Here is a 103,132-nt window from a genome sequence, read left to right on the forward strand (position 1 = left end):
CAGCCTTATATCACATCGGATATTTGAATATTTATTATAAATATTAAACATATATGAATTATAAAACTAATGACAGAAATAAGAGCTAATTCGCGTGACAAATTTTTTAAGCCTAATTAATCTATAATTAGCGCATGTTTACTGTAGCATCACAGATTCACATAGGGTAACCATGAATTAATTAGACTTAATAGATTTGTCTCACGAATTAGTCCAAAATTATAGATGAGTTTTATTAATAATCTATGTTTAAATAAGTATCCAAATATCCTGCGCCGCCGGAAGACGACGAGGAGTCGAGACGCTGGTGTTTGGCCCGGAAAAAAATAGCGCAAAGCGGGTTGCATCGCTCGGGGGATGGCCAGCGATCGATGCAGCTGCGCGTTGCGCGGTGGCGCGGCAGCAATGATTTCATCGTCGTGAGTTTGTTGAGACCGGATGATCGATGCAGGTGGGAGGAGAACAGAGCAGAGCTCAGGTGGTTAGCGGCGCGGACGCGCGTGCAACCCGTCGATCCCTGAGATCGTAACTCAGATGTCTTGCTTAGGGATTTTCCCCTCACACACGTGTGCATTCTAAAATACTAAGCGTGTGATAGGGTACGTGTGCGTATGGTGTGTTCGTATGTGTCCTAAGTTATACCGTTAAAAAAAGATGCAGGTGGGAGACCGGGAGAGATAGAGAGACCGATCGGCTGATCGCAGCAGCGCCACTTCCAGCCGTGCGCGCCGTCGCGGTGGTGGTGGGCTGCTGCTGCTGCTGCCAGCTGCCGTTGCGCTCTCGGTGGGAATGGTGGATATCTGGATGGTTCGGTCGGTCGGCCGGCTACTCGGCGTGGGGTGGAGGCGACCTCGTGTCGTCGTGCACGCGTTGTATGCCACAGGTGATCTGCTACAGTTGAACGCTGAAAAGTGGGGTCCATGGCCGCGTGGTAGGGTGGTATCAGGTTTAAAGATGAGATCAATTGAGATCACCTACAGTTACAGCTATACCTGTAGCAGGACCATCATATAAAAAGAATAGGGCTTAGATTTGGCATTGTACTCCTACGCAAATAGAGGCCCCTGTGATAGACCGTAGCATTAGCTCTTTTATCATTCATTAGTTTGATACAATGAATATATATATATATATATATATATATATATATATATATATATATATAATATACACTGCATTCACTCTTATAAGTACACCAGATGAGATGGCAACAACCAGTAATCCAAATATCCGGTGATTAATAATTTGCTGAGTCAGGGTCCCCGACTCTCCGGCAGGTTAATTAGCTTGTCAAAAACGCCCATCGTTATTCAAGCTAATCTCATCCTAGTCTAAGAATCCAATGCACCTGAAGTTTTTCCAGTTGAGTTAATCTCCCACAATGCGAAAGGCATGTCTAGGAACTACACCATTTCCATTATTTCTAAAAAAATGCTTGAAATACCAGGCTGTGCGATGGAGAAAGTAGTATATATTATCGATAGATTGAGATCGGAACAACTTGAAGTGGTGTAGCATCACATTAATAAAAGCCAAAATTAAATGCAGTCTTAATTAATTAGCAGCCTCTCTATAAACCTAGCCGGCACCAAACCGTTCAGGTTAGTGACCAGCTGAACTTGAATCGGGGTCCCTTTCCTGTCCCGGGCGGCTGGACCAGTTGAGCCAAGCCGACCAAGACCAGGTGGCATAAATCGACATTTATTTTTGGCATCAACACTAAGGACCATTTTCGGATTTGGTAGATTGATTTTGACTGATTAATATCTCGGAAGAGTTGTATCATTTGCGCAAAATCTGATTAATAAGGCATCATGGTCTTTATTCTAATTCCCAGCATTTATTTCTCTTAATAGCACGGATATCATTTGTTGTGTGCACACTACTAATTTCGCACGCTTGAGATATAACGGTGACAATGAGTGTTTTTATTTGAGCTTTTTGAATATTTTTGAAAAACATCTTGAGTTACCATATTTTTTTATTACAAAAATTAAGTATCTTAAGGTAATGTATATTAAGGTAGCAGAATTTTTCACTTAAATTTTCTGTATCTCAAAGTGCTTAAGTATGGTAAAAAAAAAAGCGGGCTTCAATGCTGGTGATTTTGGTAGCAAGTTTGATGTTTTTGTTGGCGATGACTTATGTGGAATTTGGAATGTATGAATAAAAATACAGAAATATATCAAAACACACAAATAGACATGGGACGGATGTGCAGACATGGCATTTGAAAAACAGCAAAAAAAAAACAAATTACATCTTTTCTTTTCAGTAGTGGGAGATAATCTGATTGTGTTCTTGTGCTCTTTATTTCGTATTGTCTCCACTCCAACACCACACCACTACAACTATAAAACTTATATAGGTGCCGATCAAGTGGCCCAAGTACTCAGAAACACTATTACAGTTCAACCAAGTACTGTCACATCTAACCGATCAGACAATGTGATAATTAATTAACACATTCAGATCATATCGAGTTGCATTTCCTTAACATGGACTCATCAAATTAAGTTATTTAAGTACATCAATTATTACAATAACTAAGGGGTTGTTTAGATGGGGCTAAACTTTTTAGCCCGATGTTACATCGGATGTTTGGACACTAATTTGAAGTATTAAACGTAGACTAATAAAAAAACTAACTTCATTTAATCATAAATGAGTGGTAATCCGTGAGATGGATTTTTTAAGCCTAATTAATTCATAATTAGAGCATATTTACTGTAGCATCACATAGGTTAATCATAGATTAATTAGGCTCAATAGATTCGTCTCGCAAATTAGTCCAAGATTATGGATGAGTTTTATTAATAGTCTACGTTTACTATTTATAATAAACGTTCAAACATTCGATGGGACAAGGGGCTAAACTTTAGCCTCTTGTCCCAAACAGCCCCTAAAGCATAGGTACTTACTTACAAGCTACGAGTTATGATCAAGTTAGTAGCAGTAGCAGACTAGCATCTGTCTTCCATTTTAATAGGTTCATCAAAGTGATGGCGTGGTGCCCTGCTAGTGGGCTGAAGACCATAGTTGACTCCCATGGAGAGCACATGATTGGTCGGTTGTTTAAGCCTGATTTCTTTCATATAGTTATCTCTAATTTAATTAGTGCTAACCATAAGAGCGAACAAAATAAATAACATAAAGAGACTATAAAAAATATTTTCTCAAATGCAAACTATAAAAATTATCACATTACATTTATACTTACGTGAAGAAGAGAAAAAGAAAACGGGCTAAAAATTTACAACCAACTGCGCCACAGACTTTAAGATAGTGTGTATGAAGATAATTATATATTAATGATACAATATAAATTTATTTGTAATTATTGTATAAGTTAGTGATATGTTAACTTTTTGACAATAAGGAAAATAAATAAATAATTGCAACTAGCTCATTTATTAACCTTGCTCTAATCAAGACTGGTTGTACTGTTAGGGCATGTACAATGGTAGAGCTTTATGGACTCTATATAAAGTCACGTCAGCAGAAAAAACTTTTCGTACAAAGGACAGTCTCTCAAACTGACTCTAGACTAATTAATTCCTCGTTTATATTCCATCTGGTTAGCGTCTCTGATTAGAGTCAGCACACATACAAAACAGATTTTATGGTTGTCTCCTTGTTTTATGTGCCAAGAGTCGATGTTTTGCTGACTCTTTGCATAACAACCAACTTTCTCTCTCCTATCGTCTCTCTCTTCCACGTCAGCGAGCATGCAGCAATAGAGACAACAATTAGATCCCTTTGTACGTGTCCTTAAGCTGATCCAAAAAAGTTAATGCTAACACTTATAGATCATCATAATCATGATTCATACTTTGTGATTATATGTTGTTATAAAGTTGGTGTTGCAGGGAACCGTACAAAATGCTGGTGTGTAGTGGTGGCATGGATGGTTATTGCACATGTCATGCACGTGCCGGGCACCATGTGTAAAGTACGGATCCAGCAAGGAGGCGTACCGCTAAAGATTCGGAAATAAAAAGTTACTGCTAGAGTAGTAACGCTAAAATTAATTTTCTGCTGCACACAAGCGCAAATTAAAGATATCGGAAGTTGCATGGGTAAGGTAACTTATCCTACCAGGGTAAGAAAAAAATAAAAAAAAACATCGTAATAGATAAATACATGATTAATTAATTATTAATTATTAAAAATATAAAATAGATTAATATAATTTTTTAAAATAATTTTTCTATAGAAAATTTTTGCAAAAAATACACCGTTTAGCAGTTTGAAAGCGTGTGTGCAGAAAACGAGGAGTATAAGTTAACTTAGGCTGCGTTCGGTAGTGGGTTGGGAGTGAGTAAATATCTGGCGCGGAAAATATTAGATTAGTACATAAATAATTAATTATTAATTATTAAAAAATATAAAATAGATTAATATGATTTTTAAAACAACTTTTCTATAGAAAATTTTTACAAAAAATATACCGTTTAGCAGTTCGGAAAGCGTGCGCGTGGAAAATAAGAGAGTTTAGATATCTAAACCCAACTACCGAACGCGGTCTTAGAGGGACAACGAAAGCAGCCCAAATGGCTTTGCTCACGCCCATGCTTATAAGCCAAAACTTGAAATTGAAAAGTTAATTTTGAAGTAGACTTTTAGGTTTTTCATTGTGTTTGTTTTATCATATTTGTCTTTAGAACCATGAGAATACGTATACAAATGTTCATCCTTATAGTTACTAATACGTTGTTTCGCTTACACTTAAAATTTTTTTCATGCGTATTCTTGGTGATTTAAAAGCTAAGGTTAAAAATAAATTGTGATGAGAAACCCCAAAATTAACTCAAAACTTAAAATTTAAAGTTAAAAATTTAAATTTTGATATATACTATCACGCTGATACGGTACACCTGTACGTATATGCTACATTAGACGCATCGGAACAACGTACGGCAGATCCTGCAGTAGTACGGGTATACCGGTATAGTACCGAGTGTACATGTACAATGATCAGTCATACTGTACAGACTACACACGCCTGTACGTACGCGCATTGAAGACGTACGGCGACGTTCAATCGTGAGAGATTATGAAGATAACGAATAGAGGAACAGGTTATGCAGGCAATGCTGCACGTACAAAGCATCATATTAAATCAAAAATTAAATGTTTTTAACTGTATTTCGTCTAAATTTTAATCGCTATGTAACTATATACTGGATATGTTTAGGGAACCATGAATAGATACGATTCCTAGAAGGGAAGCATCCCCAACTCCCATCGTTTCTCTTCTGATTCTGTTCAGGAGTTAAAATTTAAAATTTAAAACTTTATTTTAAGTTAATTTTATAGGTTTTTATCCCAGTTATTTTATAATATTTTTTGAATTGTAATGGACAAATATACAAAAGTTTTATTATAAATTATTTTGTATTTACCAATAAACCATTACTTATTCTTCCAATAAACGAACAAGGCGAGTCTTTGCCAACCAAAACAGTGGTTAATTAATCTATCAGGAGTTCAGGACAAAATACCCTAATCGATTAGGTAACTAGCAGACTCGAGTGTGTGGCGGGAACCGGTCATCACAACCAGATTTTTGTCATCTGGTAGAGACTCAAATTAATGATAAGCGACTTGACAAGAGTTTAATATGTTGCAGTTACGTCCTGAGCTGTTCAAAGCATCTAAACATATGAAAAAAAATGGTGTTTCGTGGATGGAACCGTGAGTGCTATGTTGTTATTAGTTAATTATTTGCCCTCACAATTATGTGTTTCGTCTGATCTGATGGGAATTCAAGACAAATCCAAGTTGCCAACCTTGTGTGCAGTGCAGTACAAGTCATTAAGACGGCTTGAAATTTGTAAACTTTTTGGGGTCAAATTGGCTGTTTTTATTGAACGTGGCGCGATGTGGACGTGATCCATACTGATACCGGCATGTTGACCATGGAATTTGACAAAGGATTTATCTAAAAAAAGGGAATAATTAGATAGAACCTTTTTTTTTTGTTCTCTTGGTTTTCATTTGCACGTCTGCGACTTTAAAGTCGGCTGAGTTGACTAATGACTTGTTTGTTTAGCACCGCTAAAACACTATCAGTGCGGGGAAGATAAACGTACTCCCACATTCAAAAATATAATTTGTATTTTGACCGTTAAAATTTTAGCTTTGATATAACTATAACTCGCTACTCTACTTGGATAGCTTGTACCCAGATTGTAACTGTTTTTACAGTCAAGATAGTAATATTTCGAAAAAGATGGAGTAACTGTCTTCAAAACATTTTGATTTAGACGCGGGAATAATTTGCATTTTCATGTGAAAGTCCGTTATCCAGTCAGTTTCTTCTTTCAATAGTTCGGTCTCGAGGTATATAATCCGCTATAATTGTTTATCGGACGTTCAAAGCTCAGCATTCAAATTTCTCTTTCAATATTTCTTGGTACCATGAATTGATTGTATATCACTTCAACTTCCTACTCTACCTACATGGATGGCTACACGTGACACGCTTCCCAAGTCATATATACACATACAATAATGCTATACATACTACTTTTATCGTACAACCAGCGAACGATCACACATGAACATACGAACTGTGCGAGTATGCACGGACGCAGGCTGCGACCACAAGCCGAACAACCGTGGCCGCCAAGGCCGAAGTATTTCGTCGTATGATTATCGTATCAATAAAGTCGTACGTATAGTAGCGATATATATATATATATATATATATATGGGTGATTATTTGGTTTTTTCATGAAAAAATTAATATTTATAAATAAAAATTAATTTATAACAAAAAAATTATATAGATATTCTTAGCGAGGTAAAAAATAAATCACGATAAAAACATCACAAAATCTACTTAAAATTTATTTTTTAGTTATAAACATAAGTAAAAGAGGATAGATTGGGCTGATAATCCACACAAAATATCATTAAATTGCCCACAGCAACTGGTGAGGGTTGTTTGACCGTCCTTCAACAGTGTGGTCCTGTTTCCTGACAACGTCCATCTAAGGCCTCTTTCATTGTCCATATAGATTTTCACGTACACATTTGAAAGATATGTTTCATCCAAATATTTCTAAATAAAGTTATCCGTCTAATATTTTTCAAACAAAATTTTAATTTTGTAATAGTTAAATCATTCATTTATACTCTAAAATATAGTTACAGAAAATCAAATAATTCTTCAACCCAGCTATGTCAAACGATACATCTCCCAAGTTTTCTTAAAGTCTTCTTTTGAGATTACCATCATCTGCTTAATTGATAAATTGATGCACCATCGTTAATTAATACTCTGGATGGGGTATCCCTCAGAGGATCCGGTTCCATCGGGAGGAGGCATGATAAAGTAGAGACCAGTGTTGGACATGGACTGGTCCAACAAAAAAGCCTTGATTAAGTTACATCAATATCACGTCTGTTTCAGCCAGTTCGTTTAGTAGTATTGAATAAATCCGTGGCTCGTGTCACCTTCAAGGTACCTGGAAAATTCAATGGCCGCAATTTGGATGCAGAAATATCACTATTGTTAAAACATTTTTTAAAATAAAACGAACAAGGACATAGCATGACGCCCACGTATTGACAAGCAAAAACGCTGAAATTTGACCCTAAAAATTCACTGGGGTTCAGCATCATAACTACTTATATCGGTAAATGCGTGTCAAAACTGGAGAAGGGGAGAGTAACATGCTACATATCAAAAAGAAGGGAAAAAACCTCATCCTGGGAATGATGATCAGGCCCATGTGAAATTCAGCCCATACCCATTATCAGCGTCTGGAGTCTCCTGGGTCGAATTCTTGTAGCCCCTCTGAAACAAAGGTTAGACCTCATGTAGCAGAAGTTACTACCAAGCTAGTAGGAATCTGATATATGAGCAAGACTGATCAGCATAAACTTGGTACTTATTACAGTCTGACTCTCTGAATTGTATTCCTACTTGGTCAACATCCGTTTTCAAAATGTAAAAACAGCAAATATCACTTAAAAGCAGCACAATATTCTTCTGTTATTACAATATTCTGACTGCAAAGTTCCACAGGATCAGACGGAGTAGAAGGCAACAATAAGCTGCCATCAACCGTTGCAATCTACCGCGAGACACTGGTCTGAAGCGGCAAAGCGCTTTCGACTTCAGCTTCCTTTGCTTCAGCTGAACGCTCTGCGACGACCTTTGACATCCCAAACATCTGTGGGGGAAATATAAAGGGCAATAAAGGTTTGATTCTCAAACATGTCCAAAATGTAGGAAGAACAAAGAAGTGGGTATCAGAGTGTTGGCACAGCTGACCTTCTGAATGGTGTTTTTGAAGCATGTCTTGTGCTCGTCCATGGAAGCATGGATGAACTCATCAATATGGTCTTTCAGATCTTCGAGGAATGTTGCGTCATCAGACTTCTTCTTCCGACAAGAGGCCATGGCTGGGTTCTTTGGAACAGAAGAGGCGGACTCTTGAGATTGTGTCTTGCTGGATTCCATCGTAAGTCTGAAATAAACCAAAGCAACTAGCAAAGTAAAGCTGATGTGTGTATTCTGAAGAAAAGGACATAACATTACTGGGAACCAACATCTGTATATTCTCAGCCAGGGAGAATACTTAAAAATGAGGAGCACTTTCATCATATCACAATTAATTCAACTTGACAAAAATTAGCCACCAGAACCATCAACCAAGAGGATGGTAATAGACAAATAGTTACATAAGCTAGAACAAAACAACTTTGGAATCCATCAAACTGAGAGCACAAAGACAGAGATCAAATCATGACTAATGAGCTCGTGGGTTTGCATAAGGAACAAAAATAAGTTATTCAGAGGTATAAAAACGGTGAAGAGAGTATGAACAAATCAAACTTCATGTAAAATGCTATGGTTGAGGTTGAAGAAAAGCATATAGCAGTAATAAAGCAACAATGACATAAACATCATAAATTTGCATTCACCACCTCTAAGATAATCTGTTTACAGCAGCGTGTGTCAAACAGGAGAATGCAAGGTGAAATAGGGATACTCAGTATGCAAACTTCGGAGTTTCAAAAAGATTTTGTAGGGCAAGCAGAAGCACAGAAGAAGTTTAATGTAAAATTTATATGCCATGAGTGTTCAGTTATATTCCTCAGTTACACCAAACGTTGCATATATAAAACTAGTTAAAAATAGTTAAAAGAAACAGCTTCCAGTAGGTTCAAACTATTAATCTGTACAGCCATATTTTCAGAAATATAACCTTCAAGAGATCAAGGTGAGATCACATCGTAAGTTTTAGCATTTCAAGCGGTGAAAATCTCCTGCTAAGCTACTAAACGCTAAGGCACGTGACAAGCTCAGAACACTAAACCAAACGCACGCGCCAGTTCCCCCAAACTGAACGCTCTGCACCTCACAGGAATTTCGACGAGCAGCTAGTGAGCAACCTTCCCAACAAGAAACCACGCAAGCAAAACGATAACATGGCATCGATCCATCATCACGCAGGAGCCTGCTCTTGCGTCTACTCCGGCTCGCATCGGGCAAGAGGCGTCTGCCGCACCAGCTCTTCGCGGCGCCACACCTGCATCACAAAGGAGGTAGCTAGCCATGGGGGGTAGGTGGGTGGGTCGATGCTCTTCTCTTACCTCGAGGAAAGCGAGCGATCTGTCAGGAGAGGACGACGGCGGCCGGCGAGAGCGATCGAGTGGATGGAATCGGGGATGGCGCCGAGAGGAAGGGGGAGGCCGTTGTTTTCTTGGAGGAAGGGGAGCAGCACGCCACCGGTTTTGCCTCCTCTTCTTTCTTGGAAAACACTGAACTGAAACAGCGGGTAGCACACGGGAGGAAGAAGCGACCCCCTGGAAGGATTTGGGCCATGGCTTGCGTTCGGGCCTTGACTGGGCCAGAATGGCCTTTCATCCGGCCCATCACTGTGCTAATCAAGATAGTGGTGGGCTGGATTATAAATCATCGGCTCCTGCACGATCGCATCACTTCTTCTACCCCGACCCCGACCCCGACCCGTATTGATTCCAACGCCTCAAAAGAAAAGGGGAAAAAACCTAGGTCAGCCATGGCGACGGCGGGGGCTGTGCCATCCTGGGTGGTGCTGGATCGGCTGGTCCACCTCCACAAGGTGGACGACGAGGAGGAGCAGGACTGGGCAACCATCGAGTGCTCGGAGACGAAGGCGTACGTCACCGTGGAGAACGGGGACGAGAGCCCCGACGGGACGTCCCCGTTCAGGCTGTCGCCGTTCGACGGCCTGGAGCTCCTCGTGCGCGTCGCCGAGCCTCCTTACCCCTCCGCCCTATCCATCCGCCTTGTCGACGACCCCGACAAGGACGACCGCCGCGGCTTCCTCAGCAACGTCCTGCTCGCCGGCGGCGGCTTCCTCGTCCTCGGCTCGTGCCTGCCCGATACCAGGGGCTCCAACTCGTACATTGTCCTCGACGCCCCAAGTGGTTCCCTCGCCATGATTAGCACCCTATCTCTCCGTTTCCGACCGTCCGTTGCCTATACACCTCTTCCCCTCCGGCGACCAGATGGCGGTTACGTGCTCGTGCTCATAGCGATGGATATGATGAACTCCAGGCCTGCAGATGGCAGTGGCTACTTGCCGGAAGTTATCTGTCTGATGCCCTCATGGCTTCCCTTTGATCACCCTTGGCAGCTCAAAACACCACTCTTCCCTCCGGAGAAGCCCAGATTGTTCGGGGCCCATGAGATCTTCTCGTTCCAAGGCCACGCTTTATGGGTGGACCTCGGCAGAGGCATCCTCTCCTGTGACTGTGAAGACATCCTCCTCTCCAGCAATGGCGACGTGCAATTCAGATACATTGACCTGCCCATGGGTTGCAAGGTTGACTTTGATCCATCCTACCACAGGGCACTGCCATCTGAATACCGGGCCATCCGTGGCATGGGTAACTCTATCAGGTTTGTCTCCATTGAGGGATACACAACTATGCACCGCCGTGACATGGTATTGTGCATGTGGACTTTGATTGTTCCGTCCTCCTCCGGATGGCGCAAGGTAGGGGAGATCTCGGTCGGGGAACTGTGGGAACAGAAGGGGTTCAAGACGGCGGGGCTGCCGACTCACGTGCCACCGACCAGGCCCATGCTGAGCAGCCATGAGGATGGTGTTGTTTACTTCCTACTAGGTGACTTCTACGAGGATGAGGACAAGGATGAGAAGTACATCCACATGTTTAGCATCAACCTGCTCACAAGAAAATTCGTCTCGTCTTGGAGAATTCCTTCCTCTTGCTGTCCTCAGTCCAATCTGGAGTTGCTTATGGAGTCTGATATATTGAAGGACATTGGGAGTCATCGTCTTCTTCCAATTGCCGTTCCACACCACGGTGAGGCCAAGAGGATGAAGTGGGATCATCATGAGACTGTTATGGGTTTGACTAGGTAATTCTACTAAAGAAACTGCTATCAAATGTTTATTTCTGTTTCCATTGTGGTATTCAAAGTTTCTTTTGGTTTACAGCAATGAAGCAACATTCACTGATGTAGCCTTCTTGGTTTTTTTCTTTGTTTTTACCTTAGCAGCAAAGAAGACTTGGGAAGAGCAGAAAAGACATCTGGGATGGTCTAGCTCTTGTCCGCAAAGGATGGCTAGAACAGTGAGTTGGGTGAATCCTCTAAATGAAATTTGTTAATGATGTTACTTCTTATATAATGGATACTGTAATATACTAGTATAAATGCTACACCAGGCTTTCATTATTGTCGATCTACCTATGACATTATTCTTACCTGTTATTGTGGCTATTTGGTTGAAAGCGAGTCAGAGAATTCTGTCTGCTATGCTTGTTATACCCTTTGTCAGTTAAACCTAATCTTGTGACGGCTTAACTTGCTTTCAACAGTAGCACAAATTTCATCAACTGCTCTGGTTGTTTAATATCTTGCCACGATTGCACAATTTTCATCGAAGTGCTTGCTGCAATACCCTTTCTATAAGTTCACCTAATCCACTGCTTAACTTGCTGTCAAAAAAGCAATTGTGCATGATCTGGAACCATGAAGGAAGCAAATTGTCTGCCTTCAGAATATTCTGGTACACATCTTCTACCGTAAGGCAGGTGCCTTTACATGTGGGGGGAATCATAAACCATTGATATTTGCCTCTTATCTGCGAGATGATGTGCTTAGCTATGGTCTGTGAGATTGATGTGCTTACCGATGGATGGAATTGATTTTCCATGTGATGATTAACTGGTGCGTCATGGAGTTTGATAACCAGGTTTCACTGTGAGATGATGGAATTGATAGCAAGCTGGTGAGTTGTTCGAAAACGTTCCCTCAACTTGCAGCACATGTGAAAAATGCATGTGTTATGTGAATATACTCGCTCTATGCTTGGTTAGAATGCCAAACTTAAAATTAGTAACTGTCCTAGGATTGGAAATTTGGAATGCTAGAGAAATTAATTCTTTGTGGATAGCAGCCGATCGGGTGCCTGCCAGAACGGATTGACTGCAACTAAGGGCCTGTTGTTTGTCCAGTGAGCAGGCTGCAAATGAAGGCATAATGAGGGTATTTATGGGATCTGTTTTGACTAGGTTATGTTATGTCAACTACTGTTGTTGGTGTCGTGTATGACTTCTTGGGGTCAAGACGGTAATTCTTAATTTAAGAATATGTCGTTTTTCATTTTCGACCTTTGGGATTATATGCTATATTTGGAATCCCTTGAGATGCCAACATTTTGACCTGAGCTTAATTAGACATTACACGGGCAGTGTCGTTGAACTTTGGGGTTGATAGCAGTATGGTATTGGCTGATTTTCAATGTTCTCACGGTTTGGGTCTCTGAGGTGATGGTACTGCTACAAGGGTACATTCCATTGGATCTCCTCTATTGAAGAGCATGCAGTTGCTGTCGTTTTTTCTGATTGAAACACCATACATAAAGGTATAGACCTCTTCTGCAGTGACAGGCTAGCTTTGTTGTATTTGTTTCGGCTGCTTTTGATCAGCGATGGTGAATTCATGGTGAAATTTGCTAAGTCAGTTTAATAGGACGTCAATACATAACTTTAGATATATAACCTGAGCATTTTCAACTGTAAACACGACTTGAGATTTTCAGACATCGTATCAGGTCTGATTGTCTAGAAAGTGAAGCTTGGCACGCTCCTGAACATCCTCGATATTTTCAATTACCAGTGAGATCGAAAAACCTGCACTTCTGGATGCAGATCCAGCCAACTAGATTAAAGTTAAAATAAATATGCATGCTATACAAGGGGAAAAAACAGCTCTTGTTACTTGTTCTTGAACAGCTCATGAGGATAATTCTTCAGCAGATCAACACTGCTACATTTCTCCAACCTCCCAGCTGCTTTCTGCATGCATGCAGCCAGCATATGCTCTTGGTGGGGTATATCCAGGGAGAGAAGCTGATCAAGAACATGGATCAATGACCAACTATATATACCAGCCAATCGACACCAACACAATGCAGATCGCCCAGTGCAGGATCGACAACGAGCAGTCAAACCGAAACAACTAGCTGCGTAAAAAGTTAAATCACAAAAAACCCGGGCCATCAGTATATATCTTCAGAAGTTCAGAAATATTGTGCTACGAATAATGCCAATTCGATCTCCTCGGTGCATGCGTGACTCTGCCGGCCTCTCTCTGGACGCTGCCTATAAATACAATCAGAATTCGAATCCTCCTAGAGGCAGGGCGAGCTATACTGACATGCATACAAGCAAAGGCCAGCGAGACCATATGATCTATACGTGGATATATAGCTAGTAGAGCGAAGTGTCTTGACATTGAGGCCCATGCATCACTGGGCAGTGGCCGAGGATGATCAAAACGGGCAGCCACTGCCAAAGGAGACTTGCCCAGCAATGCAGCTTTGAGGCCACAGAAATAACGTATGATTTAATTGCCTAGTGTTGTTTTCCTTGCAATCATAATGCACACAGAGACGTGGCTTCATCGGCTGCCAATAGATCTGTTGGGATCAAGACGGTAATTCTTAATTTAAGATTATGTCGTTTTTCATTTTCGACCTTTGGGATTATATGCTATATTTGGAATCCCTTGAGATGCCAACATTTTGACCTGAGCTTAATTAGAGATTACATGGGCAGTGTCGTTGAAGTTTGGGGTTAATAGCAGTATGGTATGGGCTGATTTTCAAAGTGGGCATATTGTAAAAGAAAACCTTAGTACTTACAGTGGGTACCTTTGTTGGAGCTTACTTTGTGGAGTTTAAGATGATACTTATGATCTGATAATGCCTTTTTGTCATAGCCATTATGCCTCCTAATATCAGTCATATAATGATGCCGATAATTAAGCCTTGGAGGCATATGACCAACACTTCTTTAAATGGGCAGCTAGTGTAGTCACGCCTGAAACACGTGCGGTTTTGTGTAAGCATGTGGGAGTATTTTGAAACCATGCATGTTTTTTTTAGTTGGCTAGGGTTCTTTAATATATTATTACCTTTCTTTTTACCTCTTGCACACCATTATTACCTCTGCACACCAGAAGGTTCCTGCAACCATTAGCAGGAAAAAGATGCTAAGCAGGGTTCAATTCTTCATGGTAGCTAGCCAGGAGAATATATCACACAAATGATGCCATCTAGATAGCAGGATAAGGGGCATAAGTGATTTTAAACCTAAGACAAGAAGTACGATATCCAACTCCAACAAAAAAAAAAGGAGAAACCGCAGTGGGTGAGCATGCCATCTGCTTGTATTTGCTTTTTACATGTCAGACAGCTAGAGAATGCATCAATTTTCACTCAAAGTTCTATTTGACTGCATACATTTTATCAAGTGTGTAACAAAACTAGAATGGGCCTGCCCGAGATAACCCAACAAAACATGGATTGCAAGCCACTACAGAACCCAATATAGACACTTGATGATTCCAACAAAAGTAGGATGTACGTCCGACACTTCCACTGTTGCCTCTTGTTAACTTCCATCCTAGCAGACTTCTGTATGTTATGTTTCTGCAAAAATTAACCAGCATGTAAGCAAATAGCAGATTGTATGGAACAAATAAGTCGGACTACTCAAATGTCACCCAAATTATCCTCCATGTAGACAGAAGATAAAAGAAGATAATCAGCATTTTCATTCACCCACAAAAGTGACATCTTTTATCCCCCTCTCCCAAGCAAATATTCGGTAAGTACACCTTTTTATCACTAAAAACAGGAAAACTTCTATTTTCCGAGAAATTTTGACACACCATTGTTCTTATGCATACCTCATACCTTCCATCATAGGGACATTAGTGTTGTCCTGGAACGACTTAACACAGTGGCAAGTTTTTTCCCTCCTCCAAGAATCCAAGTATCTCAATAATCTTCAGGTGGTTTTTAGATTTGTTTGGATCCTTGGACATGTCCAGGTTGTTATTAGGTGGTTGATATCTCAGCATAGACTCTATGACATGGGACAGTTGGTCTTCCCAGATGATACACAGGAGCACAAATACGTCCATTTCAGATATCTAAGAGAGAGAAATAATGATAGGAAATCAGTGATAAAGAAAAATTTCAGGACAGAGAGCATGTGACAAGTGATGCATTTTACCTTCCCAGCACGAACCACATGCTGAAGCGCACATCTCGACATATCCAACCTTGAAAATCCACTATCTTCCTCATATTGCTTATGCAGTTTCAGTTCCCCCCACTTGTTGTACACCTTGTACTCCATCATCTCTTTCAAACGCTTTGATTTACAAGCTTGACTTTTCCAGGATAGCACCCTACCAAATGCAGATATAAAACTCTCCAGTTCTACTGATGGAAGTGTGTGAGAGTGCAGAACCAACTTTAGGATGATACCAATAAGTTCTGAGGCAGTCTTAAAACAGGGGTGCTGATAAAGCATCAACCTGTCCCTCCACATCACACCAATACCATTATCTTCTTTCAGGTTATCTATTCGATTCACCAAATCCCCTACCATACAAGCATACTCCAATTTACCAGTTGGTGTACGTAAACGAAAATACTTAATATCTTTTTGTACACATTCCAATCTTTTATATATCTCTCTGGGGTGAAATCAACAGCTTGTACTGCTATGACCAACACTTCTTTAAGTGGATCGTAAAATACATCCTCTTCCTTGAAGCTTCCAAAGCACCTGTTGTGCTTATGTTCACTCTCCAAGCAATCTGCTAGCAAAATTCCGAATTTCTGAGCCGAAGTATTGCAAAAGAATTTCCTTTCATCCATATCATTGTCTATTTCTATCAACATATTTGGGATTTTCCTTTCAACAAACCATCTTGTTAGTGTCTCAGTACCATAACCTTCCTGTTCCACATATTTCTTTAGAGGAAGAGCCCCAGGAGGTACAGCAGCCATTGGTGAATTCCTACAGTTAATTAAGGGAATGTGATGTAATGTTATCCAATCTAAATGAATTCTCTAAGATAGTTAATTAACAAAATCTTATTTCAAATAGGAACTTGTTGCACGTATCATAGGTCAACTCTCCAGCAAGCTAACTCTCCCTCTTCATCTATAGTTCTATACTCCTATAAAAAGAATGGAGTGGTGATAATGAATCCGCAACCCGCCTGCCACCCGGACTTCATCTTTTTATGAATTGCTCCCGGAACATTCTAATACTACAGTCTTACATACATGCTTTTTATCTGTTAGACTCTACTTATGTGGCTTTTTTTAAATCACCATACCATGGAAAGTCTAACATATTTGTGTATATATGTAACGAATAAGTTGCTCTCACAATTAACAAGTGCAAACACAATGAAGTTCTATTGCAACAAAGAATGAATAACATACTTGACACAAAAGGTTACATTGCTTGTTTTGAACCATATAGGGACATGAATAGTCCATTTTAAGCCATTGCAAAACGGTGAGCATTTTGTCAGTGAAGCAGATCGTAAGCTGTAAGCAATATGGCATCAATAGATTATAGAAGCACACTTTTCCACTACCCGCTTGCATGGACTGTAATCAACACGAGGGACAAACCACAGATCATGCTTTCCTGACCAGCTAATAACATGATTAACCGAAATCGACCATTGTAAAAGCCTGATTAATCCATCAATCGCACGGATATCGGCGATACTAGACGCAGCATACACAACGCGCATGAGCAGAGCAGGTACAGCAACAGAGATAAGGGGAGCTTTACCAAAGTCTTGGGGCGGCGGCGGCGGCGGCGGCGGCGGGGGGTGGGAGGACTGAGGAGACGACGGGTTCGCCTCCTGCCTCCTGGAGGTGGCGGCGGGCGGGCGGGCGGACGGGGAGGGGACGGACGGACCTCAGGACTCCCGAGGCTCCGTTCCTCGGCTCTTGTATGGGTACTGGGCTTTCATGGGCCCAATTAGCACCTCCTGTAATGGGCCGTAGGGCCCACTAAACCGCGCCGTCACGGAGAGGAGGAGGAGGAGGGAGACGTGGGATTTTCCCACTCGCCGGAATTCCAAAACCCCAAACCCTCTCCCCCTCTCCATCTCCGGTGTGGGAGCGGCAATGGCGGCGGCGGAGGACAGCCCGCGGTACGCGCTGCGCGCGACGCTGGCGGGGCACCGCCGCGAGGTGTCCGCCGTCAAGTTCTCCCTGGACGGCCGCCTCCTCGCGTCGGGGTCCGCCGACAAGCTACTCCGCGTCTGGAGCACATCCGACCTCTCCCCCTTCACGGAGCTCGCAGGGCACGGGGAGGTGGTGTCCGACTCCGACCTCGCCTTCTCCCCCGACGACCGCCTCATCGCCTCCGCCTCCGGCGACCGCACCGTCCGCATCTGGGACCTCGGCGACGGCGGCGAGCCCCACCTCATGAAGACGCTGATCGAATACACCAACTACGCCTTCTGCGTCGCCTTGAGCCCCCACGGGAACATGCTCGCCTCGGGCTCCTTCGACGTGACGGAGCGCGTGTGGGAGGTCAGGTCGGGGAGGTGCCTTCGCGTGCTTCCGGGATTCCGGCCTGTTAGATAATTCAATTCATCATAAATAATAGATTACGAATTTAAACCCTAATCAATACATGATCACCGATTAATTTAATTGCGGAAAACTAAATAAACCTACAGATGAAGCCATCTGATTCTCTTCTCTTCTTTTCTTCAATTCCGTCTTCTTTCCTTCGTCTCCGGCGAGATTAGATCGCCGGTGATCTGTTTTGAATCTCCGATCTTCGGGTCTCTAACGGCACTGTCCTGGAATCGCCGCACGAAACCCTTCCAGTGCGTCTCTGATCGGGAGAACTTGATTTCGAATTTCTGGTTGAGAGAATAAGCGACACGAGCGTCCCCGTGGGCTCCTCTTCTTTTATATAGCACTGGTGGGCCTCGAGGGCTTTTCCTAATCTGATTCTGACCCGTAACCACCGATCGCAGTTACGGCCCATAAGGGTTACGAATTTCAGAGTTAGAGATAGATTACAGATAGGATTACGGTGGTTATATCCTTTCCTAAATATCGGCTAACCGATAAATCAACCAACATTCTCCCCTTGATTTAAAGGTTAATTACGAGTCCATCATATAATACAGCTCCCTAAAGCAATGTGTCACAACAACATTTCGCATCATTGAGACCACAAGACTTATAGTTCACAATATCATATAAATAAACCCTTGATTAATTAAGCGGGTGTTGATCAAACTTAATTGCCCCGGTTTCCAGGATCTTTATTCAAGGTCATTACTCAATCCCATGTTGGCCACATGTTCTTTGAACAAGTTAGGAGATAAGCCTTTAGTTAACGGATCCGCTAGCATTGATTTAATGTTTATGTATTCAATTTTGATTGTTTGATCCTGTACTCTATCTTTCACAACATGGTATTTAATGTCAATGTGTTTGGCAGCTTCACTTGACTTGTTGTTACTCGTATAGAAAACTGCGGCCTCATTGTCGCAGTATATAGTCAGTGGTCTTTCAATGCTGTCAACCACTTGTAATCTCGGGATTAAATTTTTAAGCATACAGCATGCCCCGTTGCGTGATAACATGCCACAAATTCTGCCTGCATTGTCGACGATGCAGTCAGTGTTTGTTTAGTACTTTTCCATGAAATGGCTCCCCCCGCAAGAGTGAATATATACCCAGAAGTAGATTTCTTGGTATCTAAACACCCTGCGAAGTCAGCATCCGAATAGCCTATAACTTCAAGCTTATCAGATTTTCTGTATGTGAGCATGTAATGTTTAGTTTCTTGCAAATAATGCAATACTTTATTTACTGCCTTCCAGTGGTCCATACCTGGTTTAGACAGATATCTGCCAAGCATCCCGGTTACAAACGCCAAGTCTGGTCGCGTACAAACTTGAGCATACATTAAGCTTCCGACAGCTGAAGCATATGGTACCTTAGTTATTTATTTTTCTTCCAATTCATTTCTCGGACTTTGGAATGAACCAAACTTGTCCCCTTTCATAATTGGAGCAGGTGATGTCGAGCATTTGCTCATATTATATCTTTCCAATATTCTGGAAATATATGATTTTTTGAGATAATCCTAGCACCTCTTTGGACCTATCTCGGTGAATCTCGATACCCAAAACGCATGATGCATTACCGAGATCTTTCATATCAAATTTCGATGACAAAAATTCCTTGGTTTCTCGCAGCAGATTCTTGTCACTGCTTGCTAATAAAATGTCATCTACATAGAGTACTAGTATAATGAATTTCTCACCTTTAATTTTGCTATAAATACAGTTGTCCACCTTATTTTCCTTAAATCCGAATTTCTTGATAATTTCATCAAACTTAAGGTTCCATTGCCTTGACGGTTGTTTAAGTCCATAGATGGATCTCTTAAGTTTGCATCTTATATGACTCTTTCCTTCCACAACAAAACCTTCCGGTTGAGCCATGTAAACATTTTCATTTAAGTCGCCATTTAGAAATGCTGTTTTCACATCCATTTGATGGAGTTCTAAATCATAATGTGCCACTAGCGCCATGACAATTCTGAATGAGTCTTTCCTAGAGACAGGAGAGAATGTTTCATTGTAATCAATTCCTTCTCTCTGCGAAAAACCCTTCGCCACAAGCCTTGCTTTGAATCGTTCGATATTTCCTTTGGAGTCCAATTTAGTTTTGTAGACCCATTTGCAGCCTACTGTTTTTACTCCTTTAGGAATTTCTACTAGATCCCACACTTTATTTTGGCTCATTGATTTGAGTTCATCTTCCATGGCTTGAATCCACTTGGATGAATTTTTACTGCTTATGGCTTCTTTAAATGAGGTGGGGTCGTCTACCTTCCCAATATCTTCATCCATGTAAATTTCATAATAATCAGGGATGGCAGATCTCCTGTTCCGTTGTGATCGTCTTAATTCTTGATTTTCATTATTGACCACAGACGGTTCAGAATCAGGTTGCGGAATTTCTTCTTCATTATGTATCACAGGACTCTGTTGAGGCTCATAATTTTCATGTGTTTCAATATTTTCCTCAGCAGTAGCCGTAGCGCCAACTGTGGGAACTACAGTTTGTGTTACATTATGAAAAATAGGGATACTATTCTCTTGGATTTCTAGAGGAGAAGAAACACTCACCCGAATTTCCTCAAGATTAATTTTCCTTTCCTGTGAGCTCCCCATTTCATAGTTTTCCAAGAAGACAGCGTGTCTGGTTTCTACAAATTTAGTGACACGGTCTGGGCAGTAAAATCGATATCCTTTAGAATGTGACGGGTAACCGATAAAATGACAGCTCACAGTCTTGGGGTCTAGTTTCTTTAATTGGGGGTTGAATAATTTCGCTTCTGCATGGCAGCCCCACACTTTCAAATAATTTAATGTCGGTTTTCTTCCGGTCCACAGTTCATACGGAGTTTTCGGCACGGACTTGCTTGGAACTCTGTTTAGTATGTGTGCAGTCGTTTTTAATGCCTCAATCCATAATTTATTTGATAAGTTGGAGTGACTAAGCATGCTCCGCACCATCTCCATGAGTGTGCGATTGCGTCTTTCTGCCACTCCATTTTGTTGAGGCTCCCCAGACATGAAATATTGTGCAATAATCCCATGAATCTGAAGATATTGAGCAAATGGACTAGGACTTTGCCCAAATGGAGCATGTTTCCCATAGTACTCACCACCACGGTCTGATCTCACTATTTTAATTTTCGCGTTGTGCGGGTTTTCAACTTCTGCTTTGAATATTTTGAATTTTTCGAGAGATTCAGAACGGTCGCTTATGGGATAAATATATCCATAACGGGAGTAACCATCCGTAAATGTAATGAATGAATCAAAACCATCTACAGATGTCACTGGGAACGGTCCACAAATATCAGTGTGAATTATTTCTAGTGGACTCGTGCTCCTAGTGGCTCCTTTCTTAATTGATTTAGCAAATTTTCCTTTAACGCAATCTATGCAATGATCAGCATCAGAAAAATCTAAGGGGAGTAATAATTCTTCTTTAATGAGATGTTCGATTCTCCCCCTAGAAATGTGGCCTAAGCGACAGTGCCACAATTTTGATGAAGTCTCATTTTTATCATTGCATGCATTTATGACATTCATCACAGTATGATCCAAAGAGAGCAAGTAGAGTTTGTCTCGCACGAAGGCAAGACCAATTACTTTATTTAGATGCTTAATGTAACAAGTTCTCTTGGAAAAATAGCAGTCATATCCTGACTCTATTAGGACTCTAACTGAAATAAGATTTCTTTTAACGGAAGGAGCAACTAAGACATTTTTAAGTATTAAATTGTAGCCACTGGGAAGCTTGAGTGCGAGGTCTCCAACAGCCTCCACTTCAATCTCCGCTCCATCAGCTACTCTTAGGATATGCTCCCCCTTTCTTAGCATCTGGACGCCATTCAATCCCTGTAATGAATTAGTGACGTGCACAGTGGCACCTGAGTCAACCCACCAAGAATTCCGGGAAAACTCAACATACAGGGATTCATTAACATCGGAAATTTCATTAATTTCATTTATACCTTTACGGGCCAACCACTCCTTGAAGCGGGGCAATCCTTGTGCCAATGTCCATCACTGTCACAGAAAGTGCAGTGAGGATTCTTGAATTTTGGCCCAGCTGAAGGTTGAGCAGTTGATTGAGCAGCCTTACTCCCTCCTTGTTTCAGAGGGTGAGGTGGCTTGCCCTTTTTCTTTGATCCAGAGGCTTCTCCTTGATGGAACTTCCTCTTTCCCTTAGAGTTGACGAGGTTGAGCTAGTCAATGTGTTTCTGCCTTTTGGCCTTTTGACGCTCTTCCTCTTCCATTGCGTGGGAGATAAGCTCTGAAATGCTCCACTTTTCTCTTTGAGTATTGTAGTGAATTTTAAACGGATCATAATCAGAGTTTAGTGAGTTCAGGATGAAATGGACAAGATAGGCTTCCGAAATTTCCATGTCCATCGTTTTTTTAGTTGATGAGCCATGTGTGACATTTCCATGATGTGTTGTCGGATGCCTTTCTTTCCATCATAGACAGAAGAGCCCATTTTCATGATAAGAGTACTGGCATAGGTTTTGGTACACGCCTTGTAGTTCAATTCAATGTTTGCCAGGTACGTCTTAACATTGTCAGAGTCAGCAATCCCCCCTATAATGGAAGGAGAGATGTTGCTCTTGATGTACATTAGGGACACTCTGTTTGATTTCTCCCAAGCGGGCCACTTTTCATCGTAAGCCCACTTGAGATTGATGTATTCCTCATCATTCTCATCCATGAAGTCAGCTAATTTTGGTTCCACAGGTGGATCCTCTTTAAGTGCGAGATCATTTTCCAACAGCCCCAAATTCAGGAACATGTTGTTTTTCCATTCAGCATAATTAGCCCCATCAAGTGGCTCAATCCTTTTAAGTTGTGACAAAGCTGCAGATAACAATTTATAATATAAAACATTTGATGAAAAATAAAATAATATGTGTATAATACTTCTCCAAATCTAATCACCGTTGGGCAGAAAAGACTTAGAAAATAATAAAATAAATCCTTAATTATATCACCGTTGGGCAGAAATAATCAAGGAAGAAATAATCAAATTTAAATTGACGTGAAATCATAAATAACGTTGGTCAATAAATAACTTCACATTATAAATTCTTTCTAGCAAACTTCCCGTTGGTTCCATTTGACTAGAAATAATTTTCTGAACAATAAAATATACTTTATCAAATTTTTTTTTAGCAATTTTAAACAGCCCAAACAAGGTATAAATTGATTTCTAAAATTAAAAATAATTTAAACAAAATTAAATTAAATTTTCGGCCCATCCAATTACCGGGCCGGCCTACAAGAGGTCGGCCCGTTAGGCAGCGCGCACATAGGGGGCACGGGCCCACGCGGCCGAGTCGGCCCAAATAGCGGCGGCGGCCCAGGATTGATCACAGCCGTCCGATCGGATCGGACGGCTGAGATTCAGCAGGACATGGGCAAAAGGAGCCGGCGGCTCCAAACCCTAACCCTAGGTCGATTTTTCTCTCTCTCTCACTCCTTTCCTCTTTCTCTCTGGCGGTAGGCGACGGGATAGAAGACGGCGGCGCGGCGGTCCGGTGGGGAGGGCGCACCCCAAAGTGTGGCCCATCTCCCTCCGGCTGGGGAGGCGCGCGCGCACGGAGGCGATGGCGCCCAAGCCGGCGGCGTGATACCCGTCCGGCGTGACGGCCCGACGACGGTGGCGGCACGCGCGCGGCGGAGCCGACGCGGCCGGAGGAGGAGAGTGGAGGCGGCGGCGCCTTCGCGCTGGCGCGCGCCACGCAAGGGCCGAAGCTCGCTCGGCGGCGGCGGCGGTGGATGGCGGCTGATCCCCGGGGCAAATGGCGGCGGCACAGGCGCGCGCACAGATGCGCTAAGCCCACCCGACGGCGACGGCGACGACCTTTATTGCTCCGGTGAGCTTTCTTCGACTCAGGAAACCGAATCGAATTGATTTTTTTTTGAATGTTCGATCTAGGGTTTCAAGATTGATTGCTCGGATTGGACTCCGAAATAATAACAGTGCATGTATAACCAGTGAAATAACTAGAACCCTAATCCGATTGCAACAATCAATTAGGCCGAAAGTTGATTATATGAGACCAAGTACGAGTAGGATGGCTCTGATACCACAATGTTAGATAATTCAATTCAATCATAAATAATAGATTACGAATTTAAACCCTAATCAATACATGATCACCGATTAATTCAAATGCGGAAAACTAAATAAACCTGCAGATGAAGCCATCTGATTCTCTTCTCTTCTTTTCTTCAATTCCGTCTTCTTTCCTTCGTCTCCGGCGAGATTAGATCGCCGGTGATCTGTTTTGAATCTCCGATCTTCGGGTCTCCAACGGCACTGTCCTGGAATCGCCGCACGAAACCCTTCCAGCGCGTCTCTGATCGGGAGAACTTGATTTCGAATTTCTGGTTGAGAGAATAAGCGACACGAGCGTCCTCGTGGGCTCCTCTTCTTTTATATAGCACTGGTGGGCCTCGAGGGCTTTTCCTAATCTGATTCTGACCCGTAACCACCGATCGCAGTTACGGCCCATAAGGGTTACGAATTTCAGAGTTAGAGATAGATTACGGATAGGATTACGGTGGTTATATCTTTTCCTAAATATCGGCTAACCGATAAATCAACGAACACGGCCCACTCTGAGGCCGTCACCGCCGTCCACTTCAACCACGACGGGTCCATGATTGTGTCCGGGAGCTACGACGGCCTCTGCCGCATCAAGACTCTCATCGACGACGAGAGCCCGCCGGTGTCCTTCGCCAAGTTCTCGCCCAACGGGAAGTTCGTGCTTGCGGCCACTCTTGATAGCAAGCTGGTGAGTTGTTCAAAAACGTTCCCTCAACTTGCAGCACGTGTGAAAAATGCATGTGTTATGTGAATATACTCGCTCTATGCTTGGTTAGAATGTGAAACTTAAAATTAGTAACTGTCCTAGGCTGCGTTCCTTTGGAGGTGAGGTGGTTAGTTATCCGACACGAAAAACATAGTAATAGATTAATATATGATTAATTAATTATTAATTTTTTAAAAATATAAATAGATTAGTATGATTTTTAAAACAATTTTCGTATAGAAAATTTTCACAAAAAATATACAGTTTAGCAGTTCGGGAAGCATACGTATGAAAAAAGAGAGGGTTAGCTATCTAACCAGGGTGGCCAAACACGGCCCTAGGAGTCATACGGATGCAGGATGCTTTCAGGAGAGGATAGTGCAAAGTTGATAGTAGAAATTTATGAATCTTGAGCCAATCTATTCTTTTATAAGTTGTGGTCAAGATTTATGTTGATACTAGCTAAATATACGTGCTTTGCAAAGGATAAAAACGTATTATATTATTTCTAGAATAAATAGAAAAAAATTTATGAAATATGTGATTATCTTTTTTATATAGAAATTATCCATATCAATTTGATTTTACGTGGATATCCATCTAGATTTGATTGATTTTTAATATTATAAAATTAATGGGGTAAATTGTAAAAATACAATGAAAATAGGTGGTGGTAGCAGATTTACTGCCACCACCACCAGAGACTTTTATAGTAGTAAAGATGTTTAATTTTATGCAATTCACTGGTCTTGATGTGAGAATTAAGGGATGGTTTATGTTTAGCAGCAAAAAAATAATTTGTGCACTCGTTCATCTACCTATAGTGCACCAACGAGACCAACGGCTGATATCATTCATTCGGCTCTCCTCACTCCGAACACCTGAGAACCGCATCGTCGCCCAGCTCGCACCCGGCTCTCCCCGAACCCTAGCCGCCACCGCCCTCCCGTGCCGCCCCCGCCGCCATGCCGTCCCGTTGCCGCCCTTCCTCCGCTGCCGCCCTCCCTTCGCCGCGCCGCGCCACCTTCCCGTCCCTCCGTCGCCGCCATCCCCTCCCCCTGTCGCCTCCCTTCGCCGTCGCCCTCCCGTCACGCCACGGCCTCCTCTACGCCCTTCCTCCGCTGCCGCCCTTCCTTCGCCGCGCCACGCCACCATCCCGTCCCTCCGCCGCCAGCTGCCGCCTCCTCCACTACGCCCTTTCTCCGCTGCCGCCCTCCAGTCCCACCGTCACCGTCGCCGCCGTCCTACCAACCGCCGGTTCTCGGGACGCTCGCCGTGGTGCTCCCCGCGGAGGACCCCGCGCTCTGGGAGGACGGCACCGGGGACGCCGACCTCCGCGATGTGCTTCTCTTCCTCTACATCCAGTCGTACAAGCGCCTCGTCCCACGCGTGCACAAGGAGTCGACCGCGGCCGCCGACGTGTGCCCATCCACCTCCGCGCTCTCCCCCATCCAGGTTTGAAATTTTTTGATGGGAGATTAGCATTCGAATCTTGTGGTGAATCTGATATATTCCATGGAAATGTATTTCCTTCTTGTTGTGATAGTTATGCTCTGGTGATGGAATATATGATGGACATGGACAATACCAATTGTTTCCTCTGTAGTACTTCTGATAAATATTTCTTGGGCCTCAGTTTGAATTGAAAATTCAAAAGGGAAAGCAGTGATATAAAGTAATTTGGCAGTGAATCAGTAAAGGGAAAATCTTTTGGATGGTGGATGCAGACGGTTTTTCGTCATTAGTTGAAATATTGTCAGTATGAATACTCATTTTGGATCATTTCTTATAGGATCTGACGAGGGCATCTATGCTTGGATTGCGGCAAACTATGCTCTTGGCATGCTTGGAGGGATCCACACTAAACCATCGGAATAATTGATCTTGGGGGCACCTCAGCACAGGTTCTCTAATGAAGACAGATGATGTCTTTCCTTTCCTTTGATTTTGAGTAATGAATCCTCTTTAGACCACAATCCATGTTAATATGATAGTGCTAATGAAATTAATATGTTATTTAATCTGAAAAGAGTCACTTACCTGATATGGTGTTATGTAGAATCACACTCTTACTTTTGAATATCAATGTCAGGGCGATGCTTGATACTCGATCAAAAAAGGAAATTTTCTGCCCATCTAATTGCTGCTTATTGTTCCAGCTAACATTTGTTTCTGATGAAGTACATCCGCCAGAACAGGAAATTTTACTTTTGGTGAAACAACATATACTCTTTATAGCAACAGCTTTCTAAACTTTGGTCAAGTGAGTTATTTGTATCCATAGAATCCTCCACTTATGGATACCTTCTAATATGATACAAGAGGTTGACCATATGATTCTATCATTTTCTTTTGCAGAATGCAGCACAAGAATCCTTCTGTGAAATACTGAGGTCAAAAGGTATTCTTTTACTTATTATTTTGATGTAAAGGATACCAATAATCTAGACATTTACAGAGTGCAGAGGTTCTTTGATGCTGCTGAAAAAAAGGAAATAGTATGAATGAATCTTCCCCTTTTTTGTTAATCCCTAAAAGCATATTACGTGGTTAATTAGTTGCTTACAGATTTCTTCTTTTACTTTTGCTGCTTGTTGCTTCAGAGTATTATGAAAGTGAGCTGAAGAAAACTTTGCTCAATCATTAGCTAAAAAATCAAAATGGTATGATGAAAAGAAACAGATTGTAATGGGTTAATAGCAGGCTATCCTTGAATTGTTCGACATCAATAAAGATGGAGATTCCTTACCTTCATATCTTCTGTAGCCTGAATATTTTGTTAGAGTTTTGTTTTTCTTTGTTCTGACTGAGGAAGCTCCATTTAGCAGGCTTTGATAGAATTTAGTGCCACTTTAACTTCTGATAATTGATATCCTAATTGCAGAAGAGTGCTGGTATCAATGATGCCAACTTGGACCAACTTTTGTACCAGAGCACCGTGGACATTTGTTAGCAACTGAAATTTACATCAAAGGTCCTCTACTCTACGTCTTTGATTTCCTTGTACATGTTTTCCATTTCTTAGGGCAGCTATTAACCCATATAATTCTGTGCCAGTTCTTTGGACTGAAGCAATCTTCATCACTGTCGGATTTTGTGCTTGCTGGAGAGAAATTATGCAGCAAGGACTTGTCTACTCTTAGACAAAAATATCCTAATCAGTCAGATGATGATTTTTCATGATATTGCTTCTCGTCAGCATATATTGTAGCTCTGCTGCACGACAGTCTTGGTGTACCGCTGGATGACAAGAGGAAAGTATCAGGGCACATCAATCTTCCTAGCTGAAATTTACTTTTCAGTAGTCTTATATGCTTACCTACTTTTAAATGCTTTTATATTTGCAGGATTGAGTATTCAAATCAGGTCGGAGACACTCAGGTTGAATGGGCCCTAGGGGTTTTCATTTCAAACATAAAAGACAAAATCTGAGAGTCACCAGGGACAGGTAGATCAGCCCGTAAAAGTAGATCATTGCTTGCTGTACTGTTGGGGGTGTTTCTTTTAGGTGGATCACTTTGGTTGGCAAGACGGAGGAAGCTCAAGACGAAGATCATATATGACTTAGAGAAAGGTTGATACATAATCACACGCGTCAGCTGATGCTGACCATTGTGCAGAGGAATCATATATACACAACAGGAATAGATTGGTATTCTGTGTACCATAATGTACAAGTTCAATTCTTTGCATTCTTGCTCCTTGTTAAGGGCTGGGTGGCAGCCGTAGAGGAGCCATGAAGGATAGCTACGTGTATGTACAGAAGCACCTGCAGAACATTTTCTCATGTATTTATTCTATTTATTTGATGATGGAATAACCATAGCTTTGGGTCATGTATTTATTCTATTTATTCTATAAAGAAGTTCATTATCTTACCTCTCTAAATTATATTTTTCAACTTTTTAGTAGTTAGTTTCATTGTTTATACCATTAAATAGCTATCATAAAAATTAGAAAAACTTTCATCCTTCATCTATCAAAGAACACATGTGTTACTATGAAAGAAACTTGTGTATTTAGTAAGTCATAGTGGTGTCACTGTTGTGCTCTTTATGATTTATGACATAGCATGTTTTTCACGTAGATGCCCACCGCGACGACAGCTGATGGGGCATTCTAAGCTTTGCGAGTAGCTGTAAGGAATGCCATGATTATTTAATTGAGCAACATGGCACGATTATGGTAATATTGTCAGTACAAAATAATATTTTGATTAACAGGTGCTAGAAAATCACATTTTATTTGTTTGAGTATTTATTTTCTGTTTTGATTTCCACAGTTATATTTATGTTACTATCAATGAAATATAGTGCTAAATTTTCTAATTGATATGGATGGTGGTCAGTATAACCGGTCTGTTCCAGGATTTTTTTTATTGAGATAGTCAAAGTGATACTATTTAATATTTCTTGCAGAAGTGTTAGATGATTGGATGAATAGCTGCCCAGAAAATTGCCTGCAACAATATGTTTATAAGCATCATTTGGCTTGGCTTCATTTTGGTTTGTGTTTTATCTGCTCCATTAAGATTTCAGTGAAGGAGTAGCACGATCAACGAAATTTTGATTATATCACATCATTCTTCAATTGAAAATACAAAAAATATACCGACCTTAAGAATTATAAAAAAATACTTATGCGATAGTTTCATCTGGTAATAATTCTTCACTCAATGGCCTTGTTGGCAAAAAAAAAAAAAAGAGTTGTAGGTTAGCTGCTACACTATGTTATATTCTACTATATTTAGCTACATATTCTATAAATCTAGGTAGTTTGTCAGTATGTTTTGTTCTCATAAGCTCTTTGTCGGTTGTTATTTGCAGGTCTACCTGTTCGAGTTGGACACCCTGCATGTCCAATGGAAGCACAATGGCATAAGGTCAAGGACGAAAAGATGCTTAGATGCTGCTCTTTAACGGACCTACTCTGCAATGATTTTTTTTTGTCTGTGATGTAATTGGCTTTTGAATTGTTTGTTGCTATGCACATTTTTATTGTTTCTAAAGTTGTGCAACAATGTTTATGAATCCTACTCTTAATATATGGGTTAATAGCTAAATACTCGTGTTTTGCTACAGATTTTATGATGTGTTATATGTAGATATCAATCTATGTTTAACTGGTTTTTAATATCAAGAAACTTGAGGGCTAATTTGTAAATCTATAGTGATGGTGATGGTGGTGACAGATTTTTACGAGTATAGATAACTTGAACTTAGCATGCGGCCTTCTGGTTGTGAATAAGTGTGTGTTCTGGAAAAAAATTCATGTGCTCATCGGTCCATAGGCACGTTGTTTTGATGTTTTTAATTGTTTTTCCAAGATCGATACTTCTATATCAAATTATTTTTCGATGGGTCTGTTATACAGTAGTGAGCAAGCAGGAAGTTATAGGCTACTATCATTCCCTTTTCACATGAAAAATTGATGTTATTTACAAAATTAGGAATAGTTAGCTGTGGTGTGAATTTTAAATATCACCGTAGCGTTAGCACGTGTATGTAACTAGTTTGGATGGTAGCTTGATGTATTATGTGTGCTAGGATATATTACGTTAATTGTTTTGTTTTATATTACTAGTTAAATGTCCGTGCTTTGCAATGGAATAATATTTGATAAGAAAATAAATAGCTCAAAGCTCATATTATTTCCATTATTTCCAGTATACCAACGATAAAGAAGCTTTATAAATAATAAGTAAAATATGTAACAAAGAATAACAATAAATATTTCACATCCATAAGTATTGCTATTTAATAATAAGCTCAACATTGATGAAATATCACTTTGTTAGTCACAAAGTTTTTAGTTAGTTTATTTGTTTGTATTTTTGTTGGTTCCCAATTTTTTTTTCATGTTATTGCTTCCTTTGTGAGCCGTAGAACTATTGCAACTAAGAAGCTTGGAACCTTCAGAGGTGGAGGTTGAGAGCAATGGACTTCGGCCGTGTTCTTGCCCCCAATAAGTTAACTTATCTCTTTCGTTTTCTACGTGTATGTTTTCCAAACTGCTAAACAGTGTATTTTTTTAAAAATTTTTTATAGAAAAGTTGTTTTAAAAAATCTTATTAATATATTTTATATTTTTTAATAATTAATTAATCATGTAGTAATATATTATTACGTTTTCCGTGCTAGAGTAAGTTAACTTACCGCACTCAAAACGAACCCGATATTCGTCGTCTCTTTAGTTTATTTAATCTTATATGCATAAATGAGGCAATTGTTCCTACCTAATCTTATCGTTCTTAATCTCCATGCAGCTCGTCCCCAAGGGCGTCATCAAGGACGACCGCACCGTCCGCTCGATCTCCACCTTGCTCCGCAGCATGCCGGGCCTCGACGTGCTCACGTTGTCCCTTGGCGGCCCCAGAAACCCAAGCCATACTACCTCAGCGTCGACTCCGACGAGGACGACCTCGCCACCGTCGTCGTGACTGTCCCCGGCAGCGCGCACAAGCCGCGCCGGGCCGCTGTCGCCGCCACACCGTCGTCCTCGTCTTCGCCGCGAACAACACCGCCCTCGCCACCGTCATCGTGCCCTTTCTCGGCGGCCCTGGCAGCACCAGCAACTCCACCCGCAACGCAGCGGCCGCTGTCGCTGCCTCACTGTTTGGGGCTTTGGGCGCCGTGCATGTGGGCCTATACATGGCCATATGGGCCGCCCGGCACGACACGGCACGGGCACGATAGGCACGACTTGCCAACCGTGCCGTGCCGTACTTAGCAGCAAGCCTAGACATGACACAGAAAGGGTTTAAGTGTATCGTGCCAGTACGTTTGGCCCGCCGTGCCGTGCCGGCCCGGTTACATAAAAAATCAACAATACAATCAAAATTCACTCATTCAATATTTCAGTCATAGAAACCAGATTTGACAAACACAATCACAGAAATTACAGAAACCAGAATTCATACTCAAACCAGAAACTAGACAATACTTCAGAAGTCAAAATAATCAGAATTCAACTCAGACAGACAGGCAGTCAACCAAAGAACAAAATTATCAGTTTATCAGGCTATCAGCCAAACCAGACGATCTCAACTCAAGCAAATAACAAAATTATCACTTATCAGGCAGTGGCACATGCACTCAGCCATTCAGGTAGTCACAAACTCACAATTCACAGTCACAAGTCACAGGCAAACAATCACAAAATATATCAAATAGAGTTGTTCGTGCAATGGCTGCCTCATTAAAAACCTATCTAGGTAAAAACTCACGCCTCGTGAGAAAACCCTAGATAGGAAAAAAGAGTGTAGCCCAGCTCAAGTTTATAATTTTCCATACAATAGTTAAAATGTTTAATTTATTATAGAACATTATTACAAGCTCATTCAGTCTCATTATCAAGAAATAATTCACCGAAGGAAACTTCAAGTTCCTTGTCCTCAACGGTGTGTTGTTGCTTGTCATTAGCTAGCTCCCAATCCTTCATACAAGATATCATCTCTACCATGTCTGAGGTCAAGCATCGTCGTCGATTCTCCAAAATCTTGCCAGAAAGACTAAAAGTAGACTCGAAAGAAATTGTTGAAGCAGACACTGTTAGTATATCTTTAGCTAAGAGAGCAAGAACTAGATATGTAAGCTTGTGGTCCTGCCACCAGTTCAATATATCAAAATCATCGTCGTTGTACTGATTGATTGTGTCACTGTCAAGGTACAACGACAGCTCAGTGGCACTAATATGTGAACCAGCACTTGATGCCTGCAGCAAAGCAGTAGCAGAACCCCTCGTAAATACAGAGGGTGATAGAGGCACAAGTCCAACACCAAGAGTTACAGAACCAACACCTAAAGAATTTTCCCCAAAGACCATACCCCAGTTGGTCCTCCTCTTACCAGGACCAGATGGTGCAACAGGAGGTCTTTGCAATCTAACTGAACCAAACTTATTATTGTACTTTTCAAACATAGTATTGAGTTCAGCTCTAATTTGAGTTGAGTATGCAGAGTAATCAGTACCAGTTAGTGAAGATAAAACCCTGAGAACATTATGAAAACCTTTCATTTTACCTCTAGGGTCTAGGATAAATACAAAGGCATATAATGCAAGTATGTTTCTCCAATACTTAAGAAATTTAGTTTTCATAGGAACAACAGAATGTCTAAGTAAATCATCATTCCCATATGCATGCAAATGTCGTGCTATTGAAAGAAGTTGATGAATCATAAATGGAGATGTAGCATAATAAACACCAGAAATAACTACAGTAGCATCATAAAAAACCTCAATAAATTCTAGAATCTTTTCAGCAACATACCAATGTGAGTCAGTTAGAAGTAAATTCTCATTAGGAGCTCTTGGGTAGTGATTGTCAATGAACACGCCAAATAAGCTCGTATAAGGGACCAAATGCTTAAGTATGAGATAGGTAGAATTCCATCTAACCTCCATGTCAAGACCAAACTTACGAGGCCGAACCCCCACAACAATGCAATAACTTTTAAATCCAGCAACCTCAAGTTAGAAGAGTTCAAGAAAGAGATGGCAGTCCTAAAAGCCTCAAGATAAGGCTTCAACCTTTTCAAACCGGACTTAACAATCAAATTTATAATATGGCAAGCACATCGTTGATGCATAAACATGTTACCAATATAACCATTAATGCTAGGTGTCAGCTTATCCATAGCAGTGGTATTAGATGATGCATTGTCTAGGGTATCAGAGAACACCTTATCCTTTAAACCATACTCATGTAGAACAAGAATAACACGTTCAGCAATGTTTTGACCAGTGTGAGACTCATTAATGAGCCTAAGAGCAAGAAGCCTTTTCTCTAAGCACCAATTAGAGTTAACAAAGTGAGCAACCACACTAATATAGTCCTCCTTAGCATTCCCATACCAAATATCAGAAGTTATAGCAATAGAGCACACGCTAGTCTATAATACATTCATAAGCTTAGCACGACAAGTATTGAAAAGCTTAACAAAATCTCTAGTGCTTGTTTGCCTAGAAACAACAGTAAATCTAGGATTATTGCAATTCTAATATAGTCTTGAAAAGCAACAGATAAACCAAAAGAAAGGGGTAGATCAGTACATGCAATTAGCCTACACATTTCAGTATGAGCAACATCATGATCATACTCCCAATGACGAACAGTGCCATCAGGGTTATATTGCAGAAGAGATCGATGCATGTTCTTACGACCAGCCTTAAGTTTGCAAGCTTTAGCATGTCTTTTAAGATGATCAGTACCCCCAGTTGATTTAGCAGACAAAATAGTTTTGCAAATATGACACTTAGCATACTTTACCTCCATACCTTGCTCGATTTGCTTGATCTTTTCGAAGTCGTTCCACACCTCGGATTGGCACATTCTGGTTCGCTTGCGGCCAGTCGCTGACGATGCGGCGGCTTCACCGGCGCCATCTGCTTCATCGGCACCGGTGGCGCCACCAGCGCCAACACCCCCATCAACATGGCTATCGAACACCTCGACGTCGTCCTCATCATCCCCCCGTTCCCCCAACAACCTTAGCTCATCGTTGATGGTCATCGGGTCACCACCGTCCGACATGTCGAGGTTGCCCTCCGGTTCCTCGACGGCACGCGCTGCACTCGCCAGGCACTCCGAGAAGCACCGGCCAACAACCTAGAAGAAATTAGAAAATTAGGGTTAGGGTTAGGGTTAGGAGACCCGAGAGCTACGAGAAAGGGAGAGGGAGAGCTCACCTACGCTGCCGGAGCACTGGAGTTGTCGAGATTGAGGGGTACAAGAGCCGAATCGATGGCTTTGCTCACTCCAGCTGAGTGCCGACCGATGAAGCCGTGCGTGGTGGCGTCATGTCGAGGTTCGGTGGCGACGGCCAATGGGTCACAAGAGGAGTCAGGCTGCCGGAGCCAGAGATGATGAGGGAGCGGGAGGATGTGAGGGCTAGAGCCGCTAGATGGCAGCGGCGACAGGAAGATGTCACACCCGGAGTTTAATCCTAAGCCTAATTCGTAAAAGAAATTCGTAAATGATAATTGGCTTAATTAACTCAGAAAAATCTCTCTAAAAGAAACTAATTTAACTAAATCAAGGTTCGCAAATCGATTAACAGGATTTAAACTCAAATTGAAGAATATAAATTTTTTCCTAAAAAGTTAATTTAAAATCCGGTAAAAGTGGGGCTTTCCTTTTTCCCTCATTTTTCTTTCTTTTTTCCCTTCCTTCTCAAATTGGGCCGAAGTCCAATTTTCCTCCTTTCTTCTTCTTTTTCCTTTTCTTTTTCCTCTTCTCCTCCCGGGCCGGCCCAGCCGAGCTGGCCCAGCCTCCTTCCTCCTCCGGCCGGCCCAGCCGAGCTAGCCCATCCCCTCTCCCCGCGCACGCGTCCTCCTTCCTCCGCCTGGGCCGCCGGCCCAGCATCTTGCCTCCGTCCGCTCACCCGCGCTCGCGTAGTCTACCGCCACCTTCCTTCTTCCTCGCGCCACTGACAGGCGGGGCTCGCCTGTCAGCGACCGGCCCGGGTGCTGACCAAGTCCGCCTCCGCCCCGACTTCGCCGCGCCGCCGCGTCGTGGCTGAACCCGCCGTCGCCCTTCCCGCGTCGTGGCCGGTACGGTCTCCACCGGCCGTCCCCGCCCTAGCCGGCGCCATCTCCCCAATAAAATCATGCACCCCACGCGCCATCGCCGCCTTTCCCCACCCGCTCGAACCGCCACCGCGCCGTTCCCTCACTATCGCCGTTCGATCTCACTGTCGGACGCCGTTCGTCGGCGCGGAACCGCGTCACCACCTCCGCCTCGTCCTCGCCGACTCGCTGCGCCTGCTCCCGCCCCCGGTAACCCCTCGTCGTCCCCTCTTACCCTCCCTTTTCCTCTCCGCGCGTCGCCGCCAAGACGGCCGCCGCTGCCGCGCGCGTGTGCGCTCCGGTCGCCGTCGCCCCTCCTCACGCCGTCCCCCTTGCCTCGCCATCGTCGACGCGACACCGCCGCTGCTGGTGCGTCGACGTGCCTGTAGCACGCCGTTGCAGTCGTCCTCCCCGAGCCGACGTCACCCTCCTCTCGGCGCGGCCGCCATCTCCGCCTCCGGCCGTCGGCCATCGGTCGCGCCGTTGATCCACCGTTCGCCGCCGCCGTCGACCGTCTGCTGCCCTCTGTCGCTCACCGGACCGGCCGCCGCCTTCCTCTCCGTCGTCGGCCGAGCCGTTCCCCCCTCTCTGTTTTGTGCCTCTGCCAGCCGGGCCCCACATGTTAGCTGGAGCCGCCCTCTCTCCCTCTCTCCTCCCCCTCGGGCCCGCGTGTCGGCCTCTCCCTTCCTCCCTCCTCCCACCGATAGGTGTCCCCCACCTGTCGGCGCCTACTCTCTCCTCGCTGACGTCAGCAACCCTATTAATTGCGCAATAATTGATTTAGGACTTTTCTGTTTTGTTAAAAACCCAGAAAACTTCTAAAATTCATAACTAATTCATCTAGTATCTGTTTAGGTCCATTCAAATTTTATTAAATTCATAAAATTGTCAAGAATCCACTAAAAATACTTTCTTTTACTGTTTCAGTAGAGTTTATGCCTGTTTTATTTATTTTTGTGCTTTGTCGCTTAGATTCGGACCCCGCCGAAGCGCCGGTTTATTTCGAGATCGTCGCAGAAGTTCCCCAGGGGTCAGAGCAAGGCAAGTGGCACTCATCTTTGATCATATTGAACCTATTATTGCAAATTCCCCACTTTATTTATTCAAATATGCATTGTTTCAATTAAAAGTATTTACTGAATTTATTTTTCGGGTAATCCTTATTATTATGCCGTTGTTTATCAAAATTTATTCATGCTAGACCAGGGGTAACTTGATTAGAGTTAGGCCTAGGTTGATGCTTAGCCATGCTTAGAACAAGTAGCACATGGGATCACACCTTAATCATTACTAGTCTGAATAGTTGTTAATGATGATTTAATACCCAGTTCGGGTTAATGCCAACTAAAATATTGCTTATGGTGGGTTGTGGGTGCATGGTTTTGCGAGTCGCACCCATGACAATTAAGAACCGGTTCGCAGGAAACCCTGGAAGTTATTTCCGTGCTAACCACAAGCCGAGTATGGGCAAGGTGGGATCTGGAGTGTAATTGCGAACTAGTCGACGTACCCGGGCAAGGGTGAGCGTGATGGAGTATGGATGGGAGTCGTGGTGCTTCCAGATTTGCCTAGGCACAAGAGGGGGCTGCACGACTTGGTGTAAAGGAGGGGACGAAACCTGAAGTGTGGTGCGATTGAATAGGGAGGGTTATACAACGGGTCCTATCATAGCTCCCTTTCCGGTATGCCATGGTGGTATGTCGGCGCACTCTCAAGTGTAGTGAGACTATGTCTTGTGGGTACCGTAGTACACCTCTGATCAGAGTAAATCTATTCGAATAGCCGTGCCCACGGTTAAGGGCGAGCTGCCAGCTTCACTGTGATTAGTTAAACCTTTTAATGACCTAGGTGAACTGGCTTTCATTTGGGACTACTGCAACGTGGTGTAACGTTGAGTAGTGGTTGGGTATGTCGCAACGTGGTGTAACGTTGGACGGTGTTGTGGTATTTTACAACTATTGTTTAATTATTCTCTTATTGACCTAGTTACCTTTATTCAGTTTAATCTCTATTATTTATTTAAATGTTGTTTTATCGCAACTAACCCTAGCATGTCCTTGATGACCTTTATGCATCATTTACTCCTCTCTTTTCCGTGCTGCTTGTTGAGTACGGTGGTCTGTACTCAGCCTTGCTAATTTCCCCCTCCAGAGCTAGAAGTTGAGTCCGATGAAGGTGACTCTCAGGAGTGAGCTGGTCTGCCGTCGAAGCGTTGCCTGTGGACTGGAGCCATACCCGCTGGAGCTAATCTACCCTACTCAACGTGTAATTTCTAGGAACGATGGTTATGTAATCAACATTGTCTTTTTGTGTACCCTGGCTGGTCCTGGATAGGGATTTTAATACACAATTAAGTTCAAAAATTCGTGTGAGGAATTTCTGGGCGTGACAGAAGAGAAAGCCAAGAAGAGGCGAGATGAGAGGAGACGACAAGCAATGAAGCAAATGCGAGGTGGGGGACGAGGCCAGGGTTAGGGTTGCCGATTCGGCACCCCCCTTTTATACGGCAGCGGATGGCCTCTCTCCCTCTCCAACGGGCCTCCTCCCCTCCCAGGCCAGCTGCCAGCCTATCCGACCGTTGAAGCAGGCCATATCGGGCCATGCTCGTGCTGGCCCAACGTGCTGGAGTTACGGCCCAAGCACGGCACACCCCCTCAGGTCAGGCCGGCACGGACACGAATTGTATTGGGCCGGGCCGTGTTCGGGTCGTGCTTTAGCGGGTTGTGCTCGTGCTTTCAATAAGACCGGCCCATGTGGCCATCTATATGCAGGCCTCTCGCCTTCTCCTGGCTCCTGAGTCCTAATCGCAATACAGCATGCGGCATGCAAATGCAGCAATCCCTGCACTTCCGTGGCATGCAGATGTGGATGCATGCAGGGGTGGGGCCTCTCGCCCCCGCCTCAGGGCCAGCCGGCCTTGTGTTTTATTTTTTGGTTTTTTTCGGCAACATGCCCTTTTTTTAGGCGTAGTGTGCGGTTGGTTTTTTGTGTCATTCTTTTTCCAGGAGGACACGCATCGCACATACGATAAGTGGAAGAAGGACGACTTCACTTTTAAGTAGTAGAGATGTCTAGGTTCCTTTTAGTAAGATACAGAAAATGTTAAATGCTTAAATGAATTAATTTGAAGAGTTTGTCTGTACCTAGGGTTTCTACCGATTTAGTCATGTTTTCAGCACACCCATAACAACAAGAAATGAATTAATGAATGATTTTTGATGAATGATTTTTGTTTTGCCATCTATCAGGATGATGCAACCAGTAATTCTGATTTTCTTTCTAGGATACATACATTAGAAATCCAACCCTTTTTTTCTTTGTTGAGTTTGATTTAGGAATGGTTACTTCTGAAAGGCAGTCCATGCTAATTAGGTCTAGAGAAGTGAAGCATTAGATTAGATCTAGCACCTCGTCATCTCTCTAAAGTGCTTCTAGCTTTAGTAGACCCTAAGCACCCTAAGAGCATCTCCAAGAGAATGAACTCTCACTTGCTATACTTAAATTTAGCAATTTTACACAAAAAAAATACCCTCTAAGAGAATGACTATTTGATTTGCCATATCATTTGAATGGTTAAACTTGAGTCCTCAATGGCCAAATCTAGCAACTCATTCCCCTACTAACACAATTGTTATCCGTGGGTCTCACGTGGGTGGAACCCTTTTGTCATCCTCCCCTTGCCAGGATTTGGAGAGTGGGAACGAATAGTCTCTTGGAGATGCTATATGAATTCGAGTTGCCAAAACTAAAGTGAATGACTAAATTTTGATTTAGACTCTTGGAGATGCTCTAAGCGAGAAGTTCGTGGAGACTGAAGCTGCCGCCATGGTTGAACTCTCACAGAGCCATCCTAATTCTTCACAGGCAATTAGAGCACCAAATTAGGAGGGGATTAAACACAGAGTCTATCTATTTAGCGGACGTTCGTGCGGAAGGTTTCTGCGTGAACGCTCGTTATTTTCTCGGGCTTGTTCGTCGCTGATGGCGTCGGCTAGTATAATCAACACATGTGAAATGAAAAAAATTATTTGTAAATGATTAATTGAGTATTAACTTTTACATTCTTGAAAAATAGATTAATTTGATTTTTTTACAACTTTCATATATATATATATATATATATATATAGGAAAATTAGATCATTCTATCATGTGTATATCATGTGTAGCTACTCCCTTATCTAAAGTGCAGAAACACTTTGATAACTGTTTCTGCTCCCACCCAACATAAAATATAAATACTGTTAAATCTCATATGAATGATACAACTATATGTATAGAGTTTGTATTTTCTGTTAGAAGAGAGTAGAAATATATATGGATGTGTTTTGCACCTTAGACGTGGAGAGAATAACTACACCTGGTAGTAGGATCTATATATATATATATAATACCGTTTAGTAGTTTAGAAAACGTACGCATAGAAAGAAGAGAACAAAGTTTCTCTCACACCTTTGTTGTGATCCAGCCCCTCATCTGTCAGTGCCAGTGAGAACGGTTGCCCGCTTCAAAGTGCTTTCTGGGCCGCACAAGCCAATCTTAGACTCTGAGGCCATTCACATCTCTCTGTGCTACATAAATGAAACCACTTCAACGACCACTTCTACAGCGAAAACCACTTTGAATGGGACCCACACCTACTTTTGCATTTTAACCCTCTTATTTTCCCTCCTCTCTCCCGTTTGGCATGTCCCTCTCCCCAGTCGTTCTCCTCCGTCGTTTCCTTCCTCGCCCCTCTGGTGTCAGAGGTGGTCGCCCCTGCCGATGGCAGCGGCAGCGGAAGGGCCTGCGGTTGACGGATCTAGAAGAGGGAAGCGGATCTGGAAGCTTCAGCTATGGGCGTGGGCGGTGCAGGCGTCGGGCCGTTGGCTCTGGCCACACGCCAGGAGCCAACGTTGTGCAACGCGTGCCCCAGGCAGCATCCTCACCACGCTTGAGGCTAGACCGCGCGTGTCCTGCCCAGGGCACACGAACCTTTGCGTGGCATTGTAGCGGTGCTGCATCGCACTCCTTCTCTGACATGGTGGGCCCGGTCCACTCGTCACATCGGCATAGTGTGCATGCCCTCAGTATGAGCGCGCGATATCAGAGAATCCAGATCACTGGGCCACATGTCAGTGAGTTCATGGAAGACCTGGGGGGGGGGGGGGAAGGGGGGGGTTGTTCTGTGCAGTTTTTAGCCGCGTAATTCGTCGCGCGTGGTTAGGGCGCTGGATCGGTGGGGATGCCGTGTGATCGCTTCTTTAACCTTCCTTTTTCGGTGAATCGATCATGTCGAAGACGCGATTAGCATGCGGTTTCTAGTGTCCAGGCGGGATCTTTTACAAGCAATGCGAGTTCCTACTGTTTCGCATCAAACCTTGTTGGTGTTGAGGGGAATTGCCTGCGTGCGTGGGTAGGTTATTAATTTTGCTGATCGAATCATTCACTGGTCAAATGCTGTTCGATTTGCGATGGAGAAGCGTTCGGGGCTTGTTCCCCTCGCTTTTGGTCGAATCGTTACACCACGAAAATGTACTTATGCGAACTTGCTAGAAATCATGTGGAGTTTTCTTATCTACTTGCAGTCCGTTCTGCACTCCTGCTTGCCATTGGTACAGACAAATATACTGCTCCACTTCGTAGAACAGTAGAAGCCCCGCTAGAGCTTGTGGTTTGACAAACATGTTGCAATACGAGTTGGAGTTCCTGTTTTGCGTTGTGTTTAGATGGAAAGCCTGCGTGAATACGTTCTTGTGTTTGAGATTTGAACCGTCGTTTGCGATCGAGTTCGGTGCTCTTCGGTTTTGAGTTGTGGAGAACCATTTGGTGGTGACTGTCTGAGTGGTTACTATTAGCCTGTGCGTACACCAGGATCTATCTAAAATTTGTGAGTAGTGCAAGGTAGCAAAATGTTAGAGCAATACATCAAAAGAGTGCCAAATTATTAGTTAGTATAATCTAGAATAGTATACATCAAATTATCAAGATCTGCATATTAATCTAGAATGCCAATGTTGAACCTGTCTGCTTTCAATTACTGATAAGTTTACTTATCAAGCCTCTCTTTCTGTATAATCTTGTACTCGAGATGGCATTTCTGCACTCGTTTTTATGCGTCCTGAAATATTTGGAAACGATTTATGGTTCTGTTTCTTGGTATGCAATGGTTTAGCTGTATCTGCTTGTGATTTCTCATGAATACTTACCGTCGATAGCTAGTTGCCTGCAGTAGTATGTACAGACGTACCAGCATTTGCTAGTAGTAGGCAACGTATTCTAATTGCACAGGGGGTGCTCCAATTTCAACTGGCGGCAGTAGTGCTAGCTTCTGAATGACAAGAATGTAGATGTTCTTGCAATGCTCTTTCTGCTCCGTTCTTGCAGACGGGTGCTAATTTGGAGCATCTCCAACAGCATGGTCATTTGGCTCTTCAAGTTAAAATTTGATAAATTTAGCTAAAAAATACAATCCAACAAATTTGCCATCCGGTTAGCCAAACTAGCCTCCCCACTTGCCAAAATTGGCTAGCCAAACCAGGGTTGCCATCTGTTGGTCTCACGCCTCTCTCTCCCACTCTTCTCCTATCTCTCTCCTCCCATGCATCTCTCTCTCCTCTCTCCTCCTCCCTCCACGCCAGGAAGCCACCGGCCGGCCGTCCTCCGCCCGCCGCCGGCAGCCAGCAGCCGTTCGCCGCCGGCCTTCGCTCGCCCCGCCACTGGCCTCCGCCCACGCCCTAGGCCTCTTCCCCGCGTCGGCGCTTGGCCACGCCGCCATTTTCCGCCTCCCTGTGCTTGGCCGCGCCGCCACCTTCCGCCGCCCAGCGCCCAGCGCCCGGCTGCCCACCGCGCCGCCACCTTCCACCTCTCCGCCCCTGCTCGCTCCGGTGCCACGCCGCCTCCCCACGCCCAGCCGCCCACTCCGGCGTCCTCCGGTGCTACCGTGCTGCCCCGGCGTCTCCCCACGCCACCTCTGCCTCAACGGAAGAAAAGGAAAGAGAAAGAGAGAGAGAAAAGAGGGATAGAGAGAAAAGGGAGAGGATGACAGGTGGGGTCCTAATGTTATAGACCTAGAATAGAGAGGATGGATGGTGAGACGGTTGAAGTAAAAAAATAAATTTTAGTGGTCAAATGAAATGGAGAGTAGCCAAATAGTCATTTGTAGAGTCTAATTTGTGTTGTCTGTTCGAGATGTTCTTAGCATGTTCTTTTTGATGCAATTTGGTATCTCCTTGTAGTTATGCTTATAAGCTAAAATTTAAATTTTTAAACTTAAATTTAGAGCAGAATTTAAGTTTTTTATCGTAGTTTATTTTCAGCTTTAGTTTTTATATCGCTAAGAATACATATATAATATATAAAAATTTTATTCGTAAATTATTTTCTGTTTATAAATATGATGTTTGCTTTTTTTACTGAATAAACCAAACAATCATCCCTTGATAGCTAAGCGTAACATGACGTTGTATTGGTGGAATTTGACGAATAATCGGCGGTTGCTTGTGCTGGATTTTCAGGTGTTTGGCAAAAAGAAGGTCGAGCCCGTGGGCAAGGATGCAGCTCCAGAGGAGGCGAGTCGGTTGGCAGTCGAGTCTCGGTGAAGGGGGCTCCTGATCGTCCCCAGCTTCGATGAGAGTCATGAGACAAGTGTAAATCGTCTTAGGTGTTCAATGGTGGAAGACTTGGCAGTGTGTATCCAGCGAGTTGTCTTTTGGCTGTCATCGTTAGTGGTAAGATTAGTTGTTCAGACAATAGTTGCCAGAGAACTATTTTGACCTCTAGATGGTTATATCGACAAAAGGAAAATGGAACTTGGTATCATCAATGATTTGATACTGCAGTGTTTGTTTCCTGGTTTCTCTGGATGCGAAGATCAACTAGCACTCTTATGTTCTATCCTGATATTTTTTTAAAAAAATAATGGATATGAATCCAATCTCTATATTTGAGTGTAGATAGTACTTCCTTCATGTTTTTTATATGATGTTGTTGACTTTTAGATCTATATTTGACTGTTTGTCTTATTCAAAAATTTTATTCAAATATATAAAATTATATGCCATACTTAAAATTTCTATAATAATAAATCATATAACAAAATGATTAATAACTATATACTTTTTATAAGATAAATAGTCAAACGTAAACATAAAAGTCGACAACATCATATAAACAAACATGGAGGGAGTAAGTCTTATAACCGAGAAATACAAAATAAAAAAAAGAGAAAAATCCTGGTGTACCTTTAAAAATTAACCCAATCTCTTTCATGCTATGGGATTTACTCAATCCCTTTCGTACCTTGTATTCGTTTTGATTCCTTATGCACATTTCTCGTTAGGTTTTGTCTAATCTGTGCCTACAGCATATGTTAGCTTGTTAGTATTTTTTTTTTAAAAAAAGATCAAATTACACTCGAACCCTAACTAAGTAGCCACACCTTGTATCCCATTAAGTATATATCATAGCCATGTGTTTGCAACACATTCTCGTCGTTGTCGGGATTGTGTCCTCACATCACAATCGGCCCATGCTCCATGTCATTGGCCTCATGCTTTTGGTCACAACTAGCTCCACACTCTGGTAGATCTAGCTAGCCCCCACACTCCTCATTGACATCGCATGTGTGGGCTCTTGCGCGGCCCAGCAAACATGTGTCATCTATAGCAGGCCAAACGGGCGGCCCGGCACGGCACGCCGATGGCATGGCCCACTAGAGCATGGCCCGTTAGGCACGGCTCCTGTAGCGGGCCGTGCCGTGCTGGCCCATGTGCCAAGGCCTCGACCCAAGGAGGGACTGGGCCGGGCCGGGTCAGCACGGCTACTATAGCGGCACGTGGGCCGGTAGCCGGCCCACTAGTAAATCTAGCCCATAAAAATTGAAATTTGAGGGAAAAAAGAAAAAAAAAGGCAGAAAGGAAAAAACAATAAATATAGGATAAATATGAGGAAGACTTAGAAAATATATCATAAAATATATGGTACAAATAGGATAAATATGTGGAAAAAAATAAAAAATGTGAGAAATATATGGGAAAAATTAGAAAATCGTACGATAAATAAATGGACTAGTGGGCCATGCCATGCCTGGGCCGTGCCGTGCCGGCATGCTACATTAAACGTGTCGTGTCGTGCCGGCCCACGGGCTGAGGCATCGGCCCAAGCACGGCACGAGATAATGGGCCGTGCCGTCGCGGCCCACATGTTGGCGTGCCATGCCGGGCCTGGGCCAGCTACAATACTGCCGTGCTTAGGCCGGCCCAACTTGGCACGGCCCATTTGGCTAGGTATGGCTGCCATCCTTGCTGTCAGCCATGCATTCCCATCGTCGTTGGCCTAGGGATGCTAATGCCACGAATAATGCATTCATGTGGCGAGTGGCTATAGTTTGCCACGTTGATGCGATGTCTCTAGATCAACACTTAACATGTCTCCGCAGAGGCGCCTAGGTCTTGCAGAGGGCACGCACAGTCACATGCTCGTGTCAGACCAAGGTTCCTTGTGCCTGTGGTCCCTCCCCTCCCACCCCTCATAAGCTCATACCCTACCCTCGTGTGGCCCTCTTCCATCCCCCACCTCGCACCAGCAACTGACGTGGAGATCCGACGGATGAGTTCCAACAATCAACATCAAAGAAGGGGGAGTATGGGGTTGAGGAAAAAGATAATAAACATGCCAAAATGATAAGATGGGCCTACCACCACGCCGCACAAAGCTCGCTAGTTTTGCCTTCATCGGAAGTAAGGAGGACGACCCCAAGCGGTGGCTCGATCTGTCCTACCCACCAAAGGAGAGTGTTGGAGGTACCAAGTTCATGGATTTGTGACTACCTCGTCGTGTCGCCGCCAACCTTGTTATCGTCATTGTCTGTAGTTTTGCCTCGCCACCATCGGATCTGGGGGACAACAATGAGCGTAGGTGTCCTCTCTCCCACCACATCCTCCTCAGAGCCCTTCGCCAATGGCATGGTCAAGTTTGCCTATCCAAAAAAGTGTCACTAGAATTATTAGTCTCCTCTCATCCAGAGTTATATGTATTTAGTTTTCACCACTCATGATCTTTAGTGCATAACTTTTGAACATTGGCATTAATTAAAAGAAAGAGAAAATCTAACAAATGTTATTGACAAACACTTAATTCTAAGAAATGCCATTAACAAGCACAAGTTCTAGAAAATGCCATCGTACAAATTCGTTTGTACGATAACATTTCCTAGAACTCGCACTCGCCAATGACATTTTTTAGACTTAGATGTTTCTCAGTGGCATTTTTTATATTTTCTCTAAAAGAAAACATGGATTAATATGAAAATAGAACGAGTTAATTCAAAATATTTATAGGCCCACCTTAAGTAGCTTACATGGTGGGGCAAGTCTTTATATTAAGTGTCATCCAAGACCACTCGTATTAAGTAGCTTGCATTATTTATGCTATAATAGATTGGACTAAAATGGGTGACGACCGGTTAGAGACACGAAGGAGTAGCCTCAAAGGTGCTCTTGCCTAAGCCCGTGAAGCGTCTCGTAGTGTTTTGGTACAGATTCTCCATATTAATTCCTGGGGAAATTGGTAAAATCTAATCCAAACGTTAAAAATAGATTTATATTCTCATATGAATAAGAAAACAATTTCTATACAAATAAATAAGCCAAAATAGCTTCACACGTAAATGACCAAATCCAACCAACCAGATGTAAAAATATCTCAATCTTGTATCAAAATTTACCACTGATGTACTTACTCCCCCAGCTCCCTCTACTTAGCGGCTCCCTCTACTTAGCGGAAAGAATCGTCCGTGCAATAGGTTTTACTCTCCCAGCTCCCTCTCCTTAGCGGAAAGAATCGTCCGTGCAAGAGGTTTGGTAGGAGGACGCCACCACTGCTGCCTCCGTTCATACCGAGTGTCGCCACCACTGCTGCCTCCGTTCATACCGAGTGTCGCCACCACTGCTGCCTCCGTTCATACCGAGTGTCGACACCGGCACCGACACCGTCTGCCAGCACCAAGCGTGCCAGCCTCCGCGGCCCCCGAAAAAACGCCGTCGGCCTCGAGCGCCACCCCTGCCACCGAGCGTCATTGTCGGTAATGACTATGACGCCGCTCCCGACGGCCGTCCCGCCGCCACCCTTTTGTGTTCTAACCATATAACGTTCTCTCTTTTAGTCTTCATTTTCAACTGTATACTTTCTGAATTTAACATGAATCTTTTTCGCACTTATTATTATTAATGTTATAGCCGCAACTGCAACTCCTTAACCTTTAAGGCTGCAAGTTTAATTTTGCATGTATAAAAAATGTGTCTGTCATTATGCTCATCGTTGAGTTGATTTTGACTTTTTGAAAAAGGAAGAGCGTTTTCATGAAATTACTTTAGTTAGTAGTAGTAATTAAGTAATTTGAACATTGACAAAGCCCTATTAACTAATAACCGGAGAATAAATTCGTGTTCTTGGAAGTAAACCAAACAAGACTCATTTAGCAGCTGCAGAAATTACTAACTAAAGTAACTGCTGATCTGTTATGATAATATTATGATAATAGAACACGAGAGCGCTATCCCTTTCTTAAGAAAAAAACTAAAGTAATTTCATCACATGGTAACCTCTTTCCCTAATTTACTGCACCTACAGTTATTTTGTGCTAACGCTACGCTGTCATAATATGTCATAATATGTTCGATAGTAAATTATAAAATAATAGCGTTTAAGATATCATCTATTAAAATACGGAGGATTTAGAGCAAACACAGCGTGCGAACGTTGACCAGACATGTATTTATTTATTGGGAGCAAAGTATGAGAAAATACAGTATATTTTAGAAAGCAATTTTGTATTATATTAATCAACTCTCATGCGTAGAATTACATGCATAGATTAAAAACTTCTTGTTATACTTCCCCGTCCCTAAATATTTAACGTCGTTGACTTTTTTATAAATGTTTGACCATTCGTCTTATTAAAAAAATTATAAAATATGTAAAGCTATATATATATATATGCATAAAATATATTTAACAATAAATGAATGATATAAAAATAATTAATAATCATATAACTTTTTTGAATAAGATGAATAATTAAACATGTATAAAAAGTCAACGGCATCAAATATTTAGAGACAGAATAGTAATTTCTTAATAAAATTTTGATGGTCAACATATTTCATTTTTAAGAAAAATTATACAATGAATGGAAAACATAATAAAGGAACTACCCATTTATGAACTACTTATAGAGTGCAAATAAGTATTTATATATTGCCACTAAAGTAATGGGATTTCAGTTGTTCCATGGGTGTATGTCACCCATCATGACAAACGAAACTAAAAGCAAAGCAAAGACTTATGGCTATAGACCATTCATTAGCTACTATATATATCTGCTAAAATTAGTATGTCAATCAGATTGCAGACAAGTGGAAAGTGAAGAGATGTACAGTGAATATATAGGTCAACAAAAAAAATCAAAACAAAATCTACTAAAATTAGCCAATCAGGTTGCAACCTGAAACATGAGAGACATGGGGGTATAATCCAAACAAATTGGCTCTTACACTGCTAGAGTACAAGAATTGGAGTGTACTTATACATTTATACGAAAAGATTGACATGATAGCATGCATAGAACAAATACAGAAGCCGTGTAATTTGATGTCAGCCTTGATTGAACTATATGGTTGCGAGATCCCTGAGAAAGTAGATATAGGTCTAAACAAGTATATGCAACTCTTCTTGTGTTCCTATCAATGCTTCACCAATCGTCAAGTAACCAAATATATATGTGGTTAGCTAAAAAAAATCTGTGGTAAGTTATTCGCAATTTTACATAGGTAGCAGTAGTGGCAGGGACAACGGTGACACTGACACCTTTGAGCTACGATAGATTGTGCTTACTGCTGAGCTTTGTTGTCTTCTTCCGGTTGAGTTTGTGGGTATGTTTTAAGATCGAGAAAATATTTTTTCAAAAAATAAAATATGAAAAATAATCTTAAAAGATACCCACAAACTATAATGATTTGTTAGGATGCTAGGTAAAAATTTTCATAATTTTCTCGATCTTCTAACATGATAAATTAATAGTCAATCTTTAGACATTTTAGACATTTATTACAAATGCATAGGATCCAAGGGTATATTGTAGAGAAAACTGCTAACCAAGGCTATATCTTAGAACTCAATAAAAATCAATGGCAGATCGTTGAATCGATGCAAACTCAATGGTATGGAGTAGATTTTCTCAAATAAATATACTCATCTTAGCCAGGATGGGATGTCAGCTCACACCTGGAGTTGCACAGCAGAAGTAAAACTCAGCAGTTTACTTATGTTTCAGGTCAAAGAAAATCACACTGCTTTATGTCAGAGCAACAGCTGGGTCAGTAAAAAGAGCACTGGAGGTTTTCAATATTTCTGCAAGGTTAATTACACGGTGGGATGTTAAATTTAATCTCTATAGACCTTTGTCGTCGGCACCTAAAAAAATAGGTTATGCTGAAACCTGAGTCAATTCAGTAAAACTGACTACCAAGAGAAATTAGTTTGGACAGTTCAAAGCGATACCTTTTCTTGATGCAAACTACTCCTCAACTTTTGAAAATATTTCCTTCAACCTGTTGGCAGAATTTGACATGACATTCTTCACAACCTTCTTCTGCTACTTAGCTCCCTTCAACCAAACAATCTCGTTACAAACAATCCCTAACGAGACTTGAACGCTGCAGGCGCTTGGTTTTTAGGACTTGCCAGTCATATGGTACTTGAGCTGGATCTGTAGTTTTAGAGAATATCTAGCGATCCCACATGATGAAAGTAAAACATGCACATGCATCCTTAATAGAAACCAGTTTCGGCTTTTCTTACACTGGAATAGTCTTCATGTAGAGTGGTTTCTGACAAACAGAAATACCACCCCCCACCAAAAAAAGACCAAATGGGTGATTCACACCTGAACAAACAGAGCAGCTTAGTTGACTATTGGATTAGAGTTGAAGGCATGGAAGATTTATTGACAACAGAATCTAGTTGAAAATCCATAGCTAGCACGCACTAAAGCAATGCATGTGCAAATATAACATGATATTCACCTCAACATGTTATAAATTTACATGTGTAAACACTGTCAATGTACAGAATCCAACATGTGTTTTAGCAACAAATACCATCACAACAGCCCAACTGAGAGGTTGCACCAAATTCATGGCAAGCAAAACAACATACATATATGTGCACGTTCATAAAAAAACATACATATATGTGAGGTCTGCCAAAACGTTTACCTTTCCCCCTGAAACAGTGCGCACCTTCAGCAGCAACAATCACATCAGTTCATCGGATCATTAGCACCAGTGGAGAATACAACTCTAGGTTCTAAATCAAGTGGTATCTGATTGACAAAATCACTTTTCAAAATTCATATTTGAGTAGTAAGTCCCAATGTGGCTAATAAATTGCTTCCACACATATTTTTTGTTCCAGCAATTGAACACTAAAAGGCATGAACGACCTGAATAGGATCCACATGCTATCAATTTGTAAATTCTATGGCCAAAGTTCAATAAATGGTTAAACATAATAGGTGCCTGGATGAAAAATACCCTTATTGCCCTTATTTGACCTGTGAACAACAATCGAAGTACAAACTGAAAGTAAAGAATTAATCACTGTGCTCTGATAATATATTCTACATGTTTGTTATGCCTATGGAATATATGAAATCAGATAACATTCAAATCAAGGGATATTTCAGTAAGCCTCTATGTCTGGCACTGGCTCCTGGAGGCCATGAACATATCTAATAATGCATAAAGTCCTCTCTCTGCTATCCAACTAGAAAAATTAGAACTCAGCGTTTTAATCATTTTATCAAGAAACCCACGAGAATGCATGAGAGTGATGAGCATGTACCTGATTAGGATGCATCAGAATATCAAAACAATCTTGACGCTTTTACATGTCTTCTCACCTGCAAACAATGGTCAACAATATAATTACTTGTAACTGAAGTGGTAATTTTAAAACATTGAGAGCTTCAGTATGGTGAAAACCATATACATGAATCCATCCATAAAGTATGGTTATGGAATCTTATCAGCCATGCAACATTATTCTTTACTCAGAGATTGTTGTTCTTATACTCTCAAAACTGGATTTGCATCAGTTTAACTCAAAATATGCATGCAATGCTAGGAATTAAAGTATAACCAGTAGTACACATACACCATTTCGACAATGAAGAACTGCATTATTTTTCATCAGAGATTGTAGTTGTTATATCGGAGTGCTATTGTTTTACTCAAAATTAGTGATGCAGCCCCCACTGAATGCAAAATGCTGAGCATATATACAACCAGAGTATAATAGTGCACATGGAATCCATGTCAGCAACAAATAAATCAAAGACTCTAGTTTTACTCCATCCTGCCATTTTGTATACACTTCCTAGACTGCGTATGTGATATTTTCAGTGCTATTACAAACAACTAATCATTACTTTTCCCTTTAGAAACACTTCCTATTTGCACATTCCTATATAAACTGTTCAGCACATATTTTGTACCCAGGGAGAAGGTTTCTACTGCAAAATTGAAGTAATAACTCAATAATCAAAAGTGAAAAAAAGTGATGGTACTGTTGAATCTTCGTATGCCCATTTTACTCATATGTGAAAATAAATAATTCAACAACCAAAAGAAGTAAAGTCAGTGCCCCTGTCTAATAAATCTACAAAAGAAACACTGTTTTTTTTCTAGATATACAGTATTGAACTCCTAAATTAATAAGTTCAACCGGTATTATAAGTTTATAGCCACCGAAATCTTGTACATATAAGTGATTTCCACTAATCTGGATGCCTCATTTAAGGAAAGGATAGAAAGTTCATGTTCCCAAGTTGATTACCAAAATATATATCATCCTTCACAATGAGTTGGCGAAGGTTGTTAAAACCTCATCATTTGGAAATGTACACATTCTGGATCTCTCAAAATGCCCAAACGTGCATTTTAGAGCTGCTCTTGACTGGTTGAAGTTGGCATTTCCAGAACTGCAGATATTAAAAGCTTCCTTTTGTTTGCTATTTCAGTTCGAAGATTTGTTATATCTGTTACTGACATGTCCATGGATTAATGAAATTGATTTGACTATTGATATGGCCATTATAGCACACAAGCATTCAGTTGATAGATGACATCATATCTAAATTATTACTTAAGTGTACGGAGATTCATTCAATGGTTCTTTGGAAATCAGTCAATCCAAATGCTATGCACTACCAATTCTACCAATTCTCTGGACAGTAAATACGCTATAATAAGATATTCCTTTACAAAACAAAGCAACAATGATTTTTCTAAACTGGCTAAAATTGCATGTAGCTATAAAAATATTTCTTACAGGCATATGAATGATATGGTTTACTTGCTCTTCTGATATTGAGAATAAAAGGGAGCAAGCAGTCTATATTATTTAAATTTTCACCAATAAATAGCAATGAAAATCACATCCCCCTCAGTATATCATACTTCAAATAAGACAATTTGGCTATCAATCAAAATTTTCAGATCAGATCAAATAATAGGAACCGAGAAACACACCTAAGAATCTTTAACAAACCCACCTGGAGCAGGGGAGGGAGACTGTTGCAGCGGCACCTTTGATCCGAGCGCGGGCGACGGCGAGTGTTGGCGTGGGCGTGGCCGGCAGCGTCCGGCAGCGGCGGTTGACGTTGGGGCACCGAAGATGGGGGTCGGAGTGGGGGCAGGAGCCGGCGCCGGCCGGTCGGAGTGGTGGCGTTCGGCGTTCGGTCGGTAGCAGGCGGCGGCCATCGGCGTGGGCGCGGCCAGCGGCGTCTGGTCGCGGCCAGTCGGCGTTGGGGCAGCAGGAGCCGGCGCTGGCCGGGAGCGCAGGCCGCGGGCGGTGGCGAGCGTTGGCGTGGGCGCGGCCGGCGGCGTCCGGCAGCGACGATTGATGTTGTGGCGGTAGCAGGCGGCGGCCTTCGGCGAAGCGTTGGGATGGGAGAAGGCAGCGTTGGGCAGGAGACGGATCCATGGGCGACGGAGCTTTTATCGGCGTGGCGGTCGTGGAGTGCGTAGTTAGCGGGTGGGTCCTGTGTAATTAAGAGAGGGGTATTTCAAATTGTTGTAGTTCATTCGATATGTATATCTAACGGTGTAAAATTAGTTTACTGGTTGTTTTAGTCCATTGTCATATCGCATGTTTAGACATTAATTATGAGTATTAAATATAGACGGATAAAATGTTATTTCGTTAGGTAATTTTTAAGCCTAATTAAGCCATGATTAGTAAATGTTTACTGTAGCATCATATTAGCTAATCATGGATTCGTCTTGCGAAATAGTCTAGAGTATGACGTGGGTTTTATTAATAGTTTATATTTAATATTTCTAATTAGTGTCAAACATTCGATATGACATAGGCTGTGAGGAACCAAACACCCCTGGTCAATTTTGTGTATATTTGTTAGGGTAGACCTAGGAAAATTTTAACTACTTCTATTTATATTAGATGTATTTTGCCATGGTCGTAGCCTCGGGTAGTCCAGGTGGACTGTGGCTACCCTGAATCGGCCCAGTAGTTAGACCAGCCCATTATATTTTAGAGAGAAAAGAGGTAGGGTTTGCTGTGCTGAATCTAGCGCACGCCGCACATGCTGAAGGGGTGAATGAAGCGGGGTGGGAAGCCGTAGCGGCGCGACGCCTCTCTCCGTCGTCTCCGAGTTTTTGGCTCTCCCTCTCTTCCTACCGTCGCCCGGCGCACCGGCCTGCCCCGCCAGCCGACGCTCCGCCGAAGCCCGCCCGCCCGCGGGCGTGCCCCGCCGGTCGACGCCCCTCGCCACCTTCGAAGCCCGCTCGCCCGCGCCCTCCGGCTGACGCCCCGCCGAAGCCCCCGACGCCCGACGACGCCCGCTCGCAGCCGCGCCCCCGCCGGCCGACGAGCGCTGGTAAATCTTGGTTCTCTATTTCTTTCTGATTCCATGGTCAGTTGGATCTGAACACATTGATTTCGTGCAGCAAGATGGGATTATCTTTAGAGCCAAAAACTCTTGTGGTATTGCCCATGTTCTTCATGTGATTAGATCTGGCATTCATGATCCGCTCGACTACAGATAGAGTTAAAAATTAGTGACCAATCGAATATATCATGTGTGTATATATCTGCAATATTGTCTTAATCTCAACCTTTTCCAGAACATTTGCATAAAACACAGAGATGTTATTTATAAATTCTGTCATATATAGAGGATTTTGTTCAATTTGCGGTGGTTGTGGAGTGCCATATGTTGTGTTTGATCATTTCTTTTTCAGGGAGGTTGTCGAACTGGTATGACCAAGACGACCAATGCGTATGATCTACCTGCAAGGTTGGTGATTCCAGCATGTTGTGTATCCAGATTTAAAAAGAACTCAACTTTGTTGATTCCACAATATTGAATTGAATAATACAACTAAGATGGTACCTAATTATGTATACTGGAAGTTCATAACTTCATATGCTCACCCAATTTTGCTTGTCAGTACAAATTATATGATACAAATGGCTGTTAAAATCACATAACCTGAATAGTTGAAATTGTAGTGGAGTTTGGATTTTACTTTAGAAATTTCAATTTTAATATAAATCTAAGATACATGAAAAATTTGTTGATTACTGTCTCAGTCACAGTGGTGTGATTTCTTTGTTATACCAACATATGGCGTTTGAGTTTAGCCGGGACTACCCACCAAAAATTTCCTGGCTACGCCACTGATTTTGCACCTATGCTCACAAGAGGATTTTGTAGATATCTTTGAGATTTAGGATAACATATTGCTTTCTAATCTTGAATACGTTTTCTTGCTATATGTTTGAGACCAGACATTAGTGCTTTGAGGGGTGCTACATGTCATCTGTCTTCATTATTGAGGACTAAGGAGTTGAGCGTGTGTGTGTTCCATTTCCCATTCTTTTTATATTTTCATAAGGACTACCAGATTGGTACCTTTCATCACGCTTCAGATACTGAGACATGGTTATTTGGTGTTCTCAGTTCTCACTCGTAATGCTATTCAATGCTATATCCCAGCGTTATGTAAAGAATTGATCCAAGTAAACTCTTGTTTATAGATTTAATTCTAAATACTGTTGGCATGTTTTTAGTCCTGTTTGTTTACATGAATGCATACTCCCTTTTCTAATTAACCTTCAATGTTTCTTCTGTCAAGGTAACTAGGAAAGAAACATTTTGCCATTGGATATACTTCTTGTCTTGTTGGAATGGAGGCCAAGATATTCAGGTTTCTGAAGCTTGTCGGAGTTGGCTTCAAAGCAAGGACAGAGCGTGAAGGCCGCGAATTGTTTCTGAAACTTGGTTACAGCCACGAGGTGCAGTTCACTGCTCCACCTGCTGTTCGCGTCTTCTGCTTCAAGCCCAACTTAATTTGCTGTACTGGTATCGACAAGAACCGGGTGCACAACTTTGCTGGCGCTGTTCGGAACTGTAAACCTCCAGAAGTATACAAGGGGAAAGGCATATTGTACATTGATGAAGTTATAAAGCTGAAACCAGGGAAGAAGCAAAAGAAGTAAATGTACTTTCAATCAGCTAAGATGCTGTAGGCCTGTAGCACATTTTCAGTGGCACATATGTTTTTGTGGTTTTCTTCTACTGGTCTGCTGGATCTTTGCCACAACGCCATACTAGAACTGGAAGACCTAATAATTGGCGTATGCTTTTTATGTGAATCATATGACGAGCCTCTATGACATACAGACCATAGGGACAGATCACCATTTGCAAATTCTTTTTTTTGTGTGTCTGGCAATGTGTAAAACTTTCGATTGATGGGTTTGTTCTTGCCACTGTTCTGCTCTTCTATCCTAGACTTTGATCCCAGTGTAAAACTAGATCTTTGCATTCAAGGCGTAATGCTTTTATGCTGAGCTAAATCTGTAGTTTTATACTCCTATGTATCACTTGATTTGTGATAACAATACGGCCAACTAAATTGTTGAGCTGTGAGCTGAGCTTGCTCCCTGTGGAGAACAAAAAACTGTTATCGTTGAGGCAAGTTAGCCAGCGTAGGGTCGTAACCTGATGGGTTTTAGACTATTTGCCACTCTCCTCGTTGGCTCACTCTTAAATGCCATCTTCCCTAAAAACATTAACTTTTTGCTATCCGAATATACTAATTCTCTCCTTCTCGTCATTTTAGCTTGCCAACTCAACAATTCATATGATAAATGACCTTGTTGCTCTCATCTTCCTCTTGCTCAACCCAGTGGAGGGACAAAGACGAGAAGTGAGCAGCCATGGACAAGGGGCGACGATAGAGGAGCTCGAGGTGTTGTTGCTCTTTTTTGGCCGTGTTAGTTGGATTGGATAACTAAGTCATATTACCTTTTTTTTACACGCATATTTTTCGAACTTCTAAACGGTGTATCATTTATAAAATCTTTCTATTAGAAAGTTACGTTAAAAATCATATTAATCTATTTTCTATTTTTTATAATTAATGATTAATTAATCAGGTACTAATCTATTAATATGTTTTTCGCGTCGAATAACTAACTCTCATATTTCATCTTCCGAACGCGGCCTTTCTCTTCAGCTCTAACGGAGGTTGCAGCAACAATAATAATGTGGATCAACTAAAGAGAGTGGGTGTACGAGGAGGAAGAATGAAAGAAGAGGGGCAAAATCGTTTAGTGTTAGCTATGTAGCTATATATTATATCAAAAATGGTATATAAGAAAGATATTTCTCAATCTCATAACAACATGTCAAAGTTTTTCAAGAGGCAAAATCGTCTAGTGTCAGCTATGTAGCTACATATTATGTCAAAAATGGTATATAAGAAAGATATTTCTCTCTCATGGCAAAATATTAAAAGTTCTTTAATAAAGTGATATTTGAGAATGTGTCACCGAAGATAATGGCATAAAGTTAAATAACCCGTAACCTGACGTTAACGTGCTGTTGGGTCCTTTCAGTGAAGATGGGCTCTGTGCCTCTGCATCAGTTTGTTGAGTACTTGAGCTCTGACGAAACAAAGGCCTTGTTGAGAATCTGCCTGACGTTCACAAATTGCACGACACAAACAAGATCTCGCTGCTTGGGTTGGTTTCGAAGTCATTTTTGGTTGAAATGATTGAAATATGCAACCACCAGGTTATTAATCCTTATGTCCCGCCTCCGTCCCAAAATGTAATTACTTCTAGCATTTGAATCTTAATTTAAAATAAACATTTATAGTCCCATTAATCACATCTTATTCAATTTTTTTCAGTTTTATCTTCCACCTACCCTCCAGCCCTTGTCCATTCATCATTATTAAAAAAATTAGTATTTCCTTTTCAACCTTAATTTTTGTTAAACAACCTACAAATGATTATATTTTATGATAGAGTTAGTACTAGAAAACCCCAAATTTGGGGTGATCATTTGACCTTTTCAGAGAAAAATCAAACAACATATTTACAACAACATATTTACAGATAAAAAATAATTTATGAATAAAATTTTTATGTATATGTTCTTGGCGATCGAAAAGTCAAGACTAAAAAATAAACTATAATGAAAAAACCTCAAAATTTAATCCAAATTATAAGGCTGGAATTTCAAATAGAAATTCCTAACATGCTAATATAGCACCATAACCACGTGTTCTAAACATCACCACCATCTAATTCTCTATAAGAAAGACACTAATTTCACACGAGCCTTCATATTTTCCACAAGAATATTATCGGGTTCCAAAAAATTGATAGGTAAACTCTTATAAAACCATTGAAGATCCAACATTGAGACACAATATTTGCTAATAAAGTTTAACTGTAGTTTAATTTCTATAGCAGTAATTACGAACGCTTCTTCCCAATGTAGCGTATTAGGGTATTCACGACCATTGATCGATAACAATGTCGGCTTAGTTATATCCTTGCTTATGCAAAACCCACCATTGTCGTCTTTGACTCTAACTCTATATTTATATAACTCTAAGTGCTAAACTATGACCAACTTAGTACATAAATTCAATACGAACTGTAACATAAACTCCCCCCATAGAATCTAAAACGTTTCACATTATCATATATTTATATTAATCTTAGTGATGTAGTATAATTGTTAATCTCAGCGACTAAACTAAACATGCTTAAGACTAAACCATGTGTGACTTAGGGATGGTAACATGATGAAATTCTTGGATTCTTTCGCAACGTAACTCTAACACTTAAAACAATTTAGCTTAAAATTTTATTAAAATTAGCCTATACTAAAACAAGGTCATTAGAAGAACTAACTAATAGCTCTAAAATCTTTTCATGTCACTAAGAGCTAGCATAGAACTAACTTATACAATAATTACACGTAAACATATGCTACATCATCAATATATGATACACCTCTTATACATATATTGTCATCAAACTCCTGTAAATTTATAACATGTTTTTATTCTTTCTTATTTTCTCTCTCCTCCACGTAAACATAAATATGACGTGATAATTTTTAGAGGCCACTCATATCATCTATTATATTCGCTCTTTTTTTAAAACCAAACACTTAAATTTTGTAAGCACCAGTTAGCGCAAATGTTTCAGTAAACAATGATACTGTGGGTAAACCGAGTAGAGTACAGGAAAAGAAGAAGCCCTCAACTGAGTGATAGTCGGACAGGGCATTCTAATAGGGAACTCCAGCTCCGAGACAAGTTTGGCGACCCGTCCGTCCCACCTTCTCCTCCTCACCAATCGCGCCGCCGCCTTCGCCCCCCTCCTCCCGACCCCCTCCCCGATCTCGCCGCCGCCATGGAGGACGACGACGAGTTCGGGGGCCTCTACACCGACATCCTCGTCCACGCCCCGGCGCCGTCGAATCCCCCGCCCGTCGCCCAAACCCTAGCCCCCACGCCCCCGCCGCCGTCTGCCCCAAACCCTAACCCTACGCCGGCCCCTGCGTCAACCACGGGCGGCACCGTGGGAGCGGACGAGGAGGATGAGGAGGACGACGACTGGCTTATGGGCGGGGGCGACCCCGTGGTTGGGGTCGACCCGACCGGGGACTGGGCCGACGAGGAGGACGGCGGCGGCCGCGCGGCACCTCCGAAGCGCGAGGCTGCTGCGAAACCGCCTCCCTCCGCGGAGGAGGCTGATCCGCTCATGGGGGGTGTAGCGGGTGACTCTGGGGCGGCTATCCCGGGGCTCTCGTCGTCTGGGGCGGCTGGTACGGCGGCGGCGGGGAGCGAGGAGTGGGATAGCGACAGCGAGGACGACATCCAGATCGTGCTCAACGAGACGGACGGGCACCGGCGGCTTGGGGAGGACGAGGGCGACGACGAGGACGGTGAAGACCTCGTTATCGTGGCCGATGGCCCCATCCCTGGGATGGAGGAGCAGGATTGGGGGGAGGATGCTGCAGCGGCAGGGCCGGATGGGGAGCGGAAGGAGGGCGGTGAGCCTGGGAAGGCTGTGGCGCCCCCCAGTGGGAGGATTGGGTACAGTGGCGGCGGCCAGGGGTTCCACCCACAGCACCATTCCATGTTCAAGGTCAGTTCTTTGGGCCAAGAAGCCGTACAATGCGCTCGGGCCACCCCCACAGAGGGAGACGGCGTAAACCCGGTTGCAATTCACTATGTTTTATGTTGTACTGTGTAAATTTCTTATCAAGTCAAAGTGTCATTTTTAGATTTTCTTTTGCATTCCTACCTTCTGCCCGACAATGTAAACTGTAAATGCATCTATCAACATATAAAGGAAGAAAAAGAAGAAATACAATGATTTTTGCATATACTATTCGCTGCTTCCATATAGCTGATTTTTGCATCTACTATTCGACGCTTCCATATAGCCACCTCGATGATTCAGATTCATCTACCATCTCCACGACAGAGTTATAACTCTCTGTCAAGTAGGGGGGACTGCTGTCAAGATGGTTGTGACAATGCTGACTGTTTGTGAAGGTCTAAGTCAGCAACTTCATTTCAGAATGAAGCCAATTGATGTTGATACCAGTGTCATCATTTCAAGCTAGGGGATAGTGGGAAAGACCGCAACTGGTTGAATTACCAATATTACTGGTGCCATTGAGAGATACAGGGACATTATAATTGATATAGTCTAACTGAAATGGCATCAAGTCTAAGCTTCAGTCTTTCTGTACTGTACATACTACATACACAGGGTTAGGATAAACCTTGGCCATACACACTCAGATCATAATCTCCTTGGCTGTTGTTTTCTATAGCCCAAGTTAATTTTGTCTATACTAACTTGACAAATGAATTCTTGGGGGCAAAGTGGCAATTAATCACAGATGGCTGTGTTGCTTTCTACCAACACAAATATGGACTCTACCTCCAGTGGGATAATTCACTATTTCAACAATCCCAAACTGGGCTCCTTAGAACTTCTGATAATTTGGAGTGGTTAGGCCATGTACAACTGTTAGACGGAGTATGGCGATTCATGCACATTTGGAACTATTGTGCTTGTTGCTAATGTGTTAAGACACTTCATCACTAGGGAACCTTGTTTTGTGAATCTCAGCCTGAACTTACCACACCCTGCTGAGCAATATAATTATGTTCTAATGATTTGGGCATTTGGATCATATATTTGTTTGATCTATTGAATTGTCTTAGAAATAATTAATATTAACTTTCTTTGATTTTAAGGAAGATTTGAGTTTCCACTATTTGCATGTGAGATTAGTTTAGAACCGAAGTTATATTACAAATCTCTGCACTACATGTGCCATTTATCATGAGATAAACTGCTTATCAATCAATCTATCATATGGAATTCTTTTTGCATTTCATTTTTTTGTAATTTTTTCCAAAGCTTACATAAGTGAACCTCATGGAAGTCTAAATCTAATTATATGCTGTTTTGCATTTTGCTTATATGCTTTTTAATTTATCGTATGTCCTTATGGTCTTCTTGCTGTCAAATGGAATACTTTACTGCTTGAAAAGTTGGTTGTGGTGTCTTCACCATGTTTAGATGCATTTTTCATTTACTTGTTAAGTATCTTCTAAATTTCTAATGTTTCTGTTATTTCTTGTCTTGTGCAGTATGTGCGTCCTGGTGCTACACCAGGGGCTCCATTAGGTGGGGCTCCTAATACTACTGGTCAGTTCCGCCCTCCTGGACCATCAGGGCCTTTTCCTGGTCGAGGAAGAGGTGACTGGAGACCTGGTTCTGGTAGGGGCATGAATAAAGGTTTCCATCCAGGCTATGGGATGCCTCCATGGGGAGGTTCAGGTCGAGGTTTCGGTGGAGGACTAGATTTCACACTTCCTCCGCACAAGTAAGCTAACTGATAGACATGCTAATAATAAGAATAGTAATGCATGTTTAATGGTTCATGCTCCCTTGTTGGGAACTCCTGTTTCAAATGACTGTCTATCTTATTGTCTATCCACCTCTTAGCTTAGCATAAAGTAGGGCTCTAAGTCCATGATAGACGGCTGAAATCACTAATATGCAATCGTGTATGAACTTGCTTAAAACTACCAGGAGAAAGAAGCAATGAAATATACACCTTTACCTTTTTATGAAGAATCATTCTACATAGGCATTCTATGAGGCAAAAGAACGAGGTAGATGTTAGTAACTTAGTATTATGGTAATGTTTTTGGGCAATTTCTTTGTATGTATTTAGGAAAATCCTCAACCATGCAGAAAGTATAGAATGGGATATTCCTTATGGTCTATCAATACATCTGTAGGACAATTCTATTTCTTATCTGCTTATACACTCTTCTCCTAAGACAACTTGTTTGCCTCAGGACTATATTTGATATTGACGTTGATACCACATTCGAGGAGAAGCCATGGAAACATCCTGGTGCTGACATTTCAGACTTCTTTAACTTTGGGCTTGATGATGAAAAGTGGAAAGACTACTGCAAGCAGCTGGTGATTGCATATTAAAGCATTTGGTAGCATGTATTAGTGTCCTTCTATTTTTCACATAAATAATTGGCATGTTTTATCACTAGGATCAACTACGATTGGAGTCCACGATGCAATCTAGAATACGCGTGTATGAAAGTGGGCGATCAGAACAGGTTTTGAATAGTCCCACTTTGAAAACATTGGTTCTGCGCTATTGGCACTTTTGGTGAACCATCTAATTGGTTTGTGTTCAGGAATATGATCCAGATCTGCCACCGGAGCTAGCTGCTGCTACTGGTCATCATGACATTTCTGCTGATAATCGTAATAAAACCGAGAATGGGCACACAGACTTCAGTGCCCAAGGAAGAGCTCCTACAAGCCTGCGTCCGCCTGTGGTACTACGCACCGCCTCTCTGATACCTTTGAACCTGGTTCTTGCTTTTTATAATTCTTCTTGTGCACTCCATCACACGATTTTGCAAATGTTAGCAAACACGCGTGTCGTGTACATGTATGGACAATAGGATGTTCCACACACTAATCGCGTGCTTCTTTTCAATAGCTGTGTGACACTGACGGTTATCAATTGATTTAAGTTTATTTCCTTTTTGAACACCACTTGGAGTGTTGGTTTGATCATGCTAAACCTACAAAATCTGTAGTTCACTCTTTTGTATATATTTAATGTTGGCATCCTCAAATTTTTAGTACTGATGTATAACTAAATCTCGACATCAAGTAGCACAAGATATTCAAAATTTGCAGTCGTTGTCACACCAGTATGGTAGCCACAGGGACACAATTAGAAAATAGGGGCAAATAATGACTTGTTAAAGGGTTGTCATTTATTGAGAGGGAGTCACAGATTTATATGGGTTCAGGCACCTAACATGAGTACCCTACTCATGTCAGTGTGCCCCTTGATTTGGGTCAAAGAGGGCTGCACATAGGTGAGGCTATCCTCATCTCCTGTAGGGTACACCAAGTCATCAATTGGTAAGAATGCTGGATCAGGATTGTTTTATGTTGTTCGGTAGAAACAAGCTTAGTCTTGTACAGATTACTATAATTCTAATTAGGTATGCAATCCTTCCGAAGGACATGGTGTATTGGCCACCTGTCGGGCTGTGTGTTGATCATGCCTTGACTAGTGTAGGCTGATCTCAACCCCTATGCCTGGGTGACTGGGGAGGGTGTGACGCTGACATTGCTTTGTTTCGGCCTGTCATAAGATATTCTCGAGCCTAAATTCAAAACTGAGTGAGGCGTGGCAGAGGTTCAGATCATCTGTGAGTATGTGTGAGTTGAAGGCAGAGAAAGTACAATTAAAGATGGCTTTATTAGTCTGTTTTGAGATATGCACATTTATGTTAAAAAAATACAATGCCTGCTTTCTTTGTTTTCCCATCCTTATCTGTTTACAATTTTATACTGATGTTAGAGTTTTCTTGTCAGATGACAGGGAGGCCCATACAGGTTGAAACCGGCTTTGGAGAACGCCTTCCATCTATTGATACACGCTTGCCTCGAATGCGTGAATCAGATTCTGTTATAGAGGTAAATATTATTATGATTTGGCAGGTGTTAAAATTTCTATTCATATGAACCAACTTTTCTTTTTGTTGCCTGTCGGTTGAGTAGTATTTTGTTCTTTTCAGTTCTAAAAAACACCTTGCTTTTCAGATTGTGTGCCAGGGACAATCAGATGATCCAATTGATGAGAGTGACCAAACTGAGAAGGATTCTCAAGGAGGTTATAAAAGGGCCCATGGTACTGAGGGGGGAAGACCATACACATCTGAGATGAATAGTTCTCATAGTTCTGCTTTGGGTAAGGAAGAACATAAGAGTCGGTTGCCTGTTTCATCTGAAGGCGATATGCTCGCTACAGATGTCAATGGACGCTCCTCTCCCAGCTACAACAGAACAAGGGGTTCGCCTCATAGAGTAGGGTATGCCAATATCCGCAGACCTTTATACATACCAAATATGTATGAACATGAACTAAGTTATTTAGCCTATGTTTGCATGATCTTATTTATGCCGTATCTAACTGTTTACTTGTCCTCCCATGATGTAATGGTCCCATGTTGCATTTCAATATGAAGATATTGCAGCCTCACATCAGTTTCTTGCCCAACTTGGGGAACTCTGTTCTTTTTTTCCCCTCTTTTTTTTCTACACCAACTTCATTGCACTTCAGTTCTCTTTATGTTTTCTTCATTCAAATCATTTGCTTTTGTTAAAGCTGTATTTATAATGCTGCTTCCAAATTTTTCTCTGAAGGTCATCGAAAGGAAATTCATGGGGTTTAAGCTCTGCCCAAGAAATTGAAACTTCCAACGAAGTGTTACCCCGCCAAACAACATCATCAAAGAGAAACCGTGATTCTCAGGGAGAGAACAACCCTGAGGAGGGCTCAGAATCTAAGGATGGTCCTGAAGGGTCACCTACTGCTGCTGATGAAGCGGCAGATAAGCTGAGCACTGAGCAGTTTGATGGTAATGATGGTAGTCTTGCGTTGGTTGATAGTGCCGAAGTGGATGGTGATGATGCTATCTCAGATCCTCACGGGGTTAGTGAAATAACTGATGGCGATAACTTGGTTCATTCTGATAAAAAGCGGAAATTAATTTCTAGGGCTGAGCAGCCCACTGGACCCAATAGCAATGAACAGGATGAATTGAGGACACGGAATAGTGATAATAGTAGAGGAAGGTCTGGTAGCAGCAAAGATAATCAAAAACGTCTTGAATCTGGTGAAGAAGTGCTGCAAGACAGGCGGTCCAGGCGAGTAAATGATGTAAGAAGATACCATGATGGAGAAGAACGCAATTCCCATAGGAAAGATGAGTACATTCGAGATGCCAAACAGGATGTGGAAAAATCTCACTTGGCCTCCAGGAGTAGGGAAGATACCCACCACCCTTATGCAAACAGAGACCGGGACATACGTGGCAGAAGTTATGATAGGGTAAGAGAGACAGAAGTTTGGCAGAGGAGAGAAGACAGTGTTCACAACAGAAGAGCTAAAGAGGAAGATGTGAGGCTCGAACACAGTGCTGAAGTTGGCGCGAGGAATAGAAACAAGATGAGGCCCATTGATAGGAATGATAGGGATGACGATCTTCATGCAAGGAAACGGTTGGATGATGGTGACTGGAGAGGCTCTAGACAAAGAGAGCGTGGTGATGTTGTTCTCAATCGTCGTGAACATATAGATGATTCTCATATGAAGAGAAAGAAGGATGAAGAGAACATGAGGAGAATGAAACCTGAGAATGAAGATATAGTGCATGGCCAGCATGGTTATAGAGCAAGGGATGACCCAAACAGAAGGAAGAGAGAACGGGATGATGGAATTGATCAGAAAAGAAGAGATGACAATGGTAGGATGCGGGAGAAGGCTGATGATCGATATCATACGAAGCATAAAGAGGACAACTGGCGGCAGAGAGAAAGAGAGGACAGGCACAGGCCTAAGCATGAAAACACTGTGACCCTTCAGAGAGATGAAGGAAGGGGATCTGGCCGGGGTGGGCGGATTTTGGATGATAAGTTAGCCAGTGGCAGTAAGAAGCAGGATGAATCAAGATCTTCAGGATTAAGCAAAGAAACACAAGATCGCAGCAGACAAAACGAGCCTTTGAGGAGAGATCAGGGTGCAGAAGAAAATAACATTCAGAATAGAGGCCGTGCTGATGTACATCCACGTGATGACAATCCAAATAACAGTGAAAGGAACACCAGGCAAGATAAACTAAATAATACACATGACAATAACCGTCTATCCAGCAGTTCTGGTGCTCGCCAGGCGAGTAGAGATAGGTACCGGGAAAGCACAAGAAAGGGCAGAAATTCTGATATTAATGAACAAGATCTTCCCAAATCTAGCAAGAGGAGACGCGAAGACCATGAAAGTCATCGCGGTGGGAAGGTATGAAATTCTTGCTGACTATAACTTCAGGAACATGCGCTAGAGGTTCATTTGACCTGATACCAAAAAATTCGAAACAGATGTTTTACCTACTGTTGTTACAAACAATTGAGTGCAACATATTAGAAGTACATGATAGTGTATGTTATCCTTGGAGGGTGTTTTTTTCTGTACTGTCAGTGCTGGTTCTTCCAACATAACAACTACATGATCGCATCTTTAGTGATAAGTTGTTATCCTTTGCTCCCTTTGCTCAGAAGTGTACTCAGATGTTGATGGGGAATTTCTAATTTCATCTGTAACATCGTGCATCACCATGTTTTCAACTCAAAATGTTATGTATTCATGTAGAGGAAAAAAACAAATACTCCCTCTTTCCCAAAATAAATAAACTCCAGCATCCCAAGAAAAAGTTGGGATGGAGGGGAAAAGACTAAAATGCCCCTCATTAATAGGAAAGTAATGTTGATGGGTGGGGAGGTAAGGGGTATTGAATGGACAAACTTTCTCAATTTGGGACCGAGGGTAAGTAAAAGGGTAGAAATCAACTTTTTTTGGGACTAGTAATTTCTATGCACAGTACTTTTGTCTGCACTTCAGCGCTCACTTTTATTTATTTATTCTCAGTGTGGATGCCACTTGACTTGAAATTTTTGCATGGTGTAGCGCTGTAGTATTCTTTCATGTTACACAGGGGACAGTTTTGTTAGATATTTTTAATGCACATTTTAGTGCACTTTTGTGCAAGCGGAGCACAGGAGTTCAGGCATACACAATATTGTCCCAACATGAGATGTATCATGAGCTTATCGGGGGCAAGTCATTAAATTAGTTTCCTAATTGTTCTGCAGAATACTTTTATCTTAGTTTGCAAAAATATGTTCAGATTTTTTATATCCGAGTACCTATGTTTTCTCATTAGCACATATGGCAAGTTGAGTATGGTTATAATTTTGGTCTGCTTTTGCTCTATATCGTTGGTTGAGTGCCTGCATGATGCGCGGCAATTGGACTCCAAATAAGCCTACTCAAGTTTGTTTAAAAGGTAACACAAAATAAAGTAAAACTTGTATGACATGCTTTGCAATGGACCTTCATACTATAGAGGTATATAACAGCATTTTGGGAAGCCGCCTTGCTGCTTGTGGGCTTATGTTTCAACTATCTAAACCCCTTGGATTATTCACTCACTTAGTACAAATGTAAACATAATGTTGTATAGGTCGATGTGAAAGGAGTGAGCGAGCAAGACAATAGTACGGATCATGCCGTATCCTCCAAAAAGGGCCAGAATCCACAACGAGATGCCTTTGCGAAACAAGTGGAAGATCTCATGTCAGATGATGAAAACAACGAGGATTCAAGAAGAGGTCGCTCAAAGTTGGAGCGATGGACGAGCCACAAAGAGATTGATTATAGTAGTATCGATAATGAGAATGCACCGGCATTTTCTTCCATCAAGTCCGATGTTCAAGCTCCGACTGCTGATGAGTTAGGTAAATCTGAAATGGCTGCTGTAGCTGTCAATTCAGAGAACAAGAGCAGTGGTGATACAGGCCAAACATCAGACAAGACAACTGAAGAGCGTGATCGGCATCTAGACACTGTTGAGAGGCTCAAAAGGCGAAGTGAGCGTTTCAAACTTCCCATGCCTGGCGAGAAGGATGCACCACATAGCAAAAAGGCGGATACTGAAGCGCAACCTCCACAAATCGAGTCTGTGGCTGCTGATTTGGAAGTCAAGCCAGAGCGGCCAGCCCGCAAGAGGAGGTGGACTGGGAGCTAGTTTGGAGCACATTGTCACTTGAAGGAATTACCTGCTGAATCTCATCACAGACTGCATATTTGTTCGTTCTGTTACATCTGGAAGTGGGATTCATGTATGATTTTGCTGTTTAATTTATACATGTACGTGTAACTTACAAACATGTTGATTTTTGGCTGGGGAACTGGATACTGTATTTTTTTTTTTCGTTCATTCCCCATAATGATTCCGGTGGTCGAAATGTGGCACCTTGTGCCACCAAATTCAGGATGTCTCCAAGCCTTTTATGGAAAGCAGCTGATTGGAGTTACCTGAATTGGTCGACTGGTGCTTCGACAACAATTTCCAGCGTTCCACTGGAGCTACAATTTGAAGAAGCTGGGGGCGTCCATGCAGCAAGCATTTTTCCTATGAACCGCCGTTGGTCTGGAGGCACTTGATTGTTGTATGATTCTGCATTGATGTGGGTTCTTCAGAGCTAATGCAAGTTTTATGTGACATCTGATGTTGGATGCAGAAGTTCCTGTACATGGAACAGGACAACCGAGGGCTGCGGGGTAGATCTTTTCGACCTATAATGACCGCTTACTGTATGCAATAGTATCTTCTTGTACATTTTGATAAACCTACATTGACATGCATATAGTTATATACTAATATGCAGCAAGACTGCAAGAGAGCTAGTGTAGAGCTGCGTGGTATACTGGACATTTCGACGGATCAATAATGTAATGTACATTTAGGTAGTGAACTGTAGGTTGCTTTTGTAGTGGCATTTTGCTTATTACGATTACACAGATTGATTTGACTTAGACCATCCAAATTCGTGAATATAAATTAGATCCATATTCTATAAGGAAATTACTGTTTCTCTGTCCAGTCATGGCATAGCTTAAGCAAAGACTAGATCGGTCTCTCAGGTAGTCAGGTGTACACACAAGGTTGTGCTTGCATAAGCATACACGCTTGCAAAGTTCAGTACTCCAACGGGACGGTGCGGATCAGCTCGCGAGTGATCTCTTTTGAAAATAAAGTTTAGTTATTTAGTTAAACTAGCGTCGGCTATAGATTGAGGGGCTGTTTGGATCTAGGAGCTTTTTTTAGTTCTTTATCACATCGAATGTTTGAATGTCAGTTAGGAGTATTAAATTTAGACTGATAACAAAACTAATTGTATAAATGAAGTCTATTTCATTAGACAAATTTTTTAAGCTTAATTAATCTACGATTAGCAAATATTTACTATAGCATCACGTTTGCTAATCATGGACTAATTAGGCTCAATAGGTTCGTCTTATGAAATAGTCTAAATATGAGGTAGGTTTTATTAATAGTCTATATTTAATAATTTTAATCACTGTCAAATATTAGATGTAAGGAGGAAAAAAAAAGCTGAGAGTACCACCCCTGACACGTCCATCAGCGTCTGTCACGGTCACCGTCGCGGTTTCGGCTGCATCTGACCGCGATTTCCACCTCTTCGCGCGCCCGTGGCGCTTTCGGAGGGCGTGGGCTCGGCACACGCCGGAGCTGACCACCCATCGCCTCGTGTGCGGGCCTGCGGCGGCGCGTCTGCCCCTCCTCCTCCTCCTCCCGCGAACCACAGGTTAAAAAAAATAGTCAGGATCGGAGAAAGGGCGGCGTGTGGTGGCACGTGCCGGCGTAGGAACGGCAACTGGCGTTGCATCCCCCGTTTGCGTTTCGCACGCACAGGCACACGGATGAGTAGTGGGGCTGCACAAGCCTTATCCACTTTTAGGAAACGGCTTGAGAGAGAGAGCGTTTCTGATCTTGCTCAAACCCAAACCTCACATGCACATTAGAAATTGGCAAAAGATACTACTAGTGACCACGAGAAACCAACAATTCAGCAGCCTCCCGGAAAAGCCGAAACGTTGCGGCTGCGCACCCAGTCTCCTGGGCCTCTTCCCACGGATTTGCGAAATTGCAAGTAGCGAAGCGAGTAGTGTCACCAACCAACCACGCCCAGACTCCGAAATTGGCAGATAGCCCACTGGTTTCCTCCAAAACCTCGGGCACACGCCGCCCGCCCGCCGTAACCCGTTCTCTATTTTTCACACGGATTCCGGATGATTATTTCACTTTTCTAGCAAAAAATACTATACAATATATTTATAAACAAAAAATAATTTATTAATAATATATATGTTCTTAATAATTTTAAACCAACTACTAAAAATAAAATACATACGATATAAACACATAATTAATCTTTTTTAAAAAATTGTATGTAACGATAAAGCATAAGCGGAATGAAGAGGGGGAGAGCTTTCGCCTGCATAAATAGGAAACCCCGCGCGCCCCCGGCGTTTCACCATTCGTCCGCAACTAATCAAGAACGCACCAATATAATCCACCTGCGATTCTGCCGCCCCAGCCCGAGGATTCGAAGCGAGAGCAATGGCCCCGACCGCGTCGATGCTCTTCCTGAGCTACCACCAGCTGCACAGGCCCGCGGTCGCGGCGCCGGCGCCGCCCAGCCGCGTCAAGGAGGAGGTGGAGAGCAATGGCGCTGCGGCCGCCGGCGGTCGCGTCCGGGTCAGCCTGAGCAGCGCGCTGTCCCTCCTCGCGCGGCGGTCGACGGAGGCGAAGACGCCGGAAGCGGCGCGGAAGACGGGAGAGGCCAGGCGAGGCGTCGGCGAGGGCGACGCAGAGGCGGCCACGCTGGAGAGCAGGTTCGAGGAGGCGCTCCGGCTCAGCTGCTGGTCCTCGTGAAGATCCAAATGCAAATCCAATTAGCTCTAGCACTTTGCATATATACTCATGTAGATAATCACACCTGGTAGTGCTGCCGCTGCTGCTGCTAATGTGCTAGTACGTACTACGAACCCTGTATTGTTGCTCTGTTCATGTACATGCTGCATCGATTCCCCTTACGAGTTTTTTCTTCCTCCGATTCTGCGCAATCCTGCCCTCCGCGAGTTCTTGGACCTGGCATACACTTGCCGGCGGCGATGGCAATGAGTTCGTCGATGATTTTTCACTCTTGCTGAGTCGCTGTTGGCTCGCTTGGATGGATGTGTCTCTGTGACGGAAGAATCGCTACAGCTAAAGAAATCATCAGAGTCGGTTGCAAATGGAACCGAAAAGAACAGCATTTGATCGATCGAGTTGGCAAATATGGTGGGCTTCAGGGATGGGCACGAATAGTTCCGTGCATAATCTGTGGTTCGTTATAAGCTGTGTTGTTCTGTTGTTTTCGATGAAAGACGAATGATAAAATATTATTAAATTTTTTATAGTATTTAATAGTATAAATAATAAAATTAATTACTATAAGTTTGAAAACTGTATTATAGAGATACAAGGCAATAATCTTTTATATAATTTTTTAAATATACCAAACGTGCACGTCAATTTTATATAGAATTTTTTAAAAAGATATATGCCGAATATGCACGCAAACTCAAGTGAAAAAACGGAGAGTAATTAATATATAGAATAACACAGCCGAAGTTTAAAATAAAGTACTCATCGCCTCATCAGCTCGACCCGTGCCCATCTCTGTAGTAGGCTTTCTGTCACCAAAAGATCAGTGTTGGGCTGAAAAAGCAAAGGCAGGCCCAAACGGCCCTGTTCTTATGGGCCTTACTATCGAATGGACGGGCCGGAATTCAGGCTACTATTACCGGCGTAGTGGCCACGTGGCCCACGTTTGACCCGTCCGTCGAGACTCCGCTTCCTCCGTCGCGGCGCGCGGCGGCAGAGCTCCGAGTCGCTCGCTCATCACGCCCCCTCCTCGGCTGCCTGCCCACCTCGCCGCCGGCTAGCGCAGTCGCCCCCGATCGCCATGAAGGTGGGTGAGGAGGAGGCGCCTCTTCTGTTCTCTTCCTTTTTTCCTTTCGCTCGCGGACGCGTTCTCGCCTCTCGGTTTCTGGCGGGGGCTCCTCTGCCTGCCATGTGCTCGACGTAATGCCTGGGTGGGTGGCGCTGGCGCAGATCGCGGTGGAGGGGTGCATGCACGGGGAGCTGGACAAGGTTTACGACACGCTGCGCGAGCTCGAGCAGGCTGACGGCGTCAAGATCGACCTCCTCCTCTGCTGCGGCGACTTCCAGGTGAGCAGGCCGCGGTTCGCTGCGCGCTTGTCGTTTTTGCTGCGGTTCTTTTTCTCTTTTTCTCTTGCTTATGTGGGAGGTTTGCGTAATTGGTGCGATTCCTACTGGACAGAGGTTCATGTAGTTTTGCGTTTTGTGAAAATTACCATTTATTGTGCTCAACATGGTTGGGATTTGGGAGTAGTAGTTGTTTAGTACTTTAGTTGGTGGTTTACTCGAACTGATAGGACCACCAAAGTAGTGTTAATTCTCTTCTAATCAAATAAAATGTTAAATCTTAATACTTCTCCTCTACTCCAACCATGTCTGTGAGATGAAGCACTTGCTTTCTAATACTCCAACAGTTCCTTGACTGATATTGTTGCAACTTTGACCACTAATATTTTTTAAATGATTAGATTATAATAAATAAAAATTTATTTTTTATGTTTAGTATGTAATATACTTTGATAACATGGCATATATTTACATATTTAGAGAAGTTTTTCAAAAAAGACAAATAATCAAAATTTAAATATGGATAGTGCTTGATGACGGGTATAACGAAATGGAAGGAGTATTTACTATGAATATGTACGAAAGTGGATAATATTAGCTAATGATCTCCCATGTTATGCTCATGCTCTGCCAATGTTCGGTAGTATTCTGCTACGTGTTAACATATACCTCACCTTTTGATGCAGGCCGTTAGGAACAACAATGATTTACAGTGTGTCAATGTCCCACAAAAGTATCGTCATATGAATTCATTTTGGAAGTACTACTCAGGACAAGCTGTTGCTCCATACCCAACAATCTTCATAGGTGGAAACCATGAAGCATCCAATTATTTATGGGAACTGTGAGTCTTTTTAATATATGTTTGATGCACCTCTTGCAATACAAAATTTTGGTCTCTCTTGGCTTGAGCGCTTAGGGTATATTCACTTCCACTTGATGACAAGTAATTGAGTGGGAGTGAAGAAATTGGTTGGTCTGTGTTGTAAGCTTTTCTGTAGCATATTATTGAGTTGGATTACACATGTCTAATGATCTACCTAGGAATTGCATGAAGTTTAATGCTGAATGAAACTTTCTTGAAATTAAAACTTTCTTTTGGATGAAAATACTTTTTGTTACGAAATATATACATGAAGGGGATAAAAAATGTCGCCCTTATTGGCTTTGTGGAGCTACACAATATATTTGACTCTAATTGTTTGTACTATTGATGTATCATTTTTGCTCATTTATTCCTGCTACTTTTGTTGTGGTCAAATGATTGACAGGTATTATGGAGGATGGGCAGCACCCAACATCTACTTTTTGGGGTTTGCTGGTGTTGTTAAGTTTGGAAACATTCGAATTGGTGGACTATCAGGAATATATAAGCAACAACATTATCACTTAGGCAAGTTTATTGATAATTTTTCTTGGGATAACTTGTGATATTTTTCAACTTTTATATCTGAAACATGTTTAAAGAGTAGAAGTCTAATGAAAACATGTCCTAAACTGTGGAGGTACACACCATTAAACTCTGATTACAGTATTTTAAACTTATGTTTCTTATGCAGGACACTATGAGAGGCCCCCATACAATGAAAGCACTATAAGGTCAGTGTACCATGTTAGGCATTACGATGTTCTCAAGTTAATGCATGTGAAGGAGCCTCTAGATATATTTATGTCACATGATTGGCCTCTGGGCATTACTGAGTATGGAAACTGGCAGAAGCTTATTCAGGAGAAAAGATTCTTCGAAGAAGAGGTAATGCCATCTTCCTTACAAAATTGCCTTTACATTAGAGAGTAAGCATTGAAACAACATTTTGCTATAACCTAATTGAACTATGAGAATGATCTCCTGCATTAACCATATGAAAACACCTCAGTAAAGTAATCTTTTTGAGCTAAGATACTGTGCATATTGTATTTTCAAATTCATAAACCAATGAGATTAATGACAGCTTTATGTATAATGCAAAATGCTTTTGGCATTCTTACATCCTTTCAATACATTTCTTAGGCCGCGTTCGGCATGCCCCCCTTAGTTAACTTATCTTCCTCGTTTTCCACACGCATGCTTTCCAAACTGCTAAACGGTGTATTTTTTGCAAAAAATTTCTATAAGAAAGTTGTTTTAAAAAATCATATTAATCTATTTTATATTTTTTTAATAATTAATAATTAATTAATCATGTACTAATCTATTACTACGTTTTGTGTGTCAGACATAAGTTAACTTACACCTTTGCTGCCGAACGCGGCCTTAATAGTCATGGTGCAATGAGATTACACTGGTCAGTTCCATTCCAAGCTTCCTTCCGTTCAGAATCTGGCTGCCACTTCTGCTTTCTGGCTCTGACTTACACAGTTTCACCTCCACTCTCTTACCGGCTTCCACCTCGTTCTCATTCCAGCTGGAGATCTGCTTTTATTCAGAGTCTTGAAAAACATTCATATGTGGAAAGCCAATCCTCAATGCACCAAACCTTGTATGCTGACAGCCTGACACTGTATAGCAGTAGTCTGACTGTTGTTATGAGGTTGTAGTCTTATTCTCCATGCATAATGTTTAACCCACTTTCTTACACAATAATGTTTAACCAACTTTCTTACACAAGACAAGTTTCAGGCTTCCCTAACACATAACTTCCAGGACTGTGTGTGCATCATTATATCATTATATTCATGATTTTCTTTATTATTTCAGGTCAAAAGGAGAACGCTAGGCAGCGAACCTGCAGCAAAACTACTAAACAAACTAAAACCGCCATACTGGTTTTCAGCTCATCTTCATTGCAAGTTTCCAGCTGTCATCCAACACGGGGAGGATGGACCTACAACTAAGTTTCTTGCCCTTGATAAATGCCTTCCTTGGCGGGGCTTTCTCCAGGTGCCCTTATTACCTGTTTCAGTTTTATGCTTTATCCTTGTAATAAGTTTTGCACTTTGCTGTACACATTTGTTTCTGAGAACTTGCCAATCCATTTTTAGGTGATAGACATTCCATCCGGTCCAGGACCACATGAGATCCGGTATGATGAAGAATGGCTCGCAATAACACGGAAATTCAACAGTGTTTTCCCCTTAACTCGAATGCCATTTATAATGCGGTCAGTGCTTAGCCGCGTATAATGTCTTTTGTTCTTTAGCGTGCAGTCAGTCTTTTGAAAATATCTAAAAATACTAAATTCAGAGCTTTTTAATTGTTTTGTTTTACAGGGATGAACAGGTTGACACTCAAGATGACCTGCAGTGGATTAGGGACAAGTTAAATGCTAGAGGGGCTAAGCCTATTGATTTTGTCCAGCCAGCCTCTCAAGCATCCAATCCCTCCATAGCAGGTGAGCTTTGATATACACATCCTAACTTTGTCAGAGATATGCCACTTCTCTCAAAAGTAGTAGTTAGGACAAACTGCACGGCACTCCATTAGTTTTGTGTTACATTGCAGTTCACATTCAACCAGTGGCGATTGCACAGAAAGTTAGAGACTAGAACAACAACTCCAACCATTTTCTTATAATCCATGTGATAACTCAAAAGTTTTTTTTTGCAAGAAATGTTTTACTTAAACCTGACCCAACTTAGCTTCTCGTTTCTTTTATGAATCTTCTGAACGTGCTTTAAGCTGCTCTCCTGTGTTACACAGTTCATTGCAGGAATCCACAAACTGAGTATTTTCTGCAGCTTCTAGATCTCCCGTATCTGCTGGACTCATCGAATTCTTATGGTATGTCTGATAAATGCTTATGGCTATATTTAACTGGACTTCATAAGCGCGGAGCCTAGAACTGGTAAAACATTTCCTATGTATGGTCTATGGACTATGGTTGGTTCAGCAAATCAGCAGGGTCTGAGGTAGTTAAAAACCAATGCATTTCTAATCATACAATCAATACTTTGACTTATCCTTGCTCAAATTGATTCCGTTACTGATTTCACATTAGTTATACTTAGCGAAAATATGGTATATAACACCCCAGATCTTCCTTTAGATATATCCTTAGTGGTAGTTTCTGAGTATTCAACCTTTTGGCGACAGGGGTCGATAGGAATGAGCCAAGCTCCTCCCAGACAGGACCACCACTTGATAATGACGACATAGAACTCCCTGACGATGAAGATGATGCGGCGGTCGATGATGACTGAAGAACTTAATGCCTGAAGTATATTGCATTACCTCCCTGTACCCGTAGCATTACCTCGGTAGAGAAATGGCTAGGTATCTTGACATGACGAACTGACGTGTAGACTGACAATTTACACTGCCTCTGTGCAGAAGAATGTTGAGATGAATCATTGGTGCTGCTTTTCATGAGATTTTTTTTTCCCGCCTTTTGTTTTTACATGGACACACCTCACATCAACACATGCTACCTTATTGGAAATTCGTAATGAATAAATCTCTAGATGTTTTTGTATAATTCTGTACTCGAGTCTGCTGCCCCAGCTACTTGCCTACATTCATTCTAAATTTTGCAAATTATCATTTAAACTAAGAAACAAACATATCTAAATGAATATCCACGTATAAATCAAATTAAGGTAAATATCCCCGTAGAAACAAGAAGTGCAACAAATTTTATGGATATTATATTCTTTACTCGTATTACCTCTATTTTATATAATCAGATGTTCTAGATCTCCCTAAATTCATATCGATGTCAATGAATCGGGACACGTATAAAACATATTAATTGATCTATGAATAAATCTAGATAAAGCTAAAATGTCTTATAATATGAAATGAATGTTGTAGCAAAACATGGTGCACTTATTTGGACTGGTGGTATTGGTTTAAAAAAATCATGTCAGTACTTGGTACTATTGTGTATGGGCCGTGTTAAGTTGATGAAATGCGTTTCTTTCTAACTAGTTAAATACCCGTGTCTTGCTATGGATTTTATGATGTGTTATCAAATTTTTATTTACTGTCACCACCACTACTCCTTTTTATAGGTGTATAGATACCGCCACCCCAGTACAAAGCTACAACCTTTTTTTTTTTCTCTCTCTCTCAGGAACAAAGGCTAAAGCTGCACATAAAGCCAATATGCAAAAATAAACAAGCATTTTTATTCACCCCGGTGGCAGCGTGGCAGAGATGAAACAATCATTTTCTGTAAAACAAACTGAGGAGCTCCATGGTTAACAAACCGTTTTAACTTGCAGTCATGAGCAACAAAATTCATGGTACTTGCAGTTAAGTGTGGTTTTGGTTACACAGCCACCTACTGCAAAGTCTTTTCACTTATGCTTATATTTATAAGTTAATATTTATTTTTTCAAACTTAATTTAGAGTAGATTTTAAGGGATTTTTAAGCGTTGTTTATTTTTAGCCTTGGCTTTTAGATCTCTAATTATATATATATATATATATATATATATAAAGTTTTATTTACAAATATTTTTTATTTTTAAATACACCGTTTAACGTTTTCGTGAAAAACCAAACAATCACTCTTAGTTTAGTGTAGCTGCTGGTAATGCCAGTTGCATCCAGTCAAGTTCAGGCTTTGCTATTATTACTTGACAGCCAAGAAATTTGATGCCGGATTAGAAAGGAGAAACAGAATGCTGTCTGTCTTATTCATGTATTACATCATAGAATCAAAACTCTAGCGCATACATAGCTACAATGGTATCTTGGCAATTTTACCATGCCAGTTTTTTTCTCCATTCTTCATGTGTATAAGCGTCATATGTAGCAGCAATTAGTTTGTAAAAGCTGCAGGTGAAGTACAGGCTATGGACATATCATGACTACTGTACCAGAAACATATCGAGCAAACTGCTCAAATGCATGCACATAATCCTAATAGGTTAGTCAAGGAAGATGCTCCAGTTCAACAAGCAGCATCGCATCTCAAACAGTAATACCGGGACAGCCAACTATGACTGGAATATAACAACAACAACGTCACCATGACAAGATTTTAATCATGGTAACATATAACGAAATTAAACCACTCCACCACTAATAATACTAAACAGACGTAATATTGTAGCGTAAAGCACCAACATAAGCTACCAAAACTATGTCTCAACAGAGGATGAAACGTGATACACAGCATCCCACCACACTTCAATATAGAAAATGGAGTCGAACAAGTCCTGCAGATTGGATAACGAGGCCTTCCCCCACCCAGTTTCTCATATACGGAAACTGCAATGATACTGCTCTTCCTATAAAATGAGTAGAAAATGAGTTTGATATCAGCCCAAAATAGTAGGGTTGAAAAACTATGAAAGCTATAATGACATAGATCTAATTAACCCAAAATAAGAATAGATAATATAGTGTTCAACATCCATGCATCAACCTGAAACCGGTGATGCCAGGTAACAGTGGTGATTTACCTATCGGCTGCTCGTCTTGCCTATAGAACGTTTTCCAGAGAATAGATGCTTTGGTTTTAAAGTTGGGATGACACGATCTGCCTCTCCCCGACGAGCTTCCTTGTTCCTGTTCTTCACGGAGTCCTTAGCTTTCTTAATTGCCTTCTTCTTCTGAGCAGAGTCCCTGAACCCTTCTCCAGGAACAACTTCCTCGGGTGCTCTTGATTTCGACCTAGACCTAGGCCTTGACATTGCTCGCAACTTCTTGGATTGCTGGCCATCTATATCCATATCGTCACCATCAATTCCAGCTCTGCTCAGTGACCTCTCACGCTTGCGACCTCTAGACTGACTGCGGGCTCGGTCCAAAGCTGCAGTAGGATCAAAACCCATGGATGAAAGTTGTCGGCCCATTCTATCAGTTGTGAATTTTCTGTCCTTGTCAAACTTTCTAGGAACAATAGGACTGCTTTCTGCAGTTCTCTTCTTCATTCTATGTTCCTGGATGAGCAATGCCTTCTTCTTTCTAATCTTACCCAAGATTTCACGCTGCTCTTCAGTTAATTCATGGCCATCAATCTGGAAAGCTTCATGTGCAGCTTCCTCTTCAAGGCGAAGACCCTCCTCTCTCTCCAACTCTTCACACCTCTGCAGTATATCTGGATCCAGAAAATCAGCAACATTATGCCCATCCAATATCTCATGCAGAATATCTTCCTTCCATTCATCATTGGCCAACATGTAATGCTTCTTGAGACTGACAGAATGGACCCCAGCACCTCCATTCTCATTCTCTAGGTCCTTCTCTAGTTTTCTTTCCAATTTCTTCTTTTCCTTTGCAGCAGCAGCATTTGCTCGAGCTCTAGAACAGCCTGAGGGATGCAAGGAGGCCTCTCCTTGTCATCACGAGGCTTTGGCATAGCAACATGAAACCTATTTAGGCAGTCATTGATCTTCTTTGATTTCATCTTGATTTCCACCCTTTGATCAAGAAGCCTCTCACATGCAGCATTTTTCACAGCTATCACACCCTCTTCTGTCAAAGTACTCATAGTCAACAAAACACCCTCTTCATTAGGTTCTCCACCATGAGCTATGGTCTTCGTAGCCTCTGCCTTCATCTCCATTACCAGCTTCATGTCCTCCTCAGACAGCTTTTCAAGAGGCTGCAAGTCTGTCTTATTGCACACAATGACTAGAGGCTTATTCATAAACAAGGACTTAATACTGTGGAAGAGTGCAGCTTGCTGAGCAATACTGTACCCACAAGACCCAGAGATGTCCAAGAAGAATAGCACAACAGCCCTCAAATGGACAAGAGCAGTGATACTACACATTTCTATGATGTTCCTGTCCTCAAAAGGCCGATCAAGGATTCCTGAAGTGTCAATCACTTGGTAGCGCAAATACTTGTAATCTGCATGACCAACGAACAGGGACTTTGTTGTGAAAGCATAAGGCTGGACATCTACATCTGCTCTTGTGATCTTGTTCATGAAATAGCTCTTCCCAACATTTGGATAGCCACAGATCAACAAAGTCCGGGTGTTTGGGTCTATAGATGGAAGCCTCGCCATGTGCTGCCTGATCTGCTCCAGATATGCCAAACTAGGACTGATCCGCTTAATGACAGTACACATGCGACCTAGTGCAGCAACCTTCAGGCACTTGCACCGGTACAGTGAGTCTCCATATTTGAGTAGCCTCAAGCAGTCCTTGGCTATCTTTGCAATGATATTTCGGGCAGTGTTGATCTGGCCTAAGGCAAGTTTGTAGTGATCTTTATTGTACAGAACATGAAGGAGATCACCATAGAAAGGATGGATGTCATCCAGCCTTGGGAACTCATCAATGACGGTGGAGAGCTTTTCATAGATGTTTGACTGGGTATACTTAACCTTCCGCATATAAAACTGCCGAATGCGGGAGATAGAATATCCCTTGTGGACCACAGTTGGTGTTTGCCTCTGGGTGCGGGACAAGATGATGTCAATGAAATCCTTCCCAGGAGGAACAACGTTGATTCGCTTGAAATTGTATTGCACCATTTTGTTGATATTTCAGATTACTTTCTGTAATAAAAAAAACAATGAAATGAAATCAATACAGGATAACAGGAAAAATTTGCAAAGAATTTCAGAAATAAGATAATTGGAATCCATTGCACTGAAAATAATAGAGAACAAATTTCACAAAGCACCAAACCGTAGTATACACCACTCTGCAACTTAAATCCCCAGGCATAATCCGGTAAATCTTAAAAATATTAGACAAAATGGAACCTCCAATTTATTTGTGCAACTCAAGGCACAAGTAACACAACGTAACAAGATACCACAAACAAAAACAAAAATAAAAATAGATTGCATATAACCCTGAGCACCAGTAACAGCCTACTGAGAGATAATATAGAACTTGTTGCACATATCATAGGCCAACTCTCCCTCTTTGTCTATAGTTCTATACTCCTATAAAAAAAATGGAGTGGTGCTAATGAATCTGCAACCCGCCTGCCACCCGCACTTCATCTTTTTATGGATTGCTCCTGGAACATTCTAATACTACAGTCTTACATACAGGATTTTTATCTGTTAGACTCTACTTATGTGCCTTTTTTAAAATCACCATAACATGGAAAGTCTAAGATATTTGTGTATATATGTAACGAACAAGTTCATCTCACAATTAACATGTGCAAACACTATAAAGTTCTATTGTAACAAAGAATGAATAACATACTTGACACAAAAGGTCATATTGTTTGTTTTGAACCATATAGGGACATGAGTAGTCCATTTTTTAAGCCATTGCAAAACGGTGAGCATTTTGTCAGTAATATGGCAATCAATAGAAGCACACTTTTCCACCACCCGCTTGCATGGACTGTAATCAACACGAGGGACAGATGTTTTCCTGACCAACTAATAACATGATCAACCGAAAACGACCGTGTAAAATTCCGATTAATCCATCAATCGCACGGATATCGGCGATACTAGACGCAGCATACACAACGCGCATGAGCAGAGCAGGTACAACAACGGAGATAAAGGGGCTTTACCTAAGTCTTGAGGCCGCCGCAGCGGCGGCGGCGGAGGGCGGACGGGCGGCCGGACGGGGGGGGGGGGGGGGAGAACCTCGGGGAGGGTTTCTCCCGAGGCTCCGGTACTCTGCTCTTGTATGGGGCACTGGGCTTTCATGGGCCGTAGGGCCCACTAAACCACGGCCCGCGAGTACCCACCCACCCGAACTCACCGAAGGCGGGTTTTTGCCACGATTTTTATAACAAATTTGTCACTAGACTTATCTGTCATAGACTCATGATGGTCCCATATCATAGATTTATGGTGGCAGATCTGTTTTCGTCATTCGTAAGAGATGCGAAAAAAAAAAAAAAGTTAAATTTCTCGGCGGCCGCTCCACCGAGCCGTCACGGAGGAGGAGGGAGACGAGGGATTTTCCCACTCGCCGGAATTCCAAAACCCCAAACCCTCTCCCCATCTCCATCTCCGGTGTGGGGGCGGCAATGGCGGCGGAGGAGGACAGCCCGGGGTATGCGCTGCGCGCGACGCTGGCGGGGCACCGCCGCGCGGTGTCCGCCGTCAAGTTCTCCCCGGACGGCCGCCTCCTCGCGTCGGCGTCCGCCGACAAGCTGCTCCGCGTCTGGAGCACCTCCGACCTCTCCCCCGTCGCGGAGCTCGCGGGGCACGGGGAGGGGGTGTCCGACCTCGCCTTCTCCCCCGACGGCCGCCTCATCGCCTCCGCCTCCGACGACCGCACCGTCCGCATCTGGGACCTCGGCGACGGCGGCGAGCCCCGCCTCATGAAGACGCTGACCGGACACACCAACTACGCCTTCTGCGTCGCCTTCAGCCCCCACGGGAACATGCTCGCCTCGGGCTCCTTTGACGAGACGGTGCGCGTGTGGGAGGTCAGGTCGGGGAGGTGCCTCCGCGTGCTGCCGGCCCACTCCGAGCCCGTCACCGCCGTCGACTTCAACCGCGACGGGGCCATGATTGTGTCCGGGAGCTACGACGGCCTCTGCCGCATATGGGACTCCGCCACCGGCCACTGCATCAAGACTCTCATCGACGACGAGAGCCCGCCGGTGTCCTTCGCCAAGTTCTCGCCCAACGGGAAGTTCGTGCTTGCGGCCACTCTTGATAGCAAGCTGGTGAGTTATTCAAAAATGTTCCCTCAACTTGCAGCACATGTGAAAAATGCATGTGTTATGTGAATATATTCGCTCTATGCTTGATCAGAATGTGAAACTTAAAATTAGTAACAGTCATAGGATTGGAAATTTGGAGTGCTAGACAAATTAATTCGTTGTTGATAGCAGCCGATTGGGTGCTTGCCAGAATGGATTGACTGCAAACTAAGGGCTTGTTGTTTGTCCAGTGAGAAGGCTGCAAATGAAGGCATAATGAGGGTATTTATAGGATCTGTTTTGACTAGTTATGTTATGTCAGCTACTGTTGTCGTGTCGGTGCCGTGTATGACTTGTTGGGGTCAAGACGGTAATTTTTAATTTAAGATTATGTTGTTTTACATTTTCGATCTTTGGGATTATATGCTATATTTGGAATCCCTTGAGATGCCAACATTTTGACCTGAGCTTAATTAGAGATTACATGGGCAGTGTCGTTGAAGTTTGGGGTTGATAGCAGTATGGTATTGGCTGATTTTCAAAGTGGGCATATTGTAAAAGAAGACCTTAGTGCTTACAGTGGGCTCCTTTGTTGGAGCTTACTTTGTGGAGTTTAAGATGATACTTATGATCTTATAATGCCTTTTTGTCATAGCCATTATGCCTTCTAATATCAGTCATATATTGATGGCCGATAATTAAATCCTTTATGTTATGTGTAGCCTTGGAGCCATATGATGCTTTTTTGGGATCCCTTGAGGTGCCATCGAGGTGATCTGATCTTAAGATCATGGTACCATGTCCATGTTGAATCACTACATCCTAGCTCTTCGAAAAAGTTGGGTATATGGAAATAGATCTCTACATCGTAGTTCTTGGAAAAAGTTGGCTATATGGAGATGAAACGTCCTTGTAGCCTTGTAATGCTACAAGAGCATCTTTTAGGGAGGTAGGATGAAATCAATAGTATTCGACAACATCACTGCCACAACATGCACACATGATCTTGCAGTTGTGTAGATGTGTGCCATCTCTATGTTGTTGTAGTACTTGCAATGCTTACAAATGATGCTGCTTTAGTAGACTGGTGTGTTGTCAAAGAAAATTTGACTTTCAAGTAGTTTGAAACTGCATTGTTTTGTAGTGTTGTCTGGAATCTTGAGGTAGTGCCAGTGAGCCTGGAAACCTAGAAATGGCAGTAGTGACTAGCCGCAGGTGCAATTTGGGTTTCCTCATGATGTACTTGAGCCAGTGGTTTGGTATTGACCTCTTACCATGATCTTAACATGGCTAGAATGCATTCAATATGTAATACACAAATTATATATGATGCTTATTTGTATCTAACTAATATCTTTCTCTGTGCTGAAATATTGTAAAAGACAATTATAAATGCTTGCTTGGTGCATTCTCAAATTCTGACAGTTATACAGGTACTTTTAAAATTAACCATATTGCCATCTTACAGACACGGTGAATTGCAACTATTGTTATTCTTACATATCATTTTGTTTATATTCTGAAATGTAGTTATTTCTTAAAATATAATGTTAAACATCTTCCTGCATGAAAGAGGAAACTTCATGCAGCTGTTTTTTCTTTTCTAGTGCTTATTCGAGAACCTCCCCTGAGGATCCTGTCCCTGCTTTGACAATGGTTGAAGCAACTTATCAGTTATCAAACTGGACCGATCCTCTTGTATCATCTGTGTCTGAATCCCCACTTGGTTTTTTTAATTTGTTAAGTGATTTACAGTATACTAGGCCCTTCCAGTAATCTGAGCAACCTCCAGTAATAACAGAGACAATCCTGACCATCTGATAATATCCACAGTTTCTAGAGTCAATTCTTAGTACCATTCCTCAAGAAACTGGAGCCAACTATCAGCAAGGGTACTACACCCATATCCTAAACAGTAATTTCTGCAAATTGTGGCGAAGGAAATAAACTAAAATAAGTTCTCATGTTTAACATTGTCTCAAGAGGCTAAATTGTAGTGTCATTTAGCAGAGCGCATTGCTCTTAGGCCTTGCTGTGTACATGTATATACTCTTGCTGCTTAACTCAGTAGAGTCCTTTGTGTACAACTGAAATATTATACAGTGATTACGTGACACCAATCCCAACATTACTAAACCATTTTATGTGCAACTAAATAGATTTATGTAATGCATCGATACTTTAGCATTAGCTGCTGCCTGCTGGAAGTCTTTTACCTGACGTATCAATATTGAATTTGTGATGCTTGTTCAGGTGTCTGCAGCCTACTTAGATGTACTTTGTCTCACAAGAGCATTTCTAACATAATGTTTATTTATGCAGAGGCTCTGGAATTTTTCAGCTGGGAAATTTCTCAAGACATACACTGGCCATGTGAACACAAAATACTGCATTCCAGCAGCATTTTCAATCACCAATGGCAAGTATATTGTCAGTGGCTCAGAGGATAAGTGTGTCTACATATGGGATCTTCAAACAAGAAAGATTTTGCAGAAATTGGAAGGTCATACAGACACAGTCATCGCCGTGTCATGCCACCCCAATGAAAACATGATTGCATCAGGAGGACTTGACAGCGATAAGACAGTGAAAGTATGGGCCCAAAAGGAAGAAGATCAAATGGAAATCTAAGTGAGTTCTTATTGTCCTGGTTGTCATGTAACCTGACTGATGATGGTTGAAAGCTACTTAGCTTCCGGACTAATTATAGATTGGTGCGGTGGGGAATGTTATTGGATGTTGCTTTATCAGCTTCACTCCTGGCTTCCTGGGTTGTGTTCTGGTCTTCTGGAGAACTATTAATGGGATGGTTGTAACAAAGCCTGGGATAAAGAATTCTTAAACTCGATCTACTCCCTTTTCTAGGTTATCTGACTCTATGTGATGTTACTATGCTTATGGAAGTGTAAAATAAATTGTTCATAGGAGTAGGGTGTTGCTTGTTGGGTACCTGGTCTTTTTAGTTGGGCTTACATATGATCTATGCTACCATTGGCCCCTTCTATTTTTCCTGCATGTTGGCTACTTCATTTTCATTCATGCACGATAAGATTTACAGTTGTTTGACTTAGCATTGGCAATTGAGACGAATCATTTCTCTGAATAATGGAGCTCACCCTAAAATAAATAAAAGAACAAAGGATCATCTGCTGGGAATCTGGGATTGGGCATAGCTGAGCACTTTCTGTGCAATAGATGCGCAATGTTTTCCAAATACATGAATTTATATTTATTTAACCTGCCTTGGGCTACTTGTTTGGTGAATAATCAGATTTTCCTCATTCCTGGCAGGTTGAAGGACTCATACATTGAGCTTACCATCTCACCATGTTCAACCATCACTTAACCCTGAGACAAAAGCAACTTCGTCCACTTTCTATAATGGTAGTAAAATGACAGCACGAAAATGTGCTTTCTTGCTACTGCTAACTTGACAAAGTATCATGCTGTGTCTGCCTTGCCGGCTTGCGGATTAGCAGTCTCATGAATTCAGATCAATTGTGTATGGTTGTTCCTGAACACAAACAGTGTTCTTTTTTTGGGTACCATTTCATTGGGCACCTAGGAATGAATGACTCGTCCCCATTATTTTTGAGACAGTGAAGCATGGATTGGCCTTATTATTGACAGCAACTAGATGATGGTCCATAGGGAAGGGGGCATGGGGCCTTTCAGATAACTAGATAAGATGTGGTCTGTCCATCTCCCTCCAGCAAAAGCTGTCCTTTCTACTGCAATTTCTGCCCCTTCAAAAAAAATTATGGAAAGCTATTGGTCACCTTCATATCACTTTCATCTTGCCTTTGTCTTGCCATCATCTTTCATTTGGTCCCTTTTTTTCTATGGAGGTGTTTCCCTTGGTCCCTTGTGACATTATTGGCTTGTGTGATGTGCTCGTCCCCCGAGTAAATTACAACGTGGAAAACGTTGTCGAGCATGGTGATAGAATTGGCCTCAGGAAGTTGAGATTGATTTTTTTTCTCAATAATCTGCTTCTCCTGGCTTTCAGGTCACGTGTAATACTCCCTCCGTTTCATGATGTAAGATGTTTTACTTTTTTACTTGTAATATTTGACTATTTGTCTTATTAAAAAATTATGAAAATATTATTTCTTTTGCTTGTGACTCACTTTATTATCAAAAGAACTTTAAACCTGACTTGTAATTTTTTATATTTATACTAAATTTTTAAATAAAACGAATGGTTAAACGTTACAACAAGAAAATCAAACATCTTACGTTCAACTACTACTAGAAACCAAAGAATACGGGACTAATTCTATACCGAGTTACTAACACTCGCTCAATATCCATTATTATACATCGAGGTCTCTCTCTAGCCAACTTTGTTAGATTATTCCCTTGTTGATTGACATTTCTGTAGAACTAATCATGGGTCCTTTGTGCTGCTGTGTTGTTATGCTAGCTACTGTCTGCATGTGATTCATTGTCGACATGTCATTCTTGTAGATCAGGGATCCGGTGCTGAGGCACTCTTGGTTTCGTCGTGATGCTAATTGCTGGCGCTAATTGCTTTCAAGACCTTTTAAGCATATACTTTTTGTTGTTGCAAGCAACGGGGATTGTCATTGCTTAGCTAACCATGCATGTGCTGCATACAAAACTAATGGAGTAATCAACAATGTCGATCCGTTTTACTTAAAAGACCGCTCACAAGTTGTCTGTCACCATGTGCCACAATGACATGAACTCGTGCACGTCCATTGGATGGTTTTTTTTAATCGTGTCTCCCCGTTTATTTGATCTGTCACATCTCTCAGGTTTTTAAAAGGGAAGAATCCAGGCTCCAGCTTAAATATTTCAGCCTTTCGGAGATCTAGTGTGTTTTTCTTTTCAAATATAAGAAAAAAGCACGTCTTTCATATCAAAGATAATAGAATATTGTAGATATTAAACTGGTGTATTTCACGAAAATCTGCATTGTGGACAATTTTCTTTCACAAGTAGTTTTGCTATTTGTCTGTCACCAATTTATTTTTCTTACCTTTTTTTATTAAAAAAATATATCCAAAACGGGTATACACAGCCAATTTTCTTAGTTGTTAGTTAAGTAAACTTGCATAATGATTAATTAAATTTGTGCAATCTAAAAACCTATAACTCGACTCTAGTATAAATTAAGTGACTTGGTTTTCTCTGTTAAAATCTATTGTTTCATATTAGTAACATCTACAGTAAAGTTATAACATTATTTGTTTCATCCTAACAAAAGGTAGATTGATACCTAAGTTTTAATCAACAGAAGTGAACTATAGAAAAAAAAAATACCAGTCACTTGACAAAGGATCTCCCTTTATTCCCAAAAGCTTAGTCATATGCATGGGAATCGGATGGCATTACGTATATTTATTTAATGATATCAAAAAGGACAGTTCCAATGCAAGTAAGTTGCTTAAAGCATCTCTAATGCTTCAGTTCATGTCCTGCTTTGCATTTTGCAACTTGGGCTCTTGCATTGAGGGCATATCCATGAGATATGCCGCTGGTGTTCAAGAAAAAAATAACAGAGAGAGTTGCCACTATTTGCTACTAGTATTGCTTCTGAAGAAACCGAACAGACAACATCTGTATCTGTTTCAGAGGAAAGGTATACTCATGGCATATTCAGGGCTCATGGCATTTGATCATGAACAGAACAGTGTAGTTGGCCTTAACATTTTGGATCCTGTACAGCTCTTCATTGTTAATTTTCTACTCACTCCGTTTCGTAATATAAGATGTTTGACTTTTTTCTTGTAATGTTTGACCATTTGTGTTATTCAAAAAATTATGAAAATATCATTTATTTTGCTTGGAAAAGTATAGAAACTCACTTTATTATTAAAAGAACTTTAAACATAACTTGTCATTTTTATATATATACTAAATTTTTAAATAAAATAAATAATCAAATATTACAATCAAATAAATCAAACATCTTATATTATAAAACGGACGGAGTGCTACTGTATATCAGAACGTGGTGTGCTAGCAAGGAGCAATCTCTGAGCCCCAGATGGGCTGATCCGCTGATGCGTAGAGCTCAGGCTACCATCCACTGTGCACACGGCACAGCATCATTTAGCATTATAATATTATCCTCTAGTGGCAAGCTATCGCCTATCAGATGTGAACTGCACTGTTTTTTGCCTTTACCTGCACGATACCTATTGCCATCCTCCAGCTAGACTGACCAGTATTGCATTGGTAATGTCACTCAATTAGTGCAAATTGCCATGTTAATTTTATTATGAGTCTGATATTATTTACACAGCTTAATATTGGGAAGGCGTTTTCATGGCGGTGACCTATTGTTAGGGTTCCTTTTAAACGCAAGACTAAAAATAAATATAAGAATAAGAAAAACACATGGTTTTAATGGGTTGTACTCCCTCCGTCCCACAGTAAACTAACTCTTCAGTTCCTGTTTCTAGCGTTTGACCATTCGTCTTATTTAAAATTTTTTAAGAAATTGAAAAAAAATTAGTCACATGTTAAGTCCAATTCATGATTTACTATCTAATAAAACAAAAATATTAATCATAAATTTTTTTGATAAGATGAAGAGTTAAACGTTATAGGTAAAAAGTGAAAATTTGGTTTATTTTAGGATGGAAGGAGTAAGTTCAAATAGAGAACTATAAAGCATAGAAAAATGTATAATTGATCATTTAAATACACATTATGAATCGAATGAGAGAGATTAGACTCACTAAAATTTGCAATAGGTTTGAGCTCTTACAAACGTTTATGCAAAAGCTCTATAGGATTGTCCATTTAGAAACCTCAAAGGAAAGGATATGATTCTCGTTTTACATTTTTTCTTTTTCAATGGATTGAAATACTCATATTTTCTATGTTTTTCTTACATATCAAAAGGGCATTAATGGTTCAAAAGTGAAGCCCGAGAAAATAAAGCAACAAGAACCCTCTAATTATTTCTAAAAATCAAACTTCGTGGTGGCTTGCAAGTACTAGCGCCCGAAGAAACAACCCGCAAAAACTTCTGGTCGCCAGTTAGGCCCTCTTTGATCTGTAGTAAAATATAGAAAAATTGGAGGATTTTAATCCAATTGAAAAAATTCAAAGAAGAAGTTTGAAATAAAGAATTGAATTATACCATTTTCTTTAAAATTTCCTATGGAATGGTCAATCATATAGATATGTTTGGAGGAAAATAAGCATAAGGTTGTAGCTCAAGTTTTCTTCCTCTTGTAACTACAAATTCATGTGTTTCTCATATATATCCATGAAAATATAGTTCTAAAACTTTTTATGCATTTTTAATTATTTCAGAAATTTAATGGATATTGCATTCTATTTTTATGTTTTTCTGATCATGATATAGTTTTGCACATACTATGAGCATGCTATTGGGCTAGGCCTCGCTACGAATCAATTCAGTAGTGGGACATTTGTGAAAGCTATAGAATTCTAGGAAACCAAAAGGGTAAATACGTTTACCAATTACACCCTCATCTCAGAAAAATCAACTTTTTTTACTACAAATATGGATGAACATATGTCCATATTCAAAGTCAAGAGTTTATTCTTTTTTGGACAAGAAGAGAATTTTGAACGTGCATAAAAATATCTATGCGTGGATTAACTTCAATCCATGAAGTCTAGACATAGATCATCACTGCATTCACTGCCACTGACTTTTGAGCCCTTGTCGTCCTCTAGGCTTACTACATCCTGTCCTATAATTCTTGTTGTCTTCAATAAGTATGTACTCAAAATTTTAAAACTTTAATTATTAATAATTTTAAATATTAAGTTTGAAAACATTAGGACAATGTATAGATGTGTCATAAATAGTACTTTAATAAAATTAAACACTTATTTGGGGGGTGTGTGTGTGTGTATATATATAGGAGAATTATAATCCAATATAAATTTTGAAAACTGTGTCATTGTTCAAAATAACAAAAAATAGTATCAAACTAGAAAAGGCACATTTTAATTGTAATTGCAGAGGATCTATTCCGTTACCTCTAAGGGCATTTTTTTTCATGAACAACTGAATGTTGTTTTTTTTTTCTCATATACACACACAGAGAAAGTTTAGTAAAATTTGCACCATTTAGAAAACCGAGAAAATGAAATGGTTTGTTTGTATGCCGTTGGGAAATTGGAGATCCATGCAAAATTTTTCCACGTGTTACAGTGTCATATATATGTGCACGTATCCTAGATGCTAGGTTCTTTTCTCATCGTCTATTTTGGATTATTATGTTTGTGCTTCCCAAACTTCTATATGGTGTGCTGTGTGTAAACTTTCTATATAAAAATTTTCAAGTGATCTCTTTAAAATAAATATATATTAGTTAATTCAATCATTTATACTTTTAAACATGTATAATAAAATCAGATAATCGGAAAAGACTAATATATTGACGTGCAAATTTTTTATACGTTCGAGGAAAAGATAATCGGAAAGAAAAAAAAAAGATTCATCGAGGGACAGCCGGACAGGTAAACAACCCGCGCATTTAACCCATCACGATCCATGACGCATCCCTCATTCACTCCGTTACATACATCATTGGCCTGGCCCCGGCGGCACATTGATTGTTCTTTGGCTGCTTGTTTAGATGGGGCTAAACTTTTTAGCCCATGTCACATCGAATGTTTAGACACTAATTTAAAGTATTAAACATAGACTAATAAAAAAACTAATTTCATAAATGAGTGCTAATCCGCTAGACGAATTTTTAAAGCCTAATTAATTCATAATTAGAGCATGTTTACTGTAGCATTACATAGGCTAATCATGGATTAATTAGGCTCATTAGATTTGTCTCACAAATTAATCTAAAATTATGCATGAGTTTTATTTATAGACTATATTTACTATTTATAATAAACGTATAAACATTCGATAGGACAAGGGTAAGTCCCAGGTCCCAAACACCATAGTCAGAGGATACCAAGCTATCATCATCATCAGCAGCAGCAGCAGCAGCAGCTACAGTGACCCAATCCGTCGTCGTGACGCAGCCGGCCTGTTCCATCACAGGGCACAGCGCGGAGAAAAACCGGCCTGCCGTCCAAACTATTGAGCAGTACCCGCGACAGGTCAGGTCCATGTATAGCTGACTCACAGCTCGATCAAGCTTCGGTTTTGCAAATCACAACTCGTTCCTCTTGTTAGGCAGCTACACTCTCTCCATTTCGCTCTTCGATTCTGGCACATATGGGCATGTACGTAATTCCGATCCCTGTGTGTTGTCGATTGGTTCTATAGCCAGTACGTGCATGTGTGGCGTATATGACCGTATATTTTATTTTTTTGTTACATGCATATTCATGATTAAAACTTTTAGTAATTACCGGGAGTTCTGATCGAGGCTCTCGACTGGATAGATAGGGCTGATAGAGGTTCCAATGGTTCCAATCAAAAGTTCTGATTTGGTCTTCCGAGAGTTTTTCTAAATGTTATGTTGATCAGACGTTCTAATTTTAAATATGTAGGTTACAACTAATTTTTAATGCGTATGAGTATCTAACTCCTCCTTACCACATTTTTAAGGATTGACTGTCACATCTTTTAGAGTTATTCCCATCGGTTTTTTTAGAGTTTCCACAGCTTCTCCGTCTTGTATCTAGAACTATTTTGTGCATGTGAGTTGGAGAGGGATTTAGAGAGCTCGTAATAGTATAATTGATTGAGCACTTGAAGATCAACCTTAAGGCTACGTCTTGGAGCTTATGCTTAGAGCCAACCCTCCTAGTCAACTAGCCGTTATCCACGAGCATCCCATAATTGTGGATGGTTCAGTAGAGTCTATACAATTTTCCCTCAACCCCGCTAGGACAAGATATAAATTTAGTAGAAACTAAGCTCGATCTCGAAGGCTGCTAGGTAGAGCAAACTTTATCAGAGGTAGTAGCTCGTTGTCATTATGTGGATATTAGTAATTGCTTAGTAACAGAGCTTTGTCTTAGTGGTTGCTTGAAGGCCTAGTCTTCTTCCACAGCGCAAACTTTGTGAGGCTTAGGATCAAGTGAAATCCAACTCATATCCTTGGGTTCTCTCAATAGAGAGTAGGATGAACTTAGGTGAAAAATCGTATCTCCCACACACTCTCTCTTGCATTATCTTTGTGGTTTACTTGCTTGATACGTCTTCCTGCTTGTACCATATTGTTTACTTGTCTTAGCTATTTCTTGGTATGTGTGTGCGAGTTTTCCTGGTTACATCCCTTGCAAAGGACCCAACCTAGGGATTGGAAGTTCCGATCAGCCTCATCTATGAGATAAAAAGGCTGATGAGCGATCAGCCTCATATGCAAAATAGGATGATCGTTCTGATCGAAAGCTTTGGTAAATAATTTGATTCCACTGCTAAGTTGTCCTAAGGAACATTTATTCACCCCCTCTAGACAACTCGATGGTCTTTTCATGGGCTTCTATATTTATCTACGACAAGTGATTTTAACTAAAATTTTAAGTGTCATTGAACAAGGTATTCCCGCATATACGCTAATATGGTATTAAAGGGTATATATCATACCTACAGCTTTGACATTAAGGATCTTAGGTAATTAAAATTCTAGAAATTCCCATAATTATAATTGCAGCATAAGTCAATTTTAAATGAATTAGCACTACCCATATATTCTCTCATTGTTAAGATGTTTTGGATTTGTTCTAAGTCAAACGTATTCAAATTGAACCAAATTTATAATAATATAGCAGCATTTTTAACACAAAATAAAAATTCTATAAATATTCCAATGATAGATTTAATAAAACTAATTTTGCATTGTAAATGTTGTTTTCCTCTAAGCTTGGCCAAGCTTTAAAAAATGATTTAGGATAAAAGAAAAACATTTTCTAATGTTGAACAAAGAAAGTGCTCTTTTTTATTTATATTATAAGATTTTCTAATCATACTTAGATCCATCAATGTTTTCTATACGAGCTCAAATATATTAGTATCCATACAAAAAAGAAGTAAAAAAGGAACTTGGAGTAGGAGATAATTTTAATCCTCCCGCGACTAGCTGGATCTTAATTTGGAGCTACTCTTGTTAAACTTGATCGTTTCCATACGATGATCACGCCTGAATCTCACCTAGAAGCTTGCAGGGTAAAATTGTGGTACAGATCGTACTGGCGAATCATCTAGAGAGATTTATCATATCAACTCTCGCATCACGTCTCGTGTTATTATTATATTTAAATGCATATAGTTCTGAAGGGGCTCTCACAATTAATCTACGCGTACTCAAGATGCTGTGGAAGAGTCTGCCCAAACTATCTCCATCCCCGGTATAGCAAACTTAATCGAGGGTTAAAGAGCATCTCCAACAGCTCATCTATCCCATCATCTATCCTAAAAATAGAGGATGGAGACTATAAATTGATCTCCAACAGAACTAGGGTTGGGCAATCGGTTAGTGCGGTTTATTCGGTTCGATCTATTTGGTTTTTTTAATATTTTGGTTTTTGAATATTGAAAACCAAAATTTACATTAGAAAATTATTAACCGAACCTAAATAACCGTGTTATTTCGGTTAGGTTATTTCAGTTATCGGTTAAAAACAAAAATTATTAATATTATAAGATTAATCGTTATAGTTTTACCGATAAAATAATAACAATAAGTTCAATACACCATACATAATAGACTATGGTTATAGATTCACAGAAGGAGAGCGATGAGTGAAGGTTGCATCACATATTCACACTTGCCTATTAGGTTGGGCTGGGCCTCAACTTATAAAATAAAGACTACCGAGGTGTTAGTTCGGTTAATTTGATGATTTCGGTTTTCTAAAAATAAAAACCGATTAAAAAACCGAACTAATTAATTTTCAAAACTGATTTAAAATTCAAAATAACCGTATAAATCGGTTACTTCGATTCGGTTTCGGTTATGATGTATGGTTTGAGGTGAGTTTGCCCAGCCCTAAACAGAACAACCATCCTATCATCTATTTTTGAATGTCATCCATATTAGGAGAGAGAAACTTCATATTTAGATAATCTCTCTCCATTATCCAAAGAGATAAGGATGTCATATATGGATGATCTGGTGGAGTACAAAGAGATATAAAAGATGAAACTGTTTTAGATGATCATCCAAACGAAGATATAGATGATCAAATTTAGATGAGATGTTGGAGATGCTCTAAGGAGGTCATTTTTTGCCTTTTTGTCTGAAAAAACGAAGCAAATAAAAATAATTTATGATTAAAATTTTTATATGTATTTTAACGAAGACCGAAAATTAAACTACAGTGAAAAACTCAAAATCAACTCCAATTTAAGGTTGAAAATTTAAAATTTTGTTTATAAATATAAACATAAGCAAAAAGATGATGAAGATATTCATAGTGTGAAAAGGACGGGGTGAAATGCTTGTTTAGATTCGTAGCTGAGAATTCTTATATTTTAGAATAAGAGCTGTTAGAATAGGTGCCGTATTTCTTAGCAAAGAAATTAAAGATTTAAAGACCTCTCTCAAGTAGGAGTATTCTGGTTCCAGCCAAGGAGAAAGAGCAATAAATCCGGGAACAACCCAAACAGTCCCTCTGGCTCTCTGCTAGTCTGCACCTGTATCTCCATCTCCATCTGCATGCGTCGACGAGATCACCAATTAACTGCCCGATCGATCAGTACCAGCGATGCTAACCCGCTGCGACGCTAACCAGTCGCAGCTCGATGCGCTGCACCCTGCACACGGCACGTCACGTCCCGCCCTGTCAACGACGTACGTAACGCACGCAGCAGCGGCTGATCGATCTCGAGACGGGGGTCGACGTCGACGTCGCGATCTCGCGCGGTCCCGATCGTTTTCTTCTTCTTAGCTGCATTGATCGCCGATGGCAACGTTCACCGTTGTGGTTTATTGATCAACTTTCTCTTGAGATCAGCGTCACAATCATGAATGTATATCGATCGAGAAGCTAATGCGACGGCTGCTTTGTTTTACCATCAACATCCTAAAAATAAAGGAGGAAGGGTAAAATTTAAGCTCCAGTAAAAATATTAAGAAAGAAACCTCATATTTGAGATAGAGAGGATGTTATATATGGATGATCCGTTAGAGTATAAAGAGATATAAAAGGTAAAACCGTTTTAGATAATCATCCAAATGAATCTATGAATGATTAAATTTAGATGAGTTGTTAGGAATGCTATTAGGCCTTGCTAGTTTCTCATGGGGATTTTAGGTTTTCATTGGCACAATTACCTGGCTATAGATAGTGTTTTTTGTGTAAAAGAATTGTGAAAAATTCATCTAACTACCACAAAGTAATTAAGACTTTTACTTTTGGTAGATAATTTAATTATTTACCTCCTTATATAGTTGTCACATAAATCAAACAATCATTTAGAGTGTATTAGTTTTGGAGAAAAAAATAAATGATTGGATTCATATGAAAGTCGTTCGGTTTATACCTAGAAAAACCAAAGAATTTTTTTCTTTCATGGGCCATTTTGGAATTTTAGGTATCTTTGAGCAATTGAATTAATTCCTATAAAAAATAGGAGTATTAAACTAGTGTATGTTTCCCTCAGAATAAAATTGTGTTGTAGAAAGATCCCTCATATATGTGTGGTCCTACGTAATAGAAAAAAAAAAGATAGTCTGACCAGTCAAAATTGTAGCATCACAATAGTTTCCTCCACTAGACACCCTGGTCTCAATCTTCGTAAGTTCGTCCAAAAATATCTCTTAAGTCCCCAAAAACACGATTAATTCTCTAAAACAGTCAGTTGGACGATATAAGTTCTCTGTCCGCCTATAATGAAAATGGTTTACCTCTCCGGTCCATGTATATATCAGAGAATTAGATCACCTGTCATTGCTATGTAATGGCACCAAATAAACAGTGCAGTATCATTGGAATGATATCAGCCGTTCGTTTTCATATGAACAACCACAGGTTCATCTGCTACAACGATTCGGCACAGTAAATTTATTATATTTTATCTACAATAATTTTGCTACAGTACCATGCGTCGTCGTGTGGTTTATAGTACGGTAGTGTTTTCCCTTTTATGTTCCACTGTACATGCTGCCATTTATGCAATGGCAGGTGATCCAGACCCATATATCAGTCGGTACAACGTTGATGTTGGCCTGATGGGCCTACCGCCATGGATCCTTCCCCTCTGGACGGGGAGTACCCATCTGCACATGGTGTATGGTGATTGCCAGTGGTGGGGTCATTGGAAGCTTAATTAGCTAGGTTGTCCGTGTCAGCGAGTGACAGTGCGTGCTGTAGGCTGTTGTAGCTAGCAAACCTCCCTGGCTCCCTCCAATCTCGTTGGGGTAAGCTAAGATTGAAGCATGGGTGCACACTCATCGTCATGGGCCGGCAGCTCCTCCCACTCTACCACTTGCAATGTGAGCAGAGATCCATAGGTGCATGGTAAACTAGTTCCCAAAGGCTGCGTTCGGCCCCTCAGGTTCGATAACTTATGTTTCTCGTTTTCCACGCGCACGTTTCCCGAACTGCTAAACAGTGTATTTTTTTTAAAATTTTCTGTAGAAAAGTTATTTTAAAAAAATCATATTAATCTATGTTATATTTTTTAATAATTAATAATTAATTAATCATGTACTAATCTATTACTATGTTTTTCATGCGGGCTAAGTTATCTTACCAACGTTTCAAACGAACGCGGCCAAAGTATAAGTATTTGTAGATTGTTTAGCAGATGTTGAGGTTAGTTTCAAAGCTTAAGTATTTTTAGATTATTTACTAGAGGCTAATGAAAAAAAGACTATAGTGTCTTTTAATATATGAGGAATATATATATATATATATATATATATATATATATATATGTATGTATGTATGTATGTATGTATGTATGACGGTGAGAGGGTAGATTGAAAGAGTTTTGAATGAGAAGGAATTGATAAGATAAGTAATAACAGAATAGTAAAAAAATGTCTATATTTTGATACTAGATTTAAATTATAGAAATAATGAACAAAGTTTGCGCTAGGGCCCTGGTCTTTTTTCCCCCTCAAACATGCAAAAGATTGCACACCATTATGTTAGAAGATACTCCCTTGGTTTCATAATGTAACATATTTGACTTTTTTTGTTACAATGTTTAACCATTTGTTTATTAAAAAAATTATGGAGCCAGGAAGGTTTGCTGGCTACAACTGAGGGAACATTTCAAAACATATTGAAAAATGGAGATTTCCTCATAGTTTGGGTACTGCACGAAAATGTAAACATTTCTGAAAGTCGAAGCAACCTGTGAGGATATTCTATCAGATGATAATACATAATGCAAACCTCCACCGACCTTTGAGATATGTAGTGCCAACTTAAAACATATCAGAATAGTGTGTCAGTCCGAACCTAACCAAATGGTGTTCCAACAACCAAATAGTGGATTGTCAAATAACCAGCTAATTTCCTCGTAGAAACTATATTTATGGTTCATATTTTACTACCAAATTTTATGTTTTAGTTGAATTAGAGTTAGACACTGATTATCCATGGGCCGACCCCGCGTCCATCGCCGATACCCACATGTCACCCAAAACCACTCCAAACTAGGGACAAGGTTGAAAAACGCACTGTATAAATGAACCGTGTGAGGTTGAATAGTGGCCGGTATGAAGTTGGTTTTTTTCTTTCCCTTTCGGACTTCAATCGAAGTTCAGAGTTGTCAAATATTTTTGTTCCTGTCTCACTGGCATCAGATGCATAATTTCTAATCCTTTTTGGCAACAACTTTGTTATAGATTCGGGAGTGTTAATTAAGCACTTCAGCTCGCCCGAATCTCCTTTAGGCTTTAGCACATGGATCAATGCTTGTGTGTGATAGATCATATCACCATACTGGCAACTCTGGACCTGCCCCCACTTGCCATCCACAGATCACACTTAACCCTAGATATCCTCATAATAAGGTACTGATGATGGTGTCCACTAGGGCAACCCATGGTAATACAAATGTACAATGCTCCAACTTGATACATCAAATAGGCAAGTTGTTGTGTACAGAAAATTGCCTGACAAGTCTGCTTGCCAAGCTGAACTTGCAAGGTATCTAGTTGTCCTGACAAAAAGGCTAGCTAACTCTGAATTTTTGTGATAAACATATCCATGTTTGGCACTTGAGTGTATCTTCATTTCCTTTATCATAGCTTCTGATGAAGATTTCCTTGTTGCTTTTGTCTAGTAATGGTCAGGGCATGCATTTCTTTTCAGGGTGTTCTTGTAGTTTAGGGGGAAAGAGGAGGGATTAATGCATTTCTTTTGAGAGAGTATTTGACAGGTTTTATGTTACGGTTGACCATCGGATTTCGAACTTGGTTGGTATCATGGTTTTTGACAAATTTTGATTGGATTTTGATCAAGTCTACTGTTTGAAATTTCAATTTGACAAAAAAAAAATCAAAGTTCTAATCGAAAGTTGATTTCGAGCCACACAGAAATATCGAGAAAACACGAAATCCGTTCAGCTTTGCAAACCCTGGTACTTGGATTTGGTGATAGAGCATATAAATCTTACTCCCTCCAATTCTGTTTCCATTTGTTATTAGGACGTTAGTATAGTCTTCAATGGACTTGTTTTATCATCAGTTTTTCTAACCATATATTTACATATCAAATATTAGCATTTCCCATACATTAATGCTTTAATGTTTTGATTGTTTTATACTACATATATTCTAAAACGACATCGAAGTAACTGGTACTCCAACCAGTTGGCCCCATTACAAACAAATAAAAAAATAGTGGCACCACGTGGCTGTGTAGGAAAAGGTCAGATTTTTAATCGGTGCTTAGCGATCTTCAAGATCTCCCTGTAATCTCTTGAACTGGCCACGGGAATCTTAATCAGGCTCTCTTGATGATGGATCTTTTTAAGCTATTTTAGGTATACTTGGTGAGAGAGAGATATATAAAAATGCTAGTGGATGATTATGCCTGATGTGGCACCATGTGTTGGCTAGTTGGCAAGTTGTCTAGTTTGGAGTGCTGTTTGTCATTGCAGGTACAAAAGAAAGTACAATTATAATACTTATCCTAAGGAAGATTGTTTGACTGATTACATCAAAGTTAATACTAGCATGTTACTCACAGCGTAATGCACACATGTGGTTTGTGAAGATGCTCTCTCTCTCTCTTTCTTTTTTACCTTATGGTCTCTGAGTTCTGCTATGTACATGCCAGCATGGACCCTGAGCTTTTTCTCCTACATCTTTATGAATCAACTTAAAAGGAAACTAACATAAAGCTAAACAATCTACGTTGTGTTCGTCGTGAGTCTTGTTAACCAGCGCAAAAAACGCGGTAATATATTAGTATATGATTAGTTAATTATTAATTATAAAAATAGATTAATCTGAATTTTGAAAGTAACTTTCCTATCGAATTTTTTTTTAAAAAAACACACACTGTTTAGTAGTTCGAGAAGCGTGCGCATGAAAAACGAGAGAACATAGTTTAGCTACCGTATCATTCGAACGTGAACTGAGATCATCTGTAGTACTGCCAGTACTGTAGAGGATATGCGTCCTTCGAATGTAACCCTAGGAGTATGAGGAGGAGCACCTTTTGCAGTGAACTTCACCGACTACACCTGCCAATATTCAAATTCAGATGTCTACAACTATGCATAACAGCATAAGTAGGTTTGTATTTAACAAGAATTGTGTGTTATTCATGGCTTTGTCATGGTCTCCATCTCTTTGAGCATGCATTAAGAGGAAGGATGTGCGATTATGTGCATGCAGTGGTGTGTACATGTGCATCTTATATGTAAAAAAAAATTGATACAATAGAGGCGCATGTAAATGAAAATGCTGCATTTTTTTTAACTTAAGAGATATAAAGCGGTAGCCCTAGAAATGACACTGCAAGTACATCAATGTGCACCTATTCTCTATTTCAATATACTCCCTCAGGTTAAAAATATTAAGCGTTTAGAAAAATATATGGTCAAACTTTCAAAACTTTTACTATCAATAACGTGTCAAATATTATGTTTATAGAAACAAAAATTATAGTATGCGTAGACTTACCTTAGAAAAACTGTCAAAATATCATAAACCTATTATAGTTTGCAAACTTATTCTAATATAAAATTGATAGTCAAGGTTTTAAAATTAACCTAACCTTATTCTGAAAATGAAATATTTAGGAGTATGAAACTTTCCGTTAGCTAGCCATCCAGTCAAGATGAACTTGATCTTCAGGCAAATTTTATCAACACCATCAAAATACAAAATATCCCCAAGTCATCTCTAGACATGGGCGGATCTACCCAGGGGGCTGGCGAGGCTCCAGCCCCCCTACACGCCGGACCTCCTATGTAAAATAGAGGAGAGAGGAGGGGGAGGAAAAAGAATATGAGGCTAAATGAAGAAAAAGGTAACTAACCCCCAACCTTCGGATCCTGGATCCGTCACTATCTAGATTGATAAGCTAGCTCTTAGTTAAGACCGAAGCCTTATTTGAAATGGAGAAAATTTGGAGTTTTACAGGAGTTAAATCATATACACCCTCCATCCCATGATAATATTACTACCTTCCTCCTAGCTAAAAAATGTAAAATCATTAAATAATGAAAATCCCAGTGCTAAATGAGCCCCTGCAATCTGCAGGAGGACTCTCCTCACTTGCCACCTCATACCTATCTTCCAAATATTCAGATGTGTGTAAGCATATATGCTGCTATCATGTAGAAACAGTTAACCAAACTAGTACCTACTTGTAATTTTTCTTTTCTTGAGTGCAACCAACTCAAAAGCATACCGTACCCCCAAGAAAATGGGAACAGATCACACATTAATCCAGTTCCATCGATCTCATGAAGGAGATTTGCTTAATTTAATACCCCGGCAAAAAAATTGCTTAATTTAATACATCATTTATCTTCCTATTCTAGTAGTAGTTGCCAACAGCTTGCTGCTGTGCCAAAATATTTGCAGTTTTCTTCCTCCAAAGTAGAATCTTCGTACGTGAGCACATTATACCGTATGGTACGTGTACTCGAGTAAAGTACTACTCAGCTGAAGGGCCCTAGATTAAACTAAAAGATCTCCATGATTCTGTCATTTAATAACAGTAAGATTAGCACTGACGAAATGTGGCAGAACAAGCTAGCCTCTGCCTTTGTTTAACAAAAAAGATTGGCCTGCACTGTTCCCATCTTGACTAGCTAAATTACTCTGGTTAATCTTCGAGGCAAAGTGTACTGCAAATGCAGATTTGCATATATAAGTGGTAACTTTAGCATTTAGCAAGATAATATCACTAGCCAGATTAAATGTGTGGACAGTTGGATGGAAAATTAAATTGATGGCGTCATAATTTTCTTTCGACGCAGGTGGGTCTTTAATTCTTGTGGAGCCAAAAAATTTGGCCATATCTTTCGTTATTATATCAGCAAAGATTTCTTTGATTATTTCATATAAGAAAGTTGCAATTTGCTGGTGATATATTCACTTCGGATCCACATCAATCTTTCAAGTAGGTATAGTTGAAAAGGATACGGATGCCCATATTACATTCAGAAATTAAAGATGAAGAGAAAGTACCAATAATCACTTTTATCCAAAATACAACAAACTTGATGCTTCCGTTTTCACACAATTTAATTCATACAATATACACACTAATTTAATCCGTATTCGATCGGCATCCTCTCAAGAGTTCATCTATTTCACCAATAATTTTACATGAAACATCATGGAACCAAAAACTTCACCATAAAACCCTACAAGTAAGCAATTTTACTACCAATAATATCATAGTTAAAAAAGGATTTGCTTCGGTTCAATAAAAAGTATCTCAAGTATTGATACCTTATGGTACTAAATTATTTTTCACCATTAGATCTAGCTTGTTTTTCACCATTAGATCTAGCTGAGTAGGATGAACATTTTTAGATCCAACGATCAGAAATAATTTGGTAACGTGAGGTACCGATACCTCAAGTTACTTTTTACTGAACTGGAGCAAATCTTAAAAAAAAACACGCAAGTGATGATTCATGTCAACCACAGATCCTAGCCATTTTGCTTGGTCAAACCTCAATCTCAATGCCATTGCAGAGTGACTCATCAAATGATCTAGCGAACCTATGAAAAGATGCATCATGAGATCCCCTCCTGCTACAATCTTATCCTCCACGTGGTGAGCGCCAATGATCTCATCGATCGATCTCCCGACTTAAAAGGAGACGTTGCTCTGCTTAATTAGTCGTCACACGCACGTACGGTTGGGTAGGTATTGGGCTGCGATTCAGCACATGTGTTGATCGGTGTGTGTTACTGTGTGTGCATCTGTCTTCATCACACCCAACCTAAGGAAGACGAAGAAATCTTTGCACCATGTGAGGGTATCCTCCCAGGCTCCAGCTGCCTGCTTGATCGCAACCATTTTTTTAACCTTTTTTTGTGTTTTTAGCTATGGTTACAACTTACAAATCGTGGTAAAATAAACGAGGAGGACTATATAGAAGGTATGGCAATCATTATACCTTGTCAATCCCGTCAAAAACCTTTTCTTTTTCCGTATAATTAATTACTATTAAATATCAGTGTAGATTTTACTCTGGATAATAAGTCATCCAATGTAAAATATTCAATATTTTGTTCACACAATTATGATATATACTGTAATTCATATTATACAACTTGTTTCTTTTTCCATCCTCCTACCTATTTTTTTATTCATGTTTTAGCAATTAGGAACCGTGGTATTACTAAACTAACAATCACTCCACCAAAAAAAGACTATCAACCAATATTAATTAGATCTTCACTACACTAATAAATATTAATTATTATCTTTATTTTCATAAGAATTTTTAACGTACTTTATCTTAATAGTACTAGAAACTATACAATTGTTATATAAAATTAATTTAAACTCACGTATCAAATTATATGGGTGTGATCTATCTCTTGATTTTTCTCTAAATTGGCCGTAATTATGGCCAGCTAGTTGGGACACGCCAGATCGTGGATGAGAAAGTGTTTGGCCACACCTCATTTTTAATCCGTTCTTTTTCAATGTATATATATTAGTATTAGCGGGTTAGAAGCCAATCAAAAAAATATCAATTTGCAAAACCTAAATTTCGCTGTGAGATGACGAGAGGCTTCACTCGCAATGAGGCCGGCGAATCCTCCTCGGAAATCCAGGAGGGCTATCTCTGGCGACAGAGCGCCAAAAGGGTGGCGGTTGTTGGCAGCGCGTGTGGGGGTGTAAGTTGATGACGGTGAGCCGGAGGTGTACACGCACGCACTTGTGTGTGCCGTGTGCCTGTGTGCATGCACGGACCGGTTGGTGACGGAGACTGCGGCCTCCGGGCAGCAGCAAATCCCCGGGGGATCGTTTTATCAAATGGAAGACACGACGTGGCCGGGATTCCTGGAAATGTGGCTAGTCTAGAGGTACAGAAAACCTTAAAAACTCTTATCGGTTGTTGATAGAGAGGAAAAAGCGCTCGAGCTAAGCTATTTTGGCTGCTCTCCAACCCATGCGTGTTTCACGTTTGTTGGAGCTAGGGGTGTAAGTTAGCCTGCCAACCCGTTTATAGGTCAATTAATCGGGTAGCCCGCCGAGTTACCCGCTTAATTGGCCTATAAGCGGGTTAACGGGCCGACCCACTTACACCCTTAGTTGGAGCCGGTCCGTGTTGATTAGGGTG

At 41.1% G+C, this 103,132-nt stretch overlaps 9 protein-coding genes and 4 long non-coding RNA genes across 19 annotated transcripts; 9 read left to right on the forward strand and 4 right to left on the reverse strand.

Annotated features, from left to right (window-relative positions):
- Positions 1-7,660: 7,660 nt before the first annotated feature.
- On the reverse strand, positions 7,661-9,773 carry LOC102721532. Its single transcript, XM_006650457.3, has 3 exons — positions 9,613-9,773; positions 8,288-8,483; positions 7,661-8,186 (listed from the first exon to the last, which is right to left on the reverse strand). Exons 2-3 carry the CDS (start codon positions 8,474-8,476, stop codon positions 8,088-8,090), a joined length of 288 nt encoding a protein of 95 aa, XP_006650520.1. The 5' UTR covers positions 8,477-8,483; positions 9,613-9,773; the 3' UTR covers positions 7,661-8,087.
- Positions 9,774-9,983: 210 nt separating this feature from the next.
- Positions 9,984-11,868, forward strand: LOC102720419. Of its 2 annotated transcripts, none has more exons than XM_006651699.2 (2): positions 9,984-11,389; positions 11,528-11,868. In XM_006651699.2, the coding sequence occupies exons 1-2, from the start codon at positions 10,041-10,043 to the stop codon at positions 11,574-11,576; spliced, it is 1,398 nt and encodes a 465-aa protein (XP_006651762.1). In that variant the 5' UTR covers positions 9,984-10,040; the 3' UTR covers positions 11,577-11,868. The 2 variants fall into 2 exon arrangements, with proteins under 2 accessions (XP_006651762.1, XP_015690371.1); XM_015834885.1 differs by having other exon boundaries at positions 11,531-11,868.
- A 2,699-nt stretch (positions 11,869-14,567) lies between these two features.
- LOC107303860 lies at positions 14,568-16,342 on the reverse strand. Of its 2 annotated transcripts, none has more exons than XR_001549828.1 (3): positions 15,559-16,342; positions 15,237-15,475; positions 14,568-14,969 (listed from the first exon to the last, which is right to left on the reverse strand). It is a non-coding gene; the product is annotated as an uncharacterized LOC107303860 (long non-coding RNA). The 2 variants fall into 2 exon arrangements; XR_001549827.1 differs by having other exon boundaries at positions 15,230-15,475.
- Positions 16,343-17,456: 1,114 nt separating this feature from the next.
- LOC102720695 (COMPASS-like H3K4 histone methylase component WDR5A) lies at positions 17,457-24,816 on the forward strand. Its single transcript, XM_040521805.1, has 2 exons — positions 17,457-17,950; positions 24,570-24,816. Exons 1-2 carry the CDS (start codon positions 17,490-17,492, stop codon positions 24,814-24,816), a joined length of 708 nt encoding a protein of 235 aa, XP_040377739.1. The 5' UTR covers positions 17,457-17,489.
- Positions 24,817-25,769: 953 nt separating this feature from the next.
- Positions 25,770-28,607, forward strand: LOC102721998. 2 transcript variants are annotated; one of them, XR_005811468.1, is made up of 6 exons: positions 25,770-26,226; positions 26,318-26,675; positions 26,931-27,034; positions 27,130-27,172; positions 27,656-27,745; positions 27,829-28,607. It is a non-coding gene; the product is annotated as an uncharacterized LOC102721998 (long non-coding RNA). The 2 variants fall into 2 exon arrangements; XR_423322.3 differs by having other exon boundaries at positions 25,773-26,226; positions 26,564-26,675.
- A 20,080-nt stretch (positions 28,608-48,687) lies between these two features.
- On the reverse strand, positions 48,688-52,337 carry LOC107303828. Of its 4 annotated transcripts, none has more exons than XR_001549777.2 (4): positions 51,931-52,337; positions 50,220-50,277; positions 48,876-49,698; positions 48,688-48,788 (listed from the first exon to the last, which is right to left on the reverse strand). It is a non-coding gene; the product is annotated as an uncharacterized LOC107303828 (long non-coding RNA). The 4 variants fall into 4 exon arrangements; XR_005811473.1 differs by having other exon boundaries at positions 48,876-49,260; positions 49,592-50,277; XR_005811472.1 differs by having other exon boundaries at positions 48,876-49,083; positions 49,176-50,277.
- Positions 52,338-52,952: 615 nt separating this feature from the next.
- On the forward strand, positions 52,953-54,578 carry LOC107303842. Its single transcript, XR_001549810.2, has 3 exons — positions 52,953-53,274; positions 53,639-53,694; positions 54,536-54,578. It is a non-coding gene; the product is annotated as an uncharacterized LOC107303842 (long non-coding RNA).
- A 9-nt stretch (positions 54,579-54,587) lies between these two features.
- LOC121053838 (60S ribosomal protein L6, mitochondrial) lies at positions 54,588-54,899 on the forward strand. Its single transcript, XM_040521806.1, has one exon. The coding sequence runs from the start codon at positions 54,588-54,590 to the stop codon at positions 54,897-54,899; it is 312 nt and encodes a 103-aa protein (XP_040377740.1).
- Positions 54,900-57,990: 3,091 nt separating this feature from the next.
- On the forward strand, positions 57,991-67,771 carry LOC102720972 (FIP1[V]-like protein). Its single transcript, XM_006651701.3, has 9 exons — positions 57,991-58,859; positions 60,386-60,621; positions 61,103-61,232; positions 61,316-61,384; positions 61,466-61,609; positions 62,670-62,771; positions 62,898-63,166; positions 63,501-65,151; positions 66,374-67,771. The coding sequence occupies exons 1-9, from the start codon at positions 58,122-58,124 to the stop codon at positions 66,935-66,937; spliced, it is 3,903 nt and encodes a 1,300-aa protein (XP_006651764.2). The 5' UTR covers positions 57,991-58,121; the 3' UTR covers positions 66,938-67,771.
- A 1,566-nt stretch (positions 67,772-69,337) lies between these two features.
- Positions 69,338-69,804, forward strand: LOC102722198. The gene has a single exon (XM_006650459.2). The coding sequence runs from the start codon at positions 69,338-69,340 to the stop codon at positions 69,650-69,652; it is 315 nt and encodes a 104-aa protein (XP_006650522.1). The 3' UTR covers positions 69,653-69,804.
- An 805-nt stretch (positions 69,805-70,609) lies between these two features.
- On the forward strand, positions 70,610-75,381 carry LOC102721260 (lariat debranching enzyme). The gene is made up of 10 exons (XM_006651702.3): positions 70,610-70,733; positions 70,877-70,993; positions 71,677-71,834; positions 72,262-72,383; positions 72,550-72,743; positions 73,689-73,871; positions 73,973-74,091; positions 74,201-74,322; positions 74,631-74,711; positions 75,024-75,381. The coding sequence occupies exons 1-10, from the start codon at positions 70,728-70,730 to the stop codon at positions 75,128-75,130; spliced, it is 1,209 nt and encodes a 402-aa protein (XP_006651765.2). The 5' UTR covers positions 70,610-70,727; the 3' UTR covers positions 75,131-75,381.
- A 1,766-nt stretch (positions 75,382-77,147) lies between these two features.
- Positions 77,148-79,369, reverse strand: LOC102722477 (nucleolar GTP-binding protein 1-like). Its single transcript, XM_015835172.1, is given in 3 exon segments — positions 77,148-77,168; positions 77,306-78,184; positions 78,187-79,369. Coding segments are annotated over 2 exon segments (2,025 nt in total). The 3' UTR covers positions 77,148-77,168; positions 77,306-77,342.
- Positions 79,370-80,710: 1,341 nt separating this feature from the next.
- LOC102722754 (COMPASS-like H3K4 histone methylase component WDR5A) lies at positions 80,711-85,035 on the forward strand. Its single transcript, XM_006650460.3, has 3 exons — positions 80,711-81,495; positions 83,794-84,102; positions 84,763-85,035. Exons 1-2 carry the CDS (start codon positions 80,848-80,850, stop codon positions 84,100-84,102), a joined length of 957 nt encoding a protein of 318 aa, XP_006650523.3. The 5' UTR covers positions 80,711-80,847; the 3' UTR covers positions 84,763-85,035.
- Positions 85,036-103,132: the final 18,097 nt, after the last annotated feature.

The sequence above is a fragment of the Oryza brachyantha genome, chromosome 3 (genome assembly GCF_000231095.2).
Source record: "Oryza brachyantha chromosome 3, ObraRS2, whole genome shotgun sequence".
Taxonomy (NCBI): domain Eukaryota; kingdom Viridiplantae; phylum Streptophyta; class Magnoliopsida; order Poales; family Poaceae; genus Oryza; species Oryza brachyantha.

Excerpts from the sequence above, each read along its gene's own strand:
- LOC102720695 (XM_040521805.1), top strand. The coding sequence starts at position 17,490 with ATGGCGGCGGCGGAGGACAGCCCGCGGTACGCGCTGCGCGCGACGCTG. Across the intron at positions 17,951-24,569 it reads CCGGGATTCCGGCCTGTTAG|GGCCCACTCTGAGGCCGTCA; the intron begins ATAATTCAATTC and ends ATCAACGAACAC.
- LOC102720972 (XM_006651701.3), top strand. The coding sequence starts at position 58,122 with ATGGAGGACGACGACGAGTTCGGGGGCCTCTACACCGACATCCTCGTC. Across the intron at positions 58,860-60,385 it reads AGCACCATTCCATGTTCAAG|TATGTGCGTCCTGGTGCTAC; the intron begins GTCAGTTCTTTG and ends TGTCTTGTGCAG. Across the intron at positions 61,385-61,465 it reads AAAGTGGGCGATCAGAACAG|GAATATGATCCAGATCTGCC; the intron begins GTTTTGAATAGT and ends GTTTGTGTTCAG.
- LOC102722198 (XM_006650459.2), top strand. The coding sequence starts at position 69,338 with ATGGCCCCGACCGCGTCGATGCTCTTCCTGAGCTACCACCAGCTGCAC.
- LOC102722754 (XM_006650460.3), top strand. The coding sequence starts at position 80,848 with ATGGCGGCGGAGGAGGACAGCCCGGGGTATGCGCTGCGCGCGACGCTG. Across the intron at positions 81,496-83,793 it reads CCACTCTTGATAGCAAGCTG|AGGCTCTGGAATTTTTCAGC; the intron begins GTGAGTTATTCA and ends TTATTTATGCAG.
- LOC121053838 (XM_040521806.1), top strand. The coding sequence starts at position 54,588 with ATGGAGGCCAAGATATTCAGGTTTCTGAAGCTTGTCGGAGTTGGCTTC.
- LOC102721532 (XM_006650457.3), bottom strand. The coding sequence starts at position 8,476 with ATGGAATCCAGCAAGACACAATCTCAAGAGTCCGCCTCTTCTGTTCCA. Across the intron at positions 8,187-8,287 it reads TCAAAAACACCATTCAGAAG|ATGTTTGGGATGTCAAAGGT; the intron begins GTCAGCTGTGCC and ends TTTCCCCCACAG.
- LOC102720419 (XM_006651699.2), top strand. The coding sequence starts at position 10,041 with ATGGCGACGGCGGGGGCTGTGCCATCCTGGGTGGTGCTGGATCGGCTG. Across the intron at positions 11,390-11,527 it reads ACTGTTATGGGTTTGACTAG|CAGCAAAGAAGACTTGGGAA; the intron begins GTAATTCTACTA and ends TTTTTACCTTAG.
- LOC102721260 (XM_006651702.3), top strand. Across the intron at positions 72,384-72,549 it reads GCAACAACATTATCACTTAG|GACACTATGAGAGGCCCCCA; the intron begins GCAAGTTTATTG and ends TTTCTTATGCAG. Across the intron at positions 73,872-73,972 it reads CTTGGCGGGGCTTTCTCCAG|GTGATAGACATTCCATCCGG; the intron begins GTGCCCTTATTA and ends ATCCATTTTTAG.